Source organism: Mercenaria mercenaria, chromosome 15 (assembly GCF_021730395.1).
Source record: "Mercenaria mercenaria strain notata chromosome 15, MADL_Memer_1, whole genome shotgun sequence".
Lineage (NCBI taxonomy): Eukaryota > Metazoa > Mollusca > Bivalvia > Venerida > Veneridae > Mercenaria > Mercenaria mercenaria.
Window position 1 is genome coordinate 39,363,442 of NC_069375.1, and position 144,179 is coordinate 39,507,620.

At 34.5% G+C, this 144,179-nt stretch overlaps 1 protein-coding gene across 1 annotated transcript; it reads right to left on the reverse strand.

The window, feature by feature from the left end:
* Window positions 1-637: 637 nt before the first annotated feature.
* LOC128548763 (uncharacterized) lies at window positions 638-111,764 on the reverse strand. The gene is made up of 13 exons (XM_053524195.1): window positions 111,561-111,764; window positions 92,505-92,674; window positions 84,272-84,458; window positions 83,086-83,289; window positions 76,005-76,238; window positions 75,620-75,634; window positions 48,035-48,247; window positions 33,553-33,631; window positions 32,881-33,035; window positions 7,260-7,499; window positions 5,661-5,828; window positions 5,148-5,327; window positions 638-645 (listed from the first exon to the last, which is right to left on the reverse strand). Exons 1-13 carry the CDS (start codon window positions 111,601-111,603, stop codon window positions 638-640), a joined length of 1,896 nt encoding a protein of 631 aa, XP_053380170.1. The 5' UTR covers window positions 111,604-111,764.
* Between the last annotated feature and the right edge of the window lie 32,415 nt (window positions 111,765-144,179).

Genomic DNA, 144,179 nt, shown 5'->3' on the forward strand with positions numbered 1-144,179 from the left:
TTTCGCTGGTTATGCCTCTTTGGTCCACTCGAATGTAGTCCATATCAGTATATAGTGCCATTTTGCCGCCTAGTAAAAGTCATTTTCATGCCGGATATAGGTTTTATTATAATTAAGTGTACAAAAAAATGTCTGTGGATGATTTTAAGCTACGTTATATTCATCCAAGTTTGTGTCGAAGCTGCTGGGTAAAATGGAAGTAAAACAAGTTACTTTCTAATGACTACTTACGCAATATTAGAGTTTTTATCACATGCCTCAGTCAAGTGACCTTGGTTTCACTCCGTTATGGCACACCCCATTATTTTTGCTTTATTTATTGATTACCTATAAACAGGCATTCAAGAGAAGGGCATTCTCAAAAGAATTGAAAGGGTGGAAATGCTGATAGAGACGTTATATATTGTTATTTTTACATTGAAAATAGTAGTGGAGAAATGTAGTACCTTCTAACCCATAATGATAAAATCGCACTTCGTGAAAATTGCTTCAATGAATTGAGATTTTTCCGGAAAGTTGACTAAATCCTGATTCCCACACCTCTGTTTCGCACCAGGGACTTTATAACAGAAATTGACGGTTTTTCGAGCACTTACAGCTGTCCCTCGACAACAATTAATAGAAATAAGAAATCATTCTAAAAACCTGAAATTTTGCAAAACTGTTGACAATTGACTTATGTACAATAATTTATTGCAACCAAATGATTCTAAAACCCTTGAAATTTCTTATATTTACGACTGTAGTAAATCGCCGAATATGCGTCTGGGAGCCGATTATACCGTGATGCCATTTGCCATTCGCCGCGTTTGCTTAAGAATAATAATGGCACGCTTTTCCAATTTCTTTCTAGAATTTATCTTTAAAACTGCAATTATTTTTCCATCAAGCTGGAAACCTCTCTTGAGGGCCTTTTAAGTGATAAATAACTTTGAGCAACCGGATAGCGTTCTTTCTTTACTACAAAGAAACACTTTCTCGCCAATATGTGCGCCTTGTTAGCTTCCAGTGAAGGTTTTAGAATCCACCGTGTGAACGTTTACTCACGTTACCGTAAAACTCGATTTTCGAGCATGCCCTTCGGGCCTTCCCTTCAAACTCTGTTAAATACGAAATTTAATATTTCCTTCTGTCACGTCCTATGTTTCTTTATGAGGCGTTGTCAGTTTCGTTTTAGCGCGCTCACCAAAACAACACACCAAACATTAAAACATAGTTTATGGGGTGTTGGCGTATGCGCCAGAACGACACAAAGAAACGTGCTACATAAACCGCGCCCAAGCCAACTCAACTTAAGGAAATTTCCTAAATCAGCCACCACAGATAAACCAATAGTTGCCTTTACACCTGACGACATGCTAGCTGAAGTTATTAGGTAAATAAGAATTACAAAGCACGGACAATATTTGAAGACTAGTTTCAAATATTATAATCAACGAAATGAAAAGTATGCAAAAGACAAGACTACGTATTAAATAAAAAAGTACAGTTGACATTTTCGCGGCAATGTTTTTCGCATGTATTAATCATGTTTTTATAAGTGGAATATCGATGGCAATTTCAAAGTCACCACTGTAAAATTATATTTTCTTTATTTGTTTTACAATAATGTTGATCAAAATGCCCGCCAATATCTGTCTTTTTGATAGACCGCGACAGATTAACAAACGATCATATAAATAGTAGAATAATAAGATGGCGATAATGTCATCCAATTTTCCAGTCTATCTACCCTAAAATCATTCTATCACTGCCCACAAGCCTACTATTGCTTCGCAACTCTGTAATTATATTATCCTATCATTGCTATCCTACTTTTGTGCTTTGGTTGTAGGGTGATGGGCGATAGTAAGATATGAAAAAGACATGATTCCATAATAATTTTTACAGTAATAACAATGGTGGTAAACGCGCAGTCCAATTCCCGCTGGTGGAATACGCTTAAAATGGGTTGCGCGACTTCCGGAGATGGTGTTGCACATCAAAATATACAATATCGAGGTAGGTGGGGGTTTTGTTTTCGTTGATAATGACACATTTACGAATGTATTCGAAATAAGCAAAATGCTATTCGACAAAAAAGTGACTAAATATCATATGTGCGTAATTTAAGAATCGGCTCTGTTATCACGAAAACTCTGCTGGCACGAACAGTCGAAAATGTATGGAATCATGAAAAATACCACTTTCCTAACTCGTTTCCTTACGTTTTGGAAATGTGTCACTTCTAAGGATCTCACACGTGTAATACAATCATGAATATTACATATACTTGAATAGAATTGGCAAAAAAAACAGGAATGGGATTGCGCCTCGGGCATAGACTTGCTCGTATACATTATATAGTCAAATAGACATTTTTCAATCCCAATAGGTTTTACGCTGTCATTTTTCTTGCCTTTATTTATTTATTTATTTTGTCAAGAAAACTCATTTGTAGCCAGTGTCCTTTTGCAGTTTACGGCCAATGCTAGGCTGAAAGTACACATAAAGATCATCTATTGAACGACGAAAGACAAACGTTCCCTATGCCGTGTTTACAACGAGATACAATCAACGCAGGCAGCAGTGTAAAAGTTGACTCAAGGAGTCGTAATCGACACAACAGCAAGAAACATGATATTGGTTTTTTTTGGGTTAGGCGCCGTTTTCAACTGTATCTCAGTTATGTTTGGGTGCGTAGTTTACCTAACCAGAGGTTCGGCAGTCGTAGTAACATGTTTTCCTTAAATTTGAACTTCTCCTCATGAATCAAAGGTGGATGATGAATGATATGATGTCTCTAATCACAGCTAAAACTATATGCCTCGCCTGAGGATCGAACTCACACGACCGTGCAATACGTAGATATGCGCTGTCCCTGTTATTGCTGTTACTATAAGCGCGACCTGTGTAGAAACAATTCAGCAGAAAAGACATCTGGATTTTTGCATCAACAATACTCGACATAAAAATGTCCAGAAATGTAGAGAATCTTCACTAACTGCACTCCCTAACCATGGAATATCAGATTTGTGAAAATGCAGTCAATGGCATTTGGTCAATATTAGTACGGAATTGAAGTTTGACTTAAAAAAGTTTGACAATATAATGTATACGAGCAACTCCATTCCCGGGGCGCAACGGTTACCCATTCCCGATGATTTTTTGTCAATTACACCCCCATAAACACGATTTGGAGCAAACAAATATGGTATTTGCTACAGTTGATTTATCATTAGAAGCATCAGATGTCCTCAGATAAGGCGCATGAGATCAGAAACTGGCATTTTTGTCGATTTCAAACTTTTTTCACGCTTCGTGTCGCCAGAGATTTTGTGATGTTATGACCGAATCATAAATTAATATTACTTAACCTACCTGAATTTTGTCATTTTTACGCGAAAAACTATCACCGGACGTCGCGCAACCCATTTAAAGCGTATTCCCAGCAGGAATTAGATTACGCGTTTACCACCCGTGAATAAAGTATTTTGGTATTGATATTTTGTCAGCTATAAATTGTGTTCAATCATTTCTTAAATTTCGAACCAAACTTTAAAAAGGTTTTCTCGTCTGAACACAGGAGGCTGGCAAAGACTTTTGCAATAAATGAATATTTATTAGATGTCTGTAATTTTTCAACGTATTTTAATGTTCTGCATATAATGAAACTACAGTGGTAAGTTAAATACTGTTAAAATATTACCAGAATAGTTGCAAGCTTGGAAAAAAATCACTTTTGCTTCCATCAATTAGAGCATTTGATGACACATATGCCGTGTTTTACTTACAACGAACTTATGAATTAAGGATTTAGTACTTAAGTGTATATAGCAACATAGATTAAGTTAATAACCATAAAACTTTCAAATATTACACTAGATGTAAGACAACATCACAGTATGACCGATGGTTTGAAAACAAGTACAAAAAATGTATATCCTTCTTTTTTATTTTTTTCTGAACTTCAAGCTTTCGTTAGTATGTTTCTTGTGGTCGTTCAACGACAGTACAATTGCATCAGTCAGAAACGATCGTGGCGGTGAGAATGTCACGACCTAACAGTCATTCAAAAGCTTCTACAAATAAAATACAATCTTGTGCGTGTAATCTATAATAAATACTTAAAATTTATCAGGCCTATGCTTACCTTGCAAATCTTTATCGAATGTAAAAATAACCCAAACAACAAAACGTTCCGATGGTAACAAAAAAGCTAAATGAACAATATTTAAACAAAGTCAAATTACGATCGCAAGGCGCATGCCAGGTAAAAGAGGCTTTTGTAAATTATTAGTGTTTGTTATAACGTACATGCACATGGTTCTATTTTATTTGTAGAAGCTATTGTATGGCTGTTTAGTCGTGACTGTCGCGTCGCCACGAACGTTTCTGACTTTGTCAAATTTTGTCAGTTTTTAGAAACTTTTTTCTCAGAAATGAACAATAACATAGATGTTGTTCGCATGCAGATATCAGGCCATATCTGTTTTGGTTGAAAAATGAGAGAGAATGGAACAAACGGCGTCGTCAAATGCAGCACTGCCGAATTGAAAGCTTTATTTAATTAATATGTAGTAAATGGGTGCTGGATTTCCTATTGCGTCCTGGACTGTCTATTGATTTATTGTCACATAATACATCATTATTGACCAAACAAATGTGCCGAATGCCTACGAAGTCAACTAAATAAAATGATAAAATGTGAAGAAAATGAAAACGTGAATTTCATAATTGCATACTAGCACTTATTAGTCATTAATCAACTACATAAAATGATCAAATGACGACAAAATGTGAAGAAAATGAAAATGTGAATAGATACAAGGGCCACAATGACACTCTAATCGCCTGACAACTCGTTCTGTAGATTCTCATAACATTTAAATTTAGCTCAATATATGCCTGTATGGAGACAAAACGTGGAGAAAATATGCGCACCTCCTCTTAAGCGTGAAGTATCTTATGAATTTCCGCTGAATTCCAGGCAGTGGTTGCTTAGAAATACTCCTGACTATGATGGCGCTATAGTTTACTTATGTTGAATAATAAAAAAAAATAACTCGGTGAAGAATCATCTAAATCTTTTTCAACTAATAATCTAAAAACTACACAGAAAGGTCTTTGACGAAGCCATTTTTTATAAATAACGTTATCTGCTTTACCTTTATTTATTCTTTCACAATGAAGCTCATCAGATGCGTCAATGCAGTCTATAACACCATCACATTTAGACAAAATGGATATCCATTCCATGCTTTCGCAACGATAGTATGACCCTTTGACTAGCCGTGAAGGTAGACGGTCTATTACGTTTGATTGGTTTGTGTTTATAAGACGATGACCTAAAGTTATAAAAGTGAACTGATCTTTCATTGACGTTATTTACAGGGTCATATTCTAAACTCCATGCCGTGTATAATGTTCTGTTTACTTGAATAAAGCGATAAATAATACTCGTACTATTATCTGTTTCACCATAAACGTATTTTTAGTTTGAACCATATTTGTCTCCTTTGAAGGCGTTTTGTTATAAAGATACTCTTCGGAAAATACTCTCGCTTCTAAAACATTGTTTAAAATACAATATCAATTGCATAACCATTTCTAGTTATACATTTATTAATCTATATTTCATTAACTGATCTCATTTAGTTTGTATATATTGCTCGACGAACCTTTTGCCTTGTAAAAACATGAAATTTCATCCGAGGTACCATTACAGTAAAACGACCAGTCACATTGTTTAAGCAAAGATATTTTTGACCCGTTGCGGCATACAAATGGAAGGCTATCAATGTTTCGATTGTTTCCAGAATGTATTTCTTCTAAAGGTGGTTCATTGACTGAAAAATACAAAAAAAAATGCATTATTTTCATTCACTAAAGTGTTTGAAACAGAGTCCAATGAAACACGTAAACTGTTTCTACTTTTCTTTACCTTCGTTTGATCCTTAGTCACAATAATAATAATATCATATTAGGTGAAATAATACTATTCTGAAGAACCTTAAATACGAGGGTCCTGCAAAAGGTTCTGTCATTGGGTTCGGATTACTTAAGTGCTACGTTTTATCAAAATTATTTTTATGAGAAACCTTCAAAGTATTTCCCCTTTACTGAAACACATTTTTGTAACTTTTTTTACCCAATCGCGAATAGCAGATAAATAGTCTTCTTTTGATATCTGTTTGAGACACTGATAAATGGTTCTGCCAAGAGAACTTCCGGACTTATATTTCTTTCCAGAAAGCATGTCTTAAGCCTTGGAAATAAAAAATTGTCACAGGGACTCAAGTCAGGTGAATAAGGTGGATGGTTTACAACTTCCACCTTTTCAGAAGCCAAAAAAGCTTGGACGTTTCTTATTGTAAAACTTTGTCACTTTCTTCAGTACAAAGTACTTGTAGAATCGTCAGTGGCTGTATGACCAGATGAACAAGGCACTTGAACGACTGGCCCACTAGAATTGAAGATATTGCGTACAACATATTTTTCGAACTTATGGTTCTCTTGAAATACAGGGGCGTTTTGGATCTTTTCGCTTCCATTGCTTTTTATTAGCCCTTCTCTGTGGCTCAAACATGTGCATTTCACCTGTTAGCAAGTTAGAAATAACCCGATTATGACAGCCTTTGTATGTTTTCAGTAGTTCCCGGGCAATTTAAGGTGTTATTTTATTTTGCTCCTCAGTGAGCAAATGATCTTGCACAGACAAACGCGCATCCTGTTCGACTACAGCTTTTACAGCAGCTGTATTTCCCTTGGTAAAGAGGTTTTAGGCCTACCGGAAAGGGTATCATCTTCGTCAGATAATTTCCCAACTTTAAAATGCTTCAACCCACCTAAAAACCGTGCGCATTGAAATGGCCTGAGGTCCATATATACCACACAATTCATCAAATATCTGCTTTGAATCTATATCAAGCCTAATGCGTCATTTAATATAGCTACAAATTTCAGTCTTTTCGTCCATTTTACAATATGACAAGTAAATTGGTCAGTGTATATGACTGCATGTATCTCAATTTGAAATAACTCGGCCGTTTGAAAAGCAATTTGCACGAATTAACGGATATCGTTAGCTACTGGATATACCATTCAAGTGCAATGAAGCGTTTTAAAAATACCTACGATAAAACTACGGAAGCCTATTAGTGACAGAATTTTTTGCAGGACCCTCGTACGATACTAGCAAATTGTGTTGATAATTTCTCTTAACGGAAAATAAAGCCTAAATCATTGTTTTATAGTACGTGATAGGTAAGGAAACTCACGTTGAAACAGACAAGGTTCCCATATATTGTTAAGGCCTTCGATATAACATCCAAATATCCCCGAAAGAGGTGGATTAAGGCAGTAGTTTGAACTGCTATATAGAGTGTCTTGATCATAAAACCTTGTCTCGAAATCCTGCTTAGCCGCTTCTGTTAGCATGTTCCATCTTTGACAGACGTTTCCAGAATACGTTACGTTGATCGGCGGCAGACGATTGTCGTCACAGTTTTGAACGTACTCTAATTAATGCAATAACAAAAAGTATTTAGTTTGTTTGATTCATTTATGAATACTTTGCAATTTTCAGCTGCAGTTTAAGTTGACAAAGATTGGTGCTATACGCAAATTATTAGAATTTCTATGACTGTCAGAAATAGGTAGGTATCAAAAACGCTGTGCAAAGTCACAGTGATGTCACAGGTACAATTTTCTTTCTCGAATTCAAAATGTGCGACGATCAAATACCTTATATCAAATAAATATCAGACGCAAGTGATGTATTTTGTTTCAGTGAATATGCATCATTGATATTTTCCAGCTTAGTCAGTTCATGTGCCGTTCCTTGCGTCGTCGAGATATTAAAGTTATTCATATTCAATTTCTTTGATTATAGTTCTAGTTTAATGGCAGTAATTGCAGACATATTGCATGGATTGTACAATAATTACACATGTTTATGAGAGTGTATTCCCTTGCTCAAAAAATAACCATGCACAGTATTACAGATGTTTTATGATGTTTTAATTTCTTAATTCCTCATAAGGTAAGTGTTTGTGTTTTTTTTAAATGATATTTTATGCCGAGACGTGCGATGTATAAATTCCGTATGTAGTATCTACCAGAATAGCCAGTTCAGTGCATCAACTTAAAAATGATACTTTTATGCCAAGACGTGCGATGTTCAAATTCCGTATGTAGTACATGCAATGAATTCCCAGTCCAATACTACCACTTTATATTTCCCGCAGTAGCGTACTATGACGGGCGTTCTTGGGCGTTTATTCCCCGTGTGGAATTGAGTCGAGTCATATCACGTCGCTCGAGTAAAACGCTCTAACACCGGGAACCGGATGTGGAGTTTTACGGCGCTTGTTTACACTATCGACGGGGGTAAACCAACATTTCTACAAAAGTAATGTAATTTCTTCATTCAAATAATATTTTATTTGGTCATAAATTTATTCTATCATATTGTTCTCGCATTGTTCAGGGTCCTCTCGATTAGGTGGTGGTGTGAAATTTTGATCCGAGAACAATGTTCTTTGGCCTTGTTCGTGTCGTTAGGGCGATTCTATCTTGGGTCGGACACAGAAGAACAAGAAGAACGAAGCGCCCAAGTCGCCCATGATAAGTCTATATCTGCATGTAGTTCTCGTGTGGATATCGGTGTGTAACATTATCGTATTCGCATTAACCGTTAATAAATAGGCTATAGTATTTATTTTTAATCATCGGTATTCAAGAAATTACTAGAAATGTTAAAGACCACCCACGACCTAGTGACCTACTTTTTCCTCCCACATGAACTTGGTGCAAATAATTCTGGTAATACTGGTATAATACAACTATTCTACAAGATGACAGGAGGACAATTTAGGCCCTGTTTTTCACAACTTCATCAGTCTGCAAACATATTCAGTCATTCTCTTCTCAGAATAGTTTTATAAACATAGAATAATAACTATCTTACACTGTAGAAACAAAGTGTTGTCTAAACTCACCTTAATACATGAAGTACCGTGCATATTACTACATTAATTTAATAAGATATTTAGACATTAAATACATTGTCTTAGCCTTATATATTTCACTGTCAAAGTGTAACTAGACACTTGTTATTTCTCATTTTCTCCATGCAAAAATAGTATAATAACCATCATGGAAATACAAAAGATTACAGTTATTTTGTGGTGCGTCTTTAAAATAACTTGATTAACAGCCACTACTGACCTTGACATTTTATAGAGAAAAATAAACAAGTATATATAACTCTCAAAATATACTAAGTATTTAAAATTGAACCTCAAACAAGAGTGACAAACGCCCCCGAAGTGTGCCCAAGAATGCTACAGTTGTCTGCGCAAAATATGCCAGAATAGTTTAGGTATGAATCATTTTGTGACCAGATAAAAAAAGTTCTCCGAAGGTAACCTTGATCTTGAAGCTAGGCGTCTGGGTCTTTAGCATGACACACAAACTCATAATAGGGAAGAATTGTGACAAGTAATTTTAGCATCCTTTGATGAATGGCAGAGTTATTGACCGGACAAGAAACATACAATGTTAACCTTTGACTTCTAAGTGTGACCTTGACCTTGAAGCTTGGGGTCTTGGCTTTGCGTCTGACAGGTTATCTCAATATAGGGAACGTTTATGCCCAGTAATTTTAAAATCTCTTCATCGGTGGAAGAGTTATGGAACGGACAAGAAACAGACCATGTTAACATTTAACCTCTAAACGTGACCTTGACCTTAAAGTTAGTGGTCTGGTTGTTTTGCATGACACGTTTTCTCGTTATGGGGAATATTTATGCCAAGTAATTTTGAAATTCTTTGATGAATGGCAGAGTTATGAACCGGACATGAAACAGACCCTATTAACCTTTTACTTGACTTTTAAGTGTGACCTTGATCTTGGAGCTAGGGGTCTTGGTCTTGCGCGTGACACATTGTCTCATTATGGTAAACATTTATTGCAAGTTGTTTCAAAATCCCTTCATGGATGACAGAGTTATATACCGGACACGGAAAAGATCCTATTAACATTTGACTTCGTAATATGACCTTGACCTTTGAGCTAGGGTTCTGGGTCTTGCGCATGACACATTGTCTAATTATGGTTAACATGTGAAGATGTGAAGTTATGGACCGTGCACAAAAAACAGACCCTGTTAACATTTGAACGCTAAGTATGACCTTGACCTTGGAGTTAGGGGTCAGGGTCTTGCGCATGACACGTCGTCTTATTATGATAAACATTTATGCTAAGTAATTTCAAAATCCCTTGATGAATGGCAAATATACGAACCGGACACGAAATAGACCCTATTAACGTTTGACTTCTAAATGTGACATTGACCTTGTAGCTAGGGGTCTGGGTCTTATGCATGAAACGTCGTCTCATTAAGGTAAGTATGTATGCCAAGCTATGTCAAAATCCCTTCATTGATGGCAGAGTAACAGCCCGAACAAGAATTTGCAAAGTTACGGTCGAACGGACGGTCAGAGCGATTTTATTATGCCCACCTTCGGAGGCATAAACGTCAAAGAACTTACTGTAGTGTAAAAAAACCTTTTTTGCTGAAACATCGTTTAAAGATGTAAGGGAGTTATTGATAGATAAATAAAAACCTAAAATTATCAAATGTTTTTGTTAAAATTCACGAAATAGATATATGCTTAATAACTTAATAATAACATAATATATTAAGCCGCATCAGCTCTAGCTGGTTTAATTTGTGCACTAGACAGAAGTGTACATGTATTTACAATTATGCTTTGCACGGAATGTCACGGGTCAGAAGGGGTAGGTAGACTGGCTGTACTCATCACTATAACCCGGCGCTGAGTTAACAAACTGTAGGAAATCTAAAGTGATAGTATATTCATGTCATGATCTACCAGAATAGCAAGTTCAGTGCATCAACTTAAAACTGATAATTTTTATGCCGGGACGTGCGATGTTCAAATTCCGTATGTAGTATCTACCAGAATAGCCAGTTCAGTGCATCAACTTGTCAACATATGCCATAGTTGATTTTGATATATTTGCGTTGGAATGTTTTCTGAACAAAACATATATTACCCTGTCCTGCTTGAGACGGCAAAGGTAAATAATTATTGCCTTTAAGCATCAGACAGATAATATCTAAAAGTATATCCTGGACAATTTTGAATGCGATATATTGCTACATGAAATTATCACAAGAAATGTTTCATTTCATATATTTTAGCTCACCACTCGTAGCTAAAATATCCATTCGAAGAAATGAAAAGTCTATACGTTTCAAAGGTTTCAAATAAACAAACTATTTATCAGAACTGAAAACAATTTAACCAAATGATACACCGATGATTTCGAAGTGTTTTGTCTGTATTTTGTTTTGTTGTTGATGGGGAAAATGACACGAAGGAGCCTTATTTATACTAATTTAACACTTACTAATAATATACTATTCCAACAGAAATGATTCCTTTCGAAAAAAGCAACTGTTAAGCTTCTATGATAATTGTAAGAATTTTAAACCAACTAATGAAGTGACACATCTTAGATATTGTAAATGTTAAATCTACTCGGCATTGCTACATTGTAATAGCAATATATTCGATACTGGACTGACTATATATTTTGTTACAAAAAACCCCCATAAACGTTACGTTCTTATGCAACAAAACATGAAAAAGTCTAACAAAGGTTAGAATCATAGGACTGTTTGACACAAAAGTGCAAAACTAGGTGGAACATCAGTTTCCAGAAAAGTACTAGATGCAATCTTAATCAACAATCACAGACGGTGTTACTTACATCAAAATGATGATGATCAACATGTACCCGTTAACATCACTGGAAAATCAAGATTTGGGATGATTTTATCTACAACTGCTGACTACTGTCTGTTTTATTAAGATAGTGCAGAAACAGCATGTTCACTCCCTTACTAGATTGGCTGCTCATAATTTCCAATCACTTCACTTATCAGCAAATTAACTTTGCAATGTTTCCATCAGTGGCGGAGCAGGAAGGTAGGGTCTGTCAGTTTTGGTCACGAGTATTTTATATATCTAGTAAATTGCTTCGGATTATTTGATTAATAGGTACTAAATTTTAGACAAATTCATCATAATTGATCAAATGAATCAAGCAGGTTCAGTTCATGGTTGGTATATCTTCTTTTTTCTTTTGCTTAAGATGCGCAAATAAGTTTGAAAACCAGATCCAGATACAACGGATCCGGAAGGGATTCTTTTAGCTTTTAGCTTTTTTTTTTAAGTTTTATGTGCTATGTGTGAAGCATGATATATTATTTCTCGAAAGAGCCATGAATGACATATATGTTGATGAAAGACACGAACTAAAGAGTATCAGACTGGAATAACCAGTAAATAGCGTCGTATACTCCCGCAACTAGGAAATATTCGCCAACCATGAACTGCTCTGGGATATTATGTACTGTAAACTTCTATTTTAACGCATGCAAAACAAGATTTTGTTGTTGTTGTTTGATACTAGTAGTATAAAGATTTAAGATAAAGCTGGTCTAGGTTAAAATTTCTTCTCCATAACCAATTTTAGATTTATCTTTTAAGCAGTGCCCCATTTCATCTATGTATACTGTCTTTCATAAAATGTAAGCTTGCAAAAAAATTGGACGAATGTAATACTAAAACACTCTAATTGTTTTTATTTTTCAACAGCCTCAAGATGGATGTTCTCTCAAGCGGTAAACCGAATTGATGAGACCTTGAAATGCTTACTGGTGTTGTCGATACAATAAAAATGAATTTGTGTAATAAAGTTGTCTAAACAATCTTGGATGTCTTTTTTTTCTTTTAAAGAACTCCGCTATCTTGATTTCATCATCATATTATGTTTGGTGTCTAAATTTGTTGCATTAAACTGATTTTAACTTAATGATTATTAGAGTGTTTAAATACACCTTCTAATTCTTAGTATTTATTTCAGATTTTGTTATCTGATTTGAACAGTCCTGAAGTCAAGAAAATCATTAAAAACCATTTCTTTGATATCATATTGTGGCTCATTTCGTGTAGTTCTTACAGCATGTGTCCACTGTGGAGTGTTGTGTACAGGAATGTTCTTGACTTAGGTTTCAATACCTGCATACATAATATCAGCTTCAATTGAGTTTGACCTTTAAGTACCTGTTTCTTAATAGACCTGAGGCCAGGTGTTTTCATACAGTACTGTAATGTTTTTATATATTCATTAAACAACACTGCTATAGTTTTATACCTTTATTTTCTACTCTCGCTGTGCGACTAATATCATAAGGCAGGAAAGCATAAGGTCTATAAATATGCAATATGATACAACAACTACGATAGCACTGAACACTTTTATTTATCTAAAGAAATTGCAAATCAGTGTATATGTAAAACATGTTAATAAATGTTGAAAGTAAAAACACGCAAATATTAGGAGTTTACTGTTGCTGTAAGTCAATGATTCAACGTTTCATGAAACAATGTTAATTCGTTTATCAGCCAGTTTATCTCAGCATTATATTTACTCCAATTATTCGCTAAACCCAGTGTCTACTTCAAGTCAAATAATCTGTGTGTGTGGCTTGGGGACCATAAGCCGCTTTTCTTGGAATTACACGCTAGTGTATCGTTGAAGGGTCCATGTGCACCGCCTTATGAACACATCTGCGGCTGTCTCTAAATTGTTTTTTTTTTTTTGTACTTGTAGCATGTATAAATGTTGAATTCTTCTGTTCACCCCGTGGCTACAGGGCGTGGACGGTAGCATATATTTCCACTACCGTCCATGAACAGGCTCAATCAAACCGTGCATGCAACATTTTCGTTTTTGTCGTGTTGAGCGACCTGTGGAGTTTCCTCTGTCTATTTAATTATCACAGCAGCGTTGTTTGTGCCGTGTGGCGGCCGTAAATAGTCTCCCTGAATATTCAGTCAGGGCTGCTATATTTTGATCTTCTCAGATCGTTCAGTACGACTTTTATGTCGTGTTATTGGTACTGTTTAGTTTCTCAGCTTGAACATTTCGGCCTGGATGGTTCCAATCCTCTCGCTTTCATAGCTTTGGGTATCGTATAATCATCCCTTAGATATGGTGCCTGCTTTTTAATTGTCTTTTGGCAGTTCCTGTGATATGCAGGCTCCATAACCTCAGATCCCCTTTCTTAATTCCAGTTTGTTTAGTTCTGCCTATTGTTTTCTCGTTTTGGACAAACCCATTACTCTAACTGGGGACCATACGCCGCTCTTTATGGCATTACACGCTAGTGTATCATTGAAAGGGTCATGTGCACCGCCGTATGAACACATCTGCGGATGTCTCTAAATTGTTTTTGACCTGTAGCATGTGTAAATGTTAGTCCTGCTCAACCCGAGGCTAGATGGCGTGCACGGTAGCATGCATTTTCACTACCGTCCATGAACAGGCTCAATTGTTTTTGTTGTGGTCGCTCCACTTTGTCTATTGTTTTATCACAGCAGCGTTGTTTGTACCGTATGACGACCGTAAAAAGTCTCTCCGTACATTCAATCAGGGCTCTTCTCAGATCGTTCAGCACGAGTTTTATGTCGTGTAATTAGTACTGTTTAATTTCGGCCTGGGTGGTTCAAATACTCCCGTTTTCATAGCTTTGGTTATTGTAAATCACCCCTTGGATATGGTGCCTGCTTTTTAATTTTGTCTTTTGGCAGTTTCTGTGATATGCAGGCTCCATAACCTCAGACCCCTTTTCTAAATTCCTGTTAGTTTAGTTCTGCCCATTGTTTTCTCGTTTAGGGCAATCCCATTATTTTAACTCTGGTCCATACGCCGCTTTTCATCGAATTACACGCTAGTGTATTGTTGAAGGGTTCATTTGCACCGCCATATGAACACATATGCGGATGTCTCTCAATTGGTTTTTGTACTTGTAGCATGTATAAATGTTGAGTTCTTCTGTTCAACCCGGGGCTGGAGGGCGTGGACGGTAGCATATATTTCCACTACCGTCCATGAACAGGCTTAATCAAACCGTGCATGCAACATTTTCGTTTTTGTCGTGTTGAGCGACCTGTGGAGTTTCCACTGTCTATTTAATTATCACAGCGGCGTTGTTTGTGCCGTGTGGCGGCCGTAAATAGTCTCCCTGAATATTCAATCAGGGCAGCTATATTTTGATCTTCTCAGAACGTTCAGTACGACTTTTATGTCGTGTTATTGGTACTGTTTAGTTTCTCAGCTTGAACATTTCGGCCTGGATGGTTCCAATCCTCTCGCTTTCATAGCTTTGGGTATCGTATAATGTGTCTTTTGGCAGTTCCTGTGATATGCAGACTCCATAACCTCAGATCCCCTTTCTTAATTCCAGTTTGTTTAGTTCTGCCTATTGTTTTCTCGTTTAGGGCAAACCCATTACTCTAACTGGGGACCATACGCCGCTCTTTATGGAATTACACGTTAGTGTATCATTGAAAGGGCCATGTGCACCGCCGTATGAACACATCTGCGGATGTCTCTAAATTGTTTTTGACCTGTAGCATGTGTAAATTTTAGTCCTGCTCAACCCGAGGCTAGCGGGCGTGCACGATAGCATGCATTTTCACTACCGTCCATGAACAGGCTCAATTGTTTTTGTTGTGGTGAGCGACCTGTGGAGTTTCCACTTTGTCTATTGTTTTATCACAGCAGCGTTGTTTGTACCGTATGACGACCGTAAAAAGTCTCTCCGTACATTCAATCAGGGCTCTCCTCAGATCGTCCAGCACGAGTTTTATGTCGTGTTATTAGTACTGTTTAATTTCGGCCTGGGTGGTTCAAATACTCCCGTTTTCATAGCTTTGGTTATTGTACAATCACCCCTTGGATATGGTACCTGCTTTTTAATTTTGTCTTTTGGCAGATTCTGTGATATGCAGGCTCCATAACTTCAGACCCCCTTTCTAAATTCCTGTTAGTTTAGTTCTGCCCATTGTTTTCTCGTTCCTATTATTTTAACTCTAGTCCATACGCCGCTTTTCATGGAATTACACGCTACTGTATTGTTGAAGGGTTCATTTGCACCGCCATATGAACACATATGCGGATGTCTCTAAATTGGTTTTTGTACTTGTAAGATATGTAAATACTGAGTTCTGCTCAACCCGGGGCTAGAGGGCTTGGACGGTAGCATGCATTTCCACTATCGTCCATGAACAGGCTCATTCAAATCTAGGCTGCAACATTTTCGTTTTTGTCGTGGTGAGCGTGTGGAGTTCCACTTAGTCTATTTTTGTTTCATTAATGTGATTTTTTTAATTAGCTTGAACTAATGTCAAGATATCAACACATAACTACTTGCTTTATAGATGTAATCACATTATGGAGACGATTATACTTCGTTCACACGCACTTTAATCACAGAAACTTGAATATATTTCACACAGTTAATCACGGTATCGCACAGATGTCCTTATTTCCCTCCTAGGGCGGTCTTTTGAACTAGTATATTCTTTCTGTTTGTTTTGCTGACTTATATTCTCGTATTTTCCGAGCGGTTTAAAATGTGATATATCCCGTGTCACAAGTTTTCCCTGATGTTTTACTTACTCATTGATCCCTTTTTCAGTACAATCAATAATGCCTGGTTTATAACTAAATGGTGTTGATAGTTTGTTTTCCTTTTTTGCTTTATCAGAACTTTATCACCAACACATAACTGAAGATATCGTGAATTTCGCATTTTGTCTGCGTAGTTTTTGTTCTTTTTTCAAATTTGTATCCGGTTCCGAACATAATTATGTGTCTTTACATGTGGGTTTGAATTCTGTTTGTCTTAAAGTTCCTTCCAAGGATAAGCTGAGCAGGTGAAACAGCGGTCGAACTGTGGGACGGGGTGCGATAGTTACGTAAAAATGTTTTAAGTTCCTTTTTTATATTACGCCCTTGAATATGCGCTGATTTGACAGTTTTTGACAGAATTTCCATAAAACGTTCTGCTATTCCGTTTGCTTCTGGATGTATGTGCGTGTTCCTTATATTTGAAACCGATTTCGACTGAAAATCTTGCAAATTTTTCACAGTGAAAAGGTGGTCCATTGCCCGTTCTCAAAATTGATTGCGCGCCAAAAATTGAGAAGATGTAACTTGGTCGTGAAATAACTGTCTTTGCGACAATGCTATGTATCACTTCCATGAACGGGTGTCTGTCGTAAGCATCAATCACGACCATTAGGTATTTATGTGATGACAACGGGTCCGCGTAAAAGTCTACACTTACTTCGTCCCACACTTCGTAGCTCACATAATTTCATCGGCTCTATAGGATTTTTCGGATGCAGGATAGATAAGGTATACGCTTTTTCACAGTGTTCAACTTTTTCATCAATGTACGGGAACCAAACTTTGTCTCTTAACAATTGTTTCATTTTACAATTCCTGAATGTGATTCATGCGCGATATCTATCATTTTTGGTTTATTTCTCAGGTATTACAACGCGTGTGCCTCGTAATAAAATAGTATTGAAGTCGATACGAACCATGGTTAACTCATCTCGAAACCGGAAAAAGCAGTAATATTTTTTTCTACGTATTTTTTATCCCAGTTGTTTGCATTGACATATTACATTACTTTCAGCAGTAATTTGTCAGCACAAGTTGCAGATGCTATTTCTTGTAATTTTATGGCTTTCGGTACCGCAGTTTCTGTTACGAAACAATCATAGCTCTCTGCGAAACTTGATTGAATACATTCCATGTCAGTGTTTCTAAAGGATGACGCGACATGTAGTCAGCGGGATTTGAACTGCCTTTTTCGTACTACGCGTGAAAATCGTATTCAACGATAATAATACTCATAATTTAAGTGGTTGGTTTTCTTTTGGGTTATTTAATACTAGTATTGCGTCTAACGGCTTGTTATCTGTAATAAGCTTGAAAGACTTTCCGAAGAGAATAGAGTTCAAAATGCTCGATTCCGACGACAATACCGAAAGCTTCGCGTTCAGTTTGTCTTTTTAGCTGTTCCACTGGTGTTAAAGCTCTACTCGAATATGTGATGATTTTATTTCTTGGTTATTATTTTATCGCAATAAGCCACCGTATCATTTGTAAGAGCTAGTTTCAGTTGTTGAATTGCACTTTCTTGCGATTCTAGCCATTCAACTTTGACATCTTTTTGAGTTAATTTTATTAATGGTTCTGTAATTGTAGATTAATCAGGTATAATCCTGGTGAACATAGTTCGTCATCCCAAGAAAGGACCGTACTTCGGACACGTCTGTTGGTCTTGTAGCCATTTTAGCTGCATTGACTTCTGCAGGATCCGCTGATATGCCTTTGTCAGAAATGTGTATCCGTAAATTTTGATCTGGTTTGCTTTGAACACACATTTTTGTGCGCCCCTAATGAGTGGTGGGGCATAAAGATTTGGTCTTGTCCGTGCGTCTGACCGTGCGTGCGTGCGTGCGTGCGTCCGTCTGTCCGAAGTTTGTGACGCGCCTAGCTGAAAGGGTATTTGATATAAATTGATGAAACCTTACATGAGTCTTTATCATGATGTGAACTTGCGCACCTTTTATGTTTTGGGTTTGTTGGTATTTAGGTAGGATTTGAAAGAATTTATGTAGAAGAAGAAGAATGTACAGCTTAATACGTTCTATTTTATATTACATTTTAATTCTAGCATGACTACTTTCTATATATTTTATTCACTAAAGTGTGTTTTGGTGAAACGAAAACTCCCTAGAAAGAATTTAAATGTGTTTCCATTTATTTGTATACTGTCTGTTCATGTTGATAGAATGAGTAATTATTAAAATAAAGATGACTGCTACTTACTTGTAATTACTTAACTGATTTGTTACATACTCAAATCTAAAATCAGGCAGTACTAAGTAACCTAAAACAAACTTTGCATCTTTCTCTTTACTTCATGAATAGATGTTACAAGAAAAAAAGACAATTTTAAACACCAGATTCTTTGATCTTAAATATGTACTTAAACCTTTCAAATGCAAAAGAGGAAACATCATCAAGTAAATGAAGCTTTGTACAATAACGCCTTCCCGACGTCTTTAAGTAGTTTAGTACTAACACTTTCGAGGATGCATACAGATTTGCAACTGTGTTCGTCGGTTCAAAAAGTTGTCCACCGAGCTACAAGGCCATTGCTAGTTGAAGTTTAATTTGATAAGCGGAATATAGCAATGAAGGTAATGCTTACCACAAAACTCTGTGTTAAATAGTTTTAAAAACTTAAAAGTTTTGCCCGAACGATTAAATTTAAAGAAACTACATGTAATGAGGGAAACTGCTGAACACGAGAACCGTTACTTATTCTATAATAATATTTGAATGTTCTCAAATTTTGTACTTATTTTTTTTTTAAATTTTTGATCATTTGATAATTGCGACGTCTAAAAGGAATTTAAAGAAAGTAAGTGAGGAAGTACAGGGTATAGGAACTAATCTCTAATTAGTTTTGAATTATCTCCCTTAATGTACTTGAATTCGGATCTTCTAGTAACTTTAAAAGTCATAAAGGAAATGTGAAAAAAATGTGTTATAATATAGATGGCAAAAAGACATCTATTGAATAAATAATAATAAGGCTCCCTACAATGATAGATAGCAAATAAGATGAATTACAAAGTTCAAGAACTTCAACCTTAGCCTGAATAGTTTTCAAATTATTACCGCATTATTATCGCCCTGTGTATATGAAATATGAAAGCTTCCTTTTAGTGGTGGGAGAATACCCCACTGCAGGTGCCCCTCAGCGAATTGACCCATTATCTAAATTGTTTCGTGGTAGCCAAATGAAATTTAATGCTAAACAGTCGGTGTGCGAGCGTACGTGCGTGTGTGTGCTTGTTTTGGGGGTGGGGTGAAGAATAACATGTTTCAAGTATTAGACTCATCATTAGCAATATTCAAAATACTCAAAACTTATTGATATGTACAAAGAGAAATGTATCTAGACACAAACACTTCCTTTAAATGAGTAATTTTCAGTCCGCTAAAGTCCATATCTAGCCCAATCAAGACCCATCACTTTCGAAATTCAGCAAATCGAGCCAATACACAATACGTGCAGATGTTTAATGACGGCTTACTTTTTAATATTATTCATACACACACAAAATTAATGTTTACGTATACCTTATAATGTGATTTCACAGTTATGTGGAAAGGTGGATTGTAAACTTGTAGTAGGAAACATGTTTAAACTATATAAACCCATTTATTATATTAAGTAAAAAACAAAAAGTTCGGTTGGTCATTACCAGATATTTCATCCTTGTGTTCATTTCCTTACAGTTGAATAAAACAAATACGTTCAAAAAACCAGTAGAAATCGTGTAATAATTATACTAAAAAGAAACCGAAAACAAATTAAAAATTTAGTGCCGTCAGCTGGGTTCGAACTCACGACCACATAGATACTAAACAAACGCTGTATCCACTGCACCACAGAAACCTGCTGTTTCAAATACTTTGCAATACATTTACATAACATAACTAACGATTTAAAGGGACGTTTTCAATGGAAAGTAAATAGCCACCAGTCGTATTTATCCGTGGTTTAGCGGAAGCTTCCGAACACGACGATAAAATCGCCCCCTGCTGGCATAGTGAGATATGGATATTATAGTAACCTCATTATGATTAGTGCTATGCTGCATTCTGTGCTCTTAAACGTTGGAGAATAAACTGTTCATGCGTACGAGTGCACACACTCATTCCGTCCAGGAACCACTTCTATTCATATCATCAGTACATATACAACAAAGACACATGGAGAAAGAACATATGCGTTTAACACAATCCAATACACCGAATGTAGCATGCCACATTGCAGCATGACCGAAAGCAAGGTAAATATCATAGACATAGCCGAAGAAGGCCCGATGTAACCATACGGGTAGCAATATGAATATCGTAGACAAATGGACAGGGAACGATGTAACCATGCGGGTAGCAATATGAAAATCGTAGACAAATGGACAAGGCCCGATGTAACCATACGGGTAGCAATATGAATATCGTAGACAAATGGACAATGAACGATGTAACCATACGGGTAGCAATATGAAAATCGTAGACAAATGGAGAAGGAACGATGTAACCATACGGATAGCAATATGAATATCGTAGACAAATGGACAGGGAACGATGTAACCATACGGGTAGCAATATGAATATCGTAGACAAATGGGCAGGGAACGATGTAACCATACGGATAGCAATATGAATATCGTAGACAAATGGACACGGCCCGATGTAACCATACGGATAGCAATATGAATATCGTAGACAAATGGACAAGGAACGATGTAACCATACGGGTAACAATATCAATATCGTAGACAAATGGACAAGGAACGATGTAACCATACAGGTAGCAATATGAAAATCGTAGACAAATGGAGAAGGAACGATGTAACCATACGGTAGCAATATGAATATCGCAGACAAATGGACAGGGAACGATGTAACCATACAGATAGCAATATGAATATCGTAGACAAATGGACAGGGAACGATGTAACCATACGGGTAGCAATATGAATATCGTAGACAAATGGACAAGGAACGATGTAACCATACGGATAGCAATATGAATATCGTAGACAAATGGACAAGGAACGATGTAACCGCTATGAATATAGTAGACAAATGGACAAGGAACGATGTGACCATACGGGTAGCAATATAAATATCGTAGACAAATGGACTAGGAAAGATGTAACCATACGGATAGCAGTATGAATATCGTAGACAAATGGACAGTGGACGATGTAACCATACGGGTAGCAATATGAATATCGTAGACAAATGGACAAGGCCCGATGTAACCATACGGGTAGCAATATGAATATCGTAGATAAATGGCCAAGGCCCGATGTAACCATACGGATAGCAATATGAATATCGTAGACAAATGGACAAGGAACGAAGTAACCATACGGGTAGCAATATGAATATCGTAGACAAATGGACAGGGAACGATGTAACCATACAGATAGCAATATGAATATCATAGACAAATGGACAAGGAACGATGTAACCATACGGGTAGCAATATGAATATCGTAGACAAATTGACAGGGAGCGATGTAACCATACGGATAGCAATAAGAATATCGTAGACAAATGGACAAGGAACGATGTAACCATACGGGTAGCAATATGAATATCGTAGACAAATGGACAAGGTCCGATGTATCCATACGGATAGCAATATGAATATCGTAGACAAATGGACAGGGAACGATGTAACCATACGCATATCAGTTAGAAATATGGGCATGTAAGAACGACGTACTTTCAGTTGTCAAAATGTTGACGTCAGTTTGTCCGATAGTGGCTTGCATGTGTCACAAAGCAATATGCAATTTTCCTCTAACACTGTTCCATTACGTTAGCACTGAAAACTACAAGTACCATAGCGTAGGTATACAGTATATCTTTTTTGATAATTTGATCGATACAGTTATCAGTATAAAAACAAATATATTCTTACTCACCTTTGCCTTTACCTGTGTGAAATAAGAATACAATTGTTTATTTTATGTTGATAATATGAACTGATGATGTACGTTTTTATACTACAGTATAAAATGGCACAATTGTAAAATTAGATTCAACACAACGCGACAGTTGCACTTCTTGAAGCTGATATTAAATTCAGAATTAACAAACATTTATTTTGTTCGTTTAAGGAAGTAGTATACCTAACATTTGTAAGTGCGCATGCTCAACCGGAAGCTAACGTGACGATGGCAACAACGTTAACGACAAACTAAATGTGTTTGCATATCTATTCTTCTAAAAGCAATTTATTTACCTGTATGCGGTCTGATGCTTGATGGTTAATAATGCTACAGTAATGAATAAATTACCGCAGAAACGCTACAAAACATTGTTGCCTTAAAATGACGTCATCGACGTAATGATGTGACGTTAACGGACAAAGTTAAAAGCTTGTATCTTGAAAGTACGTGATTTTAAGCATTTTTTTATTTTAACTATGTTTAACTCATTAACACCTGCAGCCATACCGCCGCTTAATTACTGGTATCAATTTTCCGATACATTCCGGAGCCACTTATCGATTTATCTGCTTTGTATGCCTGTGGATTTTCACTGATAATCAATAATCGATAAGATCTAGGCCTCCTTTGATCAAAATTAGGGACAAACATCTGTTTATAAACGATGAATAAAACTGAAATTTTCACAGCTGATACTACGATTCATGATCTAATCAATAATTTAAAATTTACTATTATTTTGATTTGCAAAATTGTTTTACAGGCCGACTGAAGTAACATGAATATGGAAAACTGCAATATTCAAGAAAGATTGGACATAGAAAAACTGCCATTACTTGATTATTTTATATTTATTCAAATATCATTTATTGCTAAACGTTAAAGCAAATGACATTATGAAAGAACAAAATTATTCTTTATTTAATAAAATTAAAAATACTGAATAAAAAAGAAAGATTCTTCGGTATAATGGAATGAGAAGATAAAACAGGCAATACCTACAAATAACTTTCTAATTCCGATATTTTGTAATGAGTATATTAAAAAAAAATATATGCTTAAACAATAAATATTTTGATTGTTTCGATCGCTTCCGGGTTTTATAAATCTTCAGAGTAAAATATTTTCATTGGTTGACTTTGACAGCAGTCCAATCGTTGGTACTCTTACAGACGTAAAATCACGCCACGCGGCATGCAGTACTATCAAGCGGATAGCGCATTATGCGATCCTCGGCATACACGCCTGTTATCTTTTGACGGATAAATACGACATGCGGTACTCGATAAGCGTTAAAATGAACGCATAAATGCGATCTGCGTCCTTAATGAGTTAAACAGCCATTTTTTCCGAAATATTTTTACGAGTCTTTCGCTCTGAATAATGATCAATATTTTGCGGCTTTTAAGTAGTTATATTGAAATGTTATGCGGAATGTAAGAAAGTTGATAATGGTTACTTATGTTATTCGGAATAAAGTTGGGTGAAAGGTTTCTTATTACGGCCATTTTCAAATAAAAATCGGGCAGTTTGATTTGTAATACCAATTTTCCGTTGCCATTGATAATTTGGCACTTACATACTAAAACTGTGCTCTAAGATTGTTCATAGTTCAGTACAAATAGTGACTTCTTGAATTGAATTAATAATATTATGGGAACAAATCCCGTTACAAATATATCAAAATGTAAAATTCAAAGGCGTTGACACTATTCTATTAAAGGAACACATCTTCAGTTTTTTTTATCTGTATTTCAACACTATTCATGAGAATAATTATTGCAAGCACAATATTTGTTTCTATAAAAATGCCAGACAAAGAGTACGTACCGCTGTAAGTAGTTTAAGCTTTGAAATTTGTTTAAATCAATGCAAATAACAAACATTTTGCTTACTTAAGAAATCAAATGTATTGAAGCTGCATTAAACGAGAAAGAAAAATTTATATGACATTTTTCTACGAAATTACGATAAAAAGCAAGATATCAGATATATTAAACATCTCTGCTGCCATGGTTACTTTTAACATAAAGATAAATGGGGTACCATGTAAAGTGTTTGGTATTCTGCTAATTACATTACCCAGATATTGCATGTTTGTCATTAACAGAATGACACTGAAGGCATCGAAAAACCTGTTTTCATACAAAATTTTTAAAAATGAGAGAAAGTGCGTTACCATGGAAACCCGAACCCTGCGACATATACATATTATGCTTATTTTTGAAAGCTACCGCGCATACAAGTAAAAATTTCAACTACGCAGACTTCTGCGAATAACAGTAAAACCGAAATAAACTGAAAAGTGATAAATATTAGTATTTCCTCATTCTTTCAATATCAATAGCTTTCATGTACTTCAAATCTTGATCAAAATTGCACTTATGGATTTACGAGCTTTTTTCTTTCAGGATAATCCGCCATGTTGAAAAAATGTTTCTTCGAATATTGCTTTCTAACAAAAGTTTTGCCAAAAATTAATGCTAAATAATTAAAATACGGCTAATAATGTACCATTTAAGCAAACAGATTCTACTTTTTGCGATAAAAAAATGTCACCCTTATTTTTGACTGAAATTTGCCTTAAATTGACGTAAGATTTACAACGGGGTAGGGGTAGGTAATTTCAAATATCTATTTAAGTAGATCCGGTTTGGTCTTGATAATTTCCTGACTGATACATATAATGATAAGCAATAGTTGAAATAAAAGTTTTGAAGATAGCACTTTATATTATCTAGAAAATATAAATTAAAGCAAAAAGAAAAGAATTATAAAAATTCACCAATTTTTAACAGTTTTTTCTTAATAAATATCTTAGATGCACGGTGACCTCTACCTTTTTTCTTTCAATTTTGAAGCATTTTAGTGTGTCATTAAAGCTGCAAAATATGTTGAAAATCATAACATCAGAATTTTTTTGGAAGATCTCTTATTATGTTTTTCCATTGAAAATAGTGAGTGGGGTAATTATGTCAACATGTAAAAATGAAAGAGATTTCTTATTTCCACAGACATTTTCCGTAACATAAAAGCACTAACTGACTACAGCAATGAAAAACAGTACACTTTAAGATCTAAACAAAACCTTTATCTCAGAAAAGTGAAGCGTGGCAGTTTCTGCCTAAAATAGTGACTTGTGGTGCTCTTTTGAACCAAATTTATTCAAAACAGAAAAACAAATTGGAAAAATGTACAATTTGTCAGAATGTCATTGCTTTAGCTTACAAATAATGTGTGTGTGTGTGTGTATGTTCGGGTTTAACGTTTTCTTTCAACAATTTTTCAGTCATTTAAGGTAATATGCGCCACCTAACGAAAGTCAACGGACCGTTATGAAATTTTGCCGAATCAAAATTGACGATATTTCCGATTGACTGGTATTTTTTTCATTTTTCTGTTATTCTCCATTTTGCTGCTGTAAATCTTCAAACATGGCCACTAACGTCATTTTTTCAGCAGAGCGCAAAATGACGAACTTGACTGGTTTTTCGAGTATCGTTTTTATATACAACTAAAAAACGGCAAAAATCCTTTATTTTCAAGTTTATATTAAAATTATCTCTTCAGTGATATATAATATGTCATGTTTATTTCAACGTCACATCAGAAGTAAGCGATTTATGAACGCAAAATACGTAAAACTGACGTTGAGTTTCACCCGAAATTTCGCGTAAAAACGCCTATATCTTAAAAACTGTGAGATAGTTTTTTGAATAAATTTCAACAGAAGTACAAAATTTCAATTGCTATCGATTCCTTAAAAGAAAAATGGGGGTCACCGATTTAGATTTCGCTATATTTACCGTTGCGCTTCCCCTACCCCCAGTAAAAATAACGACGTTTTCATACTTATTTCGTAAATTTCCATTAATTCAAATTCAGTGTCTTCTTCTGTTGGTGGATATAATGAAATAATATCAGTTTCTGCTGTTGGATATAATGAAATGATATCACAATAATGATAAAATGAAGACGTTTTTTTGTTTATTAAATTTTTCAAACATGAATGCTTTCTAGAAAATGTTCTATACATGACAAACAGACATGTTTTATTACAGACAATTTTGCCTAAGTGCCTGTGCACTCTATATAGTATTTCGAAGAGTGCGCAGTTAATGATTCCATCTTTACATAGAAACAGTTTACAGAAATTTAGATTACGCATACAGGACTCTAATGAGGAGAGAAAGGAATTTGTCCCATAAGTTTATTTAGGGTGTTAAGAATCACATGTACCTCCAAGACGTCCACACTGCAAAGTTTCGCTCGTGGTACTTTTGATTAATGTTTAGTACTTTAACAAATTACTTGTTTTGTTTATATATCCCGGTAAACAAATGTTACAAACAACACCGAGGATAGTATGCGCCTGATATCAGAAGACGCAGGTTCATACATGTGCTATATATCCCGACAAAATTATAAACGTCTGCTGGAAATTAAGCAGTAAATTGAATAAAATGCTCACAAAACGTGAGCACGGCTTTATATATTACCCTATTTTATAATTCAATTTTATACTACAGTCATGTTTTACAAAGTCTCCATTTTATTTTCTGGCCACATTTGGTTAATTAAACTATCTACCGTGCACATGCTTTCAATGCCTTTAAAATGAGACATTAAAAATTGTGGCATTTGTATGGTTTGAACCTACGTCTCCTGATATCAGACGCAAACTTTCATCGGTGTAGTCAATCTAGATGACGATCTTAACATTTGAGCCAAGCCATGAGAAAACCAACCAAGTGCGTTTGCTTTTGCGACCAGCATGGACCCAGACCAGCCTGCGCATCCACGCATTCTGGTCATGGTTCATGCTGTTCGCTAACAGTTTCTCTGATTGCAATAGGCTTTGAAAGCGAACAGCATGGATCCTGACCAGACAGACTGCGCGGATGCGCATGCTGGTCGCAAAGCCACTATGTTGGTTTTCTCATGGCGCGGCTCATTTATGTTTTGACGTTTAAGTGACAGATATTGAACAGTCACTGTAGTAGCATGAATGACAAAGCAACTAAAATATATAAAAGAATGTGTAAGAACAAAGAATCAGTCTTTATATTTCCAAACTGCACTTTTAGCCCCGATAATCTATTGTTTTAATAGAACCTACGTAAAACCTGCATTCATGTATCGAAATAATTGCATTTTTATTAAGACCGCACCGTCTTCTGCGTTTTCTTATAAACCATTTTATCTTGTTTACCTCACACGAACCGGCAAACTGAACTTCCGGCGGGATAGTTCGAACTTGTACCTGTTTCCTCTCCAGAAAACGGTTTGTGCACACAAGTCACGTGCAGAATTATTTTCTAGAACGGTTCCTTTTGTCCCTATCATGCGTTCGACAGAATACCAAAGTAAGATAAAAATACACTGACATGGAAATATCCAGTACTGGCATGAAGCATACCTGCGTGAAAATAAATTTAAAAGTTAACGAAGTCTAAGATGAACACCAAAATATCCGGTAATAGAATCTCTTTAAGATTGACTACAAACATTTTGCTTAGAACTTTAACATTTGATGTGCTTCACTTTTCTGCTAAGGTTTTAGCGTTTTGACAAATGTTTTTAATTTTATTAAATTTAAACAAAGTTTGCTTAAGAATTGAAGCTGCAACTACAAATAAAAATCAGCGTATTCTAGGTGAATACAACTTTCGGCTGAAATGCACTTTACCGATACGTATATCCTGTTTCAATAAAAAGGACTCTTTGTGTTTCTGTGTCATGTATAGGCGAGCAATTTCCTGAAATTATTCATTTATTTCAATAATTTCATTTAATCATATCTTCTTTTTATCATTACTGGAATTTAATAGCATTATATCCACTAACAGAAACAGAAACGGAATTAAAATTTATGAAAATTTACGAAATATGTATAAAAACGTTGTTATATTTTACTGGGGGTAGGGGTAGCGCCACGGTAAATAGAGCGAAATCTAAAACAGTGACCCCCATTTTTCTTTTACGGAATCGATAGCGATTGAAATTTTGCAAGCTTGCTCAAATTCATTTAAAAAACTATCTGACAGTTTCTGAAATATAGGCGTCTTCACGCAAAATTCTGGGTAAAGCTCGACGTCAGTTTTGCGTGTTTTGCGTTCATAAATCGTTTGTCTCTGACGTGACGTCGAAATAAACATGACATATTATATATCATTGGAGTGATAATTTTAATATAAACTTGAAAATAAAGAATTTTTGCCGTATTTTAGTTGTATATAAAAACGATAATCGAAAAACTAGTCAAGTACGTCATTTTGCGCTCTGCTGAAAAAATGACGTTAGTGGTCATGTTTGAAGATTTACAGCAGCAAAATGGAGAATAACAGAAAAAATGAAAAAAATACCAGTCAGTCGGAAATATCGTCAATTTTGATTCGGCAAAATTTCATAACGGTCCGTTTACTTTCGTTAGGTGGCGCATATTACCTTAAACGACGGTGTCTACTTGTAGCAGTGAGCACAATGCCCAACTTTATAGTGCTGCCTCATTGGAATATCACACCGTAGACACGTGACATGATACCCAACCCAGTCACATTATACTGAAACCGGGCCGACCAGTCCTAGCACTACCCTCTTAATGCTGAGCGCCAAGCGAGGAAGCTGCTTGTGCCATTTTTTACGTCTTTGGTATGACGCGGCCGGGGATCGAACCCATGACCTCCCGCGCTCAAATCGGACGCTCAACCTCTAGGCAACCGGGGCGGTAGCTCTCAAATAAGGTCAAGTGGTCAGGATCAAGGTCAACATATGTAAGTACTGAACATTGTTTCGAAAACAATTGCAAAACTGTACACAAAGTCAAAATTCCATCACTGTACATTTCATAACATGAAAGTAGGTCAAGGTTAAGGTCAATGGTATCCAAAGTAGTTATTGAAATCTGTCTGAACAAAAGTGTACAAATAGTCACAATTTCAATACTGTACCATTATTTAGAGGAATCCGGTAAATAAGTCAAGGTCAATGATTACACCTTATCACTGTCACTTCTAAGACAGGACAGTAGTCAGTAGGTCAATGTTATTCAAGGTGAATTCTGTTCGTTGCCCATGATGAACACCAAATATCAAAGCTTTGTGCAGTGCAGTGTTAGACAAAAAATGTCCATAACCAAGTCTATTTAAACAATGTGCCTCCCGCGCCGGGGCCGTTTTTAAACCCGGGGAATAATTTCAACAATCTTGGTAAAAGACTACGATACGATGTTACATATCAAATATAAAAGCCCTAGACAAGGTGGTTTTGTACAAGAAGATCTTCAAACTTTACCCTATATAAGTCCATACAAACCATGTGACTCCAGGGCGGGGCCATATTTGACCCTAATGATATCATTTGAATAACTTTGTTAGAGGCCCACTAGATGATGCTAAATATCAAATATCAAAGTCCTAGGCCCTGTGGTTTTGGCCAAGAAGCTTTTCAAAGTTTTTCGCTACATATGTCAATATAAACCATGTGACCACCAGGGTTGTGCCATGTTTGACCCTAGGGAGATAATTTAAAAATTCTCGGTAAAGGACCACTAGATTATGCTACATACCAAATATCAAAGCCCTAGGCCTGTGGTTTTGTACAAGAAGATTTTATAGGTGCTTCCCTATATAAGTCAATTAAATTATGTAACCCCAGGGCGAGACCATATTTGACCATAGGGGATGATTTGAAAATTCTTGGTAGAGGACCACTAGATGATGCAACATACCAGACATCAAAGCCCTAAGACTTGTGGTTTGGACAAGAAGGTTTTTAAAGTATTTCCTTTCGGTTACAATAGTAACCAGAGATCTTAATGGAATTCATTTAACGGACAATCACTGACAACAATAGCTCACCCTTGAGCACTTTGTGCTCAGGTGAGCTTATAACAGGCAATTTATTAACGATCAGTTACAGTAAGTATTGTAATAGTTGATAATTGATACCCTTTTACATGCAAGATAATGTAACTTTCCAGTAGGCATTTTGACCAATGGCATTATTTAGTTATGTTATATACCCTTTACAATGACTTTTGGCATATATTTGTGACATTTGAGTAGCATCCGCATGATGAAAGCGATTGTATAAGTGAAATGAAAGATATTATCTTAACGAGGAATCAGAAAATATTTGTTTAAAATATTCTCTCCATAAATATATATAAAGCACCGAAACGAAACATTTAAAACCTTATACGGCATGTCATTTTCACTGAAAAAAAGTCAAAGGTGAACTTCAACAGTATCTGTAAATAAAACCCATATGTAGGTAAATATCATATTTAGATTAACTGAACGTTCCTTTTCTGTAACATAAAAGCATTACTAAAATTACTATTTTAATTTACCAAAATATACTGCAAAAAATAGCTAAAGCGCCAATTATTTGCCTATATCTTCAAAATTGCTTTACGTACTTCCTTGAATCTTAGCTCACACACAGAACAACATGTCTTTGATGAAATGTCGAAATTTCAACAAGATCTAAGCATGTCGTCAGATAAATGCATTTATTTTACAACTGAAACACATTTTTAACAATTCATGCTAGCGAACTAGCGAAAAAACGTATTTTGGGAAGAAAAACAATAACGTTGTTGTCTTACCGTATCTAAAATGATTATTAATTATTTTTGTCATATTTAACCATTTTCTAAAGACAAAATCATTATGAACACCTCCATTTTCTGATAAATGGTATTCACTCGTTTTCTAAAAACACAGCTTTTGTGTCTATTTTGTGACATTTTACAAAGAGGTGAGGTAGTGAAATGAATAGAATTATATGTTTTAGTCATTTAATATTTTTTGAAATTTTATCAAGTTATTAAAAGTACTAAAGTTCTAAAGGTATATGTATTCACGGTGATTGTTAAGATATTGAAAAAATTGCAAATGGCGTGTTAGCTGTTATGTTCATATACCTTGTAACGTTTAATCCTTATATATGACCACATAATGCGTTTTTGAGTGCGAGTCTATCATTTATTAACTGGATACAAGCCTATGGTCTATTTAAACCTATAAATGTAAATCAAATCAAGTGTAATGTAAACTTATTGATGAATCATTGCATTAGTACAGCAAAATTATGTGAAAATGTCAGTTTGAACAAATGACCTGTTGATCTCTATACTTTACATATAAATGTAATATATTTTGGGAGACAGTGCCAAAAAAAGCGGGGATGTCGAAACTTTAATATACCTTACTTTGTTCAGAGGCAAACACCACCAGTCTATATGGCTGTATATAGTTTGATTTTTTTTTTTTTTGGAAAAAAATAAGTATATTTTTGTTTAAGGGTGCGTGAAATGGACTACGAAGATAAAAAATGCATGGAATAGAAAATTAAAAACAAATACTTGTGGGTGTAATTTTGGCGAATTTTATTGTTTATTTTCTAGTGTAAGCGAAGGAAGTTAAGACAATGTATATTGTGAAACTGGGGACTGTGCAATATAACACTGCACTCAGGATAAGTAACAACCGAACAACCATTTATGGCAAGTATTTCAGTATTGCAACTTGTCTGAAAATATCTTGTTGTACACTTATCAGTATTTACAAATCCGATCTAACATCGTGGTGTGTTATGATACTGGAAGAATGACCTTTGTCCAATGTGCAAATGGAGCTCGTGTTGTATTTCATGTAAGTACATAATCTGTGGCATGTATTTGCAAAAGAAAGGGAAATCAACATAAAAATCGATAACAAACTCGTGAAGCACCATTTCTTCGAAATCCAAACTTTTCATACAATTAGCACTTTTTCTTAAAATCGTTATCGAACTTTATTCATGTCTAATCGAGGCTTTTTTCAACTATTTTTGTTGAAGCGTTGTTATGCAACAATCCCAATTAACTTTTCACTGCTTTAAATGTGACAAGCACCAACTATTGAATCGGAACATGTTCAAATATGCAACAGAAAATCACATTTTCGCTTTTCGTCAGGCGTGTTTCGCGTATTCGATAGGTAAATTCACAGGAATCCTATTAATGTGATTTAAAAGTCGCGTCAAACAATCAGAATCATAGTCTGCAGAAGTTTTCATAAACGGAGTCAAAAAACATACTTTAGAAAGGAAAAAGATGGGACTTTAAAAGGTCTCCGACATAATCGACAATTCGAGACAAGCGAGTTCGAGATATCAAAGTATTTTTATTTGCAACGGTATTAAATTATTACATAATAATATCTAAATGTAATGACGTTATTAGGCATGCATCGGCACATATGCACTTGTTCTTTATCGGCATAATATTGCACCACTAAACTCAACCATTATTTCCGTTTCAGAACTCGTGCATTTCTCTTGATACAAAACAAAGAAACTAAACTTTAATAATCCTTAGAATAAAATGTTATTTCTTACCCAACAATGAATCATTGTTGCCTTCAATTTGTGACATACACACAAACCATTCAGCTATTTCCCTGTTACAATGTTCAGATTCCCAGGTATCCTCTTCATTGTACATAAAGTTTGTTCGGGTGCAATGATTGCCTTCTTTGGGATGTCCTTGTCTCCTGAAGCAAATAGTTTGACATTGGCTATATACTTGTAAACACGCTGATGATTAGAAATCATGCAGAATTTTTAAATGGTATTAATGCTGAAGACGATTCTTGAATGACTAGCGTTTGAGGTTTCTTTACAAATTTGAAGAAGTATTTCCGGTTATGAGATATAAAATGAGACAATGTAAATATATTAATTCTTTTAATGATTTTTCTAATTACCACATATCGTCAAGGATTCATATAGCTAGAATAGTTATTCCGAGGTATTGTTCCTCCATAAAACGACGCGTTAATATAGATAGGTCATACTTCTTGAAATAATTGCTGTATATATATATATATATATATATATATATATATATATATACAATTTCCTAAGCCGACATCATGTTTTAATCACGCTCTGATGCCAGTGTCGAATTTTACGAACATCTACCTCACTATTTTTGCACTTAGTAGAAGAGCTGATGCTTCGAATCACATGTTTCGTATAGAAAAACTTTGAGAATACCATCTAACATACCAAGCAGAGAATATAACCGGCGAAGTATTTTCCCAGATGTATTTCTTCTTTCCCTTTTTATCGTTGTAATATCTCAGGCCTGAATCAAAATGTATCAGTATCAAGCGACAAGAGTAAACTTTAGTAAGTTTGAAAATATCATTATCTTGAAGTTACCGCCAACGAAGAATATTATAAAAGCCTTAACTAATAATGCAACACAATATTTAATGTGTTCAAATTAACATCAGTATCTATTTAGGAATATATGTATACTATTCATGCACATTAGCAATCCATACAACACAAACTTTCAAAGTATTTACAATTTTGCCATACAAGTATGTCAAGCCGCTCAATTTTAAGCCGCTCAATAAAAATTAGAAAAAAGTAAATACACCTTCAAACTGAATGTTATATTGCAACTACATTTATATACCCAGCACGTTAATGTATGTGTTAAGGACTCAACGAGCGACTGAGGTTTCACAAGTATACTTTGAAGGTGTATGACCGAATCGTGAATATATAATTACGTTCAGAATTTTCACACCTCAGATGTGTTTTGAATAAACACCTTAACCTACGCGTATCCTAACAAATATGAAGTTGCAACCTTTTTAATATCCTGAAAGGAAAAGCGTTTAGTTTAATATTGTGATTGTTTTGTTATGTGGGACATTGTTTCCGATTGTTGCGGACATACGGGCCTCTAAGTATCTATACTAGAAAGACAGATTATTGCATCATCTTTCTGTAAATTTTTGAGACATTGAGATAAATTTCAGATTTCACGTTTAGATTCCCGTGCATGATTTTCTACATTTGATAGCTTAGATGTCCATGTAAATGTCATCAAATTCGGTTCAGTAATAATGAAGTTATTAATAAAATCTGTAAAAAGATCCTTTTTGAAGCAAAGAATGCAACCAAGAAGATTAATACAGACTCAGTTTGATTGAATCTGTTCACGAGAGGTAATGAAATGTGCAACACCTCTCACGCAACCTAGCACCAGCTTAAGCCGAACTTACACATATGTTGAATGGCCTCCATGATCCCAAAGAACCAGAAAATATAACAAACCTGAATCCAACTACGGGGAGACTTTTTACAGCCGCCACACGGCACTTATAGATTGCTGTTGTGATAGTTAATAAAATCTGTAAAAAGATCTTTTGGAATCAAAGAATGCAACCAAGAAGAATAATAGCAGACTCGGTTTGATTGATTCTGTTCATTAGAGGTAATGAAATGTGCAACACCTCTCACGCCCACTAGCCCCGGCTTAAGCGGAACTCTATTACATATATGTTGAATGGACTCCATGATCCCAAAGGACCAGAAATTATAACAACACTGAATCCAAGTACGAGGAGACTTTTTACAGCCGCCACACCATTTAAGTTTGGAACAACTTTCAATACATATTTGATACCTAATACAATTGAAACATCCTAGAATCCTCTTTCGAAATAAATAATTTAAAATAGTTAGAAAGTTTTATTAAATTAGCCTGACAACTCACAACAAGATAATTGCTTGCCGAAAAGTAAACCTTTTTACAAAATTATTTAGAATAAACAAAACTTTAAAAAACAAAGCCGCAATTAAAAAATAATACAAAATCTAACAAAAAAACTTCTTACCTCGATCGTGCAAAAACAATTTCTGCATAGAATAATCTAGAGTGACATTCTGTCAGTCGGCAATGTGGTGTGCGCTTGTCAGTTTGTTTTAGTTTTGTTTTTTGTCCTGCCAAAATACTGATTTTTGCACGTGAATCACGACAGAGCCGTGAAATTGACTATTCACCCGCGAAAATAAATTTTACAATTTAAGGCCAATTACTGTGGTTTAGGGAAAAAAATATAAATTGCTGAAGTTCCAAAATTGATAACTTCCTTATTACTGAATCGAATTTTATGAAATTTGCATGGACATCTAATTTATCAAATGCAAAAACATCATGCATGTAATTCTAAACGTGAAATCTGACATTTACCTCAATAACCCAAACATTTACAGAAAGATGACGCAATAACCTGTCTTTCTTTTGTAGATGATTTGAGGCCTGCATGTCAGTTTGTGACAAATTAACTTATGTTAAAATATATGAACGCTATAATTCGTGTAAGATAACATGAATTGTTTCCGCATAGTCAATGCCAATGTCAGATAACGCCGTACCAAATACGATCTATGTAAAGTGTTCCTATCATTTTTTCAAAACCTACCTATCAGGCAGAAAAAAACCCCAAAGTGTTGGTAAAACACCAGATTTAAGTTACGTATCTACGAGACCTTGCACAAAAAATAATAATATGTTTGATAAAATGACATAAAATACAAACCACTAATTAACAACACATCAAACATTAATGAAGTAAATTCCTAGAATCATAATAAAACCTGTTTCAGCTTTTTCAATAAAGCATTTTTCTGACATTTTCTAAATTATTTACACTCTTTAAAACTATACCTGAGTTTTAACAACATATGTATTTTAAGCAAAGAAATTTAGTACTTTTTAAAGTAAAATTTACATCAGATATAAGTAGTACTTTATAAATGAAACCACACGAATCTGAAAACAACCTTAAATGTCTGTTTAATTGTTTTAACAGTATCGGAAATGGTGCTTTTTCGTTCAAACAGCGTGTGCGTGTGTGTTCGGGTTTAACGTCTTTTTCAACAATTTTTCAGTCATATAAACGACGGTGTCTACTTGAAGCAGTGAGCACAATGCCCAACTTTATAGTGCTGCCTCACTAGAATATCACGCCGTAGACACGTGGCATGATACCCCACCCAGTCACATTATACTGACACCGGGCTGACCAGTCCTAGCACTATCCCCTTAATGCTGAGCGCCACGCGAGGAAGCTGCTAGTACAAATGTACCATTTTTTACGTCTTTGGTATGACGCGACCGGGGATCGAACCATCGACCTCCCGCACTCGAAGCGGACGCTCTCGTTCAAACAGCGGAAAACCTACCCACACGAGGACGCTAAACATATATTCCTTTTGGTTTGGCCTTTAAATGTTTTCTTATAAATAATCACACTTTCACTACAACTATAAATATTTTGGACATATTAAATATTAGAATTGTCATTTTATATTGACACATAAAAGTATGTGTTGCTGTTTGCAAAGAAAAATGTCGCCAGCTGATAAATATTCGACGCGATGAGCTAGATATCGTCGAAAGGGGCATGTAGGTTGAACATTTTGTGTGTTAGACAAGGAGCAGGTAAACTTCTGATTCACTGAAAGATGTGATGTAGTCAAACAAATGTAATGCAAGGTATCATATGTCCCGCATTATTTTATGATATGCAAATTAATGTTACCTTTGTAATTTGAAAACAGATACTGATTTACTAAAATACATGTATACATGTTTGTTAATGAACAGTGTACAGTGTTAAAGCGGTAAATACTTATTCATTTCAAATGTCATTTTGTTTAAACGCAATAACATTTCAAAGTTGCTGTATAAAATCAACGATATTCAAAATACTACCAGCAATATTACAAACGGTAAGGGTAGGTACGTACGTCACTCGCACCTGTTGTACTTTGATTTATACCACCAAACTCTGGTAGCTTGGCGTAATTTAAAGCTTAAAATTTATGTTTCTGACCTTCAGTTCTCCCTCATTTAGGCACGAGTTTGAGATTACCCCTGCACACTGAAGTTTCAGCATGTATAGTGAGGAAAATCAGTTTCGACTCATGAGACTCAGTATACTTGATAGTTAGTTTCAAGATTCTTAGATATATTTTACAAAATACGTTTACACCAGGAATTTCAATAACAATGTAACTCCATTCATATGCTTTACATTTTAATATAGTCTCATTTCATTTACTTTTCTATTCATTTTAGACAGTACTGCAACTTTATTTGTTTGTTTTGGATTTAAGGTTATATACTAATAGAAGAAATTGTTCTTTGTTTAATATAATATTCAGCTACTTCAGAACGATTTTGTTACAGTTTCTAGATTTTCACTCCGTCGTAGACCTATTTTCCACAAGATATCCATACATTTGCTTCAAGAAAACGAAAAGAAAAAGGGGTGTTGAATAGTATGCAGTGAAATGCAAGTCAACTGAAGTCAGGTACCCTCATATTGCCGCATTTCAGAAAGCGGTCCGCAGAATAAACACCCTACTTTCGTTTTCAAGTAAACAACTCGAAAATATGTGAATATTAGCATGAAAAGTGTCCTATTTTATTCAAAATTCATTACACGAGTGAAATAATGCCCATTTAGTCCCCGATTTACGCGCAAATGCGCGAGAAATGGAAAAATTAGGATCTATTTATTAGGGACTTCTTTCGACCACACCACGGAAGCACATTTTTGACCGAATTACTGTATTATAACCTTAACGCCGTTTTTCAACAGTATTTCAGTCATGTAACGGCGGACAGTTAACCTTACCAGTATTCCTGGATTCTGTACCAGTACAAACCTGTTCTCTGCAAGTAACTGCCAACTTCCCCACATGAATCAGAGGTAGAGGACTAATGATTTCGGACACAATATCGTTTATCAAATAGTCACGGAGAACATACGCCCCGCCCGAGGATCGAACTCGCGATCTGAGATCCGTAGACCAACGCTCTTACCTACTGAGCTAAGCGGGCGGGCTACTGCAACTTTAAGTTATTAAAATGATTAATATACATGTATAGTAAAAGGATAATAAAAATGTTTTCATCGAAATTCTCTAACACTTTTGTTTCTGTTTTGTTTATCTAATTAACGTTGACATTTGCTTCCATGACATGCACAAAGAGGTTCATCCTTTACTGGTTCGATATAAACTGGATTACAATGATAGGATTGTTATTTTCTACTGTTAATTTTGGAAATTAATTAAAGTACTAACCTCAAAGAGAAGAAGTAGAACGTTAATTTGTCCTTAAGAAGAGTCTCCAAAAGAGTTATTGTCAAAGCATCAATATAACATAATAATGAAAAACATTGCAACGCATGGTTAGATGACGAGATAGCATGTGCAAGTTACGCTGCAATAGGATAATTTTATCTATTTCATTTTATGGCACGATTTTATTTTAGTTGGTTGTTGACATTATCTACTAATTAACCACCAAAATCAGGCAACTTACCCACGAAAATTTAGGAATGCAATGGTGGCCTCTGATGCATTTTTGGGTCTGAATTGTGAGATTCGATTGATTGATATTCGACCTTCGTCTTTCGATATCTTTTTATGTAACAAAATGGTATTCTGTCGAAATATACAAAGAACGTGAGTCAATTTTTATTTTTAAACTTATATTTTCTAGCATGCAGTTATGTTGTGTTCAGTTCAGTAATTGTTGTGCGCATGTCTAACGGCAAATGCAAAAACATGTCGGCGGGGCGAAAACTCGAAAACACGACAAATTTAACACGAAAACACGATGTTTAGAGGGCGCTGATATGACACATTTATTTGTCGAGTTTTCGTGTTGGCGGGTATGAATATGTCGTATTGGCGCCCTTTGTTTTTCGTGCTGTCGGCGGGGCGAAAACACGAAATGACAGAAATCAGCCAACAACTACAACTACTAAATAGACTTAATAGGATGAAATGAACCCATGTGGTATCAAACAAATGGGTAGTTTTTTTCACATGAGAAACTTGTTAGACTTTATTCACCTTTGGTGGCTCGGGCCTCGAAGGTAAGGACCACTTTAAAGGCACTCGCTACAGTTTTTCCGGACGGATCGAAATATACCCCAACAACGTGCCAATTTGGTTGTGTTTCTAATCGATGTAGCTCACTACAGAGTTGGAGCGGTCTTCTGCGCATGCCCGGAAGTGATTATCTAATATCGCGTACGGCAAAAATTCGCAAATTATTATATGTTCGCATGCATTTAATGTAAAATATGTATAATATACTGACTAAATGTTAGGGTAAGTATCACCATGGTTACAAAATATATACATTTAAAGTACATTTAGTTCAAATTGCTTCAATCCGACATATACTGGAGTCTGTAATTTATACCGGCGCTCCAACTCTGCATTGAGTCACAGTTGTTTCTAATCCCGTACCGTGCCCATACCGTACATCCGTATTCGTAAACTATAGGTTTTGTTCGAAGAAAGGCGGAAACTTACATCGTTCTATGACATAAAAATGCTTCAGAAACACCTTAAAATCCAATCCGCTTATTAAGAAATCTGCCGTTTGATAATTTGATATATCTCTAAGTCATTTGCTCAAACACTGAAAGAGTACTTTGTACCAACCTGCGTTGTATAAATGCCCGCCACACCCCACCTCGTTGTTATTTGATTTAAGCGAAATCTAATATGGTGACCTATCAATTTTCTTTTTGTTTTAGATTAGATAGACATTATCAAAGGTATGTGCAGAGTTTGATTAAATTCTATTATGTGAAATTCGATAAAATAGCAGAAGTACCAACTTAAAATTGACAAAAATATGCAAAAATAGCCCTTGGGTCTGCTGAACAAGTATTCCTTTCTTTAAAAAATCATTTTCTTTTGATTTCTCTGAGCATGTTTCAAATAGATATATTGTTTTCCGTTATAAAAATGCTTAGATATCAAATTTATGCTGATTATTGTACTTTACTGAAATATATTTTAGGATTATAGAAATTTTGAAAAATGTTAAAAATAGCACCATATCTAGGGGCAAATTAAATTGAAACAAAGCTGGTGACCTAGTATTTTTATTTCATTTTTCAATACATCATAACATGATCTTTTAATACAAAACATTTCATCAAAATCTATTGAGAAAAAAATTACGAAACTGTAGCGAGCGTCCTTAACCACTCGGGCACAGATGCCTCTAAGGAGATAGGAGATTTCAGAGGAACAGATGCATATGTTTCGTACCAAATAGGAAACAGTTAATATACATATAAGATATTTACATTGCTGGAGATGGTTTTAATCTCATCTTGACTTTCCCTCGGATCAGGATTCTACAAATTGTATTATTTTTCTTCCGTGATAAGACATGCAACACTATTTACACGTCCTAATTGCAAGTGACTTACAACAACATTTGCAATCTATCACTGAATTACAAAGATCGATGTGTTAAGGTAGATCAACGTCACATACAGTGTCGAATCGACTATCACCCTAAAGGGTAGATCATGTGGTCTTCATCGTGGAGGCTTGTCACAGACAAACATCTGTTTGGAGACTATTGCATCGCTGCATGTCCCTCTGGTTTATCCTTCAGGGACCTAACCAAGAAGACAGCGACTTTTCAACAAGGTATTTAAAACAAAAACCCCTGGTTATTAGATTTGCAAATATTGCGTGGCGGGCGGATGACTTCTAATTATATTCGCATTAGAACTGTAGTTTGAACTGAGATATTGAAATGAAACTATATTTAACTTATACTAGCATATGCTAGTAGATTAAGGTTTGGATTGCATAAGGCTCTATGTAGCATTCATGGTTTCCGTTATCAAGATGCAGTGTCCATTCAATTACTCACCTTAGGATAAACTGTATGAAATGAAACTTAACACATATCAAAGTAATATCAATACCAAGGCTGAATTTCATATGAGATAGTGGGATCAAAGTCAATGTTACTAAAATAGACGAAAATACTATACGATCGATAAAACTGTTTGGATCGTTATACTGAGACTCTGCATATAGGTAGCAGGCATTGCATATTGGGTCAGTGAGGTCAAGGTCAATGTGACTTTTATTAAACACGAAATATCGGTAAAACCAATCGGTGTTCCCCGAACTTTGCATATTAAAAGAACAAAAGTGGAATTTACTGACTGGGCACATATAGTTTACTGCTGTTGAATGATCAAAGGGCAATATCTCACTGAAAACTAATTCCAACGGGAAACGAAGTAACAATGCGCAACTCCTCTTGTAAGTGAAGCATCCTATGAATATTTGCTAAATTTCAGGCGGTGGATGCTGAGAAATACTCCTGAATATGATGTCGCTATAGTTTACTAACGTTGAATAATCAAAGGGCAATAAATCTTTGAAAAATCGTCAAACCAAAACACAGAGATAATATGTGCATCTCCTCTTAGTAGTAAGGCTTCCTTTGAAGTATAGATAAATTCAAGCCAGTTGTTGCTGAGAAATACTCCAGACAAGAATTGTACTATAGCATACTATTGATGAAAAATCAAAGGGCAATAACTGGATGAAAAATCATCCTACCGAAACACGAAGACAATATGCGCATTCCTTGCAACAGTGAAGCTTCCTATAAAGTGTAACTAAATTCCAACCGGTGGTTGCTGAGAAATACTCCGGACAAGAATTGCACTGTAGTATACTACTGTTGAATGATTAGAGGGCAATAACTCGGTGAAAATCTATCCGACCGGAACATGAAGACAATCTCCTCTTAAAAGTGAAGTTTCCTTTAGAGATTGGCTAAGTTCCAACCAGTGGTTGCTAAAAAGTACTCCGGACTAGAAATACGGGACGGACGGACGAAGCGGCGACTATATGTTTCCCCTTCGGGGAGCATAAAAACGGTATCATTTCAATAATTCAAGTCAAAAAAATGTGAATGAAATGAAACTTTGCCTATAGGAAGTTTATACCAATACGAGAACTAATATTGCATAGAAGACAAATGGGGTCACTGACACTGCTACTAAAATAGGCGAAACACTTGCCGCTTCATAACTCAAGTAATGATAAGTGAATCATTTAACTACGGCTTTAAAAATGTTTATATGAAAACCAAGGCTATGGCTGCTTTCATTGTTACTTAAAGTATAAAACAAACAGTGCCAGCTCAATAAATAGAGTTATGACTGATATATTTAAATGAAACGTTGCCTATATATTAATAAATTGTAAGACACGGGAAGTGCAAAAATAAATAAGGTTTTGCTCAATAACTCAAGTTACGAAAAAGTGATTCAGATGAACTCGAAGCTAAATGAAACTCATTTCACAGTAAGGATTGCACTTGGGGCTAGTATTATCAATATCAATAAATGTTACTTAAGTAGAATAAAATGTTTTCTAATCAATAAAAAGGAAATTTAGATGTAACCTTTTTCTTTGACAGTTTAAAAAAATATGTTTTAAGAATTTCCGTATCTGTGGTTCATCAATAAATTTGAAAACTGCAGGAGTGATATTTAAAAAATATATTGGAACATGTTGACACATATTGTACACAATATCATCTTCTGGCACCAACAAAGGGTACTAGAGGAGACGAACTATACAATATCTACGAAACAAATCATTTAAACATAATGATATATCGATAAGACTGTTCAGAAAATGTCTGGTTTTATAGCAAATATGATAAATACATCTATGGTGTAAGGTTATGTTCCAAAGGAGGTTAAAATGAGTACAGACACACAGCAATCTCAAAAGACAGAGCAAGAGAAAACCTGCTGAACAGAGAGTGAGAAATATTTTAGAAAAAGGCAGGTCCGGCTAACTTAGGCTAGCTCGTTTTGAATAGACAATCCGATGTTTTACGTGCCCGTAGTATAGCACGATATACGCGAAGTCCTTTTTCCTGGGAAGGACCAGTACTGGCCTCTAAGTTGCACAACCTTTTGCTTCATGTCAGTGTTACAAACCAAGCACATGCACAAATATAGCCGCATCTAATGAACCACAATCAAACAGTATACTGATGGTGAGTTATCGGCGCCTGTTGAGATGAAATACAGAGTGCGCCAGGGATCAGGACTGCATCAAGTTATGTATAACAAACCATTGCGTAAAATATACAGACGTCACGGACTGCTTCGTTATTTCTTCGACTTTCAATTGTACCTGACAATAAAAGCAGTGATTTGTAATGAGGCATTGCAGCGTATTGCGGGTTGCATTGACGATATTGTCTTGTCGGCACTCTACAACATGCTGAAGCTTTTTGCTGATACAACTAAATAATGCTGTTTTAACATCAAATTATAACTCACGACACATTTTACGTCACATTGCAAGTCGGCGACTGTGATAAAATCAACAAACTGTTTGAAGAATTTTGGGACGGTGCTAAATTATAATATAAAAAGAAACATCTCGGCCACATCAGATGGTGTATAGCCAGTGATGCAGCCACGTTTCTTGTACATTGCTTGGGAACAAACAGTCAGAATACTGTAATGCGTTGTCGAGTGGTTTTCCTAATACCATGTTGGATAAATGACAGCAATAACTTTTGTAACACAAGTGCCCCCCTGGACGCAATCTGTAAAATACACAATCCTAATGTGGGACAAATTCAACTAAGCTACAATCTGGAAGAAGTGCTTATAGTTTTCAAACACAATAACCTATTGAATCCATACAAAACATAACAGATGCAAACATCATCTAGGAGATGCCGTTACGCTAATATATCAAAAGGTTTATTCAAGCCAGGATCAACAGGGACATTCATGGCATAACCAGATTTATGCATCGTTGGTTCAGAAGAGCCAAGTAATCCGATGCCCTTTCAGATTAGGAGAAGTTTTCAGCCATTAAGCGTACAACTCTAAAAGCGGTCTGCAAAACAGCTCACGAGACACATATACACGCAATTATGACAGAGGACCACAATTATACTTCTTGTTTCACTCGGTCTTTTAGTTGATGCTCCTCAACCAGCCCCTTCATGAACCAAGAAAAATGCTCATTGACCTTCATACAGGGTCTTAAACTGCACAAAGATATTGAGCCAGACAAGATGCATCCTAGATCGTTAATGGGTGTCGCTTATGAGCTCACTCTAGGACATTAATATTAAAGTAGTTGAACATTAATATTAATATTAAATATTTGATATCTAAATTGATTCAAAAGAAAATATCTCAGAGGATATTATTTCCTTGATTACTTGAACCTATTCTTCATTTTATACCTGCACAATAAGTAATTACGACAAACTACGTGTGCATAGACTACAACATATCCGCGAAACCCACAAAAAGTTAGTTTAATGTTGCCTAGTACATAAACCTATATCTGTTAATAAATGTAACGGATTTTCACATCAAGTGTGCTACGTAGTACAATAAAAAATAATAATGATGATAATTTGAAATATAGACTATACATGCATGAAAAAGGCATCGTTTTTAATCTTTAGTATAACAATGAGAAAACTTTCTAACTGGCCATCTCACATTTAGAATTATATTTAGTATCACATTATGCGAGTGGGGTTCAGTAAATTCTGTCATTGGTCTCTGTTTGCCTAAATTATCAATCAGATCAAGACAATTTAAACATCATCCCTTTAATGTATTCTCACTGCACAGAAATACACTTTTGCGGTCTTGCTATTCATTTCCTAAATTCTACAAAAAAGGGTTCCCCATGGTATACAGTTGAGGCACTGAAATTTTGCAGAATAAAGGGCACTTCTAATGGCATAGCATTAACCGCCAGTATTTTCTTTAGCAACAGAAACAGGAGAAAGTCACAGGGACTTAGGTCAGGAGAATAAGGTGGTTGCCCAACCTGAATAACCTTTTCTTGTTCTAAGAAAAATTATACACTTTGACTTTGTAGGCGGACGTTTTGTCAGGGATAAGCTGTATGCCTTTCAAACCTTGACTTGGGCGTTTATTTTGATAGAATTTTTGGACAGCTGTAAGTACTTATTTTTTATTGCACTTGGCTGTAGTGGTTTTTATCCTCTTTGCAAGGAATTTGTACAATGTGGCCACTCGAATTGAAAAAATGGCATATAAAACACTTTTAGCTGTTTCTATCCTTTTTGTCATCCTTGCCTGACTTTTACTCAGTCAGTGTTTGCTATTTATGCGTCACTGGGGTAAAACTGATAAACCCTAGTTTTATCCCTAGCGAGCAACAACATATTTATATTTTTCTGCAGTTTGATTTGGCCAAATCTAAATGCTTGGACCTTTGATATTGTGTCACCAAACGGCTGACCACTCTAGCGCAATCCTTCCTTAATTTCAAATGCTCAGTCTGAATCTGATGGACGGTCAGAAATGTCTTCTGTGAGAAATTTGGGAAATAATATATTGACCATCTTTTTCTAGCACACCCATTACGGCAGCAATGTTTTCTTTGTTGCTGCAATAAGATTACTGTCAACAGAACTACTATTGATAAGACACGATTAAGAAAATGCATCTTTTGGAGATATTCGCAAAGAAACCCGGACTTCAATGTAAGCACTGATTGTATTTATTCTTCACGTTCCAAAATAGCATTGAAATATTGGCTTCTGTATATTGATATGAGTATGTATAATTCACCAATGGATACTAGTAACTTGGTTAATTAAGCTGGAAGTAGATTACATTGAAGTCTCACGGGTATGTTGAGTAAACATACATTATCAAGAAACTCCATATATCTATCAAATATATAAATAACTGCTTGAACATGTTCCATGCTTCATTCACATTATCACTCAATAACACTGGATTCCAGTCTGTTGATAAAATACTAGTTTGAAAGTCTTCCTTATTATAATTTTTCAAAGATCTTAAAGTAATATATTGTTATATGTTATTTTTCCTGAAAGGTTGGTTACATGATATTGGATATTAACATAATTACAGACTTAAGCCTGCAACATTTTCGTTTTTGTCGTGTTGGTCGACCTGTGAAGTTTCCACTTTTCTCTATTTTATTATCACAGCAGCGTTGTTTGTGCCGTGTGGCGGCCGTAAAAAGTCTCCCCGTGCATTCAATCAGGGCTGTTATATTTCGATCTTCTCAGATCGTTCAACACGACTTTTATGTCATGTTATTGGTACTGTTTAGTTTCTCAACATGACCATTTCGGCCTGGGTGGTTCCAATACTCCCGCTTTCATAGCTTTGGGTATTGTATAATCACCCATTGAATATGGTGCCTGCTTTTTTATTTTGTCTTTTGACAGTTTCTGTGATACGCAGGCTCCATAACCTTAGATCCCCTTTCTAAATTCCAGTTTGTTTAGTTCTGCCCATTGTTTTCTCGTTTGGGGCAAACCCTTTACTTTATCTGGGGACCAAACGCCGCTCTTCATGGAATTACACGCCTCAACACGTGTATCATTGAAGGTTCCATGTTCATCGCCATTTGAATACATCTGCGGATGTCTCTAAATTGCTTTTTGTACTTTTAACCTGTGTAAAAGATGGCTTCTGCTCAACCCGGGGCTAGAGGGCGTGGACGGTAGCATGCATTTCCATTACCGTCCATGAACAGGCTCAATCAAACCGAGCCTGAAACATTTTCGTTTTTGTCCTGTTGGTCGACCTGTGAAGTTTCCACATTTTTCTATCTTAATAAGTGACCCACCAGAAACCAAAGCAAAAAGACCGCAAAATATTATCATAATCAATCAAATTTGATTATACATTTATGGCATTTGTGTACAACAAACGCATGTGTCCCAGCACACTGAATGAAGTCAGGCATCCCAGACTCTAATTAAACGCTCGCAATTCTCGGGTTAGTGCAGAAAAGACATGCGCTTCAGATACATGTTTCAGTAGTTTTCAGAATATAAATGTGCCAATGCATTTCAAACCCACTGGAAGTTTCGACAGTTATAACGGTTTTAATTAAAACTAAAAAATAAATAATAATAATAACTAGTTAATACAGTACTTTAAACACAGATTAGTATTGATGGAAACACCATAATTACAAGCAGTGATATAACAGAACGTTGCTAAACGTAACTACACACACTGTACCGATTTATTAGGCACAGAAAATAACTCACTAGAGGTCTACACACTCGGGATGTGTTACTTCCCTTATTTTGATCTACAGTATTTGGTGCCATACATGTGTCATGAAATAGTGCTTCCTTACTCCATCTATTTGTTTATATAAAACACTTATTAGAATGTAAATAATACATAGCAGAATTATTTATTAATACATCGCAACAAAACGATTTTATTGTACGCCGCGAGTTTAATTCACTCGAATCACGCTCTCGTTAAATAATTCCGCAGGCGTATAACCTATTTCGATCTATTGATACATACATGCTTCATTTTTTTTGTTTGTTTAAAAACCCACCATAGGACAAAGGTAATTTTTTGTATTTCCATGATTGGAATTATTATTATATATGTATACTATCTACTTACTGTTATCTACTTATGAATTGACAATGAATAGACGAAGACAATGTATTTAATGTCTTTACGGTTTATTGAATTAATGTTACAGTAGCAGTATGTATAGTACTTGACATATTAGTTAAGTTTTAGCCACATTTTGTTTCTACAGTTTAAATGTTTTAAAACTATACTGAAAAGAAATTGACTGAATACGTTTTCAAGAGAAGAAATGAAAACACATAAACTCAGTGAAGGCCTACATTGTCAGCTTGTCATCTACTAGAATAGCTGTACTATACTTGTATTATCAGAATGACATTTGGTTTTCATAGAAGCATGGATACTCTGAAGTCAATATTGTCAAGTTGAAAGTTGCCGGTTAGAAATTTTGTAACGTGTAATTTGTAACTCACCAATATATGCCGTATAATCCATTTTTTTCCATGTTACTCTGTACATGTGATCCCGTAATACATAGTTGATGTACTGCATTTCGTATTTTGACTGTACAGAAACAAGCCGATGACCGTATGACCTGCAGACGAAGTTTGCAAAATCCCAATTTCTTGCTTTCAGATCATCAGTAGTAAATACACTGTAACACCTCAAAAAGGTTTCTGAACACACTGTAAAGATAGTAATGTGTAAACAAATGAAATGAGATATGAAATATTCTCCTCGTTTAAATGGGTCAACAGTGTTATTGTACTTATAAAATAGACTGTCTCGGTTTATAGGTTGGTGAAGACTTCGGATATCATGGATATTCGATATGTAGTGAATTTTGTCATTATTTATGAGCATGGATCCCCTTCAGTTTGGAACCATCCATGTTTACAAACACGTTTGTTTATTTTATGAGGAGCAGCTATATCTTCACTATAGTGTAAACAGGTGAAAGCAGATTGGCTGTGGCAGAAAAAAATGTTCTTTATGTATAATACGCAGTTTAGTATGCTCCTTGATATCACGATACTTTTTTACACATAATTTTACTATCTTAATTTTATTGACATAATACAATAAGCAAAGAACTGTGTACGTTGTTACAGTAAGACCAAGTATTGTTACTGTCTAAACTGTTTATTCAACTGTGATTTAAAAACTTAATGGCTCCAAAACGTCCAACGTAATTTCATATTCCTCAAAAGATACTGCAAAAACAGCATATACTGCACAGTATCTACTGCAAACTGTTTTCCAACATTACTTTAATTATAAACTGCAGCACATTTGCAGTTTGTTTCAAATGTAAAAATTATCTTATTATCAATCTATTAGAATTTGCCTCTGGATAATACCATCGGGATTTCCATCCATTCACTGTCAACTTAAAATCTGAACGGAACAAAAATACTATAAATAAGCTGACAAAACATCTGAAGCAGCTCTTTAAAGATAATTCACACACACACACACACACACACACACACACATATATATATATATATATATATATATAATAGAAAATATTAAAAGTTACTCCTGGACAAGTATATAATAAATAAAAAAGAAAAACATCCAATGGGTTTCCTCTATCTGTATTTCTGTCTACCTATCTATATATATATATATATATATATATATATATATATATATATATATATATATATATATATATATCCTAATTGTCTTTAAATTTGTTTTAAAATGATATTGTGTCTAACTGTAACCAAAGAGCTAGAAGTACCTGTAAAATTAATGTTAAATCTGTTTGATACATATGTAGCATCTATATTACACTATTCGTGAGAGGTCTGGGGTTTTTATAGGGCTGAAAATATAGAAAAAGTACATAGAAAATTTTTGAAAAGATTATTAGGTGTAAAGATGTCGACATGTAATTCCGCTTTATACGTTGAATTAGGAAGATTCCCTTTATATATAGTTAGAAATGTTAGGATATTGAAATCTTTCTTGAAATTGCACTCAACTCAGAGAAAAACAACAATAGTATTTTAAAAACAATGATGATGACAATGAGACAAGATACAGACAGAAACGGTAACTGTAATAACTGGGCCACACAAGTAAAACAGATGTTACAAAACGCCGGCTTTCCTGTTGTATGGTTATTCCCAGAATCTGTAAATCTTAATATGTTTATTCCTTTATTTAGAAACAGACTTGTTGATATATATATATATTGGTAACTGGAGAAATGATATTGCATTAAGAAGTTCAATGATATTGTTTAAAGAATTAAAAACTACTGAGAGCTTCGATATATCAGTATATCTGGAAAAGATAAAATGTTTTAAACTTAGAAACATAATATCCAAAGTTAGATAATCGTCACACAACTTAAACATTGTAACAGGAAGACATCAAAACATCCCAAGAATAGATAGAAAATGTATTTTATGCACCAAAAAAATTACATTGAAGAGGAATATCACTTTGTATTGATATGTGAAACCTATAACACTGTAAGGCGTAAATATATATCTAGATTTTACTACGAACGACCAAGCATGTATAAATTTATACAACTATTAAATTCCATAAATGAAAAAGAATTATATAAGTTAGCCATTTATTGTAAATGTGCTTTTAGACACAGATTGGAATTGTTTAATAATACAACTTAACTTTGTATTGTAATGGAAACTTTATGTTATTGCTAATTAATGTGTGACCAGCCGTGAGGATTTTGTGCATAATAATTTTATATGTTTTTACCAAAATATCTATAAAAGAAACGTTGTGCTAGTTACTGTATACTTTTAAATATTCTTAAATACAATTGCAAAAGGTATACGAAAAATGCTCTATTTTTAGTGAACGCTTTTCGAGTCTTCAGATAAACTTTGTGTTTAGTTTCGGCAAGGTTTATAGTGATTTAAGATTATCGAAAGTGATCCTTGCATTCTCTTGAGGTAAGGTTTACCAAAGTCCTGCATACTTTTACTTTATAATTATATTAGACGTACAGCGGTACGAAGTGATAGACAGTATTGTCTCGCGCGCTTTTTACATTCAATGAATGTGTACATTGTATCCTTTGTATAGTATCTCATATTGTACAATCGCTGAAGACAGATTGTCCCTGAGGGAATATTATTTAGAAAATATTACATATCGTCTACTTGGCGCAAAACGTACTGTAACTTACTTTTTCAAAATTTTACAGGAGACGCAAAAAAACTGATTTGTTTATTTCCAGTTAACCTTTTAAAACCACACCATAGTGTGATGTTAGTATTTATCAGGCATATTTAATTTCTTTGAAACATTATTATCATTCATTTGACCATAAAAAGTAATAAGATATTCTTTTCCACTTACATGACACTTTGCGCTAATTTTATTACATGTCATGTAAGTGCAGTTACCAGAGCTTTTGCACCAATTTTTAATGTGAAATAGCCAAGTTACAGTATTTCACATACATTTTGAAAATGCTGAGAATAAATAAAGCGAAAAAAATTGTGTTCAGTGTTAATTTTAGTACATCAAAAAAAAATGCAAGTTGAAGAAAAATATTCTAGTTTGTCTTTAAAGTTTATTTTGAATTCATGTAGTAATCCTTTGTATTAGACTTGAGTAACAGCTTTAAATAAAAGATTCAGATACAGTTCAATGAATTAACACTGTCTGCAAAATTTACTCATTGCATTTTTCAACTCAAATGCATACTATATTTTTAGCCACAATTTAAATAATTATAATAATCAGAATGGAAGTTACAACAACAACAGTGAAATGTCTTTTACATGACTGACAAGTTCTCATAAAAGTTTTGGTAGGCAGATGGAATTGTATTCTTTCTGCAAAGACTTATAACCAAATCATTACATTAATTTTGGTAAGTTTGGTTGATTTGCATCTCCAAAAAGGGAGTACTTAAGTTTTGGCAGTTGTGATCTTTTTCTCAAGTTTGGTTTTAAAATAACCAGGTGTACTGCTCTATCAAAGTCTTTATCACAGGGTCCTCAATAATGAAGGGCAATTCGTTGTATTGCCCTCCACCTATCTTTAAGCCCACTGGTGCAAATAGCAAGGTTCTTGATGTTGGATTCCATTTGCTTAAAATAAAAAAAAATATCAAAAGTTATTTCTGTGACATGATATGGATTTGTACAACATGCCATTTTTACAATTGTTGCAAACTGTGAGGTTTTGTAAATTGAGATGTTTATACCAGCACGTTCGATACAAGAATAACCGAATCATTTTTGATTTTGGGTTTGAAACCATTCTAAATAAAATTATGCGGCTGATTTTATATGCAAAAGTTTCATGATGTTCAACATCATGACAAAATAGTAACGGTTATGGTTCCGACCTGAGCAATTATCTGAGTACGTTGATATATATTGCATACCTTTGCCTGCCATGTTTTTCTAGAAGTGACAAACACATGTATCGGCTTCATCAGCCTCTTTTTGTTCTCTCGGCAAGTTTTTTTTTTGTAATATGTTGCTCAAAATATGTGCTGTTCTGGTCAATTTCTTTGTTTTCATGCATGTTCTTGTTTGCAAAACATGTATCACACTGATCTCTAAGAACATTTCCTTCTTGAGTTTTAACTGCACATCCTTTAGCGCAGTAACTGTTGGTGACCTGTTACTTACTAACTTACTCCTTTTTTTTTTGGTTAAATACATGTATAAGGGAAAATCCTAGTTAACTGAAGAAAACTGTTTCAGCATGTAAAAAATTAAAATTTGGTTTGTATGTAATGGAAAGGCAACTACAATAAAACACTTCTGTTTACAAGTAAAACGACGAAGAGTAATGAAAATGCAGTATGTGGTTGTTACCGTTTATACCTTTTGCAGGATGTATACCTGTTTTATTTTATGCTTCTTTACCTTTTGCAAGATGTATACCTGTTTTATTTTATGCTTCTTTACCTTTTGCAAGATGTATACCTGTTTTATTTTATGCTTCTTTACCTTTTGCAAGATGTATACCTGTTTTATTTTATGCTTCTTTACCTTTTGCAAGATGTATACCTGTTTTATTTTATGCTTCTTTACCTTTTGCAAGATGTATACCTGTTTTATTTTATGCTTCTTTACCTTTTGCAAGATGTATACCTGTTTTATTTTATGCTTCTTTACCTTTTGCAAGATGTATACCTGTTTTATTTTATGCTTCTTTACCTTTTGCAAGATGTATACCTGTTTTATTTTATGCTTCTTTACCTTTTGCAAGATGTATACCTGTTTTATTTTATGCTTCTTTACCTTTTGCAGGATGTATACCTGTTTTATTTTATGCTTCTTTGTGAAATGCAGGAATAAAACAGTGAAATAAAATTGATATAGATTTCACTGTTTCAGTGTTCTTTTTATTTTTTACAAGTATGGAACTGCACTTGAATGTATCAATATTCAGATGTTTTTTTTTTTTTTTGCAAATTAACATACTTCAGTAACAAATCTTGAAGTACAAACAAAGATATACGCTCCGTAACAAAATGTAGAAGAAATCTAATAACTTCATAGAACTATTTAACAGCTTTCCAACATAGAATGATATCATGACACACCAAGACAAACAGTCATCATGACGCAAAAAATTTGACATTTGGGTGTTTATAATGGGTATAAGTTGGTTAAAACCATAGAAAATAATAAAATAAAAAGAAAATTTATTTGTTTTACCTGTAAGATAGAAATATATCTCACATGTGAATGCCATAATTTACATTTTCAGTTATGGCTCATAATGCCACTCATGAAAGTTATTATATTGCATAATTTTATGGTGTTCATTCAATGATACTGAGTTCCTACACTGAAACAAACAAATATCCTCAATATACTGACATTTTATACCTATTTTGTAAATATATGGACAGGAAATCATATTTAACAACATAAGCTAACAGACAGAAGCAAAAAAAATATTTGTTGAAATATTTTATCTCGAAAAATGTTATTGTTTGTTAAGATCAGATTAAATCTGAATATTTTATCTAAATAAGTCAGAAAAAATACGGATACCTATGATTTTTACATTTTCATTCTGTTGTGTATGATGAAAGCCACTTTTAAAGTTAAAAAATCAAAATAATCTGTACACATAGAATAAAGAGTATGATAGAAATGTGCAATGTTGTTTTGATGTCATCAGTGACATCATCATTGAGTATTTATTATATAATTGAAATGAGGAATTAAAAAAAAAAAACAAACACTTGCATTCAAATAATCAGATTCTGTCAGTGTAAGTTTCTAACAAAAAGTTTTGTTATGTAATAATATTATTTTTCAAAAATACTTAATGGTAAGTGCAGTTACAATACTTTTTGCACCTAATAATTTATAGTTAATATGAAGATCTTTGGTGCAAAAGCTCTAATAAGTGCACTTACCATAGTTTTTGCACCAACAAATTTAAACATGCAAATACGTGTTTATTTTTTTTTTTTTTTTTTTTAATATTTTGGCCAAAAAAGGTAGTTTTCATCAAAATACAGCTTCCAAACTTTTATGGATAATGAAAATTGATATCTATACCCTCAAAATGCCAAAAAAAAAAAAAAAAGATTTTCGCAAAAAATGTTAGTTACATGACTTTTTTTTGATTCTCACGACAGGTCACACTGCAAATAATATTGATTGAATTTTAACTGAATGTTCTTTTGTTTTGTTCACTCTCGCATTGCTGTGCATGTTTAGCATATTTTGTTCTTATAACGATGAATTGTACATGTCCAAGTTATATCAATAAATTACTGTTCTGTTCTGTTCTCTTCTCTTCTCTTCTAAAATATATTTTTTTTTATTTTCAGCTCGATTGTTTAATTGCAAGGGATGTAACCTAATAGATACCCCTGCTTGTGAGTACTTGCCCGAGACAAAAGGTGTCATTCTTTGGGGTCACGGCTTTAAACTAAATATCAAAATTTTAGTATTTTTATAGAAACAAAGCTTTCATAAATTTCACATTTGTAAAATCAGTAAATCAATTTCTAGACTTTATTTAATGTCCATGTATAAAAATGTACACTTCTGTCTCTAAAAATAATACATGTGTTTTAAAAGTCTTTTCATAAAAGATGATTTTAGTTAACTTTTGTGAAACAGACCCATGAACTTGGATATGTGATTATTATCATTAATCGTAAAGCAAAACAAAATATTTATGTACCATTATTAGTTAACACATTGAAACAAATGCTGTTGATAAATGCTGCCGATGACAAATGTGACAGCTACACCTACATATCATAGATATAAAATGTTTAAATAGATCAGGATTCATGTTGTGGTATGGCTGAGATATCACACAGTGGGACTTCATGAATTCATCTTACTGTTCTTTGGCGAATTGTTTTCTGCTTGATAATTAACTTAAATATATTATTTAATTATGTGTACTTTGATATAATTAAACTATCCTGAAAAAATATCTGCAAATGTATTTTGATGACAGAACAGCCATTTTAAAACACAACTAAATATGATGAAATTGTACGTTTCTTTCAGGCGGTAAAATACATCTGTAAATATTATCATATGTAGTGATTTGGTTGGAAATGGAACCGTCTGCCTATGAACGAAAACTTTAATGATACAAAATACCTTGTTCATTTTATAATCTTTTCATTAAAAAAAACGAAAACAAAAAAATCTTCTTAATCGGTAGTTGCAGTACTACTACGTCAGCTATACTAGTACATGTATCTATCAACGGTGACCTACTTTGTGGTGTGTGGCTCTGATTGCTCAGATATAAGTTTAATTAGTAAAGTCTGCAGACAAAATGGAAAACATTAAATCATAAATCAATAGTAAAGATGTGTCCGTTTGGTTTGACTATATTTTAACTTTGTACCTTCTTGTTTTATTCATTTGCAGAAAATATATCGACTTCTAAAAAAATGTAAAGATTAAACATGTAAATAAATTCAATATTATTATGCTTTGACTTAATGTACTGTAAAACAAATATATGACTTGTTTGTTGCTGTAAGAATAAACGAAATTTTTAAGACTAAGCGTGTTATGCAATGTCTTGTACGTAAATGCATATCTTGTATTGGAAATATTCGTCAAAACTAATAGTTAGTTAGTAAGAAGTTAGTAAGAAGTATTGGTAGTTATTTGTTCATTTGCAGAAAATATATCGACTTCTAAAACAAATGTAAAAATTAAACATGTAAATGAATTCAATATTATTATACTTTGACGTAATATAGTGTAAAACAAATTTATGACTTGTTTGTTTGTTGCCGTAAGAAGAAACGATTTTTTTAATTAAAAGTGTTATGCATTGTCCTTTTACGTATCTCATATTGGAAATATTCGTCAGAAATAATAGCTAGTTAGTAAGAAGTATTGGTACATGTAGTTATTAGTATATTATATGATTAAGGTAACACATCTAAAATCTTGTGTATTACAGATATGATGAGTGATAGAACAGAGATAGTAACATCGTAAGCTGTTTCTGCCCTTCCAATGATTTGATTTCTGTTTTGAAAACCAGAGGAAAGACTGCAGCTTTCAAATGCGGTGCGATTTTCTATTGCACCGTTGCTTTATTTGCAGAAAACAAAGATTCTTGTCACAAATTGGTATTATTATTGTCGTTTTTTTTTAATTGACCCTGAAGTTTGTATAGGTTAGTGTTTATTAATGTGTATTTACAAAGTTTAATCAGTTACGAGCACATTAATAAACACTAACCTACATAATGTGTAAAATTATTCTTTGTTAAAAAACTTTCCGGATGACGTCAGAGCGAATAAAATCAATAACACACCTCTTGTTCCTTCTATACACATGACTTACGTGCTTAATAAACGACTGCAAGTTAATGCTGATTTACTAAAATAAATTTCCCGAAAATTTGAAAAGTACTGCAATGTCATTGGACAAAAAATAATTTAAAACACTTATTTACTTTATGACTGGCTATATGTGATATTTTGCTTGTCTTGTAAGTACATGTTGATACCCTTCAATATACGGTAATAGCTACAGCCACAGCTCTTTCTGTTTCGACAATGTTCAACAGTAACATTATAAATGGTAAGGACCGCTGGAAAGCATTTACAAAAACCTAATCTTGTAAAATACGACCATGCGACACGGATAATACTTGGGTTTTATTTTGGGTCTAACGTCTCACTGACACAATTATAGGTCATATGGCAACTATGTGACACTACTAAATAAATAATCTGAACACAGGCAATAGAAAATAATGTCACTATGGTAAACTCAGTTCAGTGTACCAGTAAGGAGTACTTTTAAAACATGCTTTTGATGATTTTACAAGGACCTTAAAACTGGGTAGTTATCTTTGTAATGACATTAGTAAAGTATCATTCATATATATGTTTTAAAATAATCATTTTAACTGTAAATGAAAGCATCAGTTTATATGTACCATCTTTGGTGTATTCTTATTATCTATCAACGGAATTGTACACTGTTAGCCATGGGAACCGGCTGATTTTGTTGCCCAATAAATATGTTAGAACTACTTTATACTTGATGTCATGCTATGTCTAACATATCTTTTGCCTTTTCCAAGGAATAGAAGATCGTTTGATCCAGATGGTTATGTTAAACAAGTATAGAAATAATGCTTTTATATCTAGTACCAAAATATTCAGCTGTGTTTAATGACGAATACTCAATTATTTCATTTATATTGAATGCATACCTATGCTATAAAGGAGATTGTACTATTTTATAATACTTGGGCATTGGGTAAGTTTGTCCTTTATAGAGTATGGACAATACCTTTTGAGTACTATATTTATATGCGGTGCTTATTTGTAAGCCATTTGGTCAGTTGCACCTCTCAATTTTATAAAAAGTCATGTACATAAGTTAAAATAGGTCCCCCTTGAAGACGATGAATGCGCTTAAAAAGGCAGTTGCAATAAATAAAAACGTACTATAGATTTCTATTCTAGAATGTCTATTCAAAGACGTTTTAGCAAGGTTGTACACGGAATTGAGCATGCAAATTTTAGTCTGAGAAAGATCAAGCGTTAAACATTTAAGGACATTTCCGTGAGTATTTGCAATCTTAAAAGCAGTTGCCGATCTGTTACTTACTGATTCTCGTTTTGCGTGTGTTCGGGTTTAACGTCTTTTTCAACAATTTTTCAGTCTATAAACGACGGGATTCTCTTTTTGTGCCCCCTTCGAAGAAGGAGGGGTATACTGTTTTACAGATGTCGGTCGGTCTGTCGGTCGGTCGGTGTGTAGACCCATCCGTTTCCGGATGATAACTGAAGAACGCTTGGGCCTAGGATCATGAAAGTTGATAGGGAGATTGGTCATAACCAGCAGTTGACCCTATTGATTTTGAGATAGGTAGGTCAAAGGACAAGGTTACAGTGACCCAAAACAGTTAAACGGTTTCCGGGGGATAATTCAAGAACGCTTAAGCCTAGGATCATGAAAACTGACAGGAAGGTTGATCATGACCAACAGATGACCCTTGTTGATTTTGAAATTAATAGGCCAAAGGTCATGGTCACAGTGACACGGAAGAGTTTAACGGTTTCCGGATGATAACTCAAGAATGCCTTAGCCTAGAATCATGAAAGTTGACAGAGTTGTTGGTTATGACCAGCAAATGACATCTATTGATTTTGAGGTCAGTAGGTCAAAGGTCAAGGTCACAGTGATTCTGAACAGTTAAACGGTTTCTGGATGATAAGAACGCTTAGACCTAGGATCATGAAAATTGATAGGGAGGTTAGTCATGACCAGTAAATGTCTCCTACTGAATTTGAGATCAGTAAATTAAAGGTCAAGGTCACAGTGACCCGGAACAGTTAAACGATGTCCGGACGATAATTTGAGAGCGCTTGGATCTAGGATAAGGAAACTTGATTAGGAGGTTGATCATGATCAGCAGATGACCACTACTGATGTTGAGATCAGGAGGTCAAATGTCAAGATCACAGTGACCCAGGACAGTTAAACGGTTTCCGGATGATAACTCAAGAACGCTTGGGCCTAGGACCATGAATATTGATATGGATGTTGGTCATGACCAGCAAATGACTCTCATTGATTTTGAGGTCAGTAGGCCAAAAGTCATGGTCACAGTGACCCGGAACAATTAAACTATTTACGGACGATATCTTGAGAACGCTTTGGCTTAGGATCACGAAACTTAATAGGGATGTTGATCATGACCAGCAGATGACCTCTATTTATTTTAAGGTCAATAGGCCAAAGGTCAAGGTCACATTTACCAAAAACAGTAGAACTTTTGTGTAGAGTGACCAAATAATTTCTGTTTCTTGTACAATTACTGAATGCATCAATGGGAGCATTTCGTGTTCTACGAGCTCGTGTTGGGTTCAAAATGAAGTTGAATAATTGCGGACGGTATCGGGCAATTCTAGTTAATTGAATAAAAATGTTTCAACAAGTAAAACCTTTAATACTTTAAAGTCAGTTTAAGTGAAATGGAAAGGCAAATGCATTGAAAAACAGGCATGTCTGTTTACAAGTAAAAGGACGGAAAAATAATGATAATGCAGTATATGGTTGCTACTTATTACTTTTTGCAAGATATATGCATTTTATAGTGGCAGTTTGTTTCTATACTGTTAATACATATCTTTTAATTAACAATATAGGCTATCAGAAATAAGCAAAAAAAAAAATGTTAGTTGAAATATTTTATCTAGTCTAAGACATGTTTTTGTTTCTTTTATCTTGTAAAAATCAGTCTAAATCTTGTTATTTTATCTAAATGTATCTCAGACAAAAGCTTGTATACCCATGATTGTTATGTTTTCGTGCTGTTCTGTATGATGCAAACCACTAATATGTTAATACGGAATGAGTGACATAAAAGGTATGTGCAGTTTTCCCACCAAAATGACTATACGAAACGTAAATGTTTCCGATTTGAGACTTCGTACGATGAACGCGGTATTTTAAAACATGATGAGAAAATATCTTTGAACCATTATTTCAATTCTGTATGTCATTGCGCTGTCCTAGATAAAGTAGAAACAGTATATTACATACATGTACTTTCTATTTGTGGAATTAAATATAATGTAGTCAAGTAATATATTATGTTTTGAACTTCATGTATATATTTAAACTTTGATTAATGGTTCAAAATAATAATTTTTTATTTGAACTCGTGGCTAAAACAAATAAACTAAATATGATGTAAAAATCAATCATCATATAAAATGTTTATTATCCAAACTGTAAGTTCTTTTGTTATTGGATGTAAAATAGTGGTGGGAATGAACCTTGCGTATCACTGAGACATTCGGCATAAATGTTTGAGTTGGCCATTATACGTACCGATGAAGACTACATGATAATTCTTATATAGATGAAATATCAAAACGTGCTAGTTGCAATATGCATGAGTTATCTTTCTAGTGTCTATAACATTTGCGTCAACAAAAACAATTATTTATTTATTTATTTTGTTGGGTTTAACGTCGCACCGACACAATTATAGGTCATATGGCGACTTTCCAGCTTTGATGGTGGAGAAGATCCCAGGTGCCCCTCCGTGCATTATTACATCACGAACGGGCACCTGGGTAGAACCACCAACCTTCCGTAAGCCAGCTAGATAGTTTCCTCACATGAAGAATTCAACGCCCCGAGTTAGGCTCGAACCCACATCGGCGAGGGGCAAGTGATTTGAAGTCAGCGACCTTAACAGTTTTTTTAAAAATGTCGCTTTGCAGAACGGTTAATATAAATCAATTTGATTATCATATAGAAATGCAGTTGATTTCTCTTTAATTTAATAAAAGACACATCGGTAGCTTAGTGGTAGAACACCCGCTTCGTGTGCGGGAGATCGTGGGTCCGTTCCCTGGTTGCGTCATACCAAAAACGACGTGAAGAAATTATACTAGTACCTTCCTCGCATGGCGGCCAGCATTAAGAGGATTGTCCTGGAACTGGTCAGCCGGGTGTCAGTGTAACGTGACTGGGTGGGTTATCATGTCACGAGTCTACGGCGAGATATTCCAGTGAGACAAGATTATAAAGGTTGACACTGTGCTTACTTCTACAAAAGAGACTGTGCTTACTGCTACAAAAGACCCGTCGTTTATATGAATGAAAATTGTGAAAGGATGCCATACAAACACACACGCGCGCACGCACGCACCAACATACACACCCACACGCGCGCACGCGCGTACACACACACACACACACACACACACACTTCTGTAAATAATTTGAAACTGATCATCAAAAGGTATACATTCAGATTCACATTAAACTCGTAATTGCACCATTTTGAGGTGTAAAGAAAAATGCGGCTAAAAACGGAGAGAAAAAGTTGATTTTCAATATGAGCTTGATGTGTCGTTAAGCTGATTTTTCCCCAAAAAATGTTGCTTTTCGAAATCTTTAGCTTGACACCAGCTTCGACTCACATGAAAGGCGGACTTATAGTGTGTAAACCGCGCGATGACAATGTACGTTGAGAGGAAGTGTTGCCACCATGCTTACTTTTTGAATTATCTCCCTTTATCAAGTGTATTTGTCCTGAACAATACAAATGGGGAAGAAAGTTTGTATAAACTGCATACAAGGACAGATAAATTTACTGGTCAGGAAAAGAAAACATAACTCTCTAAGTCTACTGTTTGTCACTTTTAACTTATCCCCAGTCATCTTACCGTTGTATTACATTTTAAATGATTTTTCACGAAATAATGGGGATAATAAGCCAGCTACTCGCTAGGTGGCACTAGTAAAATAAGGGGTAAACAATGCTGACCCAGATTCTTATGTCAAATGGATTCTTAGAGGAAATCAAAATATTCTGGATGGAAAGTTATACAATTACAGAGAGAATTAATAAAAAGAGGGGCATCAATCAAAGGCAGAAAGGAAGATTTGTTAACAAGGTATGTTTTTATGTTGTTATAATTAAATAATTCTCAGACAAATAGTATTAATCCATTTAAACCTTGAGAAACCAGTAAACAGAGGCAAATTATTATGTCTTATATTAAATACATGTAGGCCATGGTGTGCATTGCAAGTTTTATTGGTGCTATCTTTATTGCATCTCATTATTTGTAGATTTAGTGTTGCTTATATAAAGCAATAATACTGGAGATTAGCCCTTTGGATAACATTTTACAGATTAATGACTTATGCTAGCACTATATCTTGTTTGAGGAATTTATGGTGTCTATCTTTTTTTCACTTTCAGACTTGAAGCATATGACAGAAATCAAGACTTCAGGGATGAACCTATTCTCCTACCAGAACTTCAGGATTCAGACTGGTCCACTGAAGGGTTTCATCAACTGCAAGCAGATCATAGGATCCACTTCCCTAAATTGGGAAGCAATATGAAAACAACAGCAATTAAGAAATTTGAAAAGCATACGGGATATAGTGTCAACAACTGCGGTTTATTCACATGTAGAAAAAGTCCTTATTTGGCTGCAACACCCGACGGAGTCATCAATAAACAAACAATAGTTGAGGTGAAATGTCCATATGCTGGGAAAGAGGCAATTATCCAACCTTGAAATTTTTTTCCATACTTGGATTATACGGACGAAAAAATGGAGCTAAAGAAAACTTCAAACTACTATTATCAGATACAGTGACAGATGTATATACATGTATATTGCTTTTTCATTGTGTATACATTCAAGGATATGTTTGTACAGAAAGTTGAACTAGATCATGAGTACTGTAAACACAACATTTTACCAAAGCTAGAACTGTTCTACAAAATGTATCTGTGGAAATATATAGCTGAACATTTGTGAAATAACATTGATGATGATTAATGTAGACATTTGCAGTACAATATGATGTTCAGTCTATAAAATGCTGTTATGCATTTGATAAATAATTGTTTGTAGTTGAAATAAATATATAACAGTCAAGCATCAATAGTTCATATTTCTTGGTATTTCTGCACAAAACAATAATAGTTATGCAGTTAACCAACAATACATCTACGGAAATTAGCTATGTTGAAGTACACAAATGCGATCCTTGATTAAGTTTTGTTTTTGGCAAGTTCAAGATCTTAATATTTTGAAACAATATCGTGTTTACTAGGTTGCCACAGTTTTGTCTTATTCCCAGGATCTGCTATTTTTACTGCTACTCTCAATAAATCCTTTAAATGTTGTTCTTTTGGAAAATGAATTCATCCATAACCCTTACATAGTGGTACACAACAATACTGAACCATAATCAAATTTTTATTCGTTTCATCTATGAACTACTCAAAAATCCTTTAAATAAATGTATTTAAATATTTATTTGACTATTTTCTAAGATTTTATTTTGTTCTGGGTCAAATACCAAGGAAATTGCAAATTAATTAGTGTTTAAGGTCAAATACCTAGGAAATTATAAATTAATTAGTGTTTATTATGCAGAATCTCTACTACATTCTATAGTAAATCTAAGGTCAGGCGGGATAACGTTTACCCTTTATTTCACCAACGCCCTCTGTGGAGAAATCTAGAGGTAACTCTGTTCTTATTATCCCCATTTAAGAGATTTGTTCTGAAGAGAACACTTTAAGGTATTGTACACCAACAAACCATATTCTTTTATTATATTATATTATGCTTGTCCTGAACGTAAGCGAAAAGCTATTCAAGGAATCAAGTTGACATTCGATTTCACATAATGATAGAAAACATCGCGAGGAGATGCAATGTGCATTGAAACATAACTCTTTCGACTGTCTGTACCAGTTTATACCATTTTTGTTATTTTAAGCCAACAAAGTTCTTGTTGATAACAAACGTTTTGGTACGTGCCACTTTTAGACAATATCTTCCGTTAAATGCAATGGACTATTAGACAACAATTTGTATATTGAAACCGTTTCTATTGTGCTGTTATTCAAGTTTACATAGCTTGCATAACTAAACAAACCTATATCCTGAATCTTTCTAAAGAACATGTGTTTATTGGTGTTAAAATAGAAACTCCACAGGTCGCTCAACACGACAAAAACGAAAATGTTGCAGGTCGGTTTGATTGAGCCTGTTCATGGACGGTAGTTGAAATGCATGCTACCGTCCAGCCCTCTAGCCCCGGGTTGAGCAGAACTCAACATTTGCACATGCTACAAGTACAAAAATCTACTAAGCTTTATTTCGGTTACACAATGATTTTTGATCATTGAATGGAATAATACTAGTATATCAAATTGCAATTCTGAAAAGAGAATAGAATAACTGTTAGGCAATTTATTTCTGTTCTTTCAAATATTAACGTGATTGAATGGTTTATCAGTAAAAGTTAGCACTGTTGTAGTTGATGAATAATACCCTTTTATATGCAAGATTGTGTATCTTTTCAGTAGGCAATATGACCATGTTTATTTATATTTTATACCACCTTTGACATATATTTGTGACGTATAAACAGAGAATCATCTGTATGATCAAACTGAGTGCATCAGTTAAATGAAGGAAATTATCTTAACGAGAAATCAGAAATATGTGCTTATGTGTTCCCACTCCAAATAAAAATAAAGCAACGAAAAGAAACATTTAAAACTTCACGACATGTCCAGCCAGAAGGTGAACTTCAACAGTATTTCTAAATAATATGTATGCAAGTATTTTCTATTTTCTAAAATTATATATAACCAACCAACATATTCTGAACAAAGCAGTTAAACCCACCCCCATTTATTTTGACATAAGATACTTCTTGAAATGTAGTGTACACTCAGAACAATATGTTAGTGATAAAATGCCGAACTTGCAACAAAATCAAAGCACGTCTTCAAAACATTCATTCATTTTACGATCTCAACCCATTTTTGTCAGGTCAAAAATGTTTACAATTTACATGTACATATTTAAAACGAAAAGGTATTTTGGAAAGAGAATGAAATAACTTCGCTGTCGTGCCTTTTCTCAAAAGAGCATTCATCATTCGTGTCATATTTAGCCATTCTCTAGAAAAAAATATTAATATGAACAGTTCGTATTCATACAAATGATATTCACTTGTTTTCTAAATCACAGCTTTTATGTTTTTGTGACTTTTTGCAAATGAGTTAGTAAATTGAATGAAATTATATCTTTGCGTCATTTAATATTTTTGAAATTTCATTATGTTATTAACAACTTTTTGGTCTAGAAATATGCTAAATTCAAAAAATGTTTTTACAGAAATTGCAAAAATATTGGAAAATTAGCAAATGGCGGTTAGCTGTTTTGTTCAGTATAATAGACCTTGTGACATTTAACCTTTACATATGAGCATACAATGTGTTTTCGAGTGACAGTCATGATTTATTAAATGGATACAAGTGTATGGTTTATTTAAACCTATAATTGTTAATCAAATTCAGTATAATGTGAAATTATTCATGAATCATTGCATCAGTGCCGAAATTTATGGGAAAATATCAGATTAACACATGAACTTTTGACCTCTATAATTTGCATGTAATGGTCATATACGTTTTGGAGAAAGCATCCAGATGAACCGGGTATGTTTATATTTTAATAAAGACTTTGTCTCCAAGCATTAACATTCCGGTCCTAATTAACAATTTTCAGGGGCAAAAACCACCTGACTAGTGTATAAGAATGTTATTCATGCTGTAAAGCTCCACAAGAAAATTTTTATACCATGAGATATCGCTTGTTTAAGTCGGTACTTACTCATCTAGTATTATTACGCAAGATGAATCAGTTCAAACCTAACTTCATCTAGAATTCATAAAGATAAACATTCTGACCAGGCTTCCTGTATTTCAGACAGATTATTTGGCGTCTAAAGTACTACAGTATGACAAGTTTTTTATATTTGTTTCAGTGACCGTGTTTCTGATACCGGATGCCTCATTTTCGAACTGAACATAGCTTTTATTTACGAAAATAAAATTGATAATATTTAATTTCTATCAAGTTATGTATGATTGGAACTAGTTACCTAGTTTTTAAATACAGAAATCTAAATTTGAACCTTAAATTAGAGTTCTAATCCTGTATTATAAAGATTGCTCAAGGAACGTTGATGGTAATGTGTTGATAATATTAAATTAAAACATTTCAGACTTATTCATATGTTATCATTCCGATGGTACTTAGCCATTATCAGTATTATGCTAGATTTTTATTTTGTGGCCGTAATCCTTCTGTGTAAGTTTCATGACGACTGCTCAGTTATAACTGAAGAGTTACTTGAGCAAGCTTGCCTTGTATCTTGAGAGTGTGTTACGTGCAAGGATATCTTTATTTCGTTAAGTGAGAGGACCTAAATGAAAGTAATTCAATACACGCAATTTAGTTTTTCTTTTATTTTTTTTTTCTTCTCCTGTGTCCCTCAACGTCTAGGTGGCGGTGCCCTGTTAGAACCCATTTTGAACAGAACCAAGGGTTTATACACTCTAAGCGTTGCCATATATCGCTCCGATATATCCATCACGAGGGCTTACAGTTATAAGTTCCAATTTGATGTTATAACAGTTAATTCAGCTTGCCTGGAGATATCATGTGTAAGTTTCAACACAGTTCTGTAAGCGATCTGTATTTTGTGTTTTCTCGGAGATGTCATGTGAAAGTTTGACCATAGTTGAGATATCATGTGTAAGTTTCAACACAGTTCTGTAAGCGATCTGTATTTTGTGTTTTCTCGGAGATGTCATGTGAAAGTTTGACCATAGTTCAGAAAACGAGAAAACGGTCAGACTCGCTATATTTGTTTTTTTTTTTGTTTTTTTTTTTTTTTTTTTTTTTTTTTTTTTTTTTTTTTTTTTTGGGGGGGGGGGTGGGGGGGGGGGGGGGGGGGGTTGCGGGGGAGGTTAACGCCGTTTTTCAACAGTATTTCTGTTATGTAACGGCGTGCAGTTAACCAAATCGGTGTTCCTGAATTCTGTACCAGTACAAACCTGTTCACCGCAAGTAACTGTCAACTTCTCCACATGACTCAGAGGTGGAGGACGAATGATTTCAGACACAACGTCTTTTATTAAACGTCACGGAGAACATACACCTCATCCAGGGCTCAAACTCACGACCCCGAGATCCGTAGATCTGCGCTCTCCCTATTGAGCTAAACGGGCGGACTCGCTATATTTGTAGCATGTAACTGTTTATATTGTCCAGAGAACTAAAGCATCGTATATTGACTGGAATATGAAAAGGCGCACTTCATTGACAAACAGGTAAACTGCGAAAGAGACACAAGTTCATCGCTATGTAGTTATATAATACCACATGTTTTAATAACGTATTTGTAAAATTCTACAAATTAATTCCAAAGTCAATATTTACAGTACATATTAAAGGCCAATAAAACATAATTTGTCTTCATATCCGAATATAACTTGACATAGTCCTTTCCTAGTGCCACTGGTGCGGAAGCCTCAGTCGATCTTGGACTGTAGATAATGACATTTTCCTCGGCTCAGGGGTCGGCAGCAATCGCTTACTTCCAAGCAACAATGTTATCAGATACTTCCAGAATTTCCGCAAAGCAAACCCTTACATATCTCAAGGTTAATACATTTGCATAATATAAGCATTATGATCCCGAAGTTAAAAGTGCTACTTTGATAATTGCTTCTTAAATATTTTTCTTTTGGCATTTGTTTCTCCCTATAATTTGCTAATTCATTAATAACAAGGCCATCAGAATTTTTGGCAAGCTTTTAAGGTGTCTATGTAGTTCATTTCTGTTTTGTAAAGTTTGGAAGCTTTAATGCAAAGTCACCCCGCAAAATGTCTGTACTAAAAACTTGAAGTAAAAAGAGGAACAGTGTCGTCTGATATTTGTCGGTTGAAATAAAAACTAGAATGGGAGTTAATGTCAGGTAATCTCCTTTTGCTGCACAACCTCGTTGTAAGCTAGGAACGCCCACATGCGGAATAGCATTAATGAACTGGAAGTGTCTCCTCTAACATCCTTACAAGTGAGAGATAACCTAAATGTATGGTCAATAATTATTAACCAATCACCTGAGGCGATTTGCGTCGCCAAGTGATAGGCGTACACCTTGGTATTGTGCAAGAAGTGTTTGCGTGTTTGGTGTTTGTGACGTGTTGCTTTGTACAGCGATAGACATGAATATTACTTTATACATGTTGAACTATTCATACTGTTCCATTACGGGGACATGTGAAATAACTAGAGCTATCACTGAAGGTGATGAATGTATCCCTGGCACGCACTGACACAGTACATTGTAATTTGACGCACACAACATTGCATAATTATGTGGACTGTATATATATATATAGACTCTATGTATATAGTATAGTAACAAAAATCCAAGTCCAATAACTCTGCAGAATACTTTTCTGAAAGAACCTAACATGCACCGTTCACAAGTAAAGTTGGTACAGATCACTTGATTGAAGTTTTATTAAATTGTGTGCAGTATGTTTCGGGGGGATTAGGCGCGCACAAGATTGTATATGCAGACTGTATGTGTATAGAATAGTAACAAAAAACAAAGTCCTATAACTCTGCAGAATATTTATCTAAAGGTACGTAACATGCACTATGCACAAGTACGGTCGGTACTGATCACTTGTGTGAAGTTTCATTAAATTGTGTACAAGGGTGCATATGCAGACTTTATGTATATAGTATATTAACAAAAACAAACTCCCATAACTGTGCTGATTTTTTTTCTGAAGAACCTAACATGCACCATACACAATTAGGGTTACTACTGATCACCTGTGTGAAGTTTCATTAAATTGTGTGCATGGGTTCAGGAGAGTAAGCGCGCACAAAATTTCATATGCAGACTCTATGTATATAGTAATGTAACAAAGTCCCGTAACTTTTTTTTTCTGAAAGAACCTAACATGCACAATGCACAACTACTGTTGTTACTGATCACTTGTGTGAAGCTTCATTAAATTGAGTCAAGGAGATGAGGAGAGTTGGTGCGCACAAGATTGTATCTACGAACAGACAACCTGAAACCACCCTTACAACTTCGTTGTGCGGTGGGGTGTGGGGTGTGGGGGGGGGGGGTACAATAATAATTTTGTTTGCCAGTAACGCACCTGTACACATCATATTTTGATAGTATAGCCAAATTCACTTCATTCATCGTGTGGCAACTGTAGCATGGGCATGGCCGGTAGATTAGATCGAATGTCGGAGATTACTGATGCAAGAGAAACTGTCGCAATATTCGCTGGCGCGAGATGCGACTAATTGTACCTCAGGATGCTCGTACAACTTAGACCACGTAAAATTAATTCTTTAAGTTTTGGAATTTGGTTTGATATCTCTAAATAAGTCTGTGCAAATTCTATGAATTTAACTAATTCTTTGTGAACATTTTGTTCAAAGTTATCCAAATCAGTATGTAAAACTTCCATGATCGCGAGGATTAGATTGATTGTTTCCCTGTTTTCGGTCACGTCCTGTTTTGTCGAGTACATGCAGGATTTTTCTTTGCGTCTCTGCTAATTTTACAACATTCCGCCTTGTTTCATTTATTTAATCATCCGTACTTATGCACTTACGCCAAAGAGTCGGTGAAACAAAGAGCCAGTGATTGGAATCAGGGATCTCTAAATTCTAAAAATTTATGAATTTATTGCTATTGAATTTAGCACGCAAAATCAGTAAGTATATTTCAGCCGAGACAGCTCCTGATCTAAACTTTTTATCGTGGGAATAAAATTGGGATTCGTCTTGAGAGAATTATACTTCAGTACTATTTGCGCAACGCTCCTATCAATCTTATCAGCATCTTCTGGAATGTTAGAGATAAACTGGTTACAGAGATCTAGGACTAAAGTGAGTGCTATTCTCCATGCACTTCGGGTGAAAGTAACCTTATTTTTCATAAACACCACATTATCTCTTAAGGTGATGGTATTGGCTTCGGGAAATGTGACAAGCAAAAGTGCAATATTTATCTGAATAAACATAATGATGACCTGAAACGACAATAAATTGTCAGCTAATTGGTTTCACGATGTCATCAACGTAAAGTAGATTTAATATTTAAGGACTCCAGTAGGTTAACTAAATTTAAGCCACTATATTGGTGACGGTCTGCGACCGTCTTCATAAGTTCATCATAATTCGCCTAATGAAGTATTTTCATGTAATGAACACTTTGAAGATACAGTATAAACTTTATACATCGAGGTAAACGTTGATCGTTACAATATACATTGGTTATTGTCTGGCTATCGTCTTATTTTGACCTGTGGGGCAAAAAAGCTATTATAAATACAGAAAAAAATCATATAAAGCCTCCTTACAACATTTTAACTAGGGCGTTAAGTAGGTTCTTAATCTGAAAGTTTTTGTCATTTTATTCGGACGACTGGTTCGTGAACTCATAACAAGCTGTCTTAATTTCACTTTCGGGCGATTTTACCATGTTCACTTGTTCAATAATTTCCAATTTTGACAGCGAGATGTACGGGGTGTACCTAAGAACAAGTTTTCCTGGAATTATTCTTTAGAAATACTGCGTGGCCTACATATGATGTTACCTCTGTGGTATAACGGTTTGCATATTTTGCCTGTTTTTTTTTCTTGGCCTTTTTCATGTTTTGATAGGTAACCCTGAGTGTTTTATGTTGTTACTCGAAGGCGATTGTTTGTTTTTTTCCCCCATATATAGCCTGCGCGGGTAGAGAAAGTTGTCAAGGGGTAACTAAGGGTCACGACCATACATGAGAAAAAACGGGGAAAACCCTGTGCTTTCACAAGAGCTGAAGCGATGGCTTGCAAGAACAGCTTGTAAACCTATATTCCACTTTTGTGGATCTGCGGTTCGGGAATACAAACTAGTCTCAGTCTTTGGTATTTTTAATTCCTTAGTATTAAGAAGTTAAGAAGTGTCCTCACTGCGCCGTATCAAGGGAAAATATCCTCAATATATTTGGGCAACGGTTTCTGCAGTCTTATTATTGATTGGGAACACTTCAGCATAACCTGTGAGCCAGTCCACAAAGGCTAGTAAATACATTGTATATATATTTCCAGCCATTGTCTGAGGTAGTTAGCCTGCTCTGTCTACATTTACTTTAGAAAAGGGGTAGTTAGGTATCTGTGTCCTGTATATGCGGCTTTTGTGTGATGTGTGATCTCATTTGACAAGCATCACTCTTTGAAATATGTTTAAGTACATGTTTGTACAAGTTGGCTGAGAAATATTTCCGCTTGATAGAGTCATAACATTAATCTGCCCCCTGGTGACGTTACTCTGGATATTTGTAAAGTACAGCAGTTTATGCATAACTTAAGAACGGGTTAACTGTTTGGGTCAGATATATATAATAAAGGATATCATCCAAAACTACATATCTATTTAGGTCTGGTCGGGATATAAACTCGTAGCTGTTTTTAATCTGGATGAACGATTTGTCATTGAATTGCTTATTGGACATGCCTAACCCTGTGTGGTCGAAAACTGGTTTTGTAACATCCTCATGCGGATTAGGGACAAAGCTAACAAATTGTTTAGGGTTGATAAAATTCGTCTTTATGACGTTGACCTTGAATGTATTATTATCAATGTCAACACAGCGGTAAATTGTCGTCTCTTTCTCAAGGTTAAGAGGAGGGTGTGTCATGCGAGACAACATGTCAGTACATGTGTTTTGCGCCCAATGATGTATTCAATTTTCACATCATAACATGAAATAGCCAACGCCTACATTTGAGCTTTCTTATTGGCAACTGGCGTGCACGGGCGGTTTGTGGTCAGTCCGGCAGATCGCAGGAGCGTTTCTTATGAAGGTATCAAAGTGCTCGAGGAAATATCTTAAAGAAAAATGCCTCCTTCTCTATTATCGGCCATCGCTGCTTGGAGCGGCTCAATTTGTGAGACAGGAAATGTATTGGCCTTTCATAGGGCATATTTGGCAGGGTCTAAAATTGTACCGCTGTTGTCGGTATATATTGCATAACCTTTCGTAACACTAGATTAAGCGAGGTATGGAATAGTGCTAAGGCTATCTTTCAATGTCTGGAAACATTTTTTTTTCATTCCTTAGTCCAATTAAATTTAGCACAGAGGCTCAGTCATGCGTTAGAACCTGGGAATTTTGCATCTAAAGTTACCACTCCTCCCTAAAACAGCACGAAATTTACGCACACAATATGACGCGGACAGATTACGTATTGTTTTTACTTTCTCCGGGTCAGGTTTCATATCTTCTGACTTAAAATAAAGCCTAAATATTGTGTTTTCTGTGGCATAAAGCTGCACTTTTAAACTTAAGTTTAAGGTAATACTGCCGCATTCGATCAGTACTTATGTGTTCCAAGTTAGACTCAAGTGCAGGAGATACTTTGATTATGTAATCCAATTAAGGCTATTGCAAACGATTTGCAGTCCTGCAATACTATCGACATGAGCTCTTGAAATACCCCTTGGACGTTAGAAAGCCGGAAGGGCATCTTTTTAAAGGCAAATAGGCCCAAAGTCCTTTGAAATGCCGTTTTGTCTTTGTCTTTAGGATGCATCATAACCTGCCAGTAAGTGGACGTCAAGTCAAATGTCGTGAAGCGTTTTCCGTTTCCTAACCATGCTAATATTTTATATATCCTATGTAAGGCCAGGAATTCCGTTTAGTCACTTTATTACCAAAAAAAATGTACGGGGTCTTATTACGGGTTCTGTAGTAGACACAAAAACATTTCGTATCATCTTTCTTGGAGACTTAGACAACTCCGGAAGACCAAAGAGAACGAGAGCATTCAATAATGTCTGCCTTTAACGTTTCTTTAACTGCTTTTACAATAACAGGTATATTTCAGAGGAGTGAAGTAACGGTATCATTTTGCTTTTACAGGCATCCCCAGTATCGTATCTATCTTCATCGTAAATAAACCAGTATAGCCTAAATCAGTATTATTTGATGCAAACAGATCGGAATGTTTCTTGATTAATTAGTTTTATCATATCTATTGGGTAGTTCATGTCACCTGGAGCTTTCTCTGTGTGTATTTTTTCTTCTTTTTTTCTGGTTCACAAGGCTGACCGCACTGAATTTCGAGTGCAATTATATTTACTTCATTAATTTTCTCGACCTTTGCTATAATTTTTCCAAAGGTATATCGTTTGTTTGTGCTGTTTTCAATTACTAGTGGAAATTGTCTATTTTTATGCAAATTAACCATGCAGTTAGTTACTAGAAGTCCCGGTTCAGTGCTTATACAACCTCAAAGGATTAGAGAAAATTTATATACTGCTGGCGGTATTTACCTATACACTGGTGTGCAATTTGTGGTTTTAAAATACTTTTTTGTTTAACCTAGCAATTGAAAGAATATGTATGTCGGTTTCTAGAGGCACGTAGGTTTTGCCTATACAGAGACGGTGTAAGTCACAGGTAATACGAACGCCAAACATTACATTTTTGGTCATATTTGATACTACATAGAAATTCAGCTTTGTTCCGCCAATGTAAATCGGTAAATGTACTTGCACTTAAATTTTAACTTACCTCCGTCAATCGACTGCAAATTTATAATAATCTTTTTTGACAATTTCGTTTCAAAAGGTAGCGCGTCTAAAACTCGTTTTTGAATATGTGTAACTTCGATTCCGCTATCAAAAAGAGCTCGATATTTATTTTTCTCTGTTTTAACCAAACATGAATTAAGATTGCCAACTATATTTACTTGATATGTGATTTTTGATTTGTGTGTTCAGAGCTCCCCAAGCTTTCTTCAAAGCGTGAGGAGCGTTTTAGTTTAAATATTATTTGGCTTATTGTGCGTTTTGTGAGTATTGCTGCCGTTGTGTGTTTTGTCGTTGGAGTCTGTTTGTGTTTTTTACTTGGGGGCATCTTATGCGGATATGTCCTATCTGACCACAGTATCAGTACTCAATGTCTGCACTTCTGTTTGACACTTGCCTATACTGAACTGCTATTAGTAGGAGCCTTCTATACGTGGCAGTATTTCGAAGTATGACCTTTTCTGTTGCATAACTGACATTTATAGATGGAACGTTCGTGATCAATCTCCATTGCTTCTTTATGCCTTTGGGGCCCTTGTTAAGGTCGCCTACCGATTTGCCCATAGTCTTTTCCAGATCGGAGCGAGAACCTATTTTAATTTTGTTCTTGGTTCGCAATTTAACCGGATGCCTGTCATGTTTGCGAGTTATCGTGCATTACCTTAAATTTAAGATAGTCATATGCGAGGCCATCAACCTATAAGCTGCGTTTCTACGGCCGCTAAACCACCCGGTTGACCAGTGAATACCTCTTACTAAGGCCAATGGCGATTCGGCATAGACAGTGAATTTTCATTCTTGCCTTGCCGGACATCGTGCAAATCCGAAACAGCACTTTTTCTGCTTTAACATTTGTACACAGTCATTTTTCTTCTAACCTGGTTGGCAGAGACAAGAATTGCATACTTGTCCATTTCTTTCGTCCATTGTCTAAAGGGTCGCTAATACCTTCATTTATTAAATGATATAGTGAAACAAACGAGTCTCTCTCTCTCTCTTTCTCTCTCTCTTTCTCTCCCCCCCCCCCTCTCTCTCTCTCTCTCTCTCTCTCTCTCTCTCTCTCTCTCTCTCTCTCTCTCTCTCTCTCTCTCTACATGTGTAAAAGTTAAATTGCATGAAACGTTAATGATTAAACAGTCTGATTAAAACATAAATAGTTCCAAACTTATAAACTTAAAAGAAACACTGACGCAAATAGATGGCTTGAAGTAAGGTGTTGACATTACAGGTGTCTAACAAAATAGTGGGCGCCGCAACACTGCGACAAGATGGATTTGTAAGATGTTTGTGACCTTAAACGGTTCAGACATAAGGGCATCGATATTATTATCCTCACCTTACTTGACCGCAGCCCACCCGCTTAGCTCAATAGGGAGAGCGTTGGTCTACGGATTGCGGGGTCGTGAGTACGATCCCCGGGCGGGGCGTATGTTCTCCGTAACGATTTGATAAAGGACATTGTGTCTGCAATCATTCGTCCTCCGCCTCAGTTTCATGAGAGAAAGTTGGCAGTTACTTGTGGAGAACAGGTTTGTACTGGTACAAAACCCATTAACACTGGTTAGGTAAACTGCCCGCCGTTACATGACGGAAATACTGTTAAAAAATGGCGTTTAACCCAAAACAAACAAACACACAAACAAACAGAAAATACTTGACCAACTGGTTAAATAACATACCAAAGATGACCGAGTCAACAGACATCACGAGATGGTGAGTGTATACATATTTGACCTGGTCAAAAGACCACAGAAATGCCGGTTAATGTATTTCATTGATAAACTAAATTGCACAAATACTCATGAAAGGAACAGAGTGGAACATTTTTACGATTAAGGCTTAGATCTTATATCGTTATTAAATAACCAATTTAATCAATTTAAACTTCGCAGGTGCACTAAAATAATTGCAATCCTCAAACTACAATGAAAAACATTATTTTGTTGTTGGCGATACGTTCATTTTACTAAACGTCGCTCGCCATTTGACAGTTCACGTTAGATCGTTTGCTAATCCTAAAACCACCTTTTAGTTGACGGTCGTATCTTTTTACGTGAATTAAAATTTCACTTTAGTCAACACTGGATCAATACAAATTACATAGACAACAAAAGTTCTTATGAATGAATCGTGGTACAAGATATTTCAATTTGTGTATGAAATCCATCGCTTGTGTACCAGACGCATTTCTTGTGTATGAAATCGATTGCTTGTTTACAGAATCAAATGCTTGTGGAGACCTTCGGCAACAAACTTTAAACAAGCCCATGCATTTATACCAAAATAAAATGAAAAATAAAACATCTTTGGCTCATTTCTTAATTCAAACGTTAAAAATACTTTCAATTCAGTGATCGTACAAATGTATAACAAAGTTTTTTGTTAGTGATTGTAAAAATGAATAAAGTACATATGTAGGCAATTAAGAAATTATATTTTTCTTGAAATAATCTGAAAATACATGTACAGTTAACAAACAAAATGTACTACTTGCAAACTTTGATCTGTTTACCAAAAAAACGAAACGATATATACTATAATGTTAAATCTGCATTTCAAAGAAACACTGACTAAGGGATATGTGTACTTACCCGTCCAAAAGAAATCTGTAAAGATAAAAGGTTTAATATTTTTCTGTTAATTTGTGTCGCCCAAGTATTTTTTATCTTTGTTTTATTTACATGATATGATTGTTGAAATATCTATTTAATTTTACATCTTCAAAACGTTCAGTGAAAAGTGTCAGCCTCTTTAGTTTCGGTGATGACAGATCAATTAAATTTCTTCACTTTCTTTTTTATACCTTAACAGAAATTCATCATAAATTTAGCATTCACTAATTGCTTTTTTTGGAAACTTATCAGTATTCAGATAAATGTACATAACAGAAACGTAGTGTCTCTAATTTATACGTGAATGTTAGGTTCGAAGTTGCTTTGGAAACTACAAAACTATTCAAGTAATATTTTATTATACCTCTTTTAAACACCCTGTCTGTGATATCAGCTAAAGAATGGTTTACAGCTGAGTATTGGAGCCGAAATCCTTCCGTTCTGATTTTCGAATTATGTCCGTTATTATGGAATATTACACCAATGTGTTCTGTCTTCGACTTTATGGCATAATTTGGAATGTCTGAGTTGCAAAACATATTTTTCTCACCCGATATGTATTCTATGATTACAAACTTGGAGCGTTGATTTCCTATAACTAAAATACGGTATATACAAAATTTAGAAATAGGATACCAGACTGACATTTGTTCAAACATTATCTGGTAATTATGTATAAATAATTTATAACTTTTGAAAACATGACATACATTGTAACACGAAAGATAAAGCGTGCGGTATAATATACATTCAAACTTTCTCGAGAGACTACATCTGCTAAGAAATGACCAATTTTTCAGTTCATTTTTGTGATGTTAAAGAACAAATGATATTGTGCTGTGTTGTGTTAATAGACCACCTTTGTGTGTGTGTGTTTTGGGTTTTTTTCTGTTGGACTTAAAAACATTTCGATCCTACAATAATCATGTATTTGGCAGCTTTCTGCATCGAGGTGGGTTCTTCCCGCAATAATCCTGTATAACTGGCGATTAAATATATCAACGATTTGGTATGTAGGACTCTGCAAGAGCGGCTACACGGAAATTTAAATGAAAATAAGACGTAAACATGATTTGCATATCATACTCATTTTTGAACAACATTTATCTTCTTTCATGCCATACAGAGAAAAGAAAAATGTTAAGCATTCCTTTTTAAAAGATAAGAATATGAATTGAAAATATGAAAGTATGCCAAAAATCTATATAACAACGACTTTATTTAACGGGAAAAACATTTTCGTCTAGACCACCAATTAAATCAAATTGGTACTTCAATTTAGGATCACAGTGGTGACCCGGCAGTGTTAAGCATTCCTTCTTTAACTCATTCAGGCCTAATCCCTTGAAAATCCGTGATATGAGATAAGCGCTCCAAGTCGGATCCCTTATTAATGCGTGATGATAACGATATAGCGTAAGTGGGGTCCCGTATTAATGCGTGATCAACCCCTTGTTAAAAAACGTTTGATTGGTTTAAAATTATAAACACAAAGGGCTTTCCCAAATATTTAGCCAATCAGATAAAAGCTTTGACTTCGCAATGATGTTAAAAATATTTTGATTGGACAAGTATAATCTGTTTTATTCTTATGTAAATGCGGGAGTTTCAAAACGAAAGAAAAACAAAAATTGTAAACATGGCGAGCTTTCATGACAATGATTTTTCGGATATAGACGACACAGAAATGGAATATATGATGGGATTAAATGAAACCGTGAATGATTCAGATATTTCTATGTCTAGTGACGATGCTTCTGACGACGATGTGCCTTTAGTTGACTTAATTCAGCGACAGAATGTGAACCGACGTGACGAGGAAGTGGGTGGGGTACAAGAATGGAGTGCAAATTTTAGACCGATAAATGTTAACGTTTTCAGTGGAAATCCGGGACCTTCCGTGATTATGGATGTAAATAAAACTGAAATGGATTTTTTTAATTTATTATTCACACCCCAGATGATTCAACAAATCGTGGATGAGACCAACAAATATGCAACAAAAAAGCAGCTGCAGAAACCTGATGATAAATGGAGGAACGTTACATTTAGTGAAATAAGAGCCTATCTTGGATTTCAGATTGTGATGGGGATTATTGCAGCACCAAATTTGGATAAGTACTGGAGTAGTGATCCTATGTTTAGTCCATGTGGAATAAAAGAGAGAATGACACGCGATCGGTATGATAAAATCAGTAAGTACTTCCACGTAGCTGACACATCATGCAATCCGGCACGTGGACAACCAGGCCATGACAAACTTTCACATGTTCGACCGATTCTTGAAGCCGTGCGTGTAAATTTGATGGCCAATTATAAACCGCACCGTGAAACGACAGTTGATGAGGCTATGATTGGATATACCGGTCGCTTAGGATTCAAACAATATGTGCCAATGAAGCCGACTAAACGTGGGATCAAAGTATGGGTAAGGGCGGACCCTCACAATGGATATGTGAATGACATTCAAGTGTATTTAGGTAAGGAGAACCGTGACGGAGACAAGGGTTTAGGGGAACGAGTTGTGATGGATTTAGTAACACCAATTTTGAATCGCGGACATCATGTGTATTGTGACAATTATTTCACTACGGTAGGACTATTCAAGGAATTACAACAGCAAGGAACTTACGCGTGTGGAACATTTAGATCCAACAGACGAGGAATTCCGGACGAAATAAAACAGCAGAAGCTGAAGGAACAAGGGACATCTATCACGATGCAGAAAGGAAACATGGTTGCGACAGCTTGGAGGGACAAGAAGACCGTATTCATTTTATCTACAAACTTCGATCCAACAACGCCGAGGACAACAGTTCAACGAAGGCAGAAAGACGGAAGTCAGAAATATGTTTCTTGCCCGGAGTCCGTACGAAATTACACAAAGTACACGAACGGTGTTGACCATGCGGATCAGCTACGGGCAATGTACAGTCTAGCGCGCAAGTCAGCCAAGTGGTGGAAATATCTTTTCTGGTTTTTAGTTGATCTTGCCATAGTTGGAGCCTATATTCTGATAAAGGAATCACCAAATCACCAACAGAAGACAAGAACAGGAAAACCTAAGCCACTGACACAACTGGATTTTCGAAAGAAACTCGCGAAGCAGCTAATTGGGGACTTTATGCAGAAAAGGAAACGCGACGTGCTCAAGGAAAATATTCAGCTACAAGGCAGGATATGCTGGCCGGCTAATTTGGGAAAAAGGCGAACCTGTAAGATGTGTTCAAAAAATGGAAAGCGACGCGAAACACAGTATGGTTGTGAAGGATGCGGAGTGAATCTTTGTGTTGAGTGCTATAAGCCGTACCACATTGAAAAATTTCCGGAGCGATTTGGGAAATAGTGCTCAAAATCAGTGTGTAAATAAATTAAATCTCTGAACATCAAGAGGGCTTGTAATTCATTAACAAAATATTAAATAAAATAAATATAAATATAAAAATCTATAAATTTACTGCTTAACTTCTCTATTTACAACAGCATCTGTGTATGTATAAGCCGCATCATGAGAAACCTAACATAGTGTATTTCGGACCAGCATGGATCTAGATCAGACTGCGCGTAATGCGTTATGTTGGTTTTCTCATGGCGCGGCCCCTATATGGTATCATCATTACCTGTCAGTCAACAAGAATGACATTTGATGTAAATATGTTTCATTATAATGTCTATAAATTATTTAACATTTCTACATTTTAAAAAATTCAAAATAATTACTTGCCGTCTTGAAAGTGTGCTAAACTAGAAATGTGTGTTTATTGAGCCAATGCAGTGTCGCGACTAGTTATGCGTAAGTGAAATTGTGTGCGTTATTCATTATTCGATATGTGGAAAATACAGGAATATATAAAGCGCAAAGAAAAAAATATATAGTGAACATCAAGGAGTTGGTAGCAAATTAAAAAATTAAGTACCCCCTTCCCTAAAAAAAAAACAACAAAAAAAAAAACAAAAACAAAAAAATAAACAAAAAAAAATACACACATATATTGTACATTACTGTATATAAGTGAAATGATTTTATTTGACAGCATGCCCAGATCTTTATTGTAAATAATGTACATACATGTATATATATACATATATATATATAGCTTTTTTACATTTTTTTCTATATAAAATTAGAAAAAAACACTACCAGCTTCCTTGAAAGTGTGTTATTCAATGAAAATAAAAAGAAAATATGTGCAAAGTCTGTGAAATCAGGAAAATTCAGTGTAATTGTGCAGTGTTTTGTGTTTATTCAAGCCTTGGAATTTAATTAAATACAAAATATATTGGATTAACTTACATCACAAGAAAGGTACAAGTATGCCCAATATGCATATGAAGTTTGGTGAGTCTGTATTTCATAATGACCCAGTTACAACCTTTTTTGCATGGCATGTGCATGTTGTTCAAAATCCTTGTACAGGATTTATCACTTTATCACTTTTGCTGTAGACTCCAGCTATAGATAAACCCTTAAACTCTTATCAGAGATAAGTTATCAGGCCTGAATGAGTTAAAAGATGACAATATGAATTGAAAATATGAAAGTATGATAAAAATCTATATAACAACGACTTTATTTAACGGGAAATAATTTTTCGTATAGACCACCAATTTAATTAAATTGGTACTTTAATTAAGGATCACAGTGGTGACCCGGCAAATTTAAACTTTAAAGTGTAAAACAATGAAGCAAAATTTCCTGGATAATATTGACTAACCCCATTTACTTTCCTAACCAGAATCCTAACAGAAGTCATGTTAACACATTTCCATTTACTCATCTCTATCAAGGTTTATCAGCTCACTGAACAGCTGATTATTTGTTTACATGTTATGTACGCGGATATTGATGACGTCATACACAACCTGTTTTTACAATTTAATATTAAGAAAAAGCATAATTCGACAAATCTCCGATAATCGTGGTAATCCTACATCACCATCAAATTATAAAATTCTTGTATCTAAGCCAAATGTACCACATGAAAGGCGAAAATTGTAGAAATGAAAATGTAAACAAAAGGATTGTGTGAATTAGGTCACGGATATCCGAGATGGATGTAACTTACGGTGTGTTACGAAGATTGTCGAAACATGTCAAGTGACCCAAGTTTTTTTCTTATATGTATATATATATAAAAAGATAGTAAAGATAGAGGGAGAGAGAGAGAGAGAATATTTTATCATTTAAATAAAGTATTAGTGTATCACACATCTACGAACAAAAAAAAACTGTACAGGATCGAAAGCCTGTCACGTGACTTGCTCCATGTCCCACACGCGGCGGGTAATAAGAGGTACAGTATTACTGGATAAGTATGGCACCAAGATATATCAGCTATACTTAACCAAGGTATATCAGCTTTACCTTTAGGGTCGTTGGATGGTATAGATGATAGCATATATGAGCTGATCATCAAGGAATAAGACTGCAGCTTTAACTAAAAGAAAGACACATGGGGCTAATATTCATACGATATGATATTGATTCAAAGACTTAGTCTGACGGAAATAGACCAGGGAAGTACAGTTCCAGCATAAAGAGTTTACATTGTTACTGAACACCATCAGTCGTATGCAATTAGATTTAAACACTGAGTAATCCCTCAAATTACTAAGCTCAGAATGTAATCATTCAAAATCAGTGGTACATTAAGGCAAAGTAGCCAGAGGAAAAGTAAATGTATGCAGTATATAGGTCCATACTTTGTTCTGCTGTTTAACATAGGAATATACGAGGGATGTGCTGTTTAACATAGGAATATACGAGGGATGTTCGAAATGAATTGCTTATTTCTATCTGGAGACATCAAATTTCAAGTTAGCCCAAAAGGGCTCATTTCATGCCCTCGAAGTACTCCCCGTGGCAAGAAATGCAAAGTTTCAGCCGATGTATCCACTTCTTGAAGGCGTCACGGTACGCTGATTTGGGCACAGTAATAAGGTACTGATGAATGGCAGATCCAAGTGCCTGTCGGGACTGGTATTTCCGCCCAGCAAGGAATGATTTCAATTTCGGAAACAAAAAGAAATCACATGGGGCAAGGTCTGGGGAATACGGGCGATGAGGCAAAACAGTTACTTTTTCTTTCTTCAAAAACGCCGTAACTATTGCGGAGGTATGAGCGGGGGCATTGTCATGTAGAAGACGGACATGTTTAAAACCAGTGGCAGGGCGTCGTTTCTGATAATACTTTTTCAGTTTCTTCAGTACTACATCTTTGTAGTACTTTCCGGTGATGCTTTTGCTCTTTTTCACCGGCACTTTTATTGCGACTCCTTCACCAGAGAAGAAGATTGCATACAAAACCTTCTTTGCACTCAAAGAACGTTTGGCAATTATTGAGCGTTTGCTGTGTTTAGTGGCCCAGATCTTATTGCTAACCTTTCTGACGGGCTCAAAATAATGGACCCAGGTTTCATCACCTGTGACGACATTGGCAAACTACTTTTTGTCATATTTTGGAAACATTTGAAGCAGCTTTTTGGCCACTTTAACCCGTTGCCTCTTTTGCTCATCAGTCAACAGATGTGGCACCCATCTAGCAGAAATCTTTCTGACTTTCAAATGCTTCTTCAAAATAAGGTGAACCGTTGATAGTGATATGCCTACCTTTCGTGCAATATCACGAACTGTAAATCTGGCATCTCCTTCAATGATTTCCTTTATTTTGGAAACGATTTCTTTACGAGATGCAGATTTTGGCCTACCTGATTTCGGTGCATTTTTGATGGACTCTACACCAGACTCAAATTTCTTTTTCCACCGCCGAACTGTGTCATAAGACACACAAGAAGGTCCATAAGCAGTAGAAAGTTCAGTCATCAGCTGCTTCAAAGAACAACCAAGTTTTGAGCGAGCTTTGATGTAAGCCCGTATTTCATCTTTCTTGCCGACGCTTCTACCAACCATTTTTACTACAGTGGTCAATGATTGCGTGTATTCAAATGGCAAATTTTATGTCTTACACTTAGTCTAACATGTACATTTATACACCGTTGTTGCATTGTCCAAATTAATTCATTTTCCATTTCTTTATTTCTCACAATTTGAGCGGCGAAATCAGGCAACTGTTATTTAGCTGGTAGCAAACTTATTTCCAAAGGATCTTTATACAGATTTTATTATTTACTTTACATTTTTGTTCTTATTGTGTTTAACGTCGCATCGACACAATTATGGGTCATATGGTTTAATGGTGAAGGAAGACCCCATGTGCCCCTCTGTGCATTATTTGATCAGGAGCGGGCACCTGGGTAGAACCACCGATCTTCCGTAAGCCTGGTGGATGGATTCCTCACATGAAGAATTCAACGCCCCAGGTGAGACTCGAACCCAAATCGGTAGGGGGCAAGTGATTCGAAGACAGCGATCTTAACCACTCTGCCACGGAGGCCCCTAATTTACTTTACAGCCATTTAATTCTTGAAAACGTACTGTGACTTACCCGGAAGACATTCGATGTAGAATTCAGTAAAATGTAACTGAATAGTATGGTGGCGACCAACAATTATCTCCCACTCTTCTTTTCTTGGCAGAAATGGGAAGTTTAATATCGACATTGAAGTGAGCATCATCGTCGGTCTTTTACATGTATGTTTTCCATCAATCCAAGTCTCAACAGCACTTTTCGCAACACACGCAGGAACGTCTTAAATGGAATAATATATAATGTTCTGTTTTATCTATTAATGAATGCTTAACGTGTAATATAAATACCAATAGTAAGTAAAATGACATTACTTACGAGTTTTCTGGCAATCTTCCTTTCTTTGACAACTTAACCTTGGAATGCGTTTCGTTGGTATTGCGATATATATAATAATAATGACAGTAATATCTTCTTTATTGCACGAAAGTAAGCCCATTATGAAAAGTTACGATTCATTTTCGATATGACTTTCGGTAAAATGTTGAAATTTTCCGGTAATAGTTTCAAAATATTTTATGGATTACAAGAATATGAACTCGATGAACGATTGTTTTAGACAAATAGACATTTTTTTTTTCTGAAACGTGTGGACAATTTCAAATTTCGATACGTCAGTTATTTTTCTTTTGAAAAAATAGCTCGCCTTTAACCAATATGATTCTACTGCCATTAAGTTTGATTGATGTTATTTGCCAAACCTTTTTCAACCGAATTTCAAAACTCTCTCATGATGTTTTTGAATACTTGGAAATTTATACACACCTTTGCAATCGTTACAAAACGTTTTACATACTGCAGTAGGCATATATCATATATGCCCTGCTATTTTTCTCATGTCGTAAACCACTTTATAGCTTGGAAATAATTATTTGTTTAAATAATAGGGGAAAATGCATTGGAGTGGAAATACGAATTATGCGACACTTGGTTTTCAAGCTTCTAATATTATATAAAAAAAAAACATTGTTAAATAAAATCATTAACAATAAATATTTACGGATATGGTAAGGAAAAAGCAGATTTCAAGATCACTTATTATTTATTTGAAGAATTTATAAAAAGGGAAAAGGCCAAGCACTAAAATGTTGTCAGTAGCTAAAACATTTAAAGAGAATGCTAAGAAACTGCACACGCCTTTCCATAATGACACTGTATACCACACTCTTCAGTAAATGAAATTTAACAAGTAAACATAATTTACCTTGTTTTGTAATTATTGCTCGAAATCCCCTATTCGTCTTTCCTTGCATTTGACATGGCGAGAAGGTCATGGTCAAGTAGGTCTCACTCGATTCAACGACAAATATTCTCTCGTTGTAACGATGATCAATCGTTTGCGCTCTTGTGTTTTTAGTGGTTCTGCTAATGAGTACTTTGTCGGAGCAATCCTGTGATAAGATTTTTATGTTAAATAGAAATATGCAAACTATGCCTTTTACTAACTTTTTTCTCATGTCTATAATTGTACATTAAATGTAGACAAAAAATTTAAATGTTACCTGTACCACTTCTAAACATAGGAGGTCCTTCTTGGCCGAGTGGTTAAGGTCGCTGACTTCAAATCACTTGCCCCTCCCAAATGCGGGTTCCAGTCTCACTCGGGGCGTTAAATTCTTCATGTGATGAATAAAATCTGGAAAGTAGGTAAGCCATACAGCTGGCTTACGGAAGGACAGTACACGCCCTTGATAAAATGGGAGGGGCACCTGGGGTCTTCCTCCACCATCAAATCTGGAACGTCGCCACATGACCTATGATTGTGTCGGCGTGACGCTTTACCCAACAAAAACAACAAAATCTTAATACAAGAACGTTGTTTTCCCGTAAACCTATCCACGCAGCAACTCTTAGGCCTGCGGCCCCGAATTTTGTAGGTATTCTAAAAAGTTTCTATTGCATTTTTTGATGGTTTATAATGTTGGTACTTGACAATTTGTATGTTAGGCTATTAGCTGCATGGCCATTTTTCAGAAAATGTGCAATAGCAGAGCTTTGTTCTTTTACAGAGAGCCAATACATGATAGTTTGACCGTCAATACAATTTTGTGTATATTGCAAATTCCAGAAAATCTAAATTATTTGTACGAAGCTTGAAATTTAGCTTGTTAATCAAAGTTGAAGTCAGTAGTAACCACTGTGGAAGAATGCATATAAGTAGTTCTTAGACTAATGCTTTGAGTGATGTACTATTGCAAAAAGAAAAATGAAATACTTTTTCAGAATAAAATTACATTATGCTAAGGAACACCTCACAAACATTTAAATGATATAAATTAATATATACCAGATACTTTCATCTAGCATTATGATATAATGCGGGCATACAGTTATGTTATTTATATTCCATTGGTTAAAACGTTAACAACATTATAACAACATTATAACGACATAACAATGTATAACTTGATAGCGAATGCTTCATTAAAATATATTTTCCACGTACATACATCAGTATTATCTAAAAACTACATCTTAAAAACTTATATAGGTATCTATTTTATTTAGGCATAACAGAATGAGTAACGTAAGTTACTTAGAGGATAATATACGGCTTTGTTGTGCCTTCTTGCCATGATGGCATGTCTAAAATCATAATTGCCCAAGGGTTTTAGCCCGAGAACCATTATGAAATTAGGAGTGCAATTATGGCTAGAAGGCACATACCAGCCATTTATTGATCTTTTTATTATATACCTTTGCTTCATATCTATCTTGGTGCTTTCGTTTTACATATTTTTACAATATTTAAGCATCATGTATTTTGCATTTTACATCAACGATGCCGTCATTATTTCAAAATCGAGCTGAAAATAATTCAGCACTCTTTCACCCGACATAATTACGTTGCTATATGACGTCGACGTCTGAACGTGCTTACGTCCGGGTTACCCGGGGCCATTATGATTATGGCGCGTGAGGCACACTGCGCCATTATGGATCAGTCAATTGCGAACGTAATGACCGTTTTCTAAGAGCTTTTTGCTGTTACAATAATGGCTTTTAAGTATGTAGTTTAATAATATTTCAAATATTTAAAATCCTTTTTTAAATTCTTATTAAGATATGAGTTTAACTTCTAGTATCATTTCACAGTCAAACCTGTCTGTAAAGTCTACGTTTAGAAAATTAAAAATGTTGTCGTTGTTGACAAGTGATCTCTCAACACAAGCATATTTTCACTATTATGATTAAACGAAAAGATGAAGTAGTGACCTTTTATTAACAGATTTTACAGTAGTGGCCTTTATACGAAAAATTATCCTTAGTTCTCTTTTGAATCTATATTTATATAAACGCTTCTTAAACGCTTAGAAAAGATTTTGTATTACAAATGTTGAATGTTAAACCAGTAAAAGAAGTTATATCCGACCAATTAACTGACAGCGAGTTTATCTCGTTTCTTTTTATTTCAACATACAAGTATTTAGTGCTTATTTGGGTCTCATCATTATATCACAAAAATATATACATAGTAGAGAGAATTTATACGAACTAAATCACTAACATAATATTCCAGACTAATTACGGCAAAGCGCCTAGCAGTACAAACGAGCAGGCAAATGCCACAGCAAGTCCACTAACCTAATTAGATTAGTTCCGATGCTGCTTTATATACACGCCCGAGTTATACTGTATATTCGTACTGGTTCAGTATTTGCATATAATTTTGGTATTATTTGAAAATGCATTGTCTACTGAAAAAAAATGTAAATTACATGACAAAAATACTGTACAATTTTTAATTTTGTTACTTTATATTTTTCAACAGAAATTAGGTCATTACAGTGTAAAATTTAGCATTTTGCAGACAAAAAACATGACTGTTATGGTTCTTGCATATTATTTACGGTCATGTTATTTACTAATTCTTGTTCAGCAAACACACCTCTTTCAAATGATACCAAAAAACATGGGGTCACCAGGCATCGAAATGTAACCTATTTTTGAATCAGATACCTTAAACATGGATGGGGCGAAATAATATACGTTTATGCACCTGTCAATATTTTGCCCGTCCGGGGGGGTGGGGGGGGGCTGGGGGGGGTGCGGCGGGCTGACCCAGGGGAATTTGACATTTCAAAAATTTTGTTGTCTAAATCCCCACCCCAGAGACAACCTTTTTTGTCTAAATCCCACCCTAGAGCCTGGTTGGTACATCAAATATTTGTCAAATTCCCGCCTGTCGGGAATGGTCTTCTGCCTAAAGTCCCGTGTATGCCCGCCGCTCCCCCGGGCGAGCAAAATATTGACAGGTGCATTAGTTTTATTCAATCCACATTCAAACATGAGTGAAATTTTAAAGTCTAAGCTGTCATCAAATTATACATAAATATAAGTTACGAATGTTTACGGACCTACCTCAAAGTAAGAAAAGAAACTATACATTATTTTGAAGAAATATATAAATATTTTTTATAAGACATAAACCTTGTGGAAATGATATTACCAACGGAAGCAAACCAATAGTAGACACGGTTTGATCGAGTCTTTGGAAAAGAAATTATGAAATAAAAGAGACATTTTATTACATCGGCAAGTATTTACAGATATTATTTGTGAAAATCTGCGAAAAACATATGTTATCCCAACTGCGAGACACACTATCTAAGTGTTTTACTTAAATTCCATATATATAAATCGATATCTATTATGCTTAAGAGTCATATTTAGTAAGAAAATAATATATATGGATAGTGTAAATATGATATCACCTATAACTGTGATATACTGAATGATCCAGACTATATGATTTTGCCTTGATATCTATACGTATATACAAAGCTTAGTAGCTAGTAGCATAAAATGTTGCAGTACAATCTATAAAAATATGTACCATTTTCACTGCCAGACAATATACAATGTATATGATTACTACTAATTAAGTATTTAAAGGATATCTATAGAAATTTATGTATCCAGACAATCTTATATATATTTTTTTTAAATTTCAGTAGACATATTTCAGCTTTGTGTGATTCAAGTCATTCAGGTATATTGACTTGTAAAATAAATATATTCTTGTATAACTACAAGGTAGACTTTTCTGTACCGTATGTTTTGTAAAATATAAAAGAAACGTATTTGCCTGTATCTTTTTTCCTGAGCTTGGCAATGGATAAAATAGAGAGGACTGAACTCAAACAGACTAACGCCATACCACATATCATACTAAGGATTAATAACGATAAGTCGTTACCAACGGAAATAGTTCTGTTAACAAAGTCTGTTGTAAGATATGCTTTGAAGAAGATAATCTGAATTCATACAATGTATTATAAAATGTATTGTTGGTATGTTTACATAGGAACACGTGCTTGTCATTTTTGTGCGTTACAACTTTTATTATTGTTAATAAAATCAGTACGCAGTCTAATAGGAATATTGGATACGATTAAACATATATTCAATATTTATTATGTACATAAATCTGAAAATAATCAAGATTTTTATGCATTTTAATTTTCTTTATACGATTGTTGCACATGCATATCTGTTTCGGTACTTGGTTATGCGGTAAACGCGCTGTACTTGTTAATGCAGTAAACGCGAGAAAAAATGGTAGCTGCTAACCAATGAAAAAAAAAAACATTTCTAATAAAGATGTGATGGGACTTCCATCTGATTTGTATGACATCTTTCAGCAAAAGTACATGTACTTGGTAATATTTTAAAAAGTTACGCTTTGCCAATGCCAATGCCAGTACAAGCGATATTCTGAGGTAATATTTTTGTTGTATGCTTGTTTCTCTTTTCTTTTTTACTTTTGTTATTTTTGTTTGTTTGTTTGTTTGTTTGTACATGTTTGAATGATTAGATAATCTAAACTAAATGTCAAGCTTCAATTATGTGTTTTCTTCTTTATGTATTATAATATATACTGTTTACCTGTTGGAGCTGATTTTGTGTAAAGATATCATTATCTTCTTGTATATTAATGTTAATCTATCAATATACACCCGTCGTAATATTTTGAAAGAAATTGCAGACATTGGCAATTCTCGAAAGGGGAATACTCAATACCGAGATAAATATTTCTTAGAAAATGAATTATTTATTCATTTGTGATACAATGAAAAGGTATTTGGAAGGTATTTGGCGTTGTTTGTAATTTTATACTGAATTTCAATCGGACATATGGGCTTGCCAAACCGTTTGTGCTTATTTCGCAGGATGAGCATAGTTGGATTATATCACAAACATTTTTGTCTACAGTTTATGATATTTTATATTATAATGAACCAAAAATATTTTAGATTATATTGGCGTGCATTTACAAATTAGCTATGTATCTGACAAGTCTGCTTGACTTATTTGTTCAGTTGAATCATTTGAATGCGTCTGCATATAAATGTACTCCTTGTCATCTTTAAGTGTTTATGACGCCACAAACATACACTCAGTTCCAAAAGAAAGTGTGCACTTAGTTTTTTGTTATTTTTTCTCAGTTGTTTTCATGAAAACTTATAATGTTTGGTACCAAAATTTAAACCAGTTCGTAAACAAATTGGTGTGCATTTTAGATTTTGAATTGCAGTCGCTTTAAGTGGTTGGTTTTAATCGAAATAGGACAGGTGTTAAAAATATTTAAACTTAAAAAGTGCACACTTTCTTTTGGAACTGAGTATATAGTGTGATGCCCTGGTGAAGGAGTACCTGGTTTACAAACACAATAATTATAAGTTAAAACAACTGTATCTCAATGAGCTGTATAGGTATGTTTTAAATTAATTAAAACCGTAAGTCATTCTCGGGATCATGCCAGTTATGATGGTTTTACTGTCAGGAAGACCCTTAGAAATGAATAAAACAAAAATAGCGTTTGATTACCTAACACGCATGTTTAAGTTATCATGGATTCGGTGTGATTTATTGCCGAGTTAAGATTTACCATCAACGTGTGATGGAGCCTGAATCAGTCTTTTTTCGTATCATTTATCTTGCCAATCCTTGAACAAATAAAATCGTTTTAATACAAATTCTCCATATCGAATTTGTTTTTAAATTCTCGATTCTGATTTTAAGTCTAGATTAACAATGAAGATATATGAGATTACCCGTCACTTATTTCTACATAAATAAAATTTAGATACATATTGTGCAAACGTGGAATTTTTTTATTCATACATGTGTTGAATTTCATTTAATGCTGTTGTAGTTACGTACGGGAATATTTCTTACTTTCGGTTTGGTATAGACAAGAAATAAATCAGGAGAACATATAACATGATGAAATTTTATTCAATCCGCCTTTGTTGCAAATGAGCCGGTGTCATTAGGATATAAATCAAGCTACCAAGATTTAAACTAAATATTAAAATGTAAAAAGTTGTAGCATTAAATAAATTAACAGATAATAATATTTAATACGTGTTCTCTGTTTTAACATACAGATATACGCAATTGTGCTAATGGATATCTTCTTTCATACATCGTCATCTGGAACGTTTTCAATCACGTCCTCAATCACGTCCTTCCATTGCCTGTAGTATTCAGGTTTCATTAATTCAACACACATAAACAGATAAATACGCAAAATTTCTCTGGACCGTTAGTATTTTGCTAGGTGAGAGAAGTCACTGGGCAAAGGGTTCCGGCAAAATCTACAGTCTTCATCGGACTATAGTATATTACGTCATGTACATCTTTTTAATTTAGATATATGAATGAAAATTTGTTAATTTATAACTCTGAGAAGTGTCATTAAAATCGTTCTATAATGCGAAAAGGTCATCAAAATTGTGTTTCCCATAGACTGTCATTATAAAACTTGATTGAGGTTGATTTTTTTTTTTCAGATAAGTGTTTTAGCAAGAACAAAGCGTACGAATCATTGTATTATTTTAGTATGACTTGAAGTTTTGCAAAAATTGACTTAATCAAATCCATGTTAGAAAAAACATTTATCCAAACATAAAGACCTGCTTTAAGTGTTCTGTGAGCTGACTGAAAAAGATTGAATAGAATAAAACATAATGAACAAATCAGAGCAATCATTAAATGTGACTCATACCCCACCAAAAGCCTTGTTGGAAAATGTTTTAATGGTAATAAACAATACTCACTGCATCTTACAATACTATTCGCTGCACCTTTTATGTTCAGTCTGAGAGATTATTTTACAAAATGCATTTTTACGCAACAACAAAAAATCATGACAGTTATGGTTCTTCTGTTCTTCCTTTCAGTTCATTGTCCATATTCACATTGTAAAGTCACATTAAATACCCTTTAGAGGTTTTTAAGAAACACGAGTGCAGCTAACTGTAAATGAATTTCAATTCCTATTAATGACATGTTTCATTGTATAAAGTTATAACAAAATCTATTCAGTGGAATAATGTAATGTTCTTTAAAACAGTTAGTGCACTTGGAAAGGGAGACAAGTTTGTATAAAAATAATATATAAGATTTGTTAAGTTGACTTATCTTTCGATGTGTTTAGTCTTATTAGATTCTATTCAGTAATGCCAAAGCTATTTTTTTAATTTATCATCATTCAGGAAAGGGTTATGGTCATTGTGCCTTTCAATACCTCTTACGGACATATATAAAAATGGGGAGAAAATATGTAAAAGTACAATACTGGTATCAATAGCAGACAAAGTAATGGGATTTATCATGTCAACTTCCTCATTAGCCAACAAGTTTATATAAAACTACAACGAAATAATAACCACATTGGAAGCCCAAACGTGGGAGGTAGTTCTTTTTTTTTTAATTAAATATATATTGAACTTTACTTGAGGTGCATATAATTGCATAATGATCCAATATTAAAAGATGCATATGACCCACCTCATGAGAAAACCAACATAGTGCGTTTGCAACCAGCATGGATCCAGACCAGCCTGTGCATCCGCGCAGTCTGGTCAGGATCCATGCTGTTCGCTAACAGTTTCTCAAATTACAATAGGCTTTGAAAGCGTGCGGATGCGCAGGCTGGTCTAGATCATATGCTGGTCGCAAACGCACTATGTTGGTTTTCTCATGGCGCGTCTCATTTGTTTTAAAGGAAATAACCTTTTAAGGACTTGTTTGGTTTCAGAGATAGTTAAGAAAAATAATAATTTTGCGTTGAAAGTCCTTGTGATCTTTTCAACCTTTTTTGAAGTTTATCTGATCAAACGTGTATGTGAAATTTAAATGAAATGCATGAATAGGTATTAGAAATATTGAAATACATGTCAATGAAATATTCCATGTGACAATTGCAGATAATTTTGTCAAACAAAAGTCAGAATTATGGGACCTAGTATTTGTACTTGGTGTGTAATCCTACAAACGAAGTGTAAGTTTCAATATATGTTTATTGATTCTTTAGATGGGACGATACGGGACGGGGACGGACGAGATAAAGTGGTTCCTTTATAGCCCCACCCCCTGCAAAGTACTATAAGAAATACTTCGAAGACAAACTTTTTAACCAACTATACCTGATTTTTTTCCAGTGATACATTTGTGAAGACGATCTTCACAAAACGTCCAGTTGGGTATTCTATTATCCATCTATGTGTTTGTTCTGTGCCGAAAGTCGTTATTGTAGATTCATTATATATGTATTCCACATTCGATTCATTGCTCAATTGTCCGTTAATCAAACCACCTAAAATGATATGACATACTAATAATCAATGAGAACCATGAATGTTGTTAGTCTTCTGTTCTACGTATAAGAAAGAAGAAAAATAACGTATCGAAAATAACCAAAATTTACTATAATGTTTTAATCGAATTATCTCTCTTGAAACTAATATAATATTTTATCAGCACATAAACATGAAGATATAAGTATGGCATGTCTTGCGTTCTAGAATGACAAACGATTGGTCTTTTTCATTCCAAATGTCTAATAAAATCCCCCAAAGACATATCTAAGTTAGTTAACATGTCTTCTTATCATACACATCAAAAAATAAAGTATTAGGGTAGATTTCCTGAAGCATAGATCATCCTAAACAGAGCCAGAAAGCCAAGAATCGTAAAGTTGACCCGCACCAAAAAGAAACAGTAGTGGAAAGATATAGGTTTGACATAGATTGATACGTGCGCAGAGGTCTTTTTACTAATATATGTGCGCGCGTATTGATATGTACAGTGGTGTTTTTATACTAACATATAGCATGTAATCAACTTTTGAATGAAGCGGGTGACAAAATTAATGCTTCAAAATTACATCATATTTTATAAATCTTTATGAACCCATGAATGATTTGAAATTCCCGTATTCAGCTTGAAGTTACTTTCAACATGAGTCAGTGACTACTGTATCGGTTTAAATGAGGCTTTTCGCCTATGTCGTGGCAAACATAAACGTGTACGTGTGTAATCTATGCAAGATTTAAAAAGAGCGGCAAATTCTAAAGTCTGTTGAAAAATTGACACTTTCGCCAAATTTACGCAACAATGGCTTTACATTTTGTATAATTAAGAAACAATACTTCTAGGTCAAATATTTGTATACAGCGAGCTAACTCTTACATGTTTTTTTTTTTATTATTTTCGATTAGCTTACTACAACTGACATAAAACATGACATCAATGTACGCGCCGTTAATGTATACAGGATATTTTTCTGCTTATAAATAGAAAAATCGTTCTCCGAGTCAACACCAGATGCAAATTTTCATATAATATATGACGTTCACGAGTGAAACATTTTTTGATCTTACATTTCAAACTAACGAGTTTTCTTCTTTATGTTTTGTAATTTTAATGGGAATTGTGTCATAGTGTCACAATGTCGTGACGTTACAATATCTATATTGTAAAATTGTTAAATACTTCTCTAGGATATATCTAAATTTCTTTGAGCCTATGTCTTCGTGTTCGTGCAGGTATCTGTACATTTATATCTTTAATGAAGTGGTGGAGAGAATTTCATACATGTATTCTCTCATTCCACGCAAGTGAAGAATACAACTGATATTTTCACACGTATGACATACATCATGATTATTAAAAAATTCATTATCAAATACATTTAACACGAAAGACGTTTTCAAAAGGGGTTTACGAATAATCTTGCAAAAGATGTTGCCGAAATAATATGATCGTCTGTATTTAGGATAAAAGAATGGAAGAACAAACAACAACAACGAAATAAACAAAGCTATTGAAGGAAGTTGAATGTTAACTGCTTGATTTCAGGCTGAAGATCAGCAGCGACAGAAATTTCGCCTCTTGTAAGCCTTTGGTCCACATCTACACCTGTAGAATACACTGCACATTCACTGCTGATTATACGGCAGAGTTACAAGTCAAGTGAACAGTTGTTTAAAGTAAGAGAAATGTCACGAAGTGCAAAGTTAAGAGAGTATAAAGGCTACAGTGCTAAAAGCAAACGAAGTACCTTAAATCCCTTATCAGTCACTCAACTAATAGACTAAGACTAGGAGTGGACTGCATATTGCTTTTCTTGGAAAAAGGAATTGGATTAGTATTGTGTGCGTGAATGTGGAATTAGGTAGTTTATGTTCCTGGTAGGGGTGGGGTGACGTCTACATGGACTTGACTGTGTTTAGTTTGGCAGAATACAATCAAAGAGGTTTGTTGAAGGTGTTGTTCTAGGCTTTGCCAGTTAATGGTATTTATCATGTAGGGAAACACTGCTTGTGTAGTCACAATTGTTACAGCCATTGCTTGTTGCTGCCCATCTAATCATTTCAAGTTTGTTAGTTAGGGAATATTCCATGGGTTTCAAAAACAAAGAATGTTGAACAATATTCTAATTGAGGGGCGGAGGTAGATGTTATAAGCCTTTGTTTTAAAATCTCTTCTTGCTTGTCTTGACATTTCTCCTGATGACTCGGACAGATTTAATTCCTCTGGATGTAATATTATTGATATTGGGTGACCGGTTTAGATCTTTAGAGATTGTCACCTCAATGTATTTAGCATAATCGGTGATTTGTAATTCAGTGGTGCCATGCAGAACGTAGGGGAAAATATATGGGTTCTCTTTTCTACTTATGCGCAACATATCACACTTATCAGGACTGAATTCACTTTCTGTTCCCACTATTCAAGAGCATGCAGATCATTTTGTAAGGGTTTGGAGTGTGACTTTCAGATAAACTGTAGTATCATCGAGAAACAGTGTGGTTTTGCTTTTTATAGAGTCAGGAAGATCGTTTATGTAGGATAGAAAAAAGCAACGGCCGAGAACGGAGCCTTAGGGAACCCAAGATAGGACATAATAGAGTATATGAAGGGCAGTCGTATGAGTGCGGTCCTTCAGAAATGACTTTAATCATCGTGATACTAGAGGGTTGACTCCCAGCTGTACAAGTTTGTGCATTACTTAGTAGTTTATTGTGACCAACCTTGTCATCAAAGCCTTACTAAAATTCATAACAAAAACATCTGTTTGTTTACCACTTTCAGTGTTGTCAAAGCTGAAAAGATGAGTTTCGCAGCTATGTTTTGATCGAAATCCATGCTGGTACTACTAGCTAAACAGGCATTTTTATCATATTATTTAAAATCAAAATGTGCTCCATGATTTTGGAAACAATGCAGGTGAGAGAGATTAGCCTACAATTATTGGTCTGGACTTTGGACCTTTCTTATAAATGGGAGCAACGACTGCACTTTTGCAATCTGGAGAACAATACCTGTTTCAAGGGAAATGTTTTAAAAAAATTAATTAGGATTGATGATACCTAATGGTGTAACTCTTTAAAGGCCTAGATCCACTACTCTTTAAGGTAATATGCGCCACCTAACGATTTTCAAAGGACTGTTATGAAATTTGGTCAAATTAGATTTGACAATATTTCCGATTGACTGATATTTTTTCCAGTTCACTGTTATTCTTTTGCAGCTGTAAATCTTCAAACATGCCCACTAACGTCATTCTTTCAGCAGAGCGCAAAATGACGTACTTGAAAGGTTTTTAAAGTAGCGTTTTTATATATACAACAAAAATACGGGAAAAAATCTTTATTTTCAAGTTTGTATTAAAATTATCTGTCTAATGATATATAATTTGTCAAGTTTATTTCGACGTCACATTTGAGGCAAACGATTTATCAACGCAAAACACGCAAAACTGACGTCGAGCTTCACCCAAAATTTTGCGTAAAGACGCCTATATTTAAAAAACTGCCAGATAGTTTTTTTTTTAAATAAATTTGAACAAGCGTGCAAAATTCCATTCATGATTGACTCCGTAAAAGAAAAATGGGGGTCACCGTTTTAGAGTTTGCTCTATTTACCGTGGCGCTTCCTCTACCCCCAGTAACAATGACGACGTTTTTATACTTATTTCGTAACTTTCCATTAATTTAAATTCAGTTTCTGTTTCTATTGGTGGATATAATGATATTAATTGCAGTATTGATAAAACGAAGATATTATTTCATGCAAATATTGAAATAAATGAATGATTTCGAGAAAATGCTCTCATATACAGGACACAGAAATACAAATAGTCCTTTCATTGAAACAGGAAATTCGTATTGGTAAAGTGCATTCTAGCCAAAAGTTGTATTCACTGGGCTTACGCTGATTTCTTGTTTGTAGTTACAGCTTCAATTCTTAAACAAACTTTATTTAAATTTGAGAACATTAACAATATTTGTCGAAATGCTAAAACATTAGCAGAAAAGTGAATATGATCTTACAAATAAGCACAATTAGATACACAAATCAAATGTTAAAATTCTAAACAAAATGTTTATAGTAAATCTTTAAGAGATTCTATTACTATTCTATTTTCGTGTTCATGTAAGACTTCGTTTTATATTTATGTTCAAGGAAATGATAATTACCAGGTATGATTCATGCCGGTACTGGATATTCCAATGTCAATGTATTTTTATCTTCCTTTTTTTATTCTGTCGAACGCATGCTATGGGCAAAAGGAACCGTTATAGAAAAAAATACTACACGTGACTTGTGTGCACAAGCCGGTAGCTGGAGAGGAAACAGGTAAAAGTTCGAACATCCTCGTCGGAAGTGCAGTTAGCCAGTTCGTGTGTAGAAAAAAATGCAATGGTATATAAGAAAATGCAGATGACGGTGTGTTTTTAATACAAATGCAGTTATTTCGATGAATGAGTGCAGTGTTTACATAGGTCCTATTAAAACAATTATAGATTATCGGGGATAAAAGTGCAGTTGGGAAATAAAAAGACTGGTTCTTTATTCTTACACATTCTTTTTATGTTTTGTTTGTTTATGTCATTCATACTACTGTAACAGTGACTGTTCAATTTCTGTCACTTAAACATCTCAAAATATTAAAGTTAAGATCGTCTTCTAAATTGTTACAGTCTACACCGATGAAAGTTTGCGTCTGATATTAGGAGGCGTAGGTTCAAACCATAGAAATAGCACAGTTTTAAATGTCTCATTTTAAAGGTATTGAAAGCATGTGCACAGTTGATAGTTTATTCAAGCAAATTTGGTCAGAACATAAAATGGAGCCTTTGTAAAAGATGACTGTAGTATACAATTAAATTAATAGATATATTAATATATAAAGCCATGCTCACGTTTCGTGAGTATTTTAGTCAATTAACTGCATAATTTCCAGCAGGGATTTATCATTTTTGTCGGGATATATAGCACATGTATGAACCAACGTCTGATATCAAGTGCAAACTGTCTTCGGTGTTGTTTGTAACATTTTTTGTCGGATATATAAACCAAACAAGTATTTTGTTAAAGTACTCAATATGAATCAAAAGATTAATATCGTTTTATTATCATTCTCTTCAAACAAAAAATAACATGTATGCATTTTCATCACGGATTAATGTAATTATGCGCGTCAAGTACCACGGGTGAAACTATGCAGTGTGAACGTCTTGGAGGTACATGTGATTCATAAGACCTTAAATAAACTTATGGGACAAATTCTTTTCTTTCCTCATTAGACTACTGTGTGCGTAATCTAAATTACAGTTAACTGTTTCTATATGAGGATGGAATCAGTAACTGTACACTCATCAAAATACTAGAGTTCGAAGTTTTTATTTTATTATTGTAGTTTGGTATTCACTTGCTGGTGTTCCATTGAATTTTATATACATGCATTTCAAAAATTAACTCGGCGAATAAACTAAATAGGCAAAACTGGTGTTAAGTACTTCAAAAAAAAGAACAACGTAAAATCTTTTCCTTTTATCTCAGAAAGAACTGTTAATACAGATTGCACAGACACTTGGGCAAATTTTTTGTCTATAATAAAGCATGTCTGTTTGTGATGTATAGTACATTTTCTCGAAAAAAATCATCTGTTTGAAGAATATAATGAAATAACGTCTTCATTTTATCATTATTGTGATATTATTTCATTATATCCACCAATAGAAACAGAAACTGAATTTAAACTAATAGACATTCAGAAAATAAGTATAAAAACGTCGTTACTTTTACTGGGGGTAGGAGAAGCGCCACGGTAAATAGAGCGAAATCTAAAACGGTGACCCCCATTTTTCTTTTACTAAATCGATAGCGATTGAAATTTTGCACGCTTGTTCAAATTTATTCAAAAACCTAGCTAGTAGTTTTTCTTCTGGCAAATTTTTGGGTGAAGCTCGACGTCAGTTTTGCGTGTTTTGCATTGATAATTCGTTTGCCTCCAATGTGACGCCGAAATAAACTTGGCAAATTATATATCATTGGAGAGATAATTTTAATACAAACTTGAAAATATGGATTTTTTCCCGAATTTTTGTTGTATGTAAAAATGTTACCTAAAAATCCTGTAAAGTACGTCATTTTGCGCTCTGCTGATAAAATGACGTTAGTGGTCATGTTTGAAGATTTACAGCTGTAAAATGGAGAATAACAGAGAACTGGAAAAAATACCAGTCAATCGGAAATAGCGTCAAATTTAATTTGGCAAAATTTCATAACAGTCCGTTGAAATTCGTTAAGTGGCGCATATTACCTTAACGTCCCCTTTCCCTGTCCATTAACTCAAGCCTTATCAGGTGCTTATCAGCAATAATGTAATAGTAGTTAATCGAAGGGCAATAAGCAGAGTAGGGGTACCCGCTAGATCTAAAAGACCTGTGCGATAGATTTGAAAGAAATTAAGTTTCCTTCAATAATTATTAAATGGAAAAGGCCATACCGGTGACAGTAATCTTAATTCTATATTTATATATTTTCAAAAATCTTACAAAAATAGTAAAATGACTTTATCATCAAAATCACTGAGATTGAAGTATAATTACCACAATCGAATTAAATCAAATTATTGTGATTCATCTGTTGAATTTTCGATTTCATAATAAGTAGCATAAAGTGTACCTTTTCCATACTTTATTTTATAACTCTGCAATGTACACGGTGTTTTCAGTCTTAGACAAATATTCTTTAAACTATTCAGCAAGCAGTAATTTAAATCAAATAAAAATTTTGATGTGTGACTGTCATTTTTTTTAAAACAAATAGAAAAAGTGGAAACACCACAGGTCGCTCAACACAACAAAAACGAAAATGTTGCAGGCTCGGTTTGATTGAGCCTGTTCATGGACAGTAGTGGAAATGCATGTCAAATTTGAATTTGTGCGCCCAACTCCTACAAGGACCTCGGACATTTTCCTATTCAGATTGCCTATCCGATTAAGGAAAAAGTGACATAGGGATAGACTTCTGAAATTGCATAGTTATGATAGTTGAAGACCATTTCTTGATAAATGCGACTTCATTTTACAAGTTTATGAACAAAAAAGAAGACTTTGTAGACATTTCTCATTCTCTTTTCTATTAAAATATGAACATAAATCATTTTTACGTTTTAAACATCTTTCCCGCCAGTGACGCAACAAAGTAGTTCACATGCCTTTGAAAATAATTATTATATACGTATGCTGCAAAAATGGCACTTGGTCACAGGTGGGAAAGTGTTTAAAATTGAAAAAAAAAAAACTACGTACAGGGTGTCAGCAAATAAATTTTTACATAAATATTTGACACTTATTGCATGTGTTTCCTAAACCTTACATATATACAGCTTTATTCATTTTTGTAAATATTTCAAGCACAGAAAACACTAAACTAAACAAATAGGGGACATAGAAAGTGAAGCTAGAAAGCAGACAGATCCTTATAAGTATATCTTATGAATTTTTCAATCAGATCTGTTATCTCTTGACAGTCTAAGTCTGTCGATTGAGTGTCATCAGGATTGAGACAACTGCATCTGTCGTAAGTCAAGAACCAAGCAAGTGGCTTCGACACATTACATATGTGTCTTCAACGTAAACATGACAAAGAAATACAGACGAACTTCTATGGAATAGTGCCACTTAGGTGCAATTTTTTTACCTTTTGTAGGACACAGTTGAAGCAAACCTAGAATGCATTTTAAGAGCAACATTTGCTTTTATTCCATCCAGCATCCTATACCCTAACAGAACTACACCAGACACCATTTCATTAACTAACCTAGTTGCTTCCAGAACTTACACTGACACCCATAGAACTAATACTGACTCGCCCATAACTAACACTGACACCCCAGAATTAACATCAATTCGCTCACACGTATGAAACTTATTTCGAAGCCAACCGAAATACTAGTAAGGACCTCAAAGAACTAACACAGACACCCCAGAATATATCTATATAAATGTTGATACTAGCTAGTGAAGTTCTGTTCCACTGATATAAAATGCTAAAAGTAAGGCATCCCTGAACCAGCAGTGGAATAGGCAGTTTCCTGCACCCCTCCGTTTCAACTGAAAAAGGCCAACTACACCAATGTATGGCCAGCTACACCACTGCATGTATTCAATAATAATCCTCCTCATAATGCCCGGTCAGTATTGTACATGTGTATAAATACAGTATAGCAATAGATGTATAGAAAACAAACAATAGGATATGATCAATGCATCAGTGTTATCATGGGCACTCGGGTGGAAATAACTGAAGTACAGTTAGGGACCAAATGTTTTGTTCCACTTTTATTTTTTCCGTTTCGTTTATTTTCAAAAATGTCAATAAATCTGATAATCTGCATGTTATCAGTTTATTTATTGTGTTAAAATATTTCATAATAGAGATACCTTAAATACCATTGATGTTTATTTTAACTAAAACAAACACATTTTAAATTTTTCAAAAATATGACCCTTAGTTACAAACTGTTCGAATTTCAAGAAAACGAATATAAAATAAAACTATTTTTTTGTGACAGTTTGATAGGGATAGCATTGAACTTAGGGCAAAATCCCTAGCATAATGTCCGATGTCCTTTAAAATATACCTGAAATTATGGTTAATTTTTTATATATTGATTTTTCTAAAAAAAAATTATTATAATTTTTTTTATATAAAACTTTGATAATATTCTGTTACATACACTATTTCCTCTTATTGATACAGTTTTACAGTTGACTGTCTTTCTAATTAACATTGACCTCTATTTACTAGACCCATACTGTGAAATAGAGAAAAGTGGAAACTTCACAGGTCGCTCAACTTGACAAAAACGAAAATTTTGCAGGCTCGGTTTAATTGAGCCTATTCATGAAGGGTAGTGGAAATGCATGCTACCGTCCATGCCTCGTAGCCGCGGGTTGTGCAGAACTCAACATTTACACATGCTAATAGAACAAAAAGCAATTTAGAGACATTCGCATATGTATTCAAAATTGTATGAAAGTCATTAGCCCTAAACTGCGCTGATGAAGACAAAATTTCCTTTGTCCATTGCAAAGATTTATGCCAAATCCCAGGTATCTTAGTTGTTAATGTGGATCATATTGTTTTTTAAACAACTGTTTTAAACAGAGCGGTATAATGCTTCAAACCTTATATTGAATATATTTGCTTCTTCGACAGGGTCAGTATGAGAAAGATCCTTGCCTTTCAGAGGTGCTTCACCACAGTTTTCGGTGTTACTCATGAATATATTGTTTCTGCCTGACGGGGAATCGCCATCGAAAATAACAAATTCCAAATAGAACCGATAAACATTTGCTTTTGGATGCTATATTTAAAGGCCTTGGAGTATTTTGTCAGAGTGGGGTTGCTATGATGGGACTTCTTTCTTCTTTTGTAATGTTTGTAACGCTTTCGTATTTGGCAAAGGATTAGGGGTGGGGGTTAACCAGGGATGATAATATTTAATATTTTGAACCTTTAAATTAAGTAATGCATATAATATAGATGTATTACTTTTACACTGTTTATGAAATCTTCACGACAGCAAGTTGACATGTGTTAAGGTTCGGGTGAGTGACAGACATTCTAATATAAAAAGAATTAAAGAGGCATCAGTATGGGGATGTCTTATTGTAGAATAATTGATGAGAACATTCTTAAGCTTGTGGAAAATGTTTACTGTTTGTTATTTTTACCAAGGAATAGCTGCTGTAAGTCTAAAAGGGGGTTAAGTTTTCACTTATTCCACAATCAAATAATAGGTCGTAATTATATCGGAAAACTTCACAATATGTTTAGTATATACGAGCATACCGTGTCATGATTTACCATTTTATACTTTTCATGGTATTTGCATCTCTGTTATAGAGTAAAAGCTGAACTTTTAATTGATATACATAAGTATACATACTGTTCCAATACAACATTAAAAAAGTTCTATTGCATGATCAATTTTGTGAAGATGTATAACCCATAAGGATTTCTTTATTCATATGAAGGGGCCTCCGTGTCCCAGTGGTTAAGGTCGCTGACTTGAAATAACTTGCCCCACATCGAATTGGGTTCGAGACTCACTAGAAGCTTCATGTTCGGAAGTCATCCAGCTGGCTAACAAAAGGTCGGTGACCCTGGTACTCGCTCGTGAAGAAATAATGCACGGATGGGCATCTGGTGTCTTCCTACTCCATTTAAGAAAATAAAGTCGACTCAACAAACAGAATACTATTTTATTAAATTGTTAAAACTCACAGAATTTCATGAAATTTCGTAAACTTGTTGAGAAAACTGTTGCTGGAAATAGTGTATTCAGAACGGGATTCCTATGCGATCGGAAAGAAATGATTAATGGCGACATATACCAAACTGTTAGACCATGTCAGAAGCTCATAAAATGACATGTTGCCAGTCCAAATTCCGCGACTGGACCGATCTATGACGTCATCAAAATGGTGGCCGAGTTTGAAATTATAACTTAGCGAATATTATAATTTATTGAAGTTACACAGCAAAACTTCATTTTACTATCTTTGATTTTCCATTCTAGAATATTTGTTGTCAATGTGTTAACCATACTAAAGTATATAAACAAATAAAGTGAATTTTTCAAAGTATATTTCAACAGATTATTTTTATGTGTGCTTTAAACTATCGCAATGTTATGTACACTTTCCAATTGCGATATTTATGTAGTATTTTATGGAACAAAGCTCATTCTCTGCTACACATCAACATTTTAATATACCAATTTGCGTCATTCGTATCGTGTTGAACTACACAATTATTTTAAATATCCACACTTAAATAAATGCAATGATTAGAATTCCGACCTTTCTTCGAACGTTTCGTTCTCGGTAGATAAGTTTTATATTGATGGAAATCTTTCAGAATTTAAGGATTAATAGTTTCGACAGGATCTCAAAACTTCTTTGGATGATAATGGAGTCATTTAACAATCAACTTTCCAAAGTCTGTAATTTCGATTGTTACCGTCATTTTAGAATACGCCTGTCATTTAAGCCCAGTCTGTGCAAAGAAAACTTTTCATGATGGGTATCACAACTGGGTGATCAAACATTTGCCATCGTCTGGCATTCGAAATAACCTTAAAAGATTTTGGATGATTTTATCAATGGTCGAGGACTGGTACAACATTTAATAACATTTTTGGAGGATTTTCATAACAGTTCTAATGTCATAATTCTTACTATCGAAAGTATCTTTTTTAAATCATAATTGTCAACGGCATAAAGAACATGTGGCGGTCATTCAAGTTTCTTGGAATACAGGCACCTTTATTAGAGAGCGGTTGCTTATTATTATTATCTTCCTGATTCTGATGGGCTAAACTTAGTCGAATTAAATATATAACCCGTGTAAGAAGCATTTTAGTTCTGTACTTCTTGATGTTTAATGTGTAATACACCGACTGCAACCTGTAAATGTTATAAGTGATGACCGCGAATAACTGGTCCAGGAGTAGGTTTGTAGATGTATGTGTACATGTACGGGTCGAGCAAACAAGATTCTGTGACGAGCTGAAAGAGAATATGATTGCCCAAGATATGTTCAAATTTTCACTTTCGTTTTCCGTGGAATGACCCAGAATCATCTAATGTACCAGCCTGAGGGATGAGTAACCTTTTTCTCCTAAGGAATTTAGCTGTTGATGAAAGATCTTAAATGTGAACGTTTCCGTCGAAACACTAGAATTACTATGTATTTTTTCATCGAAAATAACTTGGCATATTTTGTGTTTATTGCCTAATATAGACGTTTCTGAAATATTGTAAGACGTTATGATTGCCATCTGTAATTTTTCACCCACAGACCACTGGCCTCTTTCAACAACTAATATTTGCGGTATTGCCTTTCTTGACAGGAAACAAATAAGTTTTTTTTCCTTAAAGGATCATTCTAGGTATTACTTAGGGCGTTTTTTTTTCAGTCACATTTGACTCTATTGCTTTAGCACAATAATCGTTTCGTATCTGATTTTAGACCGATCCATTGTGCTTCTTTTGCCGCGGCTCTGTTACAATCTCTTTACCAAGATGCAAAGTCAGTGTTTGTCGAAGAAATCACGATCATGATATTAAATGAGTTCTCGAATGGTAGAAAAGTGTTGCATATGTGCAAGGATACAATTTGCCACCGTTCGAGCATATCAATCATTGTTTCCAATGTTATGCTATTGGGGCTTTTTGTTATCAGACATTTTGATATATCTTTACAGGTGTTAAACAGTGATATTTAAAACAACGTTACAAAGAAGATATTAACATACAGAAGTTAAAACTTGTAAAAAAGATAGAAGCAAATTTATTGATGTGTTGTATACTGATGCTTAAACATTTCTGACACGATAGTAAATGTTCCAAAGACATCATGTAAGTATTAATTGAATGTTGTGTATATTTTACGGAAGAGCAATATTTCATGGTTGCAGGGTTTCGCGACACATCAATTTGAATGGTTCAATAGCGAAGATATATGAATGTCACAACAACTACAACGAAAGTAGAAAGTAAGTTCTAAATGTGAAAGATAGATTAGTTATATATTTTTTTATTCTATTGTTGTGTCCATCTGCTTTGAGTAGCAAGACAAGATATCATTAGAAAGAAAAGAGTTCACTCATTCAGAAAAATACGTGAAGGTCAAATTGTAGAATTGTTTTATAATATGTTAATAAACATATTTGAAGGGCCTTGAGTTCAAGTCCCTGTGAGGTGTTGGTGTTTTGGTCTTAAGTTTTTCTAATCTATTATTATTACTGTTTTCAATTATATGTGAAACTATTATTATTGAATAATATCAAAACAGGTTTCGATTTTTTTTATTTACATTTAATTATTATGACGCATTGAAGTTACCTCACAAAAGCTTTTGTTTTATTTTACGTCCCTTTAAAGGTGTACTATAATCACCTTTTAATAATAGGGATAATTGTTCATATATTCAAATATGAAATTTGGGCATAATGTATCTTTAATATTGTATAAATGGCGTTCCTTTAATTTAAAACAGCTTAATGCTCAATAATTATGTAAGAGCACGTTGTAAACTACAAAAAGCCTCCCTTTTAGCATAAAAAAAGAAATAAACTCCGATCAATCATTCGAAAATGATGATGGATTTAATTTTTAAAATGGCCACTGTTTTGATGACGTCATAATTCAGTTCAGTCGCAGAATTATGATTGGTGACATGGCTTAGAATGAACTTAAGTCATTACGGAACAGATTGGTATATATCGCCATTAATCTGTTTTTCAATCGCATCCAAAACATCTCTAAGTGAATACACCAGTATATATGCCTCAAAGTATGGGAGAAATATCTAGAATTATGAGAAAATCAAAGAAAACAATTTTAGGACTGTTAGATGCATGGCTGTGTTATCATGTATAGCAGGTACCATAGATACAGTCCCTGGCTCGCGGATTTTTCAGTCCGTGCTTCCCCGCGATTGGACCCTGGCGCGGACACTTTTATGAGCCGAGGGGATGCGCGTTTTTTACTGCATCCCCGTAATATATTTAACAGCTTACACCGAGACCAAAAGCAATAACTCGATCGCGGTGTATCGCAGCGCATCGCGGTGAAGTGCCGGCAGTTCCCGGTGAATTGCGGTGGATCGCCGCGATTTAAAGGCAAGAAAATGTCTATATAAATGCTATATACAGTGCAGAATGCATATACATGTAAACTGACAGGAAGTTTAGCATTAATTATTTAGGGGAAAAATGAAAAGTAAATGGCTTTTCATCACCTTTAATTGAAAAATATCATATCAGTGTAATTGATTTTTTTATTTATATATATAAAAAACTACAAAAGAATTATTAAATATATCTATGATAAACGTACAATCATGCATAGTTATTGAAATAGAACACAACAGGTTAAAATCAGATTACTGAGTTTCACCTGCACAAGAAATGACAAAACTGACGATAGTAAATATGAATGAAAATGGAAGATAAATGGCATATATATCAATGAACCTCTTTTAGATCAATGATATGTATGCAGTTGCTTTACACTGCAATACGAACAGTCTACGCGATCAATATAAGGGTTTTTAAAATTATGTCGGTGAATGTAATATGACATTCCGCTAGATACATGTATATATAATAAAACTAAATTTAAAATAAAACTAAATTTTAAGATAAAAAAAGATAAAGTAAGTTCTGAGATAAAGGGATGTAATACAGAAAATGCCTAATAATTTTTCTTCTCTTATTATTATAATATAGTAAAATAAAAATTACGAAGGTAACCCTTTAATTTGGCGCATAAACTCTTTGTTTTGTATGAAGTAGAAAAATCTTAAGTTTCTTTATGTGCTAGGTATTCCTTTAAAAACGCGTAAGCTACAAGCAGGCGTTATATTGTCTTCTTAGCCAACTTTTGCCGATATATGATCACGTTTATGATAAATAATACCCGTGGTATGAAAAGAACGTTTTTCTTATAATATACCTGTTAAACACTTGAAGTATGTTTTTAAAATTATCATCAACAATAATGAATCACACGTTATATTTTTTTTTATAACCTGGATATTATGTATTACCAGTGCAGTATAGCCGGTGTAAAAAGAATAATTGGTGTTCAAATTTATCTTGATAAAATATATTTTCGTTAAATTTGTATATGTTACAGGCATTTTCTAACTTTAGGCATATTGTCTGAAAATTAAGGCATTTTACAAAATGACTAAAGTAGTTGGTCATTATGTAAATTGCCTAAAAATGTAAGGTATTTTATATAATGCCTAGAAAAGCACTGACCATTTTAAGATATTGCCTGATAATACTCCGGCAATTTGATAAATTGTTAGATAAGAATCTATTAAATGTTAAGTCTACATACACTATTGAATAACTTTTATCAATTCGTAGCGTGTGATTGTTTTAACTAAAAACAAACATTGCAGAACGTTCTTTATATTCATATGAAAATAAATAAAATAATACTTTTATATACCAAGTATAATTGTAGCAAACCAATTTAAAGGAATTAGACTAGATTTGAAATAACGGCGTGGCTTTTATTTAATTCCTATCATAGTCTTCGTTTTCGTGATTGAAGTAAAATTATCATTTTTAATATTATTGCATAAAGCTATCAAAAGTGTATTTGGCAAATTAAAGTAAAATTTTATAAAAACACATTAATTAGTTTTTAAGATTGTTTTGCAATAAACGCGGTTGCAAATAGTTTATATTAATATCATTCGTTATATGTATAAGTATGCGCCTTAGCAATTCATACTTGGATTTCGCGATGACTCCCGGTCATTCACCGCGATCCATCGCAATTCAGCGCGACCCGCTGGGCTTTTACATCGCGAGTCGCCGTGGATACTTTATCTAATAAATCGCGGGGTCTTACAAAATCATCGCGATTTATCATAGTCCTCAGCAGTGATTCCACTCAGGGTAAATATTTGTGCCGGTGGTAACGCGAAAAAAAAGCAAAATCCGCGAGCCAGAGAGTAGCTTGCTTTTCTATTGCACTGATATAATTTGGACAGGATTAGGATTGTCAAACGGTGTTCACTAAACAATTTCACTCTACAAAAGATTGTTTCCGTTGTGTAGGGCTTAGGGTAAATCTCTATTTTAAGTGGTATTAACCCGCAACAGCATTCCGAACACTTGTTTCAGCTAGTCAAAGAGACAACTCAATGTTATTTTTAACGAAATTATATAGGTGATTTGTATCAGGGAAATTATGGTTAAGCCCGCTCAGCCTGAAGGTCAGTAGGTCGAATGCAACTGGATTTTCAGCTTAAAACCACATCTCATATGACACCATTATCGAAATGAGTGTTTCCATTTGAGTAAATGTCACACTGATATTGCACAACTTATTTGGTAATAAAATAATTGTCTTGCTATCAGATATTACTATGCTACATTGTGTTATATGTCATGTATGTCACATGCCCTTATGGTAGACATAGTACTAGAGAATAATCAATTACCCAAATAATAATCCTAGTACCCTGAACTTACATTTACATCTGTACGACGAAAATTAAAAGGCAGAATGCAGTAACTGTATGGTTAAAATCTTAGTGATAAGTCATTTCATTTAAATGTCCATTTAGTAATACATGGTAAATACTAAAGAGTTTTTTCTTGTTTTTATATATGATATGTAATATGGTATAAATAACATTATGTCTAAATTTCAGCTTAAATAGTGGATCTGAATCTATTTTATCAGTCTTAAAACATTTTGTGATATCATAAAATATGCATAATTTGACAATTCTTTTGCATTGACATAAGTTTTTTTCTGCAATAATCCAGTTATAATTGGGGATTAAATATTTATCAATGGCTAGATAGGTAGGACGGTAGGGCTATCTGCAAGAGCGAGTACATGGAAATTAAATAAGAAGTTTCAGAAAATCATCAATAACATGCTTGAAAATGATCAGATCAAGACTTGAGTACTTTATTTGGTCTTAAATAATATATATATAAGCAATCAACGTTACTTTTTTAACTGTTTTTCATAATATGAAATTTTAGGTACTATATCTACCTTATGGACCCTGCATTTTATCAATAAACTTGAAACTTGTCTATATATTTTTTTAATGTACACATCCGCAGATAGACTGTTATGTGCTACTGTTTGACCGGGTGGTACGTTATTCGAACTTGACTTTTCCTAATGAATATTGTACTTTGGATGTTATGTGTGACATCATGCTATACAAATACGCTCAAAATGTCAAAATGCAATATACATATTTTTTTGACACTTGATACATGACCTATGTGGAGCCCTTGTATATTACCGCACGTGAAATTTTTATTCCGATTGATTATATTCGGATATACTGCATTGTACTGTAGTTCGACAGTTGTAGGAAAAAAAACTTTTTACGCAGCAAACGCCATCGTGTATCACGTGACGTATTTATGTCACCCGAGGTTTCTTTTATTGCAGTCTGTGCGGTATGATTTCGTTGACTCCACCGTAAAGAAATAGCGGAATGCTAATTTGTACCAATACTTCAGTAAACGCCTATGAATGAAAGTTGACAATAATTTTAATACCAAAACTTCTGCGAGTTTCTACTTTTTTGTATTTTTTTCCACAAGACAGCGCAATTATTAGACTACCTCTGAGTTTCAATATCGAAAATAACAGGATAAGCTGTACGATTTATATGTTCTATTAGAATTCAGATTCTTATTAATGTAAGGATAACAACTTGCATTCAAAATTAAATCTTTTTTAAAAATTAGTCAAATAAGGGCCATAATCTGAAAATTTCAACCAAGAGTTCTTTACATGGGTATTACACTTAGTATGTTCAAAAAAGAAATGATGAAAAAGAAGAATTGTGTTTCAATCGAGCAGATGCAGTGGTTAAGGTTTAGCAGTATATCACAAAACAACAGATTATTTTAGTAAATGAACAGCAACTCGACACACAACTTATCTGTCCAATACATGTTTTACTGTTCTGTCCCACAGAGTTGGATACTTAAAATATTCTAAATGAGTTGTCCCCCTTTAAATAAGAATGCCATTTGTAAAGAAATAAATGTAAACAATTGTCAAAAACGATGTTTTACCTAGTTATGTAAAGTTTTAACACCGCACGATGTTACAAATGCATCAAAACGAAGACATGTAACAGCTTTTAAAAAATGGTGAGTTTTTAAAGGCGCTGAACTGTCCAGAAGTGTGGCCCCTTCATGCAGTCCCTTTCCAGAATTCAATATATATATGAGTGAATTGACAATAGTTTTGTAGAATAATATAAATGTTTTATACGCTGTTAAATTTTCATGTAAAACAATGCTTTCTTCTATGATTTGATGACGTTCGAACTTTATTCTCCGAAACATGGACCTATACCTTAAGTAGACATTAACTTGTATGCAAAACTTTAACCAATGTGTGACATCAATTACGTCGACGCATAAAATCGGATGAATAAACTGCACTAAATGTTCTTCGAATAATTAAATTAGATTGTGCTGAGTTTTGAAAAGGTTGACTCTTTCGCAAAAATGGTGGTTCACATTTTACTTTTGCATCCATTATCCTTTTTTATTTACATTATATTGATTCTGTATTAAATTGAACTACAACATGAGCTCCGTGTGCACATGTCACTAAGATCATGCTCCGAGTATCACACAAGAAACCACAACATTTGATGACATTAAATGATAATGATTAATGTATAATATCAAAATGCACAAGTTGCAAGAAAGAAATATTTGCCAGAAATAGACGTTGCCTTACTTTTTTAGTATTTTAGCGTTCAATATATAGGTATTTGGAACATTTTTGTCTCAACATTTAGTATTATGAAACCGTTATTTTGTTTAATTTCATCGTGAAAACAACTCGTCGAACAGAAAAAAAATGGTATGAAGTGAAGAGTCTTGTATGTGTAATACTATACTCGTCCCCGAAAATGTTCAAAGTTATATTAATTTATGATTCTTTTGAAATTTTAGCTTTCCCCCTGACCACGACTTAATGTGATTCGGAAAAAAAAAAAAAGAACAAAAAAATCACCTTTCGAAACAGCTTTTACTACATTTAATGTTTGATTATAAAAGTAAGTACATCCACATTTAAATTAGTGCAAATCACATTGATACGGTACGTGTGATATTTAGCATACCCACGTAAAATTCTTCATTATGAGAGTTTCTCCCGTAGTGGCCGCATATCTATGTGTAAAATACAAAGAAAATCAAATGTGTCTTAGTTTTATGTTTGCAGAGGATATTATGTAGGATACACATTAATTTCTTTAAAAAATAGTATTTTTATTTACATCAGTGAAAATATAGTATATTTTACCTATATATAGCAAAGTGATTGCTATGGTGAATATATCCTTCATTATTTCGATTTCTGCACATGAAATCAGCACTTAGTCTAGTCTTTTACCGTACAGAACTCAAAAACATATTTACACTGAAAAATTTACATAGTTTAAACCATAATTCAAGATTTCCGAATATACATTTTTCCCTACATGCTACCAGCTTTAAATTGAGCTTTAACAAGTAAGTGCACAATAGCGACTGCGCATGCTACTGGTGTAAAATATTGCTATCGATCGTGGCAAATTGTTCGAAGACAGTATCGGGTCTAGAAACTTATACACATCTAAAGCTTATAATAATGGTATAATAATAGTGTGTGAAACTACTTCATTTACTTTCCAAGCAATTTTATATAGGTTTTTGAAGGCATTGAACTTCACATATTGTACTTGTATTTTAGTTTAAGGCTTAGCATCAAAAGAAAATGTGTATTAAACGTATGTATTTCGTATTTCACGCAGTCTGTTTCACCTCTGAATTGATTGTTTGTATCATAACTGATTGATTACAAGGGTTTTTATTCATTGCACTTCCAGATATAAGTTATGCAGCATTTCTTAGGTCTCCAGCAGTTAGGAACTCTTAATTTGGAAGATATCTTAATTCATTTCAATTCTATGGGCAGCTTTCATCGAAAAGTCCCTCAATAAATTTTTGACCATGGATATTTCGGAAAAATCTTACATGTGTATATTACTTTAGTGCTGAAATATTCTAAATGTTATGTCAAAAAAATAGAGTCTGGAATAAAATACAACATGACAAAGGCTTTATTGAAATTGACATTTTTCCAAAAGTGGTGAAATGAAAATGCTAGAATATTAACATGAATAATTACCCCGACGTCATTACCGCAACAACGGTAACAGAACCATGAGGGCCAACTTGGCCCTAAGTCGCTCCCCTGAGAAACAGACAATAACAGTGTAAACATGTTTGACATAGAGGTTTCATGGAAACAAATATTCTGGCCAATTTTCATTAGAATTGAACCAAAAATGTGGTCTCTTGTGTTTAAACAAGTATTTATTTATATGACCTAGTGACCTAGTGTTTGACCCCAGATGACCTAGATTTTATCAAGACAATCATTCTGACTAAATTTCATGAAGATAAATTGAAAAATACAGCCTCTATCACATACACAAGGTTTTCCTTTGATTTACCTAGTGACCTACTTTTTAACCCCAGATGACCTATATTCAAACTCGACCTAGATTTCATCAAGGCAATCATTCTTACCAAATTTCATGAAGACCAATTGAAAAATAGAGCTTCTATCGCATACACAATGTTTTATTTGATTTGACCTAGTGACCTAGTTTTCGATTCCAGATAACCAATATTCAAATTGACCTAGATTACATCAAGGTTATCATTCTGACAAAATTTCATGAAGATCAATTGAAAACTACAGCCTCTTTCGCATACACAAGGTATTTATTTGATTTGACCTAGTGACCTACTTTTTGAGCCCAGATAACCCATATTCGAACTCACCCTAGACTTTATCAAGGCAATCATTCTGACCAAATTTCATGAAGACCAATTGAAAAATAGAGCTTCTATCGCATACAAAATGTTTTCTTTGATTTGACCTAGTGACCTAGTTTTCGATTCCAGATAACCAATATTCGAACTTGACCTAGATTACATCAAGGTTATCATTCTGACCAAATTTCATGAAGATCAATTGAAAACTACAGCCTCTATCGCATACACAAGGTATTTCTTTGATTTGACCTAGTGACCTATCTTTTGGCCCCAGTTAACCCATATTCAAAGTCACCCTAGACTTCATCAAGGCAATCATTCTGACCAAATTTTATGAAGATCAATTGAAAAATACAGAATAATAAATTGTTTTTCTTTGACTTGACCTAGTGACTTACTTTTTGATCCAAGATGATTTAAATTCAAACTTGATCTTGATTTCATCAATACAATCATTCTGACGAAATTTCATGAAGATCACTTGAAAAATACAGCCTCTATCGCATACACAATGTGTATATTTGATTTGAACTAGTGACCTACTTTCTGATCCAAGATGATCCATATTCAAACAAGACCTAGATTTTATCAATGCAATCATTCTGACTTAATTTCATGTAGATCAATTGAAAATACAGCCTCTATCACACACACAAAAGTTTTATTTGACTTGATCTAGTGACCTACTTTTTGACCCCAAATAAACCATATTCGAGCTCGACCTAGATTTTATCAAGGCAATCATTTTGACAAAATTTCATAAAGATTAATTGAAAAATAAAGCCTCTATCGAATACACAAGGTTTTTCTTCGATTTGAACTAGTGACCTAGTTCTTGACCCCAGATGACCCATATCAAACTTGACCTAGAATTTATCAAGGCAATCATTCTGACGATATTTCATGAAGATCAATTGAAAAATACAGCCTTTATCGCAAACACAAGGCTTTTCTTTGATTTGACCTAGTGACCTACTTTTTGATCCAAGATGACCGATATTCAAACACAATCTAGATTTTATCAAATGGAAGGCAATCATTTTGACAAAATTTAATGATGATCAATTGAAAAATACAGCCTCTTTCGCATACACAAGGTTTTTCTTTTATTTGACCTAGTGACCTAGCTTTGGACCCAAGATAACCTTTGTTCAAACTTGACCTAGGATTCATCCAGGCAATCATTTTGTCAAAATTTCATGAAGATTACTTGAAAAATACAGCCTCTATCGCATACACAAGGTTTTTCTTTGATTTGACCTAGCGACCTTGCTATCAACTCCAGATGACCCATATTCAAACCTGACCTAGAATTTATCAAGGCAATCATTTTGACAAAATTTCATTCAGATCAATTGAAAAATGCAGCCTCTATCGCATACACAAGTTATTTTTATTTGATATAGTGACCTAGTTTTTGATCCCAGATGACCTATTTTCAAACTCGACCTAGATGTTATCAAGGCAATTATTCTGACCAAATTTCATGAAGATCAATTGAAAAATACAGCTTCTATCGAATAAACAATGTTTTTCTTTGACTTGACCTAGTGACCTACTTTTTGATCCCAGATAACCCATATTCAAACTTTACCTAGATTTTATCAAGGCAATCATTTTATCAAAATTTCATGGAGATCAATTGAAAAATACAGTCTCTATCGCATACACAAACTAAATGACGACAGACAGACAGACATACGATGACATCGAGCGATCACAATAACTCACCTGAGCATTACTCAGGTGGGATAAAGGGGTAAAATGTTGCAAGTATATTGTTACCATGACTCTTGCACATAATGCACATAGGCTGTTTCGCGTAAAGTTCCTTTCTTCTGTATCAACTAGAAGTGACATATGATTTTGCTATTCGACATTGTGCAGTTGGTATAGCCGCCTTTACTTAAGTGCTACGCGCTGACGTCAAAAATGACCCTTATTCGATTCACACTCGGAATTGCCAAACAACTATGTTTACAATTCAAATTTCTGGTCACATCTCATCCGAAGACATAATTTTAAGGGAAATAAAAATAGAAGTATACAGTGGGGGAAATCCAATTTATATTTTACACGGATATAACCTAGTACGGAATATCTATCATCGTTCATACATTGTCTCATAACATATCAAAGTAACCAACCTGAACGGTAACCAAACTCTAAATTTCAAATTTTGATAGAATCTATCTTTAAAATTGATATGAATTCGTGGATGCGTTCCACGTACGTAAACTAGGGTCTAAGGTGAAACACCAAACGCAGCCAGAGAATACTCTATCAATTATTACATAGTCGTTCGTATTCTATATTGATATGCAATTATGCATAGATAAGTATCGACAAATATGCAAATATTTCAGCTTTATGACTGACAGCATGTTATCTATATCAATATATTTGGTCCAATTTTCATTCTTATAGGTACTTTTCTTTGTATCAAAAGCTATGCTGGAGTTCTGCAGCGGAAATATTGCACCACATTAGGAACGTAATATTATTCCTGTAAAGAACGAGTGCATATTTGTCGATGCAAGTCAATATAGAATAAGAACGATTATATAATAATTGCACGAGTATTCTCTGGCTGCGTTTTGGGTGATCTGTGCTTCCGGGAAATCTACACGTTTTGTTTATTTTTTCAAGCTGCATGTTGCTACTCTGTACTGCTCATAACAAGCTTTCCCTTTGTTCTGAACGGTTCTTGCATAAAGGGTCGACCAATCTGATATTCTGGGGAAAGATCTGGGATTGTTATGAAAAAACTACTTGTTTCAATATATTGAAAAAAAAAAAATGCTCTAGCTAAAAAAATCGCTGGAAAAAAATCGGGCTCCAGATCAGATTTAAAATTACGATAAAGCCATGTTCTTTTTTATTTTAATATTTTCTTTTGGGTATAAGCACCGTTTTCAACAGTATTTCAGTTATGTAACATCTAGAAGTTAACGAAACAAGTGTTCCTGGATTCTGTACTAACCTGTTTTCTACAAGTAACTGCCAACTTTTACATAATTATGAATCAGAGATGGATGATGATTTCAGACACAATGTATTTCATTAAATCGTCACCGAGAACATACGCCTCGCCGTGGAGTCAAACTCACGACCCCACGATCAGTAGATCTGTGTGGGCAGCTTTGAAAAACAATGCGACTACATGTACATAATGGTAATATCATTCCGTTTATTGTTTTTACCTTTTTGTTGTAAAGAAACAGATCCTAGTTTAAGATAATTCAATTTTATAACATGGCAATATATAACATTTTTCCTCTAAGTAATGACCAAATGACACTCCTTTTTCCAACTGACAGTCCGCTTATCTTGGGTGTATACACATCTTATAAAACACTTGAATATTGATACCCAAAGGGAAACACCGCCTTAATGACTCAACATTTCAGCCAATTTATAAAAGCTCCAAAAAAAATACTTACGGCACAGACAAGATCTGACATGACGTTTGACCACTAACCCCCAGTGTGATATTGGCATTTGAGATAGGGGCCTAGGGTTTGTGTCACAAATTGATATACGGGCCTTATTGTATCTGTAGTGTAAATGCAGGTATTGCATCATCTTTTTGTAAATTTTTGAGTTATTGAGGTAAATGTCAGATTTCACGCATAATACCTCTCATATTTTCTGTATTTCATAACTTAAATTTCCATGTAAATTTCATCAAATTCGGTTCAGTAATAAGAAAGTAGATATTTTATCTTCAGTAATTTACGTTTTTATCCCCAAAACCACTATAACGGGCCTCAAATTGTCAATTTCAATCCGCGACAAAGTAGTCAGATTTCCCGGCTATATCATGATTTCCGTGCAAAATAGCAAATAGTCGGAGCTCACGCATAAGCCGTGAATCCCATGAAATTTAGTATTTGGCGGAACATTACCCTTCAAATAGACTGGACTCGATATGCCTTGCGCACACCACCTTCCGACATTATAGACGAATCTATGTCTGATTAATTTTTCTTGCTAGAAATTTATGCTCGATCGAGGTAAGAAGTTTATTTGTTAGATTTTTGTATGATTTTTGCATTACGATTTTTATTTGGTAAATTTTGTGCATTCTACAGAATGCTGTAACGTTTACTTTTCGGCATATGATTTTAGCTAGTTTCGGTATGTCAGGATAATTTATTTTTCAGACTTTTGTAAATTATTTCGAAAGAGGAATCTAAAATGTTTCGTTTATATAAGATGTAAAATTTGTACTGAAATTTGTAACATGATAATTGTAAAGCACAGTTTCAGAAACATATGTCAAACATTTCGTAATTATGGAACGCCATTACTACATTGCATTGTAATGTTAAATCTATATGGCAGGTCTAGTACCATGTATGTAATTTATATTATTGTAATATGAAATTGTGTGCCAGTCTATTGCATATACATACAATGTCCGTTTTGTTGTATGACATTAGACATTATATTGATACAAATTATTGTATAACGTTTGATTTACATTGAATTTTGTTAATTTGTAGTTGTAAATAATAGCTGCAGTTAATCATTTCCGTATCTATTTTTTTCATCATAAACTTTTCATATCTTGTTCATACTTTAACTTTAGTCTTTTAAGTAAGTAATTTTTGTAATAATGGAAGTAATTAGTGACGTATTTTAATCCCGTGACGTCTAAACTTAGTAGCACATATATTTTGTACGTATTAGTTATGGGAGCCTACGGAGGTATGGTGTACCCAAAGGGGCAGTTTTATGCCCTGACTTATTTGTTTTGCTATGGTGCTTACCATATGTTATATATTTTAGCTTCTTCCGCCAGACGATTTTTCCTGGTGATGTCATAACCCGGAAGTACAATGCCCGAGGTTCACTTGTCTTCAGTCGTCTGGATGTGATATTGCCAGCGCAGAGCTTTCGTCCCATGGTTGTGCCGTAAACCGCCAAGACGCTGATTTTTGTTATCCTCTTAAGTCAGCTCAGGGATGCAATCACCTACCACCATAGGGAGCCAAAACGGAATCAACGTATTCACGGTTACAAGGGACTTGATTTGAAGATACGTTATATATTTTTTGTGCTACTTAAATTTCGCAATTAAATGAAAGAACTGTGCCACGTCACATAAAAATTGACTTGTCAGAACTTTGTTTCTAGTGAGACTGAACTTTTGAATTTTTTTTCTTTCTTTCTTATAATCAGTTTTTTTTTCATATTATCTATTCATTGTTAATAATCATCTTATGTAAATAAATTTGTAAATATTGTAAAGGGTGTTGATTTGTTCTGATGGTTACTGTCGCCGGTACGGCTTTTCCTGTCACAGTTTGCAAAACACTCCCTCTCAAGAAAATAAACATTTCTGCCAAAGAAAAGATATCGTTCCCTGCACGTCCAAGTTACCGCCCGGACAAGCCCTAAAATGACGTTTGATCCGTAAGTGTGACCTTGAACGTTGACAAAGGGGTCTGCGTTTTGTACACGACATCCTATCTCATTGAAGCAAACATTACATTTCTGACATTTCTGACAAAATATGACTGTTTTATGCACGTCAACGTTACGGTGCGTATAAGCACTTAAATAATGTTTGACCCTAAGTGTAAATTGAACATCTGAGATACGAACTTCGTGTTTGCCCTCTTATTGATGCAATGATGCAAACATTTCTTCCGGATGAAAAAAATGCTTTATTCAACGTTACGGCTGACCAGGACAAGTCTTAAAACTACATCTGACCCCCAAATGTGACACTGACTTTTGGGACAGGGACCTTAATGTAGCACGCACCACTCTGTCTTATTCAGACAATTATTTCTGTTAAATAAATATAAAAAAGTTGCTTTCTGCATATTAGTTATGGTCCGGACCAGATCTGATATGACACTTAACCAACATATGCGACCTTGACCTTTGAGATAAGGACCTTTTATTGAGCGGAAACTCAAATGCAAACAAACGGACGGATGACTACCACTATCATACAATACGCCCATTAGATCACTTCGCACGCAAGTGACGATGACTGGTTCCATTGTAAATGTTCTTTTAACTAACGGTCAATGTAAACTTACTCTTAGACCCGCGGACCTCAAATCACTAGCGGTCATTTACTACACATGAGTAATGTGCTTGCCAAGGGATGTCCTATGTAAAAAGTTCATTAAAGGTTCTTGTACAGTCCCTGTGACCATGACCTTTGACCGTCTGACCTCTAAGTGTTCCTCTACTGTCCACTTGCTATGTACCTTGCAAAGGTTGACAGTCACAGAATGGAATCGCTCTAAATACCTTGAAAGGATTTACAGTCACTGGAACCTTGATTTTGAACAAGAAAAAGGTCAAGGCTAATGCATTCTTAAGATATTGAACGAAAACGGTTTTTCTATTAATTGTGTTTGACACTTTGACACATCGTCCATGAGAAATATGCCTGCCAAGATTAAGGCTCTAACGATAATGAGTTCTCAAGATATTGAGCGGAAATGGTTTTTGTACTATCAGCCACTATGACAGTGATCTTGACCCACTGATTAAAGATTCAATAGAAGTCATGCAATGATCATGACCGATGTGATCTTGAGGATCATAGGTCAACTCGGTGACATAAACCTGTTGATCCACTTTCAAATACCAACAATAAATCCATACAAATGGCAATGCAGATTTAAAACTATATAAGATTGAAAAAAAAATGGAAAGAAGCCGAAACTCCACAGGCAAAAAATGAAACTGTTGATGGCTCGATTGGATTGAACCTGAACATGGACGGTATGGCGAATGCGTGCTACCGTCCATGCCCTCTAGCCCCGTGATGAGCAGAACTCAAACATTTACACATTTTACAAGAGCTTAAACAGTTTAGAGACATCCCTAAGTGTGTTCATACGGCTATGTACGTGGAATTTTCAATGACACACAGGGTGTAATTCCATAAAAAACGACGAATGGTCCCCTGTTAAAATAATGGGCTTGCCCTAAACAAAATAGAATTTAGAGAGTGGATCTGAGGTTATGGAGCCTGCATATCACAGACACTGCCAAAAGACAAAATTAAAAAGAAGGCACCGTATCAAATGGGTGATTAAACTATACTCAAGCCTACGAAAGTGGGATTATTGGGTGGGTCTGACTGAATGTACCGGGAAACATTTTAAGTCCACCACACGGCTGTGATAATAAAATTGTAAAAACTGGAAACTGCGCGGGTTGCCAAACACGACAAAAATGTAAATATTGCAGGCTAAGTTTGATTGAGCCTGTTCATGGACGGTATTGGAACTGCACGCTACCTCCACACCCTCTAGCCCCGGGATGAACAGAATTCAACGTTTACACATGTTTCAAGTACTAGAAATAATTTAGAGACATCCGCGGATGTGTGTCATACGACGGTGTACATGGAACCTTAAATGAAGCACAGGGTGCAATTTCAAGAAAAACGGCGTATGGTCCCAATTTTACAAAATGTGCTTGCCCTAAACAAGAAAACAATGGGAAGATCTAAGAACTGCCAAAAGACAAAATTAAAAAGCAGGCATCATATTAAAGGGGTGATAAAACAATATCCGAAGCTACAAAAACCGCCCAAGTCGAAATATTCAAGCTGAAGAACTAAACAATACCACAAACAAAACAAAAATGTCGTGCTGATCGATCTAAAAAAGAACCAACTATAATAGCTGTCATTTAAAACTTTTACAGAAAATTTTCAACCTTAAGATCACTTTTACCTTGTGTTCTGACCTAATAACAGCAAATCACCAGCCACATCAACAAACCAAACAAGTTTGAGAGGTCAGCTATGCTTTAGTTGTTGATCGGAAAACGTTTTAAGTCTCAATGTTCCTCTGATCTTTAAAATAGTGACCTCTAAAATTATAGGGGGCATCTACAGAGTGCAAGTTCCTAAGCTGTTGATTATTCAAACGAAAATGAACAATTACAGGTACTGTTAGTGATGTGCTGATTAATAACGACGTTGACTTATCATAAATAAATGGTCAAAGACTTGATAGTCGACAAATTTATATTGTCACCGTTGACTAATTGTTATGTCCTTACAATGCCCAACCGCCTCGGTAGTCTAGTGGTAAAGCGTCCGCTTCGAGTGCGGGAGATCGTGGGTTCGTTCCCTGGCCTGTGTCGCGTTATACCAAAGACTTAAAAATGGTACTAGTAGCTTCCTTGCTTGGTGCTCAGCATAAAGAGGATAGTACTAGGACTGGTCAGCCCGGTGTCAGTATAATGTGACTGGGTGGGGTATCATGTCCCGTGTCTACGGTGATATTCCGGTGAGGCAGCACTATAAAGTTGGGCATTGTGCTCACTGCTACAAGTAGACACCGTCGTTTATATGACTGAAAAATTGTTGAAAAAGACGTTTAACCCGAACACACACACCTTACAATGCCCATACCATAAGACAAATCTAGTAAATTTGCCACTCTTTACTATTAATGTTTGAGGTGATTTCTAACTAGGCATTGTGTTCAAAGTTACAGAAGTGGTGCCAAAAATAGAAAATTTACTTTTTTCATTTTATTTCGCCCGCATTGATAAATGTGATAGTCGTCATGATTATTTAACAACCATACATTTTAAGCTGGAAATTTTGACTGTTTCACAATACTAGGCACTGCAAGATTATAATTTTCAAAACAAATTACCAGAACGTTATGTTTATCAACCTTGTATTTGTTGATGAGTGAAACGCTGAATGACTCTAGTTATGTTTTCCTTTTTGTTATATATTTCTACAGTCTGATCTCGCCATTCCAGCTGAAACTGAGACTTCTTACAATTTACCACAATATCTATTTGTTGTAGATGTCATTTCCATTATAACTGAGAGTGTTTGCTGCATTATCATTTTTGATAATTTTATAAAAATTAATCCTCGCAAAAGCTCAAATTTTATTCAGTTTTACGGGAAAAGTTTAAGCTTACTCAAAGATTAAAATCTAGCCTTGTTAGACCGGCAGAAAGTGTAGCAAAACACTTTTAATTATGAAAATATCTTAAAGTTAAATAACTTTAGTTTCACAAGTACACAAAAGAATTTACTTTGAAATGCAAAATAAAATGGAAGAATAATTCATGGTGATAAAAGAGAATTGTTAAAACTTTTAGCTAATCCATTGAGTGGGGCAGACAAAATGAGAATATATCAAATGTACATAAAAAAACCAGATCCAAAACTTTTAACTCATGAAATATTGCCGACAACAAGGCGAGTTAAGTTCCCAGGAGTGATTACCTCATATGCCATGTGCACGATTGACATTTCAGTGGTATTTCCATGATGAAATAATTACTAGCAGCAATAACACTTTGAGGTTTCATTATCCTAAAATATTTTGCTGTGCCTTTCTGACTAAAAGTATTTATCTCTTATCAAATATGACCTTTTAAATTTCCTCCCATGAAATTACAAAAAAATATATATATATATATCTTTTATTTACGCTTTCAGACTGAGCAAATAGCATTTGATTACGTTTCGGTTCGGTGTCGGCGTATATGTGAAATGACCCATTGGTCATAATACATTCCCTTTTGTGATACGTTTGGGTTGGGTGTATTCTTCAAGCTTTTCAGAAATGTAGTACTGTTTGTTACTGAACTGTACAAATATAAATATAACTCTGTTGATGATAACGGATTGTCTTTCTTTTTCTTGCATGCCTTAATCAACCTTAAGTGATGAACATTTTTATCTCAAATGTTTTGTTTATTTGTTAATGTCCATTCAAAAAGTTTTTTTTTTCACCACATGCCATAGCCGTTACAAGTCAACTCGAAGAAATAAAGTCTGACTTCTCACTTTTTGACGCTCCTGACATTTATTTTTTGTCCTTTATATTGATATAAAATCGAAAACCCATAATGCGCACATGAATTTAAAGCTTAAACTGTTTCATATTCCAACGTATCTCACACATTCTCGTCTTTTTTAATGGTAAAATGATAAAAAGTAATGCATTTGTGGACGAGGAAAAATTGACAAGTTATGTGCATGAGTTGTCGATTTTCTTCTGTTTCTGTGCCAAACAACTGTAAACAGCATGCATGTCTTCGCAGAGGTTTACTTTACAAACAAAGAAACGGACGGTGTCACATAAAGACATAGATCTACAAATAAGATAAAAAAAAGTCTATTGATATTTTAAAATAAATTTTTGATATCCATTAAAGAATTGTTGATATAAAATAAATTTAATATATCCTAAAATGATATTCAACCTGATTCACTTATGTCTCAAATAATGCAAAGGGGAGAATTGCATGTCTTCATGTAACATAAAGCTGGATGAGCACTAAGTCCAAGCTTGTGGCTCTTAGTACTTCCCCGACTTTTTAGCACTAGGTAATAATTACGCATCTTTTGACTACTTTAAACTACCGTGTTCTGTTTGGACAATCGTGACATTTTATTGAATCCTAAACCGCGATGTACGATGGTACGATGACGAAAACGCGATGGTGCGATGGCACGATGATGAAACAACGATGATACGCTGGTGAAAACGCGATGGCACGATGATGAAATCGCGATGGTACGATGGTGAAATGTCGATGTAATATCGCGTTTTCATCATCGTACCATCGCGTTTTCAACATCGTATCATCGTACCATCGCGTTTTCATTATCGTACCATCGCGTTTTCACCATCGTGCCATCGCGTTTTCATCATCGTACCTTCACATTATCACCATCGTACCATCGCGTTTTCACCATCGTGCCATCGCGTTATCACCATCGTACCATCGCGTTTTCACTATCGTACCGTCGCGTTATCACCATCGTACCATCGCATTTTCACCATCGTACCATCGCCTTCCGGTGGTCATGCGCAGTTGTACAGTATATGTGTCAGTAATACAGGCTTGATACAATCTCATTTTCACATTGCACTATGTACCTTCTACATCCTAACAAGAATAAACTGAGTTTGAATAATATCATGTGACTATTACACCCAGCTTTTTATTTACTTTCATGCATGCATAAAATACAAAGGACGTGGCCTTGAAGATTTTACACAGTTTTAATGAGTTGAGCACTGAACATTTTGTAAAACATTTTGCAAAACAGCAGAATCTATATGGTAAATTTCTTCTCATAAAATACATTGAGATATATTCATCTATTGTTGACAAAATTTCAAGTGCAGGGAACTCCGCATTCCTAACTGGAAGGCGATGGTACGATGGTGAAAACACGATGGTACTATGGTGAAAACGCGATGGTACGATGGTGAAACCGCGATAGTACGATGGTGATAACGCGATGGCACGATGGTGAAACCGCGATGGTACGATGGTGAACACGCGATGGTACGATGGTGAAAACGTGATGGTACGATAGTGATAACGCGATGGCACGATGGTGAAAACGCGATGTTACGATGGTGATAACGCGATGGCACGATGGTGAAAACTCAATGGTAAGATGATGAAAACGCGATGGCACGATGGTACGATGATGAAAACGCGATGGCACGATGATGCGATGGTGAAAACGGGATGGTACGATGATGAAAACGCGATATTACTTCGACATTTCAACATCGTACCATCGCACCATCGCGATTTCTTCATCTTGCCATCGCGTTTTCACCATCGTACCATCGTTGTTTCATCTTCGTGCCATCGCGTTTCCGTCATCGTATTATCGTGCATCGCGGTTTAGTATTATTTAGTATTAGTATTATTAAAAAGTCACGATTGTCCAAACGGAACACCGTATTCAACCCACCGGGGCGTAAATTGAGAGAGACATAATTTAATGCAAATTTCTAGTTGAAAAATCGTACCAAAATTGAGACCAAGAGACAAAAAATAACTATAGTAGATATTAAATATCCCCAGAAAGGACAACATTGGTGTTTACTAAACGGCATAATTCTGGTATAATAACCACCAAACGATCATAAACGACCGCAGATATCATTTACATCTAACTGCAAGGAGAACTTCAATAACTATGAACAGAATAAACCACGCGTAACAGTGGGTTCGAGAAAATTATTGATCGAGACCATACGGGCCGAGTGCATTGTTTTCCTTCGAATCTGCAGTTACTTTAACCCATTTATGTATTTTTGTATGGTTCCATAAGTGAACATATTTTTAATAAAGCAACAAAAATACTTATTTCAAAGACTGAATCATGCAAGCTAATCCATTTAATACACACAATCCATTGATTTTGCCCATTGGAAAACCCATTTGATCCATAACATATAGCTTGTTCACAAAATAATAAGTAAAAGTGATCTTATGTCTATAAAACAGAAGAAGAGGAAGAAGAAGAAGAAAATATATCAGTACCATACCCTCAAAACTCATTGACAAAATTCATGTAACATTGTAATGAAAACATTTCAAAATATGACAAGATGTCGAAATAGCATGACTGTGTATTTGCGCAAGTTACGCTGCAGTAGGATTTATGATCTTATTTCAATTGGTTGTTTAAATCAGGCGACATTTAAAGAGCTCAAACCATAAATTAAGCACACTTTTATATGATATCTCGCTAGGGAGAGGTAGTGTTCTGCAAATTAGTATAAGAAAACATACAATATTACTCTTGATTACGGTGACGACTTTACGCTTGTGAAAACTCCAAAATATATTTAAAGTGACCCTAAAGAGATTTTCTCTTTAAAAGAAAGAAAATAAAACCCCAGTGAGGCAAAATCTTATGTAAAAGTACTATAAACAGGTGCATGTGTGTCCTACCGAAACGAAAATCTACAGCATAACTTAAACAAACAGGTCAGGAATTTCAATCAGCTAAATCATTATCAGAAACAACTGATCCATAGTTATAGCTGATTATATTTAAAAAATACTATGAAACATATAAGTTTCAAAGCATTCTAATACTTATAGCAGGAAACAATCGTTACACGTTTACAGCCGCTGAAGTTTATAATAATAAAACAAACTTAGAATTTGTATTTCGATACATTTTCAGTTGTCATTAAAGCAATAAATATAAAATTACTAGGATGGTTCCAGTAACATTTCATGATATATTAAACGCGTTCGGATGCAGTGACTTTGTGGTTACATTTCAATTTGGAATATTTGAATAGCACTTTTCTGCGTGCTAGTTCATTCATTTCATTATTACGACTTGATGCTAGATGATTCATGAATACAGCGGTGAGGGTCACTGTTTATAAGTGCCACGCCAACCTATACAAATACATACAATGTTATAAAAGTCCCGCGTAATCTCTTGGTGATAACAAAATAAACTGTTTTTCGCTGGGGGAGTGGGCCTGTAATAACAAAAAACATATGTATAAAGCTTTCTACCTGAGAATTGATATTTATTAAATCACGGGTAAAGCATTTCTTGAATTTTAAGTGAATTCACTATGATATTTTTAGTCTACACCATGCCAATTCCTAGAATTTTCAGTGTTCATTTTTGGTCTCCTTCTTAGATTTTCTACAAGTAATGTTGTTTTTTTTCTATTAACACCCACCCCCCCGCCTTTTTAGTTTCCAGTTTTTGTTCAGGTAGGAAGTGTCATATGATAGGCATGATTTCAGTAGATATACAGTCTCTAGAGGCAATAATGTAGGTACAATCACTATATCCGAATGCTGATATTTTACAGTTTATTTATTAAATAGTTGCATATTCTTGTGACTATGGTGAAATTTTAAAATCTCTGTTCTCTTAAATCCTATATAGTTTTTCACCAGTATTTATCGATTATCGTCACAATTCGAAAGTCGAGTGACAGTCGAGTGATAGATGAAAATGGGCAGTTAGAGTACCAGATCCAGTATCGTCATAACTACTACATGTATAGCTAAATTTTCTAATACAGACAATATAACTTTTTACATCAGCCGGCATTCTGATCATGTTGGTCAGTTACTTATGATAATTTGTAAAATTTTATATAGACCCCTAGGTTAGTATACACTTTACTCAAACTAAAATACGGTTGTGGTACGGCAGGAAAGCTACAGTCCGTGCCTTCCGGTGAACGAAGCAGACGATATAAATGATCACTTTAAAAAATGAGACATAGACATAATTCGTAAACATACCCGAGTGTTTTTACCTGAGAGATCCTACCGGAAGTAGACGATAACGACGAAGCGTTCAATTTGCCAAGTTTTAGGCTGTGACTCAACTCTACTCAACTCGATCAAGTTTATGTAAAGTATTATGAATTGCATAGTATTATTATGATTTCATTGCTATTTTTTACAATACTTATAGTCGAATTTTCTTTAGAAATATCCATTTAGACTGTGAAATATGCATGCTGCCCCTGTGAACACTGCGCCATAGTGTAGTCATGTTCGGCTATAATCCGCCAAGAAAGGATACATTATAGAAACGGACTGTGCGTCATGATATAGAAATTTAGAAGTAAAAATGTCATTGAAAACTGTTCAGAGGTATGTGCCATTTCATTTATAACCAATTTAACCAGTCCTTCGATTTAATGTATATGTATTCTAATAAAGCAGACTGGTATTTAAGTTTTCATAGTGTCTGAACACAAGGCTAAAATTTTGCATGGCTTCTGGGTGTAAAGATAAATGATTGATTAAAGTCGCCCGCTGCTGATTTAATAGCTCCTTGATAATAAATAGGTGAAGGAAACGGGCTTGTATTAATCAATAACTTATGTAAAAGAACTTTCGGCCTGAGAATCGTTTTATAGACTAACACTCCCCCTGTTTTATTTTCAAGAGAAACAAAAAAATTTAGATAGTAATTTCAACTGTTATTGCCCATACAAACGGAAATTAAAAAATGAAAAAGCACAGTCTACACTAAAAGAAACTAAATAATATAGATCGTTTTATGACAACACTTCCCCCTGTTTTATTTACAAGACAAAATAAAAAAATATAGATAGTAATATCAACTGTTATTGCCTATACTAAAAAAATAAACAATATAGATAGAATTTTTACTGCAATTATTCCAAAACATAGAAATTGAAAATAAATAAAAAACTTAAATCTTTTAATAGAATATTCTATTATCTTTTGTTTGTGTCTTCTCTTTAGTCAGTGATGTCTGGTGTGCTGATTGTAATTGGAATATGTGACATTAGAGTGCCGAGTGTTTCAGCTGAATAAAACATGCTTAAGGCACCAGTTCATTTTCACAAGGAATGTATAATGTCATATATGCTTAGGTTGTTCCAGGACAGGCTAAACTGAAAGATAGTGTCTGTAGTGCTGGCTAAGGATGTATGTCACCTTATTTTACTTTATTTTCGTTATCTATTAAAAATATATAAAACTCACTGCCTTAGGACTGCTACTTTAAATATTAATATCAATACCTTAAAATATACGCAGATTGCTGACTGGAAACTGCTACCCTTAAAATAATACAGCTATCTTAAAATATATTAAGGTATAATCTTTTAGTAAAGGACATACAACTTTGTTTTAACAATGTTACAGCTTTAAAAAGGTGCACTATTAAAATTCTTGAAGAATATAGTGTTGCACCTTTAAAAACGTAAGTACACCTTTACAATTCTTGAAGAATATAGTAAATACAGAATTGATATAACTGTTTATTCGGAATGTACGGTGGTATGTTTAGGACATGCAATTATTTTTTTAGGATTAAATTATCTTGAGCGATCAACATCTTATCTCGTGCGCACGACATCTTATCTTGAGCGATCAACATCTTATCTCGAGCGATCAATATATTATCTTGAGCGATCAACATATTATCTTGAGCGATCAACATCTTATCTCGAGCGATCAGCATATTATCTTGAGCGATCAACATCTTATTTCGTGCGCACGACATCTTATCTTGAGCGATCAACATCTTATCTCGAGCGATCAACATATTATCTTGAGCGATCAACATATTATCTTGAGCGATCAACATCTTATCTCGAGCGATCAACATATTATCTTGAGCGATCAACATCTTATTTCGTGCGCATGACATCTTATCTTGAGCGATCAACATCTTATCTCGAGCGATCAACATCTTATCTCGAGCGATCAACATATTATCTTGAGCGATCAACATCTTATCTTGAGCGATCAACATCTTATCTCGTGCGCACGACATCTTATCTTGAGCGATCAACATATTATTTTGAGCGATCAACATCTTATTTCGTGCGAACGACATCTTATCTTGAGCGATCAACATCTTATCTCGAGCGATCAACATATTATCTTGAGCGATCAACATATTATCTTGAGCGATCAACATCTTATCTTGAGCGATCAACATCTTATCTCGTGCGCACGACATCTTATCTTGAGCGATCAACATATTATTTTGAGCGATCAACATCTTATTTCGTGCGAACGACATCTTATCTTGAGCGATCAACATCTTTACTCGAGCGATCAACATATTATCTTGAGCGATCAACATATTATCTCGAGCGATCAACATATTATCTTGAGCGATCAACATATTATCTTGAGCGATCAACATATTATCTTGAGCGATCAACATCTTATCTCGTGCGCACGACATCTTATCTTGAGCGGTCAACATCTTATCTTGAGCGATCAACATATTATCTCGAGCGATCAACATCTTATTTCGAGCGATCAACATATTATCTTGAGCGATCACATATTATCTCGAGCGATCAACGTCTTTTCTCGTCATCTTATCAATATCTATTAAGGACCTTTGTGTGAATTCAGATCATTAGTAAAAACATACGGCTGCCACCGTTTTTGTTTTTATTTAGATTATACTTATAACCGTTTCACATTTTTGCAGGGTTAGACATTTAAATACGGAAACTGATAAAAAAAAAGGCAGCAAAAAATCAGTGATGATGCAAAGAAATAAATTTAAGTCCTTGAGAAAAAAAATAGTATGTATGCTTCGCTATGGAAGCCATGGAGGGACAATTGATTTCCGTACTTCCGACTTCTGACTTCTAACTTTTGCACTTCTCACTTCCAACTTCTTGACTTCCTACTTCTAACTTCCACACTTCTAACTTCCGCACTTCTGACTTCCAACTTCCCGACTTTCGACTTCTGATTGCAACTTCCACACTTCTTACTTCCGACTTTTGACTTCTTACTTCCTTCTTCTAACTTTCGCACTTTTGACTTCTAAAATTCCGCACTTCTGACTTCCAGCTTCCTGACTTCATACTTCCGACTTCCAACTTCCACACTTCTTACTTTCCCACTTCCAAAAAGGAAAGTTGGCAGTCAGAAGTGCGGAGTTGGAAGTCGGAAGTCAGGAAGTTAGAAGTCAGAAGTGTGGAAGTTAGAAGTCAGAAGTGCGATAATTAGAAGAGGGAAGTAAGAAGTCAAGAAGTCGGAAGTAAGAAGTGTGGAAGTTGGAAATCAAAAGTCGAAAGGCAGGAAGTTAGAAGTCAGAAGTGCGGAAGTTAGAAGTCAGAAGTGCGGAATTTGGAAGAGGGAAGTAAGAAGTCAAAAAGTCGGAAGTAAGAAGTGTGGAAGTTGGAAATCAGAAGTCGAAAGTCTAGAAGTTAGAAGTGCGGAAGTTAGAAGTCAGAAGTGCGGAAGTTAGAAGAAGGAAGTAAGAAGTCAAGAAGTCGGAAGTAGTAAGAAGTCAAGAAGTCGGAAGTAAGAAGTGTGGAAGTTTGAAATCAGAAGTCGAAAGTCAGGAAGTCGGAAGTCGAAAGTCAGGAAGTTAGAAGTCAAAACTGCGGAAGTTAGAAGTAGGAAGTAGGAAGTCAAGAAGTTGGAAGTGAGAAGTGCAAAAGTTAGAAGTCAGAAGTGGGACGTACGGAAATCAATTGTCCCTCCAGGGCTTCCATACTTCGCCCATATATTAAACGATTTTCCTTGTTTTCCCTTAATTCATACATGCAACTTTTCTGCGCGAATTTATCAGTCGAACTGAAATTTGTTGCTGTTCTAAACATGCAGTATGCATCATTGGTTATGTTCATTTGATTTTGAAGATATGATGACCAGTTATATGCATTGCTTTCCCAATTGATGTGATAAACTTGTACATGTACTTGTGGGAAGTTTAAATAATAGCGGAATAGGCGGGACCCTAATTAACAACTTGTCCGTTAGTTTTACTGATGACCTTAATGCACACACAAAGGGCCGTAATATATATAAATACGATGTCGTGCGCTCGAGATAAGATGTTGATCGCACAAGATAAGATGTTGATCGCTCAAGATAATATGTTGATCGCACGAGATAAGATGTTGATCGCTCGAGATAATATGTTGATCGCTCGAGATAAGATGTTGATCGCTCGAGATAATATGTTGATCGTTCAAGATAATATGTTGATCGCTCGAGATAAGATGTTGATCGCTCAAGATAATATGTTGATCGTTCAAGATAATATGATGATCGCTCGATATAAGATGTTGATCGCTCAAGATAATATGTTGATCGCTCAAGATAATATGTTGATCGCTCGAGATAAGATGTTGATCGCTCAAGATAATATTTTGATCGCTCAAGATAATATTTTGATCGCTCAAAATAAAATGTTGATCGCTCAAGATAACATGTTGATCGCTCAAGATGATATGTTGATCGCTCAAGATAACATGTTGATCGCTCGAGATAAGATGTCGTGCGCACGAGATAGGATGTTGATCGCTCAAGATAATATGTTGATCGCTCGAGATAACATGTTGATCGCTCGAGATAAGATGTTGATCGCTCAAGATAAGATGTTGATCGCTCAAGATAATATGTTGATCGCTCAAGATAAAATGTTGATCGCTCAAGATAATATGTTGATCGCTCAAGATAAGATGTTGATCGCTCGAGATAATATGTTGATCGCTCGAGATAAGATGTCGTGCGCACGAGATAAGATAATCTTAAAAAAAATAACATATGTCCTAAACATACCACCGTAGGAATGAATTTTGTATCATAGAATTATCGGATTGTGATGTGCTTGATGCATTAGTGTTGTTGTGCTCAACTTAAATATGATTATCCATACTGCATTTGAACGTTCAGACGCGGTGACTTTGTGGTTATATTTTAATTTGGAATATTTGAATAGCATTTTTCTACGTGCTAGTTCATTCATTTCATTATTACGACTTGAAGCTACATGATTCATGAAAACAGCGGTGAGGGTCACTGTTTATAAGTGCCACGCAAACCTATACAAATACATTGATGTTACATACAAGCACAAAATGGTATTCGTCCATTAGAACGTTGCAATCAATTAAAAGGGACACAGACAGGCTGTCTCCATCTACCAGATTGAACAGGTGATACAGATATTCTATTTTTACGGATAATGATAACATCTATAGAAGATAACTGTTTTTCTGAAGAATAAAGCTCTTGTCCAATCTACAAATCTGTTATTAAATTCAATCAGCCAAATGCCTCTTATTCACTTCTTTGGAATCAAACTTTGATTTAGCCATACATGTTTAAAAATCAAGGATAAATATCCAACAAGGAAAGCCACGTTCCAAAAACGCAGCCTCCCCAAACGTTAACCAAGCACGCGGACGCGCACACGACCAACACAAACACACACACACACATACATGTAAACGCAACCAATCGGGGATTTAAGTTATAAACATACCAACTGGGAACTTCTTTTTTAAATGTAGCTACAGTCATCATTTTTCTATCAACTCTTATTCTTACCTTTTTTTAAATTTTCCGAGGCTTAAGATAAAGCTTTCAATTGTGAAGAAATGGGGGTTTTTTTCACATTAAAAACGGAGAATGTTGTGTTTAAACCAACTGGGGTGAAGTGTAACAAACCGGGGTTTGTTTTACGACAAAATGTGGAATTAGTGTTTAAAACAAAACGGGAATAGTGTAAAGGACTAAATGAGGTACAAGTGTATAACAAACGGGTGCGTGTGTATAGCTGAAACGAGGAATGCTATTTAAAATGGTGTATGCGGAAGCACCTGTTACATAACTATATATGAGTAAGTCAGGCGGTGGATTTAATTTGATTTGATGGGTTTAACCCCTTTTTTTAAAACAGTGTTTCAGTTATGTCAAGGGGGCAGTTTACCCAACAATCGTTCCTGGAAAGATCCGCTACTATACCCATCCTCCGTAAGAAACTGTCATCTTCCTTACATGAAGTGATACGGTGGGTTGCGGGATCGATCCCATGCCCCTTAATCAGTGAGAGATTACAGTGATTTTAAGTAAGTGACCCAAAACCCCGACACAGTGGCGGTCAGTAAATAGAGAAAATCTATATTCTATTTGTAAGAAATTTGGTAGTACGTCAATCCTTCGACATTTAATCAAAAATGTCAGATGTTTACATTAAAAATAACTGTTTATGAAAAGACATAGAACAATCAAAGAACGATCTAGATGCATGATGCAGAATATACTATAGCACAGAACAGTATCTGTTTGTATCATTTTTCATGTTTCAGTCATTTTGCATTGCTTACAAGAATTGTTGAACTTCGATTTTAAGTATGTAGTTCCTTCTTCAGGTTTTAAACTAAAATTTTCCATAAGGCATTCAAAAAGCTGTGCAAAGCAGACACATTCTCCTTCAATTCTTCTAAAAAAAAGAACTGATTTACAGACACAATATTTAAAACCAACATGCTACCTTTTTGCAGTTCTATTCTACTCGTTCCAAAGACGTTTTAACAGTCAAAACAATTAGTGGTTCCTAAAAAAATCATTCGGATTTAAGGAAATCATGTATATTCGAGTTCAACAAAAAATATCGGGCAACTTACCACTGAGATTATCTCCCAATCGGGTAATATTAAACATATTTTTTAGTTTTTTGTGTTCCTACCTTTGAAATATTGTATTATTATACAACTGTATATACTTTGTACATTGTATACATTATATGGATTTAAACCTAGGCCGTTTGCTATTTAATCATGATAACTTTCAAAAAGTAAGGTATTACAAAATGGTAAAAAATGACGTTCCCAGGGTAGGATATGAACCATGCCCCTCGCTGAGAGTGACGACAAATTTGCGTTAAAATTAAGACGAAAAAATAAAAGATATCGAGAAATTTAAATTTGATAAGATAGCACATAACCTTAAATCAGGAAGAATAACAGTGACAAAGCATTTATTTTTATCAGGTAACAGACTACGAAAAGTTGTTTTTCTTAGAAAAAGACTTTTGCGCATAATTCTTGCATAAAAACTACTTTTTTCACTGGATCCGCCCAGTATAAAGGGGAAAAAAACGTGTGCAAACAAGGCAATTCACGTGCTGTTAATACATGATTTTTATTTTTGAAATGCTTTTGCCAGGGACGTATGTATGTATTTCTGCGCAGACTGATTTTTGGCATTTTGCATCTTGTTTTTTCCATAATAACCTCTTCTTGTAGCATTATAGAACAATGTAATCCGTATATGTTTAGCTGTATCAGTTTCCAACCCCAAACGTACTGCCCCCATCAATGTACGCACTAGCTCTCTTAGAGTTTACCCCTTTACAAAGCGTCTGTTCAGTTATTGAAATTTAACTGTGAATAAATAAGTATCGCGTGTAATTTGTGCTATTGCCCGTTTTTAGGTATTATATTAATGATTTTGTTAGTATCAGTCGGTTTGTTTTTACCTGATTTTCGCAGAATTCATATAAAAAACCTTGAAAGCTAGTCACGCTCGTACTCATCCGTACTCTTTTTGGGTCGTACTCAAATAATTTGTGTTCCTGTTTATCAAATTTTTAAGTTATATGCAAAATTATGTGTAATGTAACGTTTGTAAAAACTAAAAATAAAAATAAGATGCTCAAAAACCGTCAAATCACGCTTTTAGTAGTGTTGTTAACGTTGTTATGTCCCCCGGTTATGGATATTTAAAACATGTTTACAGTTTCCAAGAACAACAAGAATTAAAAAAAAAAATGTACGGAATCGTCAAGTCATCACATATGAAAAAAATGCATTATCGTCGTGTAATTTTTTTTATGCAAGAATAGCGACAATACACGTTTGCTTCCACCTTCGGTCTCGGTCACAAACATACCCCAAGGGCTTCTGCAGCTTTTAATTTACACAAAAAACGTTTATTATCCCTACATTTGCAAAGTAAAATTTAGGTTTGATATGTGGAAGCAAGAATAAAAATATCGGGAAATCGTCCATTCAACCTCGCAATGATACGCAATCCCTGATTTTTGCATGAAAATCGTTATTTCTTGCCTGACAAAATCGCAGTTAAAATTAACAAAAGAACAACAAACAGCATTTTGGTTACCAATAATTTTCGTATAAGACTTTTATTGTTTCTATCTTATGTTTAGAAAACCAGGCTTCACTAGTACGTTACTTTACACATTTAATCTTTCAGAATTTGTGAGGGTCATAGGTTCGGATCCCACTCTGAGAAAACCCTTTTTCCAAATTTTGTGACGATTTCCTTTTTGTAATTGATTTAATTGCAAGCAATAGTTACTAGAGTTTCAATCACGAAAACGTATATATTTTTAATTACAAAGGTAGGAGAATGACAACTGAAGAAACAGCTGAATTTACCCCCAATACAAAGTATATAAGTATTTTCTATCAAATGCAGACGTATATAACACTTTCATGTAGTAATGCCGGTAAAATCTTTCTGATCAAGGAAGAGTAGAATGAATCAGCCATGGGTATTTTAAATGCATTTGATATTGTTTTTGTTTTACTAAACTTTTATGTCATAAGTATTTTTCATGATTTGATATATTTGTGTTTCCCAGAAAAAAGAAATATTTCAATGCTAATAATACCCAGTAAAGCATATGTATGCCACTTTCAAAACTAAAATAAATTGTATTTGCACATAAAAAATACAGCGTTAGTGTTCATCGAATAGGAAATGTCTTATTGTGTTGGTCAGTTACATGAATAAAGTATGAAATAATCTTATATGTAACAATGAATCAGTCGTTGTGTATTTTGAAAGCCTTCTATTCAATAAAAATCCTTTTTTGTCACAGCCCCGGCAATAACATTTCGTTTTTCAAGTTTCCATTAACGATAAGTGCTGTGTCATAAGTTATGAAGTTATCGGAATTCATTCAATGCATAACATATTGCATTTTCTGACACCTTGGGAACTCATCAGTAGATTACTGTTATTGTTGTTTTTTTCATTAGCACTGTCATTTCAATCACCAGTCATTTTCGCTCTTCGTTTCCAAAAATACGACATTAAGTGCTACCGCAATATACATACGTATGATATCTCATTGAATGATATATTGTTCACGTTTTATATTTTATATTATATTTACAAAACTGATCATCAAATAAAATTTCTTAAAACGTCGTTTTTCTACGGACCTGAAGTTGAAACAAATATCATGTGCAGATAATTGTATGCCATATCATACTTATAGTTGAAAGATAGGAATGTAAGTGCGGGAAAAATTTCTCCTTTTGTCAATGAGCATTATGTATTGTAAACATTACCCTTGGTATTTTGTGGCACTGAGACTTTGAGATTTCATACTTTACGTATAATTATACGAGACCGTCAATGATAACACTTGAATATAAATGACCTCGACAAACAGAAACGATCGTTTTTGTGTTACAACTTTTTTGTTTGTATAATTCTAAAAGGGATAGTTTACAAAGGTAAGATGCTTATTAAAATACAGCAAATAATAGACTGTTTTGTAGAACTATAAATATTAAAATAATGTGCTTCAATTTGCATGTCCTGGTGACAAATTTGTCTACAGGATATATCTGTCAGTAACGTGAACATCTAATTTTATTAAGTTTTTTTTGTTTGTTTGTTTGTTTGTTTGTGGTTTTTTTTTTGTGTTGTTTTTTTTTGCAAAAGAAATAAGCTAAAGTTGTTTTGTTGTTGTTTTCCTGTGTTTAATGTCTCACGATCTTCATTTTTTTGACAAAGTTAATAAACCCGTGCACCCGCAGCATATTTTTTTTATTTAGAACCGTCGTAAATACAAATATTTGGGACATGTACAACACATTTCGTACCCTTTATGCTTTGTTGAAACATTTTTATAACAAAAAATTCTATACGTGGCGATACTGAACAAAAAATGCGTGAAAAAATCGCATGCAAATTCCGTGTTAAGATAATCGCACGAGTTACTATGATCTAGTTTTTTAAAAACAGTATTAACAACGTACTAGAGTCAGATCCTTATGACCTTTTCTTTGATGTAGGGTAGATAATATCAATCAGATAATGTCTATGTTATGATTATGGGTCCAAAAATCTGACAATACTTCATAAATGAAACTGTGTTAAAATATCTCGGCTTTGCAGTATTTATTACTGTTGACATAAAAATTTGGGCATTTCTTTTAGACAGCTGATTATATAAACTCATAGGAGGAAAATGAAATAAAAAAATGTAGCCGTTTTCCCAAATGCAGACAGTAATTTGAGGGTTTAGTATCTACTTACTTTTGGTTCTTTCTTTAACAAAAACCCTTTGGGAACATGCAAACTTGGCCTTTAACAAAAATTTAAGCACCTATGTCGCTGAAGATGAATAAACCCGAGACCGAATTTAAAACGTTATTCAAAATGCAACGTATGCAATTAAAATCAACTTTTTACTCGAAGTACCGCTATTTGGCGGAGACAAATATAAGTTAGTGCGCATATTTACAGAATACATGAATAAAACATAGCTGAAAAAATATAATTATTGCATTTCAAAAACACTAAGGTTACACGTACTGGCTTTGTGAATGAACAAGTATTGTTCAATCAGTAGTGTTATATTGCCAAATAAAAAGAACTGATTTGGCCGACAACCTTTTCTTTTATGCTAGAAATTTAGTGTAAAGTTTATTTTATTACGAAAAATCTTAAAGTACTGCTGTACCTATACAGAAAATAATTAGATTATTCGATAGTTTTTTATTGATAGATAAATACCACACAATTTTTTTTATATATAGATGAAGGTTTGAAATGTTGAAGAATTTAAAAAAAATTTGGCTTATTATGAAATCGCACATAATCCCCAACAGGGCACAGGAACCGTGTTAACCCCGCTGAAATACCAGTAACTGCTCGGTGCCCATACCTGCACCCTATAAATAATACTTAGCAAGTTCATTGAAATAAGTATTCATGCCGGATTGAATTTGAAAGTCGAAAATTTCATTTATGGGTTTAATAGGCGTTTGTATCCCGAATGAATTACCATAATAAATTAAAAGGGAAGAAATAAATATATCAAAAAATTTAAAGAATTAACGAAATGTAAATAAGTTATATGATATCAAATTTAGAAGAGTTAACGAAATACAAATAAGGGGAAAAAGTGTATAATTCGAACAAATATGTTCAATACGTTCATATTGCTTTTCTTTGAGCGGGTTAAACGGTCTTTTTAACACTATAGACTTTGAAATATAGCTGTAGGGGTGCCATCTGTTAACATATTGCATTAACCTTTGGGTGAATTCTTTATAGACCTAATACTGACAGATATTTCCGGAAAAGCAATGCTATATAAGCACCGATTGAAGTTGGAAAGTTTGTAAAATGAATATATATTGATAGATCATAAAAAAAACTGTATATTTTAAATGATGTCCTGAATTTACAATATTTTCAATTTCATATTCTATTATCAAACATTTTATTAACAGACATAACGCAAATGTGAACGATAAGCCCATATTCAGAAACATAGATATATAATATCGTCTTTTGAAGGTGAAAACATATATAAATTTGGAATTAAAATTTAAAGATCAACATTAATATTTCACCCATGACCTTAAAATGACGAAAACCTGTTTTTAATCAGTGATAATGATTTAAACCTTGGTGTGTATGTACTCGAGTTGTATAAAAGGTTAACGGGGGAAATACAGAAAATTGCGAAGGATACCACTCTGATAAAATCATAATTGTGTGTGGAATCTGTATGACTAGAACCTGCAAACCGGGGAATAAATTTAATCGCTCAGAATAGGGTCAGATTTCGAGAGATGACTAATTTCAAGGTAAGGGTTAAAAGTGGCATTTTAGATTGAACTGGGGAATTCCCCGGTTCGTGGCGTATCCCCGGTTTGCTGGTGTGTGTTCATACGAAATTACCCAGTTGGCTATGTTTACACACACACACACACACACACACACACACACACACAGAGACACACACGTACATGTAAACGCAACTAATCGGGGATGTAAGCTATAAACCTACCAACTGGGAACTTCTTTATTACTGTAGCTACAGTTATCAGTTTTTTATCACTCTTATTCTTTTGATCTTAAATTATCCGAGGCTTTAGATTAAAGCTATCTTTAGTTGTTAAGCAATGATATTTTTCACATTCAGAGCGGGGACTTTTGTGTTCAAACCCAAATGAGGTGAATGTGTAACAACGAGTGTTTGTGTATAGACGAAATGTGGAATTGTGTGTTTCAACAAAACGGGGAGTTAGTGTAAAGACTAAAGAGGTACAAGTGTATATCTAACCGGGTACGTGTGTAAAGTTGAAACGAGGAAAACTATAAATGATGGATGCGGAAACTCGTTACATTCATATATATGTGAAAAGGCAACCGAGGGACTTAATTTGATTTGATGGGTTTTACGCCATTTTAAACACTATTTCAGTTACGTCAGCTGGGCAGTTTACCCAGCAATCGTTCTGAAAAGATCAAATAATAGTATTCAAGCTGTCATCTTTCTTACATTTAAAAAGACCTGGTCGGTAGCAAGATGAAAACCCCTGCCCCATAATCAGTGAGTACTTACGAACCACCCGAAAACAGAGGCGTCAGACAATTTGAGAAAGTTCTATATTCTGTATGTAGGTACATGAAGCAATCATTCGACATTCAATCAAAAATCAAAAAAAGACATAGAACAATCGAAGAACAAACCATACTCAGATCAGAGACATAATAAAGCCAAAACATATTGGTTTTATTAGTTGTGTGCTTAAATCACTTTCCATTGCCTACAGCAACTTTTGAAATTCGATATTATAAGATTCTTTCACTGGTTGTAGGTGCAGTAGGAATATCCGGCCTCGAGGGTAACTGTTTAGGCGGTAACGAGGCTCTCTGCCGAGTTACCGCCTAAACATTACCCGAGACCGGATATTTCCATCTGCACCAATAAACCCTGGGAGAATCTTTTTCTTGATACCGGTTTCAAGAAATAATAATAAAAATAAATCAATTGAAAGCTTTCTTTTTTAGAACTAGATCTATTTCTTATGCAGTGTATTTAAACAAAGGCGGGAAACCAACGTCCGTAAACAGGAAAGACGTCATGACGTTTCAAAACAAACAACAATGTTTAGTTCCGGTTTTGTTTACTATTTTCAGCGTAACGTTTTGAATTTTTGATAAAATAACGTAATTTGATTTGAGAAATATACTATCTGGAACCAATAGGAACTGTCAAGTATTGAATTTTCATTCCGTTTTTAAATAGAATAAACTTGCTACACAAATCTTTTAATATATGTATTTATTATACGTCATTTACAGCCGTGAGTCATCTTTCACCACCCGGGATGTAGATGGACTTTTCCAGCACCGGTAAAGATACCGGAAATCCCCGTCTGGTTTGCAAGAATAAATAATATTGTATGTTTTATTTCCTTCTTTTTGTTTTTAAATAAAAATTTAATTGGGCATTCACAAATCTCAGGGCGGATACAGGATTGGTGTAAGGGTGCAAAATATTTGTAGTAAACAACTAGGGGGGTCCGTGGGCATGTCCCCATCTCCCCCTCCCCACCCCACCCCACCCCACCGGAACATTTTGAAAACAATAGATTCATCTGGGCATTCTTGGCGTTCTGAGGTGCTGTTTTTGGGTATTTAAAAGGGCAGGTTTTATGATAAAACAACCCAATAACATGCTACGTATAGTCCATGTTTTAATGACTCGTCAGACTTATTCTTGCTTAAGTATCTCGGAATGGAATTTCTAAGCCCGATTTCTGAGGATTTTTATGGCGAGGGGTTTCTAAAGTTTATTAACGTAAAATAAAAGCTTTATAGGGGCTATGCAAACTTGTCGGACTTTATTGTGCGAGCGTAGCGAGGAAGAAAAATGCATTGTTTTACCCAAACATAAACAAATTGCCTATGCGAGCATAGCGAGCGAGAAAAAATTTCATATTTATATTTTCACCCAGAACAAATTTATGAATTAACCTATGCAAGCGTAGCGAGCGAGAAAAAAAGCCCCAATCCCTGGATCCCCCTTTTAATCTGTGCTAAGCAGACAATTTATTTTCCCTTTAATTCTATCGTTCAAAAGACAGAATTAACAGTCAAACATATAAGTGTGGGTTTCCTTAAAAACCATTCGGATTAACGAATTCATGCATACAACAAAAACACAGACAACTTATTTGGATAATCCTCCCAAACGGCGAAATATTCTGCTTTTTCAGAATTGAGGAAATAAAAGATATTATTAGTATATTTTCATTGTTGTGTTCCCACATTTAAACTGGTATTATTATATATACAGTGTATACATTTTCATGATTTAAACTATAGTACCCTTTGCTATTTAAAATGATAAGTTTCAAAAAAAATAAGGCATTACAAAAATGACGTTCCCAGGTAGGATATCAACTCATGATCAGGCTTGAGTCGAAAACAATGTAGTAGGTAATTAATTTTAATAAGATAGAATTGAGGCAAACACTGACTCTAAATCAGGAAGAATGACAGAAACAAAAAATTTATTTTTTGCGCTTTTCTCTCCGATAACAGTTAACGAAAACTTGATTTTCTTAGAAAAAAGATTTTGCGCTTATTTAAATGCAAAATAAATTTTAGGTTCGATATGCGGAAACAGGGAAATAAAATCGGGAATCTTAAATTTAAACTCCGCAATGACTCGCAGTCCCTGACTTTTGCATGAAAATCGTTATTTCTTGCCGGGGAAAAAAGCAATCTATTAAAAAAAGACTTAAACAAGTTTACAGCTTTTCCAGTCATAGTTTTTTTTGTTTCTCAAAAACTATTTTCCCCCTATAAAGGTTTTGTTTTTATCTTTTTTCTAGAAAACCAGGGTTCAGTAAAACGTTGACTTTACATAGTTAATCATTCAAATTTTGTGAAGGTCATGTGTTCGAATTCCACACTCGGAAAGTCTTTTTCCCAATTTTGTGACGATTTTTCCTTTAGAAACTGAACATGATTTAATTGCAAACAAAATTATCTGAAGTTTCGATCACGAAAATGTATATAAAGTAAAAAATTACAAAGGTAGGAGAATGGAAAAACTGAAACAACAGCTGAATTTACGCAAAGTTTATCAGTACTCTTTCAAACAAAGTACATGCCGAAACGGAAAGCTCGTGTAAAAATCGTTCTGAAACACGGAAGATTAAATGAATCAGTCATAGGTATTTTTAAAATTTATGATATTTTTGTTTTAACCAAAACATTTACATCTTAAGTATTTTTATGATTATTATATACTTGTGTTTCCCCCAATGCTATTAATACCAGTAAATCATACGTATGCCACTGTCAAAACTAAAGATAAATATACTTGCACCCCTAATAATAATGCGTTAATGGTCACTGAATAGGGAAATGTCTTTTTTGTGTCGGTCAGTTTCATGAGTGAAGTATAAAAATAACCATATATGTAACAACGAATAATATCGTTATGTATTTCAAAGCTTTATATTCAATAAAATCCTTCAATCGCAATAAAATTCTCTGTTTTCAGGTTTTCAATCAAACGATTAGTACATGTAAAAATTGTTTTGAATTATACGATGCGTACATATTTTATTTTCTAATACCCCGGGAACTCATCTGTAGAATATTGTGATTGTTTCTATTTCATCACACTGTCATTCAGTCATCAATAATTTTCACTCTTTATTTCCCCAAAAAACCACATAAAATGCTACGCAATAAACGCACGGTGTGATATTCCCCTGAATGAACAAAACTGATAAGCAGATGATGAGGTCGTTCTCACCCCGTCCAACAAACAAAATTTCTTAAAATGTTGTTTTGATCAATTGAACTTCTACGGACCTGAAATTGAAGAAAATATCATGCCGAGAAAATAATTGTATGTCATATCATACTTATTGTAGAATGATAGGAATGTCAGTGACAGAAAAAACTCTTTTTGGTTAATGAGCATATGCATTGTAAAAAGTACCCTTAGTATGTCAGTAACGCACTGAGACTTTGAGCTTTCAAATTTTACACGTCAATGGTTTTTGTGTAACAACTGTAATAACTTTAATAATGCTAAAAGCGACAGTTTATAAAGATAAGACGCTTATTAAAATATAGCAAATTCATGATATAAGTTTTAAAATAGTGTGCTTCAGGTTGCAGAATCTGGGGACAATTTTCTGTAGGAAAATCTGTTCGTTATGTGAACATCAATTTATTTATTTATTTATTATTTATTATTTTTTTATTTCATTTTTGCATGAGAATTGTTTTGCTGTGATTCCCCTTGTTTAATTGATGTCTCACGGGTTTTTATACTTTTTTGCCAAATGATCCTAAACCCGTGCAGCCGCAACATTATCATTTTATTTGAACCGTTGTAAACTACAATTATTTCGGACATGTACAACACACTTTATAGCCCGCCCGCTTAGCTCAGTACGTAGAGCGTTGGTCTATAGATCGCGGGGTCGTGAGTTCGATCCTCGGGCGGGGCGTATGTTCTCCGTGACTATTTGATAAACGACATTGTGTCTGAAATCATTAGTCCTCCACCACAGTTTTTATACCAGCAGCACTAAAGAGCTTGTAATTACGATGCGCTCAAGAAAGCGATCCTAAGGGGTATCAATGACTGAAGAGGATTCAGATCTAATTTCGACGAAGTAGACCGGAACCAGGTGAGTCAGTCTTCCAATTCGTGGCAAGATGGACGAGATACTTTAATCGCTGGACTGAACTGGCTGGAATAGAAAAGACGTACGAATTCCTATGTGATCTAATGATACGAGAGCAGTTTATAGAAGGTTGCTCAGCCGAATTAGCAGTGTTTCTGAAAGAGAGAGTACCAAGTCAATTGATGACATGACGCGTCTTGCAGAGCAATACCATCGAAGCACATAAGGGAATGCCTTCATCAAAGTCAAAGAACCACAGACCACAAAGGAAGCACAACGTCTGTGGTAACGAT

What these genes read in the sequence shown, in the direction of transcription:
- LOC128548763 (XM_053524195.1), bottom strand. Translation starts at nt 111,603, where the DNA reads ATGAAGGATATATTCACCATAGCAATCACTTTGCTATATATAG. An exon ending in GGATTATACGGCATATATTG is followed by an intron (nt 33,632 to 48,034) that starts GTGAGTTACAAA and finishes ATTTTGATTCAG; the next exon opens with GCCTGAGATATTACAACGAT. An exon ending in CCGGTTATATTCTCTGCTTG is followed by an intron (nt 33,036 to 33,552) that starts GTATGTTAGATG and finishes TATTTGCTTCAG; the next exon opens with GAGACAAGGACATCCCAAAG.